At 33.7% G+C, this 143,358-nt stretch overlaps 14 protein-coding genes across 21 annotated transcripts in view; 12 read left to right on the top strand and 2 right to left on the bottom strand.

Moving 5' to 3' along the window:
- LOC116124449 (probable leucine-rich repeat receptor-like serine/threonine-protein kinase At3g14840) overlaps positions 1-4,424 on the top strand; it is a 10,092-nt gene extending 5,668 nt beyond the window's left edge. Inside the window, exons 19-25 of the mRNA XM_031410179.1 lie at positions 1,580-1,778; positions 2,293-2,463; positions 2,595-2,713; positions 2,823-3,033; positions 3,152-3,389; positions 3,580-3,730; positions 3,977-4,424. Of these exons, the coding sequence (XP_031266039.1) occupies positions 1,580-1,778; positions 2,293-2,463; positions 2,595-2,713; positions 2,823-3,033; positions 3,152-3,389; positions 3,580-3,730; positions 3,977-4,387 (1,500 nt within the window). The 3' untranslated portion in view covers positions 4,388-4,424. The remainder of the gene's footprint in view (positions 1-1,579; positions 1,779-2,292; positions 2,464-2,594; positions 2,714-2,822; positions 3,034-3,151; positions 3,390-3,579; positions 3,731-3,976) is intronic.
- Positions 4,425-22,214: 17,790 nt separating this feature from the next.
- On the top strand, positions 22,215-37,810 carry LOC116124448 (probable leucine-rich repeat receptor-like serine/threonine-protein kinase At3g14840). 3 transcript variants are annotated; one of them, XM_031410177.1, is made up of 24 exons: positions 22,215-22,399; positions 26,111-26,279; positions 26,943-27,014; positions 27,115-27,183; positions 27,593-27,664; positions 27,771-27,842; positions 27,980-28,051; positions 28,146-28,217; positions 28,287-28,358; positions 28,455-28,526; positions 28,618-28,689; positions 28,898-28,969; positions 29,475-29,540; positions 29,887-29,946; positions 30,025-30,060; positions 30,188-30,231; positions 34,354-34,727; positions 34,951-35,161; positions 35,532-35,678; positions 35,855-35,973; positions 36,082-36,292; positions 36,400-36,637; positions 36,783-36,933; positions 37,218-37,810. In XM_031410177.1, exons 1-24 carry the CDS (start codon positions 22,306-22,308, stop codon positions 37,608-37,610), a joined length of 3,030 nt encoding a protein of 1,009 aa, XP_031266037.1. In that variant the 5' UTR covers positions 22,215-22,305; the 3' UTR covers positions 37,611-37,810. The 3 variants fall into 3 exon arrangements, with proteins under 3 accessions (XP_031266037.1, XP_031266038.1, XP_031266036.1); XM_031410178.1 differs by lacking the exon at positions 22,215-22,399 and adding an exon at positions 25,768-25,989 and having other exon boundaries at positions 34,951-35,149; XM_031410176.1 differs by lacking the exon at positions 22,215-22,399 and adding an exon at positions 25,768-25,989.
- Positions 37,811-42,493: 4,683 nt separating this feature from the next.
- LOC116124462 (probable leucine-rich repeat receptor-like serine/threonine-protein kinase At3g14840) lies at positions 42,494-49,022 on the top strand. The gene is given in 26 exon segments (XM_031410198.1): positions 42,494-42,836; positions 42,934-42,992; positions 43,130-43,230; positions 43,333-43,404; positions 43,479-43,525; positions 43,528-43,549; positions 43,650-43,721; positions 43,806-43,877; positions 43,979-44,047; positions 44,131-44,202; positions 44,511-44,582; positions 44,917-44,982; positions 45,514-45,582; positions 45,678-45,713; positions 45,866-45,885; positions 45,888-45,908; positions 46,005-46,280; positions 46,283-46,389; positions 46,568-46,763; positions 46,979-47,131; positions 47,214-47,332; positions 47,435-47,645; positions 47,765-47,803; positions 47,806-48,001; positions 48,124-48,265; positions 48,438-49,022. Coding segments are annotated over 25 exon segments (2,679 nt in total). The 5' UTR covers positions 42,494-42,836; positions 42,934-42,956; the 3' UTR covers positions 48,831-49,022.
- Positions 49,023-52,492: 3,470 nt separating this feature from the next.
- On the top strand, positions 52,493-56,243 carry LOC116124450 (protein trichome birefringence-like 41). The gene is made up of 5 exons (XM_031410180.1): positions 52,493-52,997; positions 54,696-54,867; positions 55,032-55,207; positions 55,298-55,456; positions 55,857-56,243. The coding sequence occupies exons 1-5, from the start codon at positions 52,747-52,749 to the stop codon at positions 56,149-56,151; spliced, it is 1,053 nt and encodes a 350-aa protein (XP_031266040.1). The 5' UTR covers positions 52,493-52,746; the 3' UTR covers positions 56,152-56,243.
- A 393-nt stretch (positions 56,244-56,636) lies between these two features.
- On the top strand, positions 56,637-60,243 carry LOC116124451 (protein trichome birefringence-like 41). Its single transcript, XM_031410181.1, has 5 exons — positions 56,637-56,997; positions 58,696-58,867; positions 59,032-59,207; positions 59,298-59,456; positions 59,857-60,243. Exons 1-5 carry the CDS (start codon positions 56,747-56,749, stop codon positions 60,149-60,151), a joined length of 1,053 nt encoding a protein of 350 aa, XP_031266041.1. The 5' UTR covers positions 56,637-56,746; the 3' UTR covers positions 60,152-60,243.
- A 1,339-nt stretch (positions 60,244-61,582) lies between these two features.
- LOC116124453 (protein trichome birefringence-like 41) lies at positions 61,583-64,349 on the top strand. 3 transcript variants are annotated; one of them, XM_031410184.1, is made up of 6 exons: positions 61,583-61,743; positions 62,049-62,286; positions 62,667-62,838; positions 63,424-63,599; positions 63,668-63,826; positions 63,921-64,349. In XM_031410184.1, exons 1-6 carry the CDS (start codon positions 61,671-61,673, stop codon positions 64,243-64,245), a joined length of 1,143 nt encoding a protein of 380 aa, XP_031266044.1. In that variant the 5' UTR covers positions 61,583-61,670; the 3' UTR covers positions 64,246-64,349. The 3 variants fall into 3 exon arrangements, with proteins under 3 accessions (XP_031266044.1, XP_031266045.1, XP_031266043.1); XM_031410185.1 differs by having other exon boundaries at positions 61,583-61,744; positions 62,056-62,286; XM_031410183.1 differs by having other exon boundaries at positions 61,583-61,753; positions 62,050-62,286.
- Positions 64,350-64,783: 434 nt separating this feature from the next.
- LOC116124427 (protein trichome birefringence-like 37) lies at positions 64,784-65,724 on the top strand (the record flags this gene model as incomplete). The annotated part of the gene is made up of 3 exons (XM_031410144.1): positions 64,784-64,974; positions 65,043-65,201; positions 65,296-65,724. Coding segments are annotated over 3 exons (675 nt in total), but the record flags the coding sequence as incomplete, so codon positions are not given.
- A 6,052-nt stretch (positions 65,725-71,776) lies between these two features.
- Positions 71,777-76,302, top strand: LOC116124472 (protein trichome birefringence-like 42). The gene is made up of 5 exons (XM_031410210.1): positions 71,777-72,307; positions 74,793-74,964; positions 75,364-75,539; positions 75,613-75,771; positions 75,861-76,302. The coding sequence occupies exons 1-5, from the start codon at positions 71,982-71,984 to the stop codon at positions 76,168-76,170; spliced, it is 1,143 nt and encodes a 380-aa protein (XP_031266070.1). The 5' UTR covers positions 71,777-71,981; the 3' UTR covers positions 76,171-76,302.
- A 700-nt stretch (positions 76,303-77,002) lies between these two features.
- LOC116124473 (50S ribosomal protein L13, chloroplastic) lies at positions 77,003-80,154 on the bottom strand. Its single transcript, XM_031410211.1, has 4 exons — positions 79,859-80,154; positions 78,974-79,159; positions 78,079-78,249; positions 77,003-77,347 (listed from the first exon to the last, which is right to left on the bottom strand). The coding sequence occupies exons 1-4, from the start codon at positions 80,096-80,098 to the stop codon at positions 77,231-77,233; spliced, it is 714 nt and encodes a 237-aa protein (XP_031266071.1). The 5' UTR covers positions 80,099-80,154; the 3' UTR covers positions 77,003-77,230.
- A 1,957-nt stretch (positions 80,155-82,111) lies between these two features.
- Positions 82,112-86,557, top strand: LOC116124492 (protein VTE6, chloroplastic-like). 2 transcript variants are annotated; one of them, XR_004127217.1, is made up of 6 exons: positions 82,114-82,570; positions 83,175-83,428; positions 83,938-84,061; positions 84,626-84,730; positions 85,402-85,561; positions 86,457-86,557. XR_004127217.1 is itself a non-coding variant. In XM_031410232.1 (5 exons), exons 1-5 carry the CDS (start codon positions 82,172-82,174, stop codon positions 85,495-85,497), a joined length of 978 nt encoding a protein of 325 aa, XP_031266092.1. In that variant the 5' UTR covers positions 82,112-82,171; the 3' UTR covers positions 85,498-86,134. The 2 variants fall into 2 exon arrangements, 1 of the variants encoding a protein (XP_031266092.1); XM_031410232.1 differs by lacking the exon at positions 86,457-86,557 and having other exon boundaries at positions 82,112-82,570; positions 85,402-86,134.
- Positions 86,558-89,595: 3,038 nt separating this feature from the next.
- On the top strand, positions 89,596-94,077 carry LOC116124493 (protein VTE6, chloroplastic-like). 2 transcript variants are annotated; one of them, XM_031410235.1, is made up of 6 exons: positions 89,596-89,991; positions 90,596-90,849; positions 91,369-91,492; positions 92,054-92,158; positions 92,830-92,989; positions 93,889-94,077. In XM_031410235.1, the coding sequence occupies exons 1-5, from the start codon at positions 89,734-89,736 to the stop codon at positions 92,923-92,925; spliced, it is 837 nt and encodes a 278-aa protein (XP_031266095.1). In that variant the 5' UTR covers positions 89,596-89,733; the 3' UTR covers positions 92,926-92,989; positions 93,889-94,077. The 2 variants fall into 2 exon arrangements, with proteins under 2 accessions (XP_031266095.1, XP_031266094.1); XM_031410234.1 differs by having other exon boundaries at positions 93,885-94,077.
- A 1,038-nt stretch (positions 94,078-95,115) lies between these two features.
- Positions 95,116-96,588, top strand: LOC116124505 (protein ROOT INITIATION DEFECTIVE 3-like). The gene has a single exon (XM_031410245.1). The coding sequence runs from the start codon at positions 95,249-95,251 to the stop codon at positions 96,518-96,520; it is 1,272 nt and encodes a 423-aa protein (XP_031266105.1). The 5' UTR covers positions 95,116-95,248; the 3' UTR covers positions 96,521-96,588.
- A 7,816-nt stretch (positions 96,589-104,404) lies between these two features.
- LOC116124454 (mechanosensitive ion channel protein 6) lies at positions 104,405-108,778 on the top strand. Of its 2 annotated transcripts, XM_031410187.1 has the most exons (6): positions 104,405-106,218; positions 106,643-106,766; positions 107,116-107,409; positions 107,517-107,719; positions 107,834-108,135; positions 108,379-108,778. In XM_031410187.1, the coding sequence occupies exons 1-5, from the start codon at positions 104,483-104,485 to the stop codon at positions 108,126-108,128; spliced, it is 2,652 nt and encodes an 883-aa protein (XP_031266047.1). In that variant the 5' UTR covers positions 104,405-104,482; the 3' UTR covers positions 108,129-108,135; positions 108,379-108,778. The 2 variants fall into 2 exon arrangements, with proteins under 2 accessions (XP_031266047.1, XP_031266046.1); XM_031410186.1 differs by lacking the exon at positions 108,379-108,778 and having other exon boundaries at positions 107,834-108,342.
- Positions 108,779-112,847: 4,069 nt separating this feature from the next.
- Positions 112,848-116,387, bottom strand: LOC116124461 (B-box zinc finger protein 22). The gene is made up of 3 exons (XM_031410197.1): positions 116,139-116,387; positions 114,736-115,164; positions 112,848-113,455 (listed from the first exon to the last, which is right to left on the bottom strand). The coding sequence occupies exons 1-3, from the start codon at positions 116,322-116,324 to the stop codon at positions 113,174-113,176; spliced, it is 897 nt and encodes a 298-aa protein (XP_031266057.1). The 5' UTR covers positions 116,325-116,387; the 3' UTR covers positions 112,848-113,173.
- Between the last annotated feature and the right edge of the window lie 26,971 nt (positions 116,388-143,358).

The following is a 143,358-nucleotide window of genomic DNA, read 5'->3' as shown; positions in this document are numbered from 1 at the left end:
TTTGTTGAAACTTACATTAGATATGTAACAACTGTTCCATACACATTTTTGGACTATAATTTATTAAATATTTTTATCCCAATTAATGATAATGAATCACATTGATATTTCTGTGCAGTGATCTTTCCTATAACAATTTCACTGCTGGACTCTCAGAGGTGTCAAACTGCCAAAGTGGAGCCGTGTAAGAATACTATTTTCCTAATTAGATCCTTAAGCATTGGATTATCAACTCTGCTACACTGTTCACAACTGATTTGGAAACTCGTGTGAGTTTTAATATTTGTATACTGTTCTGTAGGAACTTGTTTGCAACCTCTTCTAAGGCCAATGACACGTAAGTTTCACATTCACCTTCCAATAACATGCATCAAAAAATATTTTGATTTTTTTTTTTTCTTGTCATTTAAATGAGATTCAATGATATGTTATATGGTTATGATGCTAACCTCTACCTTACATTTAATCTTCTAGAACTGGAATTGTTTCATGTTTGAAGAGTTCTGATTGTCCACAAAGTAAGTTGAAATTTCAAATATTTTTTTCACATTTCTATGCTCTCATGTTTTTCTTGATGTGCTGCTTGTTTATATTCCTTTTTATACATTTATATAATAACAAACTGTATAGCCATGGCTGATTAAGTTGGGACCTGCTTGTATCTGGTTGTTCTTTTAGTTAAATAAAAAATTATGTTGTGGTTGGTTGTTCTTTACTGTAAAGAGAGTGTTCAGACAAGTTCATGAGGGTACTCTTCTAGACTTACTGGAAAAATATGAATACTATAAATTTTAAAGGAATAGCGACAAGGTGATCAGTTTCTTCTTTTGACTTTGTAGTCCCCCTCCAAGGCCTGCCAGAGTCAAAAGGAAGAAGAAAGTTTTCATTACTTCAAAGAAATTTATTTTCTTGTTCAATCATTTCTAAACTGCTATTTTTTCTTCCAAGCTTTGAACTACCGTCTTCATATTAATTGTGGTGGGAAAGAAGTGACTGTCGATGGAAATACCAGATATGATGCTGATACAGATGCGGCAGGACCTTCAAAATTCTTCATTAGTAGAAATTATTGGGGATTTAGCAGCACTGGCCACTATTTGGATGGTGGCAGCTCTAGTGAAACTTATATTCGGCAAAATTAAGCTATACTGTCAATTAATGATTCCCAGGCCCCGCTATACATGCAAGCGCGTCTTTCTCCCCTGTCTATACATGCAAGCGCGTCTTTCTGCCCTGTCTCTAACTTACTATGGATTTTGTCTGGGAAACGGAAACTACACAGTCAAACTCCACTTTGCAGAGATAATGTTCAATGATGACAAAACATATAGCAGCTTGGGCAGGCGCATATTAAATGTTTACATTCAGGTGACTATTGCATTATACTTCCTAACCTTCAACAAAGGTTTTGGTATTCACCAACCTTTGAAGATTTACCCTCTTTATTGAATTCTAGTGAATGATAAAATATGAGACAAGCATATATAAATATCAATTTCTACCAGTGTTTAGAATATTGTTAAAGCTGATATCCATCGCATGCATGAAAAATTCAGTTAATCAGTAATAATCATTGCAGGGAAAGCTGGTGCTGAAGGATTTCAATATCGAGGTTGCAGCTGACGGCGTTGGTAAGGCAATTACGATACCAATAGTTAATGTTTCTGTCACCAGCAATACTGTGGAGATCCGTTTCATCTGGGCTGGGAAAGGAACGACTGCTCTCCCTAATAAAGGAGTTTATGGTCCTCTAATATCAGCTATTTCTGTTGATGCTGGTAGGTTTAATACTAAACTCAGATTCTCCTTATCTGTGATATTTTTTTTTAAATTCTGCAAGAATTATAGAACTTCCCAAAAATTTGCTATATTCATGTCTATGTTATGAATTCCTTATAGTTAAGTAATTTTTTAAATAGTACCTAAATTTCCTCAAGGTGATTGGAGAACATAAGGTAATAAATAATACCATTTCATTTCCTTTTAAGGCATTTGAATAGGGTCTTTTGACTTGTCCATGGACCAAAAGTGTTTTAATTACTTCATTTATTTGGTATGATTTTTAGGATTTTAAGGGGGATCTCTACCATTGTTTTTTATTGTAATTTTGATGATTAAACAAATTCATTTTAAGTGTTATAATAGCTGGTATTTAATATTTACACAATATGGAATTTAAAAATAAAAGTTCTTATTTTTTCTCTTGTTATTATCAACTTATGTATAAGTGTTTTTGCCTGGAATGGTGTATTCTCCCATTTGAATAACTTCTTTGTTTCTCTCTACAAGCAGAATTCACTCCCCCATCAGAAGGAAGCGGTACTCCCCCATCAGAAAATAGCAGTAGTATAACTGCAGGGGCGGTCATTGGAATCGTTGCTGGGGCAGTGGTTACTATTATCCTGATTTTGGGTATCCTTTGGTGGAAAGGCTGTCTAAGATGGGAGAGTACACTGGAACAAGGTATTTCAAATGCTATTAACTTTTTTCTTACAATTCTCAGTTCTTTAATTTATTCACATACTTTTAACTGTATGCAGTAGTGGAGGATAATCAGTACATATTCTTCTTGTCTAACCTGGTTTCTTCCACAGATCTTAAGGGTCTGGACTTGCATACTGGTTCCTTTACTTTGAGGCAAATTAAAGCTGCCACAAACAACTTTGCTGTAGCTCACAAGATTGGAGAAGGTGGCTTTGGTCCAGTTTACAAGGTATTACATTACCTGCACATAAAAATTACTTTCTTCTGTTTAATATATAACTACTGTTCTTGTATTCCTTTTATACAGGAATCTTACTGCATTCTTCTTAAACATGCAGGGCGTCTTGGCAGATGGTACTGTAATTGCAGTTAAGCAGCTTTCTTCCAAATCAAAGCAAGGAAATCGAGAGTTTGTGAATGAGATCGGCATTATTTCTGCTTTGCAACACCCTAACCTTGTAAAGCTTCATGGATGTTGTATTGAAGGAAACCAGTTAATGCTAATTTACGAGTACTTGGAAAATAACAGCCTTGCTCGAGCCTTATTTGGTAAATTGCATCTATATATGAAGTCTATATTCTTTTTATCTGTCAAAGACGAATAAAACACACATATACACATTCATGTGCTTGCAGATTCTAAATCTTGTTTTTTGGTGGTTTAAAGGTCCAGAAGAACATCAGTTGAAGTTGGATTGGCCAACAAGGCACAAGATTTGTGTTGGTATAGCAAGAGGTTTGGTTTATCTCCATGAAGAATCAAGGTTGAAGATTGTGCATAGAGACATAAAGGCCACTAATGTGCTTCTTGATAAGGACCTGAATCCTAAGATATCTGATTTTGGTTTGGCCAAGCTAGACGAAGAGGAAAACACCCACATAAGCACTAGAATTGCTGGAACATTGTGAGTTTGCTGCATTAATAATTTCTTATAAATGTGTTCCCTTTCCCGTCTCATCAAAAGTTGATAAATTTTGAGCTCAGTTATCAATATGAGCAAGTTGTATTCAAGAAGATAAATATCCGAATTGTTGGGTATTAAGCCTGTAAGTTATATGCATGCCTGACAGGATGTTATACTCATGATTTTGCAGGGGTTACATGGCACCAGAATATGCAATGCGAGGTTATTTAACTGATAAAGCAAACGTTTATAGCTTTGGAGTTGTTGCCTTGGAAATTGTTAGTGGAAGGAGCAACAGTAGTTTCCAGCCAAAGGGGGAAACTGTTTATCTTCTTGATTGGGTAAACTTCAATTCTCAGTCTTTATTGCATTTGTTGTTCTTCATTATGGCTCTGGTCAGCATTAGAATATTGCCAAGCAGTGTTATATTCTCATTCTTTGAAGGAAATGCTCAGATTTCATGAAGAATAATCAAATGTAGCTCTTGTGCACTTAATTTTGATCACAGTACAACTATATCATATATCAAATTCTACAATAACAATCTATTTTACCACTAATCATCTTCCGTTATATCCTCTTTTCAGGTTCATGTCTTAAAAGAGAAAGAAAACTTAATGGATCTAGTTGATCCAAGATTGGGCTCAGACTTCAACAAGAAAGAAGTGATGGTGATGATCAATGTGGCTCTCCTGTGCACCGATACCTCTTCTGCTGTTAGGCCGACAATGTCTTCTGTTGTAAGCATGCTTGAAGGCAGGGCTGCTGTTCCAGACTCGATTCCAAACTCAAGTGACTCCGTGGATGAGGCCAAGCTTGAAGCAATGAGAAACTATTATCAATACAGTAGAGAACAATCTAACGAAGGGAGCACGAGCCAAAGCCAGAGCCAGATCCAGAGTATGTCGATCGACGGGCTGTGGACAGGTTCTTCCACATCTGCATCTGATCTTTATCCAGTCAATCTGGATTCAGAATATCTGATTACTAGAAACTAGTTATTAGAGATGTCCAAATTTTCTCCGCTTGGTTGATAAGCTATCATCACCTTAAACAAGTATATTATCTTGTTATATTTTGTTTTTCTTTTTCTTTTTAATTTTTCTAGCTGATCAAAACTGAAAATAATTGAAACATGTATAATTGTATAAAACTTAAAGGATGATTCTATGAAAAATTCATATTTATTCAACAATAGTTGCATGGAAAATGGTGGATTATTCTTTTGGTTTGAATAATTATTATTAATTTTTTTTTATACAATAATAAAAAGAGGAATGGTTCTTTCCGTCCCTACTGTGAAACTGTATAATGACATTTATTGTGCATACATTTAATTTTTAAACTTACCTTTATTTTTGACTGTTTTATCACTTTATCAAGTTTATTAAACTTATGCGGAATTGGTTAAATATATTCATTTGTGCTTATGGCTTATTCATCATCAACATAAACTAAACATCCATGATATAATGTAAAGCACACAAATCATTTTTACATGGTTCGGCAACTTGTCTGTATCCATAGGACCAAGTCCAGACGAAGCTAATCCATTATGATGAAAAAAATTAAAGTTCATTTACAATGCCAAAGTTAAGCATCAATTGTAAAACACTTCTTGTTATGACAACACTTCAAACTTTACCCTTTGGTTGAATTTCGAACTACCATAGCTAGCTTCTCATCAGGATACCACTTGGACACCTTGAGCTCCTCTTAAGGTTCAACACTAAAGACACACTTTAACTCAAATAGCTTGAAATCCCATCAAGCATCATCAAGGAAACCCACGTTCCAACAAAGGCTCAACAAAACAAATGGTTAACAAGGGTTATAAGCTTACCAAAGCATATGAAACCTGATTAAAAACAAAGAAAACCTCAAAGGATATTCGGAGAACATTCAAAGGTATATTCATGCCAAACACGCAAGGAAGAAGAAGATGGAAACAAACAATCTTTGCTTAACAAAACTCAAAGAAATGAGTAATAAAGAAACGGAACCTGAGCAAATGAATAAGCTATAGAAAAATTCTAGAGAGCACAATAATGAACGCACCAGGCAGTGGCAGATCCAATGAATGACGAGTGAGGACCATAGTCGCCACTCAATTTTTAAAAAATTTTGATTTTAGATTTATTTAAATTTTGCCCCTATAGAACTTTAAGATTTTGGGAACGGAACGGCCTCCACGGTAAGTTTGGATTTTGTTTTTGTAAAACCCTGTTTTAATCATAATATATATATTTCATATTTTTTGTGATTATTTATTATTATGCAAGGGGATCTGTTAGTTTTTTAAAAAATTATTAGGAGCGAAAATGAAAGGAATAAGAGCTACTAGGTTTGCATGTAACTGAGGGGAGAAATCTGGGCATTTTTACAACAGAATGCTGATGTGGTGGGGTCATGGTGAGAATAAGAGAATTTAGGGTAGTTTCATAATTCAAAGAAGTTGTTTTATATATAAACTGGGTTGTTCGCCCAAAATGAAGAAGAGAGAAAAATCCATAAAGAAGAAAGGAAGTAAAAGCAAAGGAAAAAGAAAAAGAGGAGAGAGGGAAGATGGGTTTGACTTGTTTTATCCATCTGATTTTTCTGCACTTGAGTTGATGGTACTTGAGAACTAGGCTGAGACTTATGTTATTGACATGTGTTCTTGTAATGAATTTGCTGAGTTACAAGGAATTGATGATTTGGCTAAGAATTTGGTTCGGTTTAAAAAAGGCATCTTGTATCCGTTGGTATATAAGCTTGTGAAAATTGCATTGGTTTTACCAATTGCAACTGCAACCGTTAAAAGGGTTTTTTTTATAATGAATCTTGTGAAAAGTCGGTTACGCAATCGAATAGGAGATCAATGGATGAATGATTGCTTGGTCACCTATATTGAGAAAGATGTACGTATTTAATACAATTGATGATGATATGATTATTTAACGTTTTCAGAATATGAAAACTCGTCGAGGACAATCGTAGAAAAATTGTTATATTTTTACAAAAATTGTATTTTTTAAGATATTTATTTGTACTTTGTAACTTTTTGTTGAAGCTCATCGTAATGAAAAAATAGCATGGTTATGATTGATTTTAATTTTTTTTTTTTTTTTTTTTTTTTTTGCCCCTACAAAGTGAAATTCTTGGATCAGCCACTAGCACTAGGTTCAAAGAAAATGCAAGGAAGAAGATAATAATATATAATCTTTGCTCAACCAATCTCTTTAAGAAAAGTGGGAGACAAACCCTTCTAACTTTTGTTGGGACCATAAACAAAACCTTACAATTTTTGTTTGGACCACCGACAACCTTACCAACATTGCAAGACTAAATTGGGATAGTAGGACCCTTGTAAAGTTACCTTTCACAAAAAGTATGAAAGAAAATTAACTTTGACAAACAAGTTAAAAACACCACTTGTACAAAATCACGAAAATCATGAAAGAAAATTAACTTGACAAACAAGTTAAACAACCACTTGTACAAAAAGAAATCTGACTGGGTCACTAAATCATATGACATTAGAAGACTATAAAACGATTGTAAATAAACAATATGATGTTGTGACATCCGAACTTAGAGTAGCCACACAGAATTTATAAGTGGACAAAAATACTTACAAATATTTTTTTTTAATATTTTTCTCTTTTTGTAGATTGAATATTCCATATTAAGTTATTAGTAGAATAAGGGATAGACAAGAATAAAAAGTGAATTTTAAGATTTTTGTTAAAACATCAAGAGATGAGGAGAGTATCAAAAATTAAAATAATAAAAATCCATCAATAAATACTTAGATTTCTGATCCGGATTTTCTAAATATATTTTAAATTATGGTAAAGAATCAAATACTTAAATGAAGACGACAAAATAAATAAATAAAGTGGGTCAATTTTAAAGTAAGACATTTTGTAACATGTGCTTTTTAAAGGTGAAACGAACGTAACAAAGGGATTAGAAGTGGAAGAATTTTGGGCCACCTTGCCTTTTAAAGAGAAGAAAAAAGTAGACGTTGACGAAGACAAATCAATTCTCTTGCGTATTAAATTTGAACTTAAACCCTAAATTTAAAATTACAATTTAAACCCTCGAATCATAGGTGTCTTTTACGGGCAAGTTTACACTAAATTTGAAAAGATTTTAACAGAATTGATTATTTACACCTAGAAAGTATTAAGCAATGACTTTACCGTAATCGGAAAAAATAACATTAAAGGTCACAACCCAATAACAATATGTGTACTTTTTATATAACGTTCTCCAGGTATAGATTAAAGAATTGTACATCACACCAAAGGTCATCTTAATTTTAATAAGTTTATCAAATAAATATTCACAAGACAAAAATATTATCTCGTTATTTTAAGAATGTAAATAATGCATTTACTTCTTAGAATCCAGATACTTTATTGAGATATCTTTGCCTTTCGTCTTGCAGAATGGTCAATTTTGGATTAATAAATAATAATTGAGTTTCCAAGAGAGCGGCTATGCCTTGACCAAATGTGCTAAGTGAATTGAATTCAAATGAGAACAACTAATACTACCCATGAATGATAATTGAAATTGTACCCTACTCCGTACAAAAATTTTAAGACTTTATATATTAAAATTTCCAAGTTCATGTTCTAAAATTTATTTTATTTGGCCTTTTTATCCTTTTTTTTAATCTAACGATTGAGTATACCCTTCAATGATCATCCCTAATAGCATCCTAGGTGAGTTCAATAATCTTTATTAGGAACCGTGGTGACTCGAACTCAGAACCTCTTGAGTAATACATTCAAGAATCCTCGTCCAACCACTTAGCCACCCAAGGATGGTTGGCCTCTTTATTGTTAAACTTTACATTTTAATTATTTTCAATGCAATTTTCTATATGAATTTTTGAGTTTATTTTATACACATTTTCTAAAATTGTTTAATCTTAAACACACTCAAGATTTCAGAAAATTATTAAAAATTTCCTATAATTATTAAAAATTCCATGAGACAATGTTATTTTTAATTAATAAATTATAGGGAGTTTCAATAATTTTCGTAAATTTTGGATGTGTTAGGATTAAACGATCCCCCAAAAGTATATGTAATAAACCCATTTTATATGCTTTCATGAATATGACACATTTACCTTTTAACTACCCTAATATAATTTCCTGATTGATTGTAAAGCTATTAATGCTTGGTATTATGGATAAGGCTAACTTTATTTTCTCAAAATATTTCCCACTTTCCTTGATTCTTCATTCAATCTCACTGTCATCCGATTTAATCGACGCCATGTGCATGAATTTAATTTAATATATAATATAGCCTTACCAAATTAATTATTTTCAAAGAAGCATTATTGTTTTGAAGTTGACGACCACTTTACAATTTATTTAAGAGTAAATTGACACATTCCCATCTGACCGAGGTTTAGTGAAATCTCAGGTTGATATTCTTAATTTTATAAATTCTAAATTTTTATGTTATTAGTGTCGAATGAGTTGTGACATAGGAGTAGAGGATTCTTTTACCAAATTACCTTGGACTTTCTTCCTGATCTTCATCTCCTCTCCTCTTCTTCACAGCCCATTCCAAACGATCCCACTCCAAACCACCACCACATCCGCTGCTGATTATTATAATGACTTATCAAATTAATTAATCCGAATTTTTAGAAAAGTTGCTACAATTAAAGTATTGATTAATTGGTTTAATTAATTATTTGTATGTTGGAAAAAGTAAGAATCAATTAGCTCACAATCATTCTACGTAATTTCCTGATTGTAAAGTTATTATGGATAAGGCTGACTTTATTTTCTCTAAATATTTCCGACTTTCCTTGATTCTTCACTCAATCTGGTGTGCATGAATTTAATTTTATTATTATATAAATATAGACTTACCGAATTAATTATTTTCAAGAGTAAACGGCATTTTCCCACCAAGGTTTGCCTTAATCACACTTTTCCACCCAAAAGTTTCAAAATATCACTTTCCCACCCAAATTTATATTCTGTTACTACCCAAAGCCGATTCTGGCCAATTTTGGCAGTGAAAATTCTCTCTGTCACCATCATTTAAACCTCTAGTCTCCTTTCTATAAAAACCCTCTTACTCTTGCATCTGATTTCTCACCAATTGTCGGCCAACATAAAGCTAGGGTCTTTTTTTCTTAGTTGATTTCAACGGCGAATAATGAATATTTAATGGGTCACCACCATTTGATCTACTGACCTTCACTCTATAAAACCCCTCTCACCCTAAGTCCTAGTAACTCGCTAAACGCTGGTTGAGAATATAAAATATATTTTAGATATTAACGAAATATAAACTTTGGATTGGAAAGTGGTATTTTGAAACTTTTTTTGTGGGAAAGTGTCATTAAAACAAACCTTGGGTGGGTATATCTCGGTGATTATTATAATGAAAATGCTAGTTGGATCAATTGATCCAGATTAAATAAAGATATATTAGACTTTTCATAGGGTGATCCATATATAAAAAGACCTATTTGTCCTTGGTGAATTAAAAAATAAAAAAGTGATTTAATGGTGAGAGTTCATTTCATTCTCTCTCTCATCATTAAGTCTGGAAATCAAATTCCAATGAGACATTTTCAAAATCTTGTGGTTCGTTTAGCACACTTTTATTCCCCTCTCCCATTCCATTATTCTATCCTAAAAACAAAAACAAAAATGCATTTGTTTTAATATTTTTCAAAATCCAATCATATACTATTCAACTCAAAACATTAAAAATTACCTTCCTTAATAAAAGTTTCAAAATTACTAAAAACACCCCAACCCACCCAGGGCACTATCACCTGCCAACAATCGTTGCTGTTGTCACTGCCTGCCACCGTCACCGTAATGACGTATGACCAATTGGATCTTATTTGTTATGCGTCGATCTGTCCGTTTCTGGTCAGATCCACCATGGATCTGGTCGTTAATGACGACCATTTGACCATCAACGACCAAATCTGTGGCCATAGATTTGGTCTTTTCCAGCTAGATCCGTGGTAAATCTGGCTAGAAAAGGCCAGATCGGCGCACGACCAACTAGATCTAGCTAGTCATGCACCATTTCGGCATATTCTAATCACCTTTCGGCGGTGGTGGTTGACTATTGATAATATGTGGGTGGGTGCAGGTGTTTTTGTCAATTTATAAACTTCTATCGTGGGGGCATTTAGTTAAATTAAGAAACCTAGGGGTAAAAAATAATCTAAATATTTTCAAAAAATGCTATTTAGAAATGTACCAAAAACTTCTCAGAATCCTATCCTATTCTTCAAAAATGTTAAATAGCATAGAATGTTATTCTAAATAACTAACCAAACATAACCTTAGATTTGTTACCAAAAAGATTTAAATGTTGTAATAAATCTATCTGAAATAAGTTTGAAAATCTCTTTTTATTACAACACAAACTACACACTTGTATTTATCAATTTGAAATCATTTTGGCATCCTTTTATTTATCTATTAAATTCACCAACATAATTGAGTCTATTTTTACTTCCTTTTGATTTCTAAGAGCAACGATGCTTTTTTTTTTTAATAATTAAATAAATTGCATTGTGCAACGTTTAAGATATATCATTGGATTGAAAGAGATAAGGTTCGGTAGAAAATCTGATACAAAGATGAAATAGAATTAATTAGCAAATACTTCAACTGGAATTTATTAAAAACGCGTGCCTTTAAAAATCTTATAAAATTATCTCATTTGAATCTCTTCTAACATACTATAAGAACAAACGTGTATAATATGTGAGACTATTTTATGATTTTTTTTTTTTTTTTATCTCTCTTAATTGTATCAGGCTTGTAATGTAAGATCGTCTCATATTTTATTATATTTTTCTTATTAAAAGGTTTTAATAATTGATTTATTTATTCTTTCAAATACATGGATGTCAATTATGAAGACCAATAATCGATGAAGAAATATATAATTTCAAAAAAAGAAAAATAGAATATGAGTAAGCAAAATAAAAGTTTTGAAAATTAGAATAGATTGCGACATTACATCTAATTTATAAACAATATTTTCACTTTTTAATACTACTACCCATTAATTGGTAAGAATTTATATATAGTAAATAGTAATTAGTAAGAAAATAAAATGTTATATACACATACATATTACATCCTCCAATTGTCTCTTCTACCGTATATAACTTAATTAAACAATCTTAAATTCAAGTAATTATTTGAAAGATGTTACATAATCTATGTATTTAGATTTTAATGCCGTATGAAAATTTGATTTTGAAATTCAATGTATATAAAATTTATTTAACATTATGTGACTTACTATATATGTATGACATGTATTGTATTGACTTACCATATGTGTATAATAGGTTATATATATATAATGTACCATACATATAGATGTCATGTATATAGTGTACTATATATATAGCAATATGTAAGTTAACATGTAATTTGGTAAATGACATGATTTACCGAATAACACCATACACATGTATTGAAATAGCATGTTTGTCACAAATTTTACATAGTAGTATAACTTTTATTTTTTTTATGTCTATGATTTTGTGAATCATAAGAAATTTTAGATAGAATATTTACATCTCATTTTAAAAAATTGTCTTACTTGCATTAATAGTAATATAGTATAACATTATATGGCTTACATGGTATTCTAATATGAGATTAGAGTTCGCATTATCTTTTGAGACCATTAACAATAATATTATTTTTTAAACAATATTATATTTTAAGACTATTGACAATAATATTTATCCTAAACTGATGAAACACAATTCTTAGCAGAAAATAAATATTTATCCTGAAGTGAAACAATTTGTGACTTTGTGTTACAGAGTTTCAATGAAAGAAAGAAAAGAGGGGCAGAGGAGGTTTCTGCAAATACCTCTAAGATGATTTATTAAATTGCGTAACATTGAATACAATTACTATTTATATACTTTGATAAAACGGCAGGAAATAATGTGTTTTGATAACAACATGCCCCTTATAAAAGTACACCGCTTTATGGAAACTCAATAAGAATACTGAATATTTATTTTTAAGACGTTTGGGTTTCCAAGAGTTTTCGGTCTAAGAAATATTGAAACAATCATTACTTCTCTCTTATCCTTCCATAATGTGAGAGAATTGTTTTCTCTCCAAAGGCCGGGAATAGGGCATTCCTAAAAAAGTTTTTGATCTGGATCAATAGATCCAAATAACACTATTCTTATTATAATGACTTATCAAATTAATAAATCCAAATTTCAAGAAAAGTTGCTACAATTAATATTGATTAATTGGTTTAATTAATTATTTATATATGTTGGAAAAATAAGAATCACTTAGCTCACAATCATTCTACGTAATTTCCTGATTGTANAATGACATGATTTACCGAATAAAACCATACACATGTATTGAAATAACATGTTTATAACAAATTTTACATAGTAGTATAACTTTTATTTTTTTTATGTCTATGATTTTGTGAATCATAAAAAATTTTAGATTGAATATTTACATCTCATTTTAAAAAATCGTCTTACTTGCATTAATAGTAATATAGAATAACATTATATGGCTTACATAGTATTCTAATATGAGATCAGAGTTCGCATTATCTTTTGAGACCATTAACGATAATATTATTTTTTAAATAATATTATATTATAAGACTATTAACGATAATATTTATCCTAAACTGGTGAACTACAATTCTTATCAGAAAATAAATATTTATCCTAAGTGAAACAATTTGTGACTTTGTGTTACAGAGTTTCAATGAAAGAAAGAAAAGAGGGGCAGATGAGGTTTCTGCAAATACCTCTAAGATGATTTATTAAATTGCATAACATTGAATACAATTACTATTTATATACTTTGATAAAACGGTAGGAAATAATGTGTTTTGATAACAACATGCGCCTTATAAAAGTACACCGTTTTATGGAAACTCAATAAGAATAATAAATATTTATTCTTAAGACGTTTGAGTTTCCAAGAGTTTTCGGTCTAGGAAATATTGAAACAATCATTACTTCTCTCTCGTCCTTCCATAATGTCAACAGAGGGAATTGTTTTCTCTCCAAAAGGAGTCAAAATTAAATTTATTTTAGTGAAGAGTAAATTTGTAAATTTACCTTCCTAAAAAAGTTTTTGATCTGGATCAATAGATCCAAATAACACTATCCTTATTTTAATGACTTATCAAATTAATTAATCCAAATTTCAAGAAAAGTTGCTACAATTAAAGTATTGATTAATTGGTTTAATTATTTATTTATATATGTTGGAAAAATAAGAATCACTTAGCTCACAATCATTCTACGTAATGGAAAGTTTCTTCACGGAATCCCGACGTTGGATATTGAAATTTGAAATTTCTAAAGAGAAAATTGAGGGTGGCTGCCTTTGCCATATCAAAGAATATTTATTTAACATTTGGATTTGTTTAATAATTTGTGAATATTAAATTGTAATAGTTGATGAAATCTAGTATGCGGGTATCTTCTTGGACCAATTTTAATTTTCAACTTATATGAATAAAGTTGTCTTTTTCTCACTAACCCCTTTTATTATATTATTATCCTTCAATAACTCAGAAATTATAAATATTTAGTTTATAAAAAAAAAAAATTGCAATGAAATAATCCCTAAATAAACATCAAGCACATAGAAAAACAAATGGTATTGAAAATTGAAGTCAGATTTATTAAAAACCATGAACTTCTCTAACTTGAAGTCATAATCAGTCCATTCTTGTTTATTTCATGTCTGGTTGGCTGGTGGCTAGCTGAGAAGAATAAATCTATAAATATCGATAAAAACAAAACAAGGAAAGAAACACGGTTTACTATTGTTTGGGATAAAATTTCACACGGTTTAATAGACTATCATCTTAAACATTATATTGTGATGAAATTTATTAAACTAGTAGAATTTATTTGATCTTGGGTTCAACTCTATGAAAGTTTAATAATGTCACTAGCCAGCGAAATCTAAGGGATTGACATTATTTTTTAAAATATTAAGAGTCTCTTGATTCTCAAGCTGTTGCAATTCTTATTTATATATGGTATGAGATTATCAACTTAAACTCTAAAATGATAGGTGTCCCTTACAAGTAAATTTACACTAAATTAACAGAATTGGTTATTTGTGCGTGGAAAGCATTAAGCAATTGTCCTACTCTAATCGGGAAAAATGGTATTGAAGGCCACAACTCAATAACAATACGTGTACTTTTCATATGACGTTCTACAAGTATATATTAAAAAAAGTGTACATCACACCAAAGGTCATCTTAATTTTAATAAGTTTATCAAATGAATATTCACAAAATAGAAACATTCTCTTGTTATTTTAAAAATGTAAATAATGCATTTACTCCTCAGAATCTAAATACTTTAGTGAGATATAATATAATAATGTTAACCGAAGTGTTGGAGGGGATTTGTCAACATACATCTTGTTAATCCATTGTTAGACTTTGTTACTCATTTTGCAAGTAGTGAAGCTCTGTTCTAGGGTCCATGCTCATTTTCTCAATCAGCTCAAACCCAAAGTTTGGCAACCGACATAAAATATATTTAATGCTTAGATTCCATGAGTAAGCCAAGACTATGGTCACAAAGCAGCCATTACTTGTTACTAGAAAAGAAACATGTGCTAAAATTGAAAATCTAAATTATAAAGTTTCATTTGGCTAATTTCCTTGATATTTCTTCAAGGAAATAAAACAGTGAGTGTGCCAGAAATTTCCTTAGCTCTTCTCACAAACTATTGAACAAATTTTGACTACCCAGAGTGACACAAACAAAAAATTAAATTAATAATGTGATGGGTTACGTGTAGTTCATATTATTCCATATTCCCAATCCTAATCCCCAAATATTGTTTGACACCTTATTTGAGAAATATTATTGTATTTTTTTAATTACTTTTAGACCCTTAAATTTATTAATTCATTAAATACCCCCAGAAAAAAGTTTAAAAAGTAACAAAAAACCCCCTAAACCCATACTTGCCAATTCCGGCTACCACCGAATATGTTATAACGGCCTACACCATAACCGGAAAAGGCCAGTAATTCACGATTTGGCCTTTTCCGGCCAGATCTGGCCGTCAGCGACGGCCAAAGGTGGACTTGTGGGCGTCGACGGCCACATCTGGCCTTCGATCTAGCCTTTTTGGCCAGATCCGTAGGGGAGATTTTTGTAGTGAATAGTGATAGAAGCATAAGTTGTTTGAATATAAAAATAAGGTTATATGATAGAATTTTAAAATTAAATAGGGGTAATGTGGTAATATATTTGGTCAAAGTCTTATAAGCAGAGTGGCTTATAAGCAAAAAAAAAAAAGGCAGGTTCTCCCTTTTTTTTTTTTTTTTTTTTTTTTTTTTTTTTTTGCCTAGTTTATAAGTCTATAAAAGTTATCAACAAAAAATCAACTTGATTTTAGAGCTTTATAAATTAGTCAAACTAGTTTATAAGCTCAGAAAAACACCCCCCTAGTCAAACAATCTTAAATTTAAGTAACTATTTGAAAGATGTTACATAATCTATGCATTTAAATTTTAAAGCCCTATGAAATTTGATCCAGGCGTTATTTATATGGATAATAATAATAATAATAATTTGAAAATTCAATGTATGTAAAATTTATTTTAACATTAATATATATATAAGTTAACATGTTATTTGGTAAATGACATGATTTACCAAATAACACCATGCATATATATTATTGAAATAACTAGGGGTGAGCACGGGTAGCGGGTTAGAACCGGAACCGAAACTGGAACCAACCTAAAACCGGCACTGTACGGGTAGGTTCTAGTTCCATTTTATTGGAACCAACATGTGCGGTTCTGATTCCGGTTCTTATGTGTGGAGGAAACCAGAACCAGAACAAAAACTTGAAACGGGTACCCGGTTTGGAACCGTAGCGGGTACCCAGTTTAGAATCATTTGAACCTGGGTGCAATGAAATATTTGTGAATAATGGGGGGTTTCATTATTTACATATAAAAAATTTATAAAAAGAAAAAGTTAAATTTTAGAATAACCTAATTAAATAAATATACAATTATACATTTACATATAAACTAAACCATATTAAAAACTTTAATATATATAATAATAATATAAAGTTTGATTAATTAAGTGTATAATGGAATTAGATCTAATTAAAAGATATATTTTTAAATAAAACAATATATTGATTGATAATAATATATTATTTCTTCAATATAAAGTTTAAGTAATCTATAGCAAATTAGCAATTAATTAATATATATGATAGATTGATAAATATTAATAATTTAATTACTAGTAAAATCATATTAATCAATTATAACATTACATTATATAGATGATTACTAATTAATTATAATTTTATAACATTACTTAATTGATTTATAGTATAATTATTTATAGCATTATATTAATGATACTACTTAATTAATTGACTTATAACATTTAGTATATTACTTAATTAAATAATTAGAAACTTAATTAATTATAGCATTACATTATAGATTTTATTATAATTATTAATCAATTATAAACATTTCATTATAAACATTAATACAATACTTAATTAAATGATTAAAATTTAAATAATTATAATATTACATTAATTCACTTAATATTACATTATAGTATTATCACATAATTAATTATAACATATATAAAAAATACTTAAAATAATATAACACTATATAATAAATGAATACTAATTGATTATGACATATATTATAAACATTAGTAATTACTAATTTACTACATAAAATAGCACAATACTTAATTAAATGATTAAAAATTTAATTATATAACATTACATCATAAATTTATAGTACGATTAATTAATTAATATAAATTACATTATAATTAAAAGATTACTTAATTAATTATAACATTCTATTATAAAACAAATTATTATAATATTATATTAAAAATTTATGGTATGATTACATAATAATTAAAATCATTATAATATGATTCATAATTAATTATAATATTACATAATTAGATGTATAAACATTACATTATAAATAATGATTACTTAATTAAATGATTAAAAATTTAATTAATTAAGCATACATTATAGTTAAATACTACTTAATTAATTATAATATTATTACAAATTCAGTGCAGATCCAGAAAATTTTTTAGGATGGGCAAAAAGAAAAAAATAATTACATATTTATTTTGTCCATTATATTTTGTGAGGTGGGCCAAAATCCAAAAATTATATATATTAATATTAAAAAAAATTGAGGGTGGGCCATGGCTGGATCGCCCTGATTACATTATATTATGATCACTTAATTAATTATAGCATTACATAATTAAATGATTACTTAATTAGTTATAAATTTATATCATTACATTAAACAATTAATAATTACTACATTATTACTTACTAATAATGATTAAATTTAATTAATTATAATATTACATTATAGATTTATAGTATGACTACTAATCATATAACATTCCATTATAAACATTAGTTATTAATTAAATGATTAGAAATGTAATTAATTACAATATTAAATTATAGATTTATAGATGATTACTTAATTCATTATAACATTACATTATAGTTGATCATATAATTAATTATAACTTACATAATAAATGATTACTTAATTAATTATGACACTATATATAAAACCTTAGTAATTTACTAATAAACATTAGCACAATACTTAATTAAATGATTAGAAATTTAATTAATTATAACATATTAACATTACATTATAAATTTATAATATGATTATTTAATTAATTGTAACATATAAACAAATAATTACTTAATTAAATTATTACGTAATTAATTATAACATTATTACATTACATTATATTATGATCATTTAATTAATTATAGCATTATATAGTCAAATGATTACTTTATTAGTTATAAATTTATAACATTACATTGTAAACATTAACAATTTACTACATTATTATATTACTTAGTTAAATTATTAAAAATTTAATTAATTTTAACATTACATTATAGGTTTATAGTATGATTACTTAATCAATTATAATATTCTATTATAAATATTAGTACATTAATTAAATGATTAGAAATTTAATTAATTACAATATTAAATTATAGATTTACTGTATGATTACTTAATTCATTATAACATTACATTATAGTATGATCACATAAGTAATTATAATATTATATAATTAAATGATTACTTAATTGATTATGACATTATATTATAAACATTAGTAATTTACACAATACTTAATTAAATAATTAGAATTTTAATTAATTATAACATTACATTATAAATTTATAGTATGATTACTTAATTATAACATTTTATTATAAACATTAGTATAATACTTAATTAAATGATTAGAAATTTAATTAATTATAATATTACATTATAGTTAAATAGTATATTACTTAATTAACTATAACATTACAATTTACATTATAGTATGATCACTTAATTAATTATAATATTATATAATTAAATGATTACTTAATTAATTATAACATTACAATTTACATTATAGTATGATCACTTAATTAATTATAACATTACATAATTAAATGATTACTTAATTAATTATGACATTATATTATAAACATTAAACATTAGTAATTAATTAAATGATTAGAGGATTTATGAGTTACATTGGACACAAATGAATGAGTAATCAAAATTTGTTAGGGGTGTATTTGTAAACTTTTAAGGTATTTTTGTTATTTTTTAAACTAATTGGGGGATAATTAATTTTTTATAGGGTATCCGGAAAAGGAATCGAAACCTGTATTTTAGGTTCTGATTCCTTGAATTTAAGAACCTGCACTGTGCGATTCCAGTTCTGATTCTTTTTTTTGGGAATCTGCTTTGTGCGGTTCCAGTTCCCCCGAAAAATGCAGGGTACCCAGAATCATTCACCCCTAGAAGTAACATGTTTGTTACCAATTTTACATAGTAGTATAAATTTTTGTTTATGTCTATAATTTTGTGAATCATAAAATTTTTTAAATAGAATATCTACTTTTAGAAAATAGTCTTACTTGCATTAATAGTATATCATTATATGGCTTACATAATATTCTAATATGAGATCAAGGTTCGCATTATCTTTTAAGACTATTAACCATAATATTTTCTTTTAAATAATATTATATTTTAAGACTATTAATGATAGTATTATAATATAAGATCAGGGTTTGCATTATCTACTAGAGACAGGTATTGATGCCATTCATCGTCGCAAATGTAGCAGTTGTGGAAATGATAAAATTTCAAGGAAAAAATTTACATGTTTTTTCTTTTTTTAAAGAAATTTAATTATTACAACAAATTAATTCCAACTTTTCAACTTCTATTCTTAGAAATATTAAAATAATCATTACTTCTCTTCCATCTTTCCATAATGTCCATAGAGGGAATTGTTTTCCCTCCAAAAGGCAGGGTCTAGGAGCCCAAAATAAATTTATTTTACTGAAAGATACATTTTTAAATTTACTTTCTCAAAAAAGTTTTTAATCCGTATCAACTTATCCAAAATTTACTTAGCAAAATTCTACCATCAATTATCAATTAAGTCGCTCTAGTCATATGATACTTCACACCCAACCCTCTTTCTTTTATGTTCCTATTTTACCCTTTATGTGTTATAATTATACGCAGTGGTAGACCCAAAATTTTTGTCTAGGGGGGCTTTCGCGGCTTTGCCATTGTTTGTCAAATAACTAGTAAGAACTTTAAAAAATTACCAAACCTTAAACAAATAAAATAATACAATATCAAAATCTGGAAGAAAATAATGCAATAACACAATACATTCTTACTTGAATAAATCTATGAGAAGAAAATTTTGAGTAAATGTGTTAAGTAAACCTTGAGCAAAACCTTCTTTTAATTTTTATTTATTTATTTTTAGCTTCCAAAGATTATAATATAAATTTTCATCAGTTTGATCAAACCTAGCCTAAGATAAAGTAAACTAAAACTTAAGTCAAGTCAACGTTGCATTGACTTTTAATATCAATTAATAAAAAAATGGAGATTTTTCTTGGTACAAACATAGATAATAACTTAAATTTCTTTAATAATTTTGAGCAGCTAAACGGTGACGTTTGAAATGTAGAAAAATGGTGGGTGAAGGATGAAAAATAACGTCCTTTAAAACGTAGTTAAGTTTTAATTTAGGAAAGCAGGAACATTCTTAAACACAAAACACAAAATAAACTCACAAAATCCATGTCTTTTTCCCTCAAATTAGAATAAAAAACAAGCTTGATTCATCCATAAAATAAACTAAATTAAAATTAGTAGTAAACATACGCAAAACTGATAAAATAGAAAATAAAGCTAATTGTGGTACCTTGAGTAGTGAAAGCTTCAACAGTTTCAATCTTCAAAAGTTTTAAGAGTGAATAGTATGAGAAAGAGAATGAGAAAGTAAAGAATTTTGGGGATAAAATCATAAGAAGCAAGTAGAGTCGTGGAGAAGAAGAATGGAAAAAGTTTTAAAGTTTTAATATTTTTTGGGCTTAATTTATATACAGTAAAACCTCTCTATAGTTATACTCTATATAGGAATAAACTCTACATAGTCATAAAAAATTATATTCCCAATTTGGGATAGTTATAAATAAGAATAAACTTCACGTTGTAATAAGTTATAATTTTTCTAATTCTCGTCTTAAGGAAAGTTGCCTCCATATAGTAATAATTATCTGTGTATTGCAAAAAAAAATATCGTATGTTACATTAAAGGTTTAAGATGAAATAAAATATTTATCTGAAGTTGTTTGGGATAATAATTTATGTTTTAGAGTTGTTATCACATCTTTTAACTTGCGGATGCATTACTCACTAGCATAGACATTTTCTTGTTAAAGCCATAACATTTCTAGTTTCTCAAGCATGTTTAAAGCTTCTTGACATGAATTTTTTTGTATTTTCATATTATCATCCTCATAATTATTTCATTTCTCTTTTTGTTTAATTATAGAAATGATTTCTTCTTTTATTAAAGCATATATGACTTGTTACTCATTTGGATGATTAAGGAAGACATTAATATTCATTCGATTAGTGTAGTGAAGTTGTCAGAATCTGATCACATAATTCTACGATGACTTTTTGATTCTCCTCATCTACTTCATTTGTAACTTGCAATTCATTGACATTGGGGGTCTTAATTTTGTAATGCTTAAAACAATTGACAATTATTTGTGGCTTCACATAAGTTGTCATGCAACAATTATATTTACAATTCCATCAAGGACAGTTATCTTTATTAGTTTCAAAACACGATTTTCTATTTATTTCAAAAGTAGGCAATTGAAGCGATTAATTAAAACCCTAATATTATTAAAACATGAATTGAAATCCTAATATTGTACTACTAAAACATTAATTATGAAATAAGAAATTTTTTTAACTATACTTCTATTAAGTTATAACTTCCTTATAGTAATAAAATTAGTTAATCTCACCATTATAACTATAGAGAGGTTTTACTGTATATAACAAATATTTTTATTAGTTTGAATATATGTATAATAATTCTTATTTACCTAAGTACATATATTAATTATAATTTTTTTATACTTTTTTTTAATGTCGGTAAGCCCACCCTGAAAGGGGCTGGAGGATCCGCCCCTGATTATACGTAGCGATAGATTATTAATAATTGAAATATGCATGACATGACAGTTGTGTGTCTTTGTCATGCATTAAATAATTTCTACTATCTTCTACCCTTTCAAAGAGCGACGCAGCCCCGAAGTCTCCCAGTTTTTCCCCTTACTATGTACCTTCCAAGTATTTTCATGCATTAAATCATTTTTATTTTCACACTGCGAATAGCTATATATATCTTGCTACTTATATAATTTCTGATCTGCAACATATATAAAATTATACGATGTTGTTTCATCATCTCCTTTTCGTTTCACTTATTTCTGCCTTTTGTCTCATAACTTTGGCTTCTGGAGCCCCCGTTTTGCCAGAAAGTGAAGGTATGATACATATATATTATTTTTCTTTAATCATATAAATTAAGAATGGTTGTGTTGTGTAAATTGATTTTGTTTACGATTAAACATTAGTAATTAATTAAATGATTAGAAATTTAATTGATTAGAGGATTTATGAGTTACATTGGACACAAATGAATGAGTAATCAAAATTTGTTAGGGGTGTATTTGTAAACTTTTAAGGTATTTTTTTTTATTTTTTAAACTAATAGGGGGGTAATCGATTTTTTATAGGGTACCCGGGAAAGGAACCAAAACCTGCATTTTAAGTTCCGGTTTCTTGAATTTAAAAACATGCACTGTGCGGTTCCGGTTCCTTTTTTTGGGAATCTGCTCTGTGCGGTTCCGATTCCCCCAAAAAATACAGGGTACCCAGAATCATTCACCCCTAAAATTAACATGTTTGTTACCAATTTTACATAGTAGTATAACTTTTTGTTTATCTCTATAATTTTGTGAATCATAAATTTTTTTAAATAGAATATCTACTTTTAGAAAATAGTCTTACTTGCATTAATAGTATATCATTATATGGCTTACATAATATTCTAATATGAGATCAGGGTTCGCATTATCTTTTAAAACCATTAACTATAATATGATCTTTTAAATAATATTATATTTTAAGACTATTAATGATAGTATTCTAATATGAGGGTTTGCATTATCTACTAGAGACAAGTATTGATGCCATCCATCATCGCAAATGTAGCAGCTGTGGAAATGATAAAATTTCAAGGAAAAAGTTTACATTTTTTTTTTTAAAGAAATTTAATTATTACAACAAATTAATTCCAACTTTTCAACTTCTATTCTTAGAAATATTATTTCTCTCTCATCTTTCCATAATGTCCATAGAGGGAATTGTTTTCCCTCCAAAAGGCAGGTCTAGGAGCCCAAAATAAATTTATTTTGCTGAAAGGTAAATTTTTAATTTTACTTTCTTAAAAAAGTTTTTAATCCGTATCAACTTATCCAAACAGCACTGTCCTTAAAATTTTAAATCCACATCATATGTGTATCTATGAAGCTTAAAGGGGCAATTAATGTCATGTGTTCTTCACATGGATTTCCGAGGCTTTAAATAAAGGAGTTTTGAGTTAGAGTCATGAAATAAATGCTTTAAGTTTCTTAGCAAAATTCTACAATCAATTATCAATTAAGTCGCTCTAGTCATATGATACTTCACACCCAACCCTCTTTCTTTTATGTTCCTACTTTACCCTTTATTGTGTTATAATTATACGCAGTGGTTGACCCAAAATTTTTGTCTAGGGGGGTTTTTGCGGCTCTGCCATTGTTTGCCAAATAACTAGTAAAAATTCAAAAAATTATCAAACCTTAAGCAAATAAAATAATACAATATCAAAACCTGAAAGAAAATAATGCAATAACACAATACATTCCTACTTGAATAAATCTATGAGAAGAAAATTTTGAATAAATGTGTAAAGTAAACCTTGAGCAAAACCTTCTTTTAATTTTTATTTATTATTATTTTTTTTTTTGGCTTCCAAAGATTATAATATAAATTTTTATGAGTTTGATCAAACCTAGCCTAAGATAAAGTCAACTAAAACTTAAATTAAGTCGACGTTGCATTGACTTTTAATATCAATTAATAAAAAAAATGGAGATTTTTCTTGGTACAAACATAGATAATAACTTAAGTTTCTTTAATAATTTTGAGCAGCTAAACGGTGATGTTTGAAATGTAGAAAAGTGATGGGTGAAGGATGAAAAATAACGTCCTTTAAAATGTAGTTAAGTTTTAATTTAGAAAAGTAGGAACATTTTTAAACACAAAACACAAAATAAACTCACAAAATACATGTCTTTTTCCCTCAAATTAGAATAAAAAACCTCCAAAAAACAAGTTTGATTCAACCATAAAATAAACTAAATTGAAATGAGCAGTACACATACGCAAAACTGATAAAATATAAAATAAAGCTAATTGTGGCACCTTGAGTAGTGAAAGCTTCAATGGTTTCAATCTTCAAAAGTTTTAAGAGCGAATAGTATGAGAAAGAGAATAAGAAAGTAAAGAATTTGGAGATAAAATCATAAGAAGCAAGTAGAGTCATGGAGAAGAAGAATGGAAAAAGTTTTAAACTTTTAATATTATATGGGCTTAATATATATATATAGTAAAACCTCTCTATAGTGATACTCTATATATGAATAAACTTTACATAGTCATAAAAAATTATATTCCTAATTTGGGATAGTTATAAATAAGAATAAACTTCACGTTGTAATAAGTTATAATTTTTCTAATTCTCGTCTTAAGGAAAGTTGCCTCCACATAGTAATAATTATATGTGTATTGCAAAAAAATATATAGTATGTTACATTAAAGGTTTAAGATAAAATAAAATATTTATCTGAAGTTGTTTGGGACAATAATTTATGTTTTAGAGTTGTTACCACATCTTTTAACTTGCGGGTACATTACTCGCTAGCATAGATATTTTCTTGTTAAATCCAGAACATTTCTAGTTTCTCAAGCTTGTTTAAAGCTTCTTGACATGAAATTTTTTGTATTTTCATATTATCATCCTCATAATTATTTCATTTCTCTTCTTGTTTAATTGTAGAAATGATTTCTTCTTTTGTTAAAGCATACATGACTTGTTACTCATTTGGATGATTAATGAAGACATTAATATTTATTCGATTAGTGTAGTAAAGTTGTCAGAATCTGATCACATAATTCTATAATGACTTTTTGATTCTCCTCATCTATTTTATTTGTAACTTGCAATTCATCGACATTGGAGGTCCTAATTTTGTAATGCTTAAAATAATTAACAATTGTTTGCGGCTTTACATCAGTTGTCATGTAACAACTATATTTACAATTCCATCAAAGATAGTTATCTTTGTTAGTTTCAAAACACGATCTTCTATCCGTTTCAAAAGTAGGTAATTGAAGCGATTAATTGAAACCCTAATATTATTAAAACATGAATTGAAATCCTAATATTGTACTACTGAAACATTAATTATAAAATAAGAAATTTTTTTAACTATACTTTTATTAAGTTATAACCTCCTTATAATAATAAAATTATTTAATCTCACTATTATGACTATAGAGAAGTTTTATTGTCTATAACAAATATTTTTGTTAGTTTGGATACATATATAATAATTCTTATTTTTTTTAATGTCGGTAAGCCCACCCTGAAAGGGGCTGGAGGATCCGCCCCTGATTATACGTAGCAATAGATTATTAATAATTGAAATATGCATGACATGACAGATATGTGTCTTTGTCATGCATTAAATAATTTCTACTATCTTCTACCCTTTAAAAGAGCGACGCAGCCCAGAAGTCTCCCAGTTTTTCCCCTTACTATGTACCTTCCAAGTATTTTCATGCATTAAATCTTTTTATTTTCACTCTGCGAAGAGCTATATATATCTTGCTACTTATATAATTTCTGATCTGCAACATATATAAAATTATACGATGTTGTTTCATCATCTCCTTTTCCTTTCACTTGTTTCTGCCTTTTGTCTCATAACTTTGGCTTCTGGAGCCCCCGTTTTGCCAGAAAGTGAAGGTATGATACATATATATTATTTTTCTTTAAGCATATAAATTAAGAATGGTTGTGTTGTGTAAATTGATTTTGTTTACGATTCTTCTTCTTCTTCTTTTTATTTTTTTATTTTTTTTTTCAGTGGAAGCTTTAAAAGAGATAGCAAAGAGGCTAGGCAAAAGAGATTGGAATTTCAGTGTAGATCCGTGCAGTAAAGAGGAGAGTTGGGTTGCAGTTGCAGAGAATCTTCTGAAAAACGTCACTTGCAATTGCTCCTTCTCCAATGGCACTGTTTGTCATGTTGTTAGCATGTATTGTCTCTCTTTTACTCGCTCTCTCTTCCCCACACTTTGACACCATTAATAAAACTGGAATTAGGAAATAATTTGATTCTTTTGGGTTGATAAATTTTTTTTTTTTTAATAAAAACATTATATATCTACTAATTGCTTCCACAAAAAAATGTTTTTAATATACCTAATAAGTGTTTTTCGTGTGGATTGATCTTCATTCTTCACTCAAGCACCACATAAATAAACATAATACACTTTTGAAAATATAAATAAAATAAAAACCTCTTTCAAATAAAATACTGAAAACTACGTGATATTTTCCATGCATATGGACAAATATGCTTTTATAGTGAATTCCAGCTAACAAAAATAAGTGCGGTGCGGCCTACCTCCGTCTAGCTACCAATTTGCTGCTTCTCGATGCTTATCTTTGTAGCTTACTGTAAAGAGCTATCATACTTTATAATTCAATCTCAAAACTTTTGATATTGATTAGTTTATAAAATAGGTTATATTGGTGTGTATTTATCTCTTTACGGATTAATCAATAATAAACTTTTAAAATTATGAAATTGAATTATTAACGTAACATTACTTTATTTTGAATATTGATACGTCTTAATATTATAAACATACAAAATATATATATATTCCTTTTTATTTTATTAAAATATAACACAGAATTCTCAAGTCTGAGAGTCTCCCTGGCACTCTTCCACCAGAATTGACTAGGCTATCTTTCCTCCAACAAATGTAAGTACTATAACCAGTCTAACCTTTTTCGTTCCAATTTTACCCTTTGTTGTTTTTTAAATGACCCATTTGACATTCACTCACTCCCTCTTCACTGTAGTGACCTCACTCGCAATTATCTCAGTGGCGGAATCCCGCCAGAATGGAGCACCCTGCCACTCATCAACATGTATGCTCTCTAGTCTCTTTCTCTCCATCAAACATTAATATTTTTTTTCTGCAAATTATCTAAAAGTTGACTGTTGTTTGACTTTGATTTTTATAAGTTAACGACTAGTCATTGACCCTTAATTTATATATTAACAATTTCATGTCGTTCATGCTAAGATGTTTACGTGAACAAATTATATATATGAGAAATTTCTGGGTATACATGGTACACTGTAACATTTGAAGCTCAGGTGCATATTATCTAATACAAGCCATGATTTTAAAAGTACTGTGTTAATTAATCTTATAATCGACATACAAAACAGTTAAAACAAACTTAGAATTTGTTGTCAATGGAAATACAAAATTCATGATATACTTGCTTTAACGTTTATGAGACTAATAACAAATGGATGGTGTGGATTCAGTACACTTCTTGGAAATCGGTTAACGGGCACAATTCCAAAAGATCTTGCAAAAATTACCACGCTTAAAAGTTTGTGAGTCTTTTCTTTTTTCAATCTTCTATTGCTTCTCAATTTCTGAAAGTTATTGCAATCTTGTTGCTAAGTGATCATTATTTATATATGTATGATAAACGTGTAGAGTCCTGGAGTTCAATCAACTTTCAGGAGATTTGCCTCCAGAGCTTGGAAATCTCCCCAGCATTGAAAGACTGTAAGACAATGAATCTGTATTTTTACATTTTTTCCCAAAATAGAAATCGAAGAAAGGGGAATTATCTCTTTACTCAGTAAATTTTACAAGTATTTGAATATTTACATTGATCTTTGTTGATATTTTTGTTGCTATAGCCTTCTTACCTCAAACAATTTTACTGGGGAATTGCCAGAAACATTTGCTAATTTGACCACACTGAAGGAATTGTAAGATAAATCTTTGATTTTTATTACTGTTTAAGCTCAAATTTGTTATTTATTGCATTTAAAATTATCAATTTTTTTTCTCAACTTTATGCAGTCGAATTGGCGATAACAACTTCACTGGACAGATACCTAATTTTATTCAGAACTGGACAGACCTTACCAAATTGTGAGAGCTTTATTCTTTATGGTTTGTGTTATATTATGATCATCTAATTATATTGAAATGGTTCAACAGATTTATTCAGGGAAGCGGTTTGGAAGGTCCAATTCCTTCTGCCATTTCTGCTTTGGAAAACTTAACTGAGCTGTAAGTGTAGTTTGATATTTCAACTCATTTATTTTTATTATGTCATGTATGTTGGATTTATATTAGAGTTGTTCTTGGTTAAATTTCAATATGCAGGAGAATCAGTGACTTGAATGGAAGTGATGCGCGTTTTCCGCCGCTTAGTAAGATGACTAAGCTGAAAACACTGTAAGTAAATTGATCCAGGACTACAGTTTGTAGAAATTATATGCATCTTCTGGTAAGAAATTGAAAGTGGTAACATTTGGTTGTGTTACAGGATATTGAGAAGTTGCAACCTCATTGGAGATATACCATTAGATCTTGGGAAAATCACAACCTTGAAAACATTGTTAGTATACTCTGTTTTTTCTCTTCCTTCTGTTTGAGATTAAAAAACATCTTTAGAAAATTCTCTACCACTACAGATGCTTCATTGATAGTTTCTTTTCTTTGGATGCTAATTTTCATTTGCTCTGCCAAATTATTTGCGCTTCACCGTATAAATTCGCTCAAACACACATCAGCTTAATGCTACGTTTTATGTTTTTATCTTGCAGAGATCTCAGCTTTAACAAGCTAAGTGGAGTGCTCCCGACCAACCCGACTGGTCTAAAAGATGTGGATTACATGTACGTATATTGTTTTAAAACTGACTTTTCTTCATCGCGGGCAACTGTTTCTAGAGTCCCTAGAAAATAATTTCCAAACTGATTCAATGGACAGTACTGCCTGATCATCTATGTTAGAGCGCAACAAGATCAACCCCACAAGCTTTCTCGTTGCACTATTAAGAAGTTTATAAAGACAAGCTCAAGAACACTGACACACATATCACAAATACATATTATAGAGACTGAAATAAGAGTGGTGTGTTTGACTTATAATTGTTAGTAAGAGGTGCATTGAAACCCCAATTCATATCTGTTTGTGATAGGATTTTAGAATTTGTCACTACTGGAACTGAAATATGAGTGGTATGTTTGAGTTATATAATTGTATAAATATCACCTTTTTATCTTTTTTTCTTGTGTTGTGCTCACCATTGGTATGAATAATATAATAATTCTCCTTAGGATTTCAGTAATGGAGATGAAAGACGTATTTTACTGAATTTTTTATGTTCATTTGCTCTAGATTTTTAACCGGAAACTTACTAACTGGAGAAGTGCCTGCTTGGCTGCTGGGAAAAGATGACAACTCGTAAGTTTCTCTCCACATGCCCTCTATCATTTATGCTAAAGAATCTTGATTCTATCACTTTTGAAACTATTGTATTCCTATATTAATTTATACATCAAATCCCGTGAAGCCTGTTGGCATAATATGGTTTCAAATGTGGACTCTGCATCTGTCCATGACATATACTTATTATGCTATCCTAACTGCCAATGCATAGGCCGTCGATATGGAAATTTAAGTTCTTTACATGGTTGCAAACTGCAATTGCAAGTGAAGAACAAGGCCGTTTCTGTTTTCCTTATTGTGTAAATACTACGTAAATATGCATTCTTAAAGATAATGAATCTCTTTGGGATTTCGGTGGCAGTGATCTTTCTTATAACAATTTCACTGGTGGAAATTCAGAGACCTGCCAACCTGGAAACGTGTAAGAATACTATTTTACTAATTAGAACCTTCAATATCTTCTATATTCTGAGTTTTATATTTGTACCATTTACTGTAGGAACTTGTTTGGAAGCTCTTCTAAGGCCAGTGACTCGTAAGTTTTTAATTCACCTTCCAATAACATGCATGAAAAAACAATTTGATTTATTTGTGTCATTTAACAAGATCCAGTGATAAATTACGTTGTTATGATGCTAACCTCTACCTTTACATTTTTTTAGCACCAGCATTGTTTCATGTTTGAGGAGCTCTCAGTGTCCAAAAAGTAAGTTGAAATGTCAAATATGTTTTCATAATTCTAGGCTCTCATGTTATTTTCTGGATCTGCTGCTTGTTAATCTTCTTTTTAGACATCTATACTGCAATACACTATATAGCTATGGCCAGTTAGGTTTGGACCTTCTTCTATTTGGTTGTTCTCGTAGTATGCTGTAGTTGGAAATTTAGATCGCAATGTCTCGTCCAAAATCTGTGACATAACTGCAGTTTTACATTGACAAAATGCTGAGTTTTACATTGTCTTTCACAAATGGTGCATAAATCATGTGTCACTCACGCCCCCATCCTGGGTCATCCCTATCCCGTCGGATCTAGACACTTCGAGAGACTTAGGATCGAGAGAGAACGGTGAAAATTTTCAAAAAACAATTTATAAAACTCCATTTATACAAACTTTAATGACAGTAGTACAACACAAAACGTAATTCTTAAAAACATAAATCTTAGAAAACAATTTACATAAAACATTGTATTAGAACTGGCCAATCTAAAGCGTATCTTGTATGCAAACCTAGGGGAAAAACATAAAACAGTGAGCAGGGCTGGCTCAAGGGGTAGGCAAGTGAGGCACCTACCTAGGGCCCCCAAAAATAGAGGTCCAAATTTTTTATAAATTTTTTTTTTAATATACTACAAAAAGGAAAACTGTGTATAATTTTTTATCTAGGCCAAGGGGCCCCCCAAAAAAAGTCAAAAAGACCAAAATTATTATAAACCTTTTCCATATATTCCCACCCAAAGTCTGACAAAATAGCAAGTTTGTACCTCTAGTTTCATATATTCTAATTTATACCCCTAAATTAATACATTGAATTTCTTTTAACAATAAAAGACAAAAATAGTCATTTATGTGTCTCAAATTACCCACCCCCAATTCCATCCCAAAATTTGACATTCACATAAATCATTTTCACCCCTCTTTCGCCGCCGGCCTTTGGAGTTGATTCCGATCCATTTTCTTACCAAAATCGACCGAAATCATCACTTTATCATCTCCCAAGTGTTTTCCTAACCTTGATAGCCCTCGATTTGGCCAATTTTTTACGAATCTCGCAACCCAACTCCATAGCATGCGACAGCCTTTTGTGGCCTTTTTGGCATGTATCCGACGTTGTTGGCTTTCCTCGACACCACCATTTTCCTCCTCTCAGCCATCTCACCAAAACCCCTATCATACCTCATTTGTTTACTCTGTCAATTGCCAGACACCGATACATTTTGGGCCGCGACTTCTCAAGCCTTTTCCGGTCAATCTTGACATTGGAAATCACTCATTTCACCACCCATCGCTTCTCCAACATCTGTTCTCCAAAACCCCCCACCAACCTGACCCCATTAGCCCGCCGTCTACCTCTCCTAGTGATTTTGCATTTCAAAAGTCAAGAAGAATAAATTTGAAATAATTTTTTGTAATATATGTTTATATTTTTAGAATGCCCCATAGTAACTCTTGCCTAAGATCACAAATGTTCTTGAGACGGTCCTAACAGTGAGCTGGGAAGCCCAGTGAGTGGATAATACAGTTATATAAGGAAATAGCCTTTAGTCTTAAAAACATGCATGAGGAAAACAGTAGAACCTTACATCATACAACTCATGCCAAACAAGGTAATCCACACCCTCGTACCAAATTTTCGAATGTCGTGAGTCATTGTATCAAATTCACCTAAATCGATACACCCATCACCAAACCGAGTATATGTACCTCTCCCAAAATGAATCCATCTTTTACCCAAGCCTATACCTGCTGGGAATCCACAATTTCCACCCCAACCTATATCCACTAGGTATCCACAAATTCCACTCATTTAGTTAGTGCAACCACCACCACACTACTACACTAGTACCCAAGGTCCCTAATATAGACAACCAACTAGGCCACCCACAATTTATCCTTGGGGTGACACCATTCACAGTCTATTCTCGAGATGGCTAAATCATCACAAGATAACCATACTCAATCCACAGTATATCCTCAGGGTGTCATAATATGGTATTATATAAAAGAATCATGCCCATAGTTTATCCTTGGGGCATCAAGTATCAATATCCTACCCACAGTCTATCCTCGGCGTGTAATCTTGCCTAGAGCTCATCAGGCTCCCATCCTGCCCCGGTAGGATGGTATAGATCATCATCGTTCAGTAATACGGGTCATCTCGATACCGGTGTCATCTCGTCAAATCCCACCCAAGGTCTATCCTTGGGGTATCATAATCCACATAGGCCAATATCCACATGGTATAATCTGTCAAATCCCACCCAAGATCTATCCTCGAGGTATCAAGTAATAATATCTAACCCACAGTTTATCCTCAGGGTGGTACCATCCATAGTCTATCCTCAGGATGACACACTCTCATTGCGCATATGAGGTCAAATATACAGGTGCTAATTGATGGGGGATGGCTACTACAAAAAAGTTGTCTCAAATCCAACAAACACATTCTTACTCTTCAACCCAAACACTTGTTTACATACTCACTCGAATATTCTAACACTTCACACTTCATGCCATGTAGTAGTATCTTACAGTTCTATTCAACAACACGTAAATACGAGTATGATACTCGAAACATTCCCAAAACATATCACTGTGTAAAATATCCATTCACACCCACAACTGTCGTTTGTTTATTTAGCCTCGAAACTTCTAATCCTTACAATTTACCCCCTACATGTGCTTCAATATCGTAAAACTGACAAGCTGCCCCAGAGATTCCTTCACCAATTACAATCCAAATCAGAACCCAGAAATCCCTTCAACAACATTTTGGGCCTTTTTAATAATAGGCCAACCAACTAAAAAACCCAACCACACAATTTGGGCCACATCATTTATAATCCAGCCCACTACAACAATACGACCCAAAACCTATTTAACACAATTTGGGCTTCATTAATAATAGGCCGGCCCACTAGCCAATTAAACCCATAGATTTTTGCACATAAACCATTATATAAAAAATCACATCTTTAGAAATCATACACATGTTCTACTCATTTAGAATCATTGCAGCAAATTATCAAATTTCAATCCACTTCATGCGTTCATACCAGTTCATGGACAACACAAATAAATAAATAAAAAAGTTTACACATCAATTGAACTAATAATCACCAAAGAAAGAATATCTTAAGCTTTACTTGCCTCCCATAACCTTAATCTCCCTCTAATCCTTCCGATCACTGGAGTTTGCCCGCTGACGACCATTTTTCCAGCCACTTGCATCGCTTTCTACTCCTCTCTCTCTCTCTCTCTCGCTGTTTCTTCCTTTCTCTCCCTTCTTTCTTTTCTTTCTTTACCTCTTCCTCTCCTTCTCCTCCATTTTCTCTCTTCCCTTTCTTTTCTTCTTTCTCTCCTCTTTTTCTTCTTCTTCTCGTCTTTCTCTTCCTCTCCCTTTCCCTTTTATTTTGAACGATCATTGTTCATAAAAAATATCTGGCAAATTTCTTTAGTCCTTCCCTGTTTCGGCAATTGTATTCTGCTCCCTCAAAAGTTTCAAAATCTAACACTTTAAACCCCAAAAATCACCGAATCCAATTTAATAAAATTCCATAAAATACAGGGTATTGCATCATGGTATTCTCTGTTTTAGCTTACAAGTTTCGACAAGTTCTCTCTTATAATTTGGACCCTCAGGAGGCAATGCTATGCTAACATATTTATTGTTGAACTTCTGATGATTTGCTCCATACAAACTTCTGATGTTTTGTTCCATGCGACCATGACATGGTCATTTGCTTATTATCAATCCAAAATGGTGCCTTGAGTGTATTTATTAAGGTACAGATCATTGGTTAGGGACTACATTCTATTCCAACAAGGATATATCACCTAGTTTGTTCGATCTTTCAGATTAAAGTAATTAGTGTTTAGACAAGTTCAAAAGGGCACTCTTTCAGACTTCTTGAAAAAATATGAATGCTATAATGTTTAAAGGAATAGCAATAGGGTTAACAGCTTCATGCCTTGACTTTGTACTCCCCTCCACTGCCTGCCAGGGTAATAACTAAAAGGAAGAAAAATAATTCTGTACTCAATTAAAATTTTGTTCTATTTATTTTATTGTTCGGCAGTTACTAAACTCTTGTTTTTTATTCCCAGCTTTGTACTTTCTTGGTATTAATTGTGGTGGAAAAGAAGAGACTATCAATGGAAGAACATATGAAGATGATACATATCAAGCAGGACCTTCAAATTTTTACAGAAGAGATACTTGGGCATTTAGCAGCACTGGTCGCTTCTTGGATGATGACCGCCCCATTAAAACATATATTGCGCAAAATTCATCCATACTGTCAACTAATGATCCCCAGCTATACACACAAGCGCGCCTTTCTCCCCTCTCTCTAACTTATTATGGATTTTGTCTGGGAAATGGAAACTACACCGTCAAACTCCACTTTGCAGAGATAATTTTTACTGATGACAAAACATATAGCAGCTTGGGGAGGCGAGTGTTTGATGCTTACATTCAGGTGAATATTGCATTATACTTCTTAACCATCAACAAATTTCTTGATATTAACCAAACTGTGACGATTTTCCCTTTTTATTGAATTTTGGCGTATAATAAACTATGGGACTAGCCTATGTAAATTTCAATTTCTACCAGTGTTTAGATTGTTGTTAAAGCTGAAATCTAAGAGTATATACGCCGCCTCCATGATAAGTTCAGTTAATTGGATACGATCATCGCAGGGAAAGCGGGTGCTGAAGGATTTCAATATTGAGGTTGCAGCTGGCGGCGTTGGGAAGGCATTTATACATTCAATACCTCATGTTTCCATCACCAACAAAACTGTGGAGATCCGTTTTATTTGGGCTGGGAAAGGAACAACAGATATCCCTACTAAAGGAGTTTATGGTCCTCTTATATCAGCTATTTCTGTTGAACCTGGTAGGTTTAATGGTAAACACAGCTTCTCCTTGTGTTTGTTGCTATTTGTTTGTGCTAGGTATTATAGATTTCACAAAAATTTCCTAGCTTCATGTCTATATAATGAATTTCTAATAGTTTAAGTAATTTTCAATTGAACAGTACTTGCGTTTCGTTAAGGCGATTGTAGAACATAAGCTAATATGAATAAAGCCAGCTCATTCCCTTATTAAAGCATTTGACTAGAGTATTTGACTTGTCCGTGAAGCAAAAGTGTTCATTGCTTCATTTTATTTGGTATATTTTTAAGATTTTAAGGAGGATCTCTACTTATGTTTTACCGACTTTACTTGGAATGTTGTATTCTCCCGTCTGTGTAACTTAGTTATTTCTCTCCAAGCAGAATTCACTCCCCCATCAGAAAAAAGCAGTAGTATATCTACTGGCACAGTCATTGGAATCGTGGTTGGAATAGTGGTCACTATTATCCTGGTTGTGGGTATCCTTTGGTGGAAAGGTTGTCTAAGACAGAAGAGTACATTGGAACAAGGTATATGTTATGCTATTAACAATTTTCTTACAAGTTCTTTCATTTATTCACATATTTTATACCAAATGTGGCAGAGGAGGAAATCAGTACACATTAGATCTCCCTCAAAATAGAATTCGGAAATAAAAAGAAATTATCTTAGACATGTTTCTTATCTAAGCTGGTTTCTTCCACAGATCTAAAGGGTCTGGACTTGCATACTGGTTCCTTTACCCTAAGGCAAATTAAAGCTGCCACAAACAACTTTGATGTAGCTTACAAGATTGGAGAAGGTGGCTTTGGTCCTGTTTACATGGTATTGTGTTACACATTTTGAATACTTGCTTTTGTTTAATATCATGTATCAACTATTTTTGTACCCTTTTTTAATACAGGAATCTTACTGCTTTTCTAAAACATGCAGGGTATCTTGGCAGATAGCACTGTAATTGCAGTTAAGCAGCTATCATCGAAATCTAAGCAAGGAAATCGAGAGTTTGTGAATGAGATTGGCATGATTTCTTCTTTGCAACACCCCAATCTAGTAAAGCTTTATGGATGTTGTATAGAAGAAAACCAATTATTGCTAATCTATGAGTACATGGAAAATAACAGTCTTGCTCGAGCTTTGTTTGGTAAATTTCAACTATATAGGCTTTATCTATCAACGATGAATAAAACACACACTTATAGACATGCATGTGTTAGCAAATTCTAAAGTTTGTTTATTGGTGGTTTAAAGGTCCAGAAGAGCATCAGTTGAAGTTGGATTGGCCAACAAGGCACAAGATATGTGTTGGTATAGCGAGAGGTTTGGCTTATCTCCATGAAGAATCAAGGTTGAAGATTGTGCATAGAGACATCAAGGCCACTAATGTTCTTCTTGATAAGGACCTAAACGCTAAGATATCTGACTTTGGTTTGGCAAAGCTAGACGAAGAGGAAAACACCCACATAAGCACACGAGTTGCCGGAACATTGTGAGTTTGCGGCATACTAACATGCTCCTTTTTCCCGTCTCATAAAAATTCTATAAAAATCAATAATCAGAATGAGCAGGGTGAGGATGGTAAGTCCATAAGTTATATGCATGTCTGACTTAATATTATACTCATGATTTTGCAGTGGATACATGGCACCAGAATATGCAATGCGAGGTTATTTAACTGATAAAGCAGACGTTTATAGTTTTGGAGTTGTTGCCCTGGAAATTGTTAGTGGGAGAGGCAACTGTAGTGTGCGGTCAAAGGGAGAAACTATTTATCTTCTTGATTGGGTAAACTTTACTCCATTCTTTGTTGTATTTGTTATTCTTCATTATGGCTGCAGTCGTCATTAGAATATAGCCGAGCAATGTTATATTCCAAACAACCAGTATGTTTGTAGCACACCAAGGCAAGATGGTGATACACATTTTGATTGAAAAATTTTAGAAATTCTTTAAATGAAATGCTCAGACTTCATCTAGGATTGGAGCTATTATTATTACTGTCATGTATCAAATTCTACAATAACTATCTATTTTACGACTAATCTTTTTTCGTTTAACCCTCTTTTCAGGTTCATCTCTTAAAAGAGAAAGGACACTTAATGGATCTAATCGATCCAAGATTGGGCTCTGATTTTGACAAAGAAGAAGTTATGGTGATGATCAATGTGGCTCTCTTATGCACCAATGCCTCTTCTGCCATTAGGCCTACAATGTCTTCAGTTGTAAGCATGCTTGAAGGCAAGGCTGTTGTTCCAGATTCGATTCCAGACTCAAGTATCTCCATTGATGAGACCAAGTTCGAAGCAATGAGAAATTATTATCAGGGCGGCAGAGAACAATCTAACAATGGGAACCAGAGCTGTAGTATGTCGGCGGACGGGCTGTGGACAGGTTCTTCAACATCTGCGGCTGATCTTTATCCACTCACTCTGGATTCAGAATATCTCATTGCTAGAAATTAGTCTTTAGAGATGTGCAATTTCCTTTGGTTGGTTGCTTGTTTGACAAACTATCTTAACCTCAAACAAGTTCAAATATGTTATTTTTGTATACTTTTTTCCTGTTATTTTTCCACATGTTAAACAGAATATAATTGAATAAAACTAGGATAGGTCTACGAATATAATTGTTTTGTATAAAACCAGAATATACTTACTCTTGAGAGATTAGTCACCAAAGAGTATCCTATATTGACTGAGAATGACAATGATCTTGCATTCTTCATTAACATGCAATTGGAAGAGCTGATGAGATACCCTCCACTGCATGTTTCATTGGTTGATACACTGTTATTCTCCGTTTCTAGTAGCAACCGTATCAACATCGAGTCGTTGAATACACAACAAGATCCAATACTGAATCAAACAGGAGTTAATCCATCGAATGAGGTGCGTGGGATTGGAGAGCATGTGGCACCTAGTTATACATAACATTTTCATCCGGATGTGGGCACAGGTGCAGAAGAGTTTCAAAACGCCCTGAAATTGGATGAGTTGAATATAGGGATGGAAGATATGGAGAATGATATGAGTTACAGTAATCTAAGTAATTGACCCATAACATTTTTCATACCTAAAAACCCTCCTCTTAGGTCTACTCAAGATAAATCACTCCAAAATATAAATGAGAGCCCACTTTACTGCACCCTTGGGTGTGACTTTGGTGAAGGACTTCCCATTGAACCATTTCTCAAAATCATGAATTTTCCACAACTAAAATTTTATGTACTCGTCCTTGATTTCATTATTCACTTTAGGGTCCAATCTAGATGGTTCTCCAAATAATATTACACCTGTTCTTGGTTGAATTTCAATATGCAAGAGAATCAGTGACTTGAATGGAAATAATTCAAAATTTCCATCGCTTGAAAACTTGATGAATCTGAAGATAGTGTAAATGCATTGATTCAGTCCATGACTACACGGTTGTAGAAATTATAAGAGTATCTTTGACAAGTTGAAAGTGATAACATTTGGTTGCGCTACAGGATATTGAGAAATAAACTCATTGGAGACATACAATTATATATCTTGGGAATTTTACACAATTGCAAACCTTGTAGTACACTTTGTTTTTTTTTTTCTTCTTTTATTTGAGATGAAAGAACATCTCTAGAAAATTCTCTACCACTTCAAGGTTTTTCGCACATGCATAGCTCAAATTTTCATATACTTTTTTGGCAAAAGGATTCAATTCAGGCTATTAGAATACAGGAGGACCCCCACGTGGTGTTTGTGTTTGTGTGTGTGTGTAAAGCATTTTAATTAGAAAAATATCTGCTAAACTCACATGGTTTTGTTCATCTATGACTTTCAAATGTTTCATAGATGGTTTGTTTTATCTAAATCTCAAGTTTCAAATGTTATGCTATAGATGCAAAAAATCTACGGTTACGGAAATAGGGTATGATCCCTAGATTAAGGCTACTGACAATCCGTTGGACCTACACATATTAAGAGAGAAGCGTGAAGCTTGCGAGAAACATCGAGGTAGTGTTTGTCGTGAACATTCCGATGCTCAAGTCAACAAGGTTGAGAGAGACGATTTAATGAGAATTAAAGGAAAGAATGATTACTAGGAGTTTTGTCGGAGGCCAAGACTATAGTGAGGGTGTAGAATTCTTGGGAGCAAAAACTTAGGAGCAAGTATGTGATTTTGTGTAATGGAGATTGAATGAATTATGAGAGGCAAGCTTCTGTTTATATAGTGTACCTAAGGGGTTGAAATCCTAGTAGGACATTGAGTTCTACTTTGGGAGATAATCCTATCAGGAAATAAAGGTGTTTTCTTGTCCTTATCAGATTATGTTTACTAGTTTGAGTAAGATTTAGGAAATGAGTTTCTGATTTCCTATTTATGAACTATTGTAGGCTAATTGGCCGAAACCTAGTTTAGCTTAACTTGTAGGATAGTCTAACTCATTTAGTGGATAGTTCACAATGTGACTTTAAGCATAGATCCAACTAAAATTGGGCTAAAGCCTTAAGCCGTGACATGTTTATTTGGTGATTGAGTCTCGTCAGGCCTAAGACGATTTTCTGCCTATACATATGCCTAATTATTTAGGCATCACTATATAAATTCCCTCATAACATAAGCTCAATGCTCTGCTTTCTCTTGCAGAGATCTCAGCTTTAACAAACTTAGTGGAGTGATCCCAAGTAACTTCATCTCGATGTTTTCAAACACTTCAAAACTACGTTTGTTTGTAACTATTGCCCGATAATGGTGTGCATCTGTTGGAGTAACCAATCCTGGCTGCATGACATAAAATTATAAAATATCACAAAAAAATAAATCTTCAAAAAACCATGAAACTAACTTGACTTACACTCTGGTATCGGTCTCATTCGATGACATTCAATCTGATAGCTATCTACCCAAATGACCCATACCATGTAGCAGTCATTCATATCTTAGGTGTTGGTGACCGAAACCTGGGAATTGGTCATCAATACTTCAGCATAATTGACCAACACCAACGTATTAGTCAGTTTGCTTTTAGGTATGAGTGATTGATTCCCACGTTGGTTTGATTGATTCGAATTTGGTGAGGAGGGAAAGATCTTACTAAGGCTTAGGAAGGGTTAGGGTTTAGGTTTGGTTGAAAATGAGTATATATACAACTACAAGGGCATTTTCGTTCATGCAAAAATGGTAAAATGTGGTTGGGTTAATCCTAAACCCTAAACCCTGCACACTTGGGTTAGTTTTCATTTTCAACCCCAATCTTGAGTCATTTTTTATAATTTCTTTTTCTTTTTCATGATAAATTGAGACCATTTAAACAGTAAAAGCAGAACTACTATGGGTCAATTTTGAAATTACAGAACTATATGGTCAGAATAAAATTCTGATTATTTGTATCCCACTCTCTGAAAAGAGGAAACTTCTTTCCAGCCATTTTTTTTTTAAAAGTCAGCTTAGTAGCAAATATCAAATTCAAAGTCAACTCTTTAAGCTTCTGTACACTTCATATATATTCCGTACTATCATTCTCATGCCATCCATCATCAATATTTCAATTTCTACTTATAATTATTATTATTATTTCAACGACGTGTAAAAAATCTTGTGAGAAATTTGATCAAAATTTATTTTTTAATATTTGAAAAAAAAATTAATTCAATTTAAAAAAAAAAAAATCCAGGTTCCGAGACAATGGTACAATACATGATTCTATAATATTATTGGTCTATTTAATATATTTTAGTTTAAAAAAAAGAGAAAAAAAAATGAGGGATCTTATATGGTAGCCACTAATAAAAGCAAAAGATGGGTAATGGGTACCATTTTCAAAAGGGTCTTATTGAATTAATTTTTTTTTTTTTTTTAATGTTCATAATTTCATGCAAGTTGTGAGTTAATTAAGGAAAAGAAGACTATTAACATCAGTAATATATACGTTAATTAACAATTAAAGAATGATAATTGATCTGTCTCCATGTGGTAGCTTCTTCCAACAACGTTTTCCAAAGTCCATACATTGCTTTTTCTCCTCTGCTAAACAAAAAGGCTATATATGTTCTTCTTTCATTGTCTTCTCTTTCTTCTTTTACCTATTGCCAGACAATGAAGGTACGTAAAGAAGAGAGATATATACATAATTACATGGCTACTATATCTTTCTTGCTTCTAATGAATGGTTTTATTTGATCCATGAAGTGGAGAAGAGGGTTGGGCGACTGTGAATCCAGTCAAAGGATTTGAGAATGCTGTCAGCTGCAACTGTTCCTTCTCAAACGCCACCGTTTGCTATGTCGTTAGCATGTATGCTTCCTAATTTGCATTAATTAAATCTTATTCCTTGTATAAAAAATACTTTTGAGTTATATACTAAGAAATTACATGTATATATAGATTCTCTCCGAGCAAAATGTAAATTTACATATCTATTATTTACTGTTGAGGATCAAGAAATTATTTGTTCCTCAATCCTAAGCTACCCACAACTCCCTCTTTTGCATGTTTTCTTGGTATAAAAGGACACAAGACATTGGAGAGAGATACAACTCAATGATAGCTCGCTGTCTTTAATAAGAAATTGTTTCCTAAACGATCGGTTACTCGTAAAATTTGAAAGGAGTATGATTTGGGAGACATTTTTATTTAAATTCGTTAATAATCAGACTTTTTATCATTCAACATAAACTTGTTTTTAAAAAAAAAAAAAAAAAAAGTTAATAATCAGACTTTTTATCATTCAACATAAACTTGTTTAAAAAATATATATATAGTTAAATAAAATGATAATACCCTAAATTAAAATTATACCCTTTCTTAAATATGACCCAAGAAAGAAAAAAAAATTAACAAAAAATTGATTTGAATTGAGTATACAGTAAAGTTATTGTAACATGGTGTCCTTTGTAAGTTTATGAATTTATGAGGATCATATTTTTTTAACCCATAGATAAGAGCAAAGAATTAAGTTGCTCGTTTTTTCTTGTTTTGATTTTTTTTTTTTAATATTTAAAGTACCAGTGAAACAGTAATTTTATTATCCTTGATTTAGTGGTTTGATAGAGACTATTGAGTAAAAGTTCTCGAAAAGTCTCAAATTTTAGTTTCTTCTTAATCGCTAATAAATGTGACCATTAAAACTCTTATCATACTAATAGTTATAAGTGTGACCATTAAAACTCTTATCATACTAATAGTTATAAGGTACCGAGAGATAAGGTCAGGTGAGTGTGAGCTGGCCGGACACCATCTCCGGTCATCCAAACCAAAAAACAACTTTATTACCCTACTCCCAAAAAAATAGGGGTAAAAAGGTAAATCCAACCAGCAAAGTTATAAGTTGAAGTTCTCTTACGTGAATGTCAAAAGAAATAGAAGAAAACTAAGCGTTCTATGAAACAAAAAAAAGGATTTAATCATCGGAGTGGGAGAGCACTTAAGCTTAGCAGAAATGGGGACTAATCAGGGAGAGAAAGATGAGTATTATTTATGAATTTGGGATGAGATTGATTGCTGATAAGAGTTTATATTTACAACTCTTCTGAGATTGATTACTGATAAGAGATTATATTTACAACTCTTCTCTGCGAAAACCTAAGCTTAATTATTTCAATATGTTGTAATATTTACCGCCAACTTCAATTGAAGCACAGAATTCTTAAGGCTCAGAATCTCCCTGGCGTCCTTCCACCGGAGTTGGCCCGGCTACCTTGCCTCCAAGAAATGTAAGTGGTTCTGTTACATTTAAATTCTAATTCTAATTATTATATATGATATTAAAACATAACGAACATAACTGTCTGTTGCTCAAATTTGGCACAGTGACCTCACTCGCAACTACCTTAATGGCACAATTGCTCCAGAATGGGGCTCGTCAACATGTAAAATCTCCTTTGTTACTTTCTATCATTCATACCCATCAAGCATTTTCATTGCCTCTCTCAATTTGCAATATGCTTTAGTGATTTGATTTGATTGCATTAAACTGTGGTTGCAAATGAAGGATTTTTTTTTTCAGAAACTGACATTTTATCTTGTTCCAATTAGTTCCCTTATTGGAAACCCGTTAACTGGTTCAATTCCGAAAGCGCTGGTAAACATTAGCACTCTCACCAGTTTGTGAGTCATTGTATTGCCAATCTTTGGTTCCATTCAATTTGAGAGAGTTTATAGTAATGTTTGTTGTTGATTTGTTCTTGTTTATGTATGATAAATGTGTAGAACCCTGGAGTTCAATAATTTGTCCGGAGATTTTCCTGCGGAGCTTGGGAGTCTACCGAGAATCGAAAGAATGTAAGATACTAATAAGCTTAATTTGTATATCTCTTTAATTTTTACATCAATATTGGTTGTTCTTGTTGTTTCAGACTTCTTAGTTCAAACAATTTTACTGGGGAATTGCCAGAAACATTTGCTAATTGACCACAATGAAGGATTTGTAAGATTACTTCTGATGTTTCTTTCTCTTACAAGGTTCTTATGAGCTCTATTTAGGTATATTCAATTAAATGTTTCTTTTCTTTCTCAATTTGATGCAGTCGAATTAGTGACAACCAATTCTCAGGACAGATTCCCAATTTCATTCAGAACTGGACAAAGCTCGAAAAACTGTGAGAAGTTTACTCTTCATGATTTGTTTTAAGAATATGTATCATGGGAACCTAATGAAACTGAAATTGAAAATGTAACAACAGAGTTATTCAGGCAAGTGGTATGGTTGGTCCAATTCCTTCCGGCATTGCCACTTTGGAAAAGTTAACTGATCTGTAAGCATTTTTTATTAATTTGACTGATTTCTTTTGTTATGTTGTGTTTGTGCATGTTGGATTTGTTTAGGCTTTTATTCTTCGTTGAATTCAGTATGCAGGAGAATTAGTGACTTGAATGGAACTGAAGCAACTTTTCCACCACTTAGTAAAATGAAGATGAAGATACTGTGAGCATAAGTGATTACACAATTTACAGAAATTAACTTTATCTTTTGGCAGTTGACAGCAATAATGTTTGGTTGTGTTACAGGATATTGAGAAGTTGCAACATCATTGGTAAACTACCAGAATATCTTGGACAAATGACAACTTTGAAAACCTTGTAAGTATACGCTTTTTTTTCTTAATCTTTTTGTATATTTTCTTTTCTTTCCCTCCTGTTTGCAGATGAAACAAAGAAAATTTTGCCCCAAAACTGTAATGTTGTTTTCATGTTCACACTCAGATTTCACCATTTGCTGTGGGAAATTTAAATTCAATATAGGATATTTGTTCTCAAATGTTTCATATATAGTATCTTTGTGTTGGCTTCTCTCTTCCATTTTTCAGGAAAGAGTTTGGTTGTATAAATGTTTGGGCACATAGGACATATTGATTTATTAAATGTTGTGCTTATGAATTTTCTTGCAGAGATCTCAGCTTTAACAAACTAAGTGGAGTAATTCCAAACACCTTTAGTGGTCAAGCTGATGCAGATTACATGTAAGTATTTTTCTTTAATCTGAATTTCCGCACAGCAAGCTAGTTCAATGGATCATATGCCTGATTAGCAACATTGAATTTTGGTCCAAACTACTATGTGAACTTAAACTGTCAATTCAAGTTGATCAAATGGTTGAACTGGAAATTGTTGGTTTGTGAGGCATTAACTATTGTGATAATGGCTTATCTTACGTTGAAAATTGTCCTGATAGACAAACAAAATTTTGGCCATTTAGCATTGTCATCATATCAATAATTATTATCCTTATTAAGTTCAGTAATTGAGAAGACAAACATGTTATACTGAAGCTTTTTATATGTTCATTTTTTCTAGATATCTAACTGGAAACTTGCTTACCGGACCAGTGCCTGCTTGGATGCTGGAAAAAGGAGACATGATGTAAGCTTCTCTTCTACATTCTCTGCAATTTGTTAATTTATGGTAAAAAATTCCGATTCTATCATATTTTACATGTTTTCACTCTTATGTTAATCCATAGTACATCCAATTTTGTGATGCCTATTTACATGATCTGATTTGAATTGCCAACCCGTAATCTGTCTATGTCTTCTGATTATGCTGTCATAATACTGCCAATGCATAGGCGGTCCTTACACGAATTGAAGTTCTTTTTACTGTTGCCAGTAATGGAAAAAAGATGTTTTTGTTTTCCTTTCGAGTAAATTCTCCCAGTCATGGAGCTCTGTATTTGTACCAGTTATATCTACATAATTATGAATCAAAGTTAATGCTCATTGTACGCTCAAAGTAACTAAAGTACTTCTTGGTTTATGCAAAATTGAATTTTAGAAAACGGATAGTCGGATATTAGATGTGTAACAACAGATACATATGGGCCTATGGTTTATAACATCTGTTTTACACATTTATTCTTAAAGATGATGAATCACACTGAAATTTCTGTTGCAGTGATCTTTCATATAATAATTTCACTTATAAAAGCTCAGAGGCGTCAGGCTGCTGCCAACATAAAAACGCATAAGAGTCCTATTTACCTCATTAGATCCTTCAACACTGGATTATCAACATTGCTACAGAGTTGGAAACTGATTAATATGGCTCATTTTCTGTACGAACTTGTTTGCAAGCTCTTCTAAGGCTAGTAACTTGTAAGTTTCAAATTCACCCCTTGGGAACATGCACAAAAAGTGCATGGCTTAATTGATTTTATGTTAACTTAATTCATTTTCTTTTCACTTAACATAAAATCAATTATATATCATGTTGTTACGATGCTAACCTTTACCTTACATTTTTCCAGCACTGGAATCGTTCCATGTCTGGAAGCTCCCGTTGTCAAAAAAGTAAGCTCAAATATCCTATACCTTTTCATAATGCAAAAGTTCTTTTCATTATTTTCTTGTTCAAGATTTACCAAACCGTTGTGTCTTGTGGTTTAGCTTGGTATTCTCTTCATATAAATTGTGGCGTGAAAGATGTGGTTGCCGATGCAAATACTAAATATGAAGCTGATACAGATCCAGCAGGACCTTCAAGATTCTTCACGAGTAGAACTAATTGGGGATTTAGCAGCACTGGTCACTTCTTGGATGATGACACCCCTTCGAAAACCTATATTTGGCAAAATACTAATACTTCTAGACTCTTAACAAATGATTCTGAGCTATACATGAGAGCTCGCCTTTCTCCCATCTCCCTAACATATTATGGGTATTGTCTGGAAATGGAAACTACACGGTCAACCTTCACTTTGCAGAAATAATGTTCAAAGATGACAATACTTTTAGCAGCTATGGGAAGCGCATATTAGATGTTTACATTCAGGTAAGTAGAGCATTATACTTCCTAATCATCAACCAAGGTCTAGATAGTCACAAACTTTGAAGTCGGGTCCGTAAAATAGTTTTCTGGTTCCGCTTAGCAAATATTAAAATTCATTTTGACCAGGCTTTGGATTGGTGTAAAATCTGAAATCTAAAACTATGTGCGCTGCCTGTTGCAGGGAGTGTAGGTGCTAAAGGATTTCAATATTGAGGATGAAGCTGGTGCTGTTGGTAAGGCAATTATAAAATGATTTCCTGTCGCTGTGACCAACAGTACCTTGGACATTCGCTTTTATTGGGCTGGGAAAGGAACAATTGGTATCCCTTACAGAGGAATTTATGGTCCTCTTATATCAGCTATTTCTGTTAGTCCTGGTAGGTCTGCTTCTAAAACAAGCTTCTTCTTATTTATACTTTGCTTCTTTGAACAACATGGAATGCAAAAGGAATGGTATTTCCTACCATTTCACCTCCGAATTCAAGCCAATCTAGTAATAGTTTCCCTCATTCTTTCTTTAAGTATGATATAAGTTTTTACTCAGGGATCATGTGTGGTCATTCTATTTGACTTTTTATTCCTCTTCGAGCAGATTTCATTCCTCCACCAGAAAATGGCAGCAGCAGTAGTATATCAGTTGGCACAGCTGTAGGATTTGTGGCTGGAGCAGTAGTCGCCCTTATCCTGGTTGCTGGTATCCTTTGGTGGAAGGGTTGTCTAAGACCAAAAAGCACATTGGAACGAGGTATTCAGAATGCTGTTAACATATTTCTTACAATTAGAAGTTTTTTTATTCACATATTTTACTAATTCAGTTTCTTCCACAGATCTAAAGGGTCTAGACTTGCATACTGGTTCCTTTACTTTAAGGCAAATTAAAGCCACCACAAACGACTTTGATGTAGCCCACAAGATTGGAGAAGGTGGTTTTGGTCCTGTTTACAAGGTATTATATTACTCATAGTGCTCACTTTCTTCTGTTTAATATATAATTATTGTTCTTGTACCCTGTAATACAGAAATCTTGCTGCATTTCTCAAACATGCAGGGTGTCTTGGCAGATGGTACTGTAATTGCAGTTAAGCAGCTTTCCTCTAAATCAAAGCAAGGAAACCGAGAGTTTGTAAATGAGATAGGCATGATTTCTGCTTTGCAACACCCTAATCTTGTAAAGCTTCATGGATGTTGTATCGAAGGAGATCAATTATTGCTAATTTACGAGTACCTGGAAAATAACAGCCTCGCTCGAGCTTTGTTTGGTAAATTTCAACTATATTTGAAGTACACATTCACTTTGTCGAATCAAAGATGAATAAGGCATACACGTACACATGCATGTGTTAGTTGACTCTAAATCTTGTTTCCTGGTGGTTTAAAGGTCCAGAACAGTATCAGTTGAAGTTGGATTGGCCAACAAGACAAGCATCTGTGTTGGTATAGCGAGAGGATTGGCTTATCTCCATGAAGAATCAAGGTTGAAGATTGTCCACAGAGACATCAACGCCACTAATGTTCTTCTTGACAAGGACTTAAACCCTAAGATATCTGACTTCGGTTTGGCCAAGCTAGACAAAGAAGAAAACACCGACATAAGCACACGAGTTGCTGGAACATTGTGAGTTTGCTGCATTCTAATTTGTTGTCAATGTGTTCCCTTTCTCCCATTTATGCTGGACTATTTTGCAATGACATTGAGTTTGCATGCCTTAACATGATTCTTTTTTAATGATTTTGCAGTGGACATATGGCACCAGAATATGCAATGCGAGGCTATTTAACTGATAAAGCAGATGTTTATAGCTTTGGAGTTGTTGCCCTGGAAATTGTTAGTGGGAAGAGCAACAGTAGTTTCCAGCCAAAGCTTTTTCTTGTCGATTGGGTAACTCAACTTTCATTCTTTCCTGCATCATTTGTTCTTTGTTCTTCATTTTGGCTGCATTCACCATTAGAAAGTCTTTGAATAAATCAGACTTCACCATGGACGCTCATATGAAGTTCTACAATAACAATATATTTTACCACTGTTATTTTTTCTTTTACCGTCTTCTAAGGTTCATTATTTAAAAGAAAATGGAAACTTAATGGAGCTAGTTGATTCACGATTGGGCTCCGATTTTAACAAAGAAGAAGTAATGGTGATGATCAATGTGGCTCTCCTATGCACTGATGTCTCTCCGACAGTTAGGCCGACAATGTCTTCAGTTGTAAGCATGCTAGAAGGCAGGGCTGCTGTTCCAGAGTCGGTTGCAGACTCAACTGTCACAACCGATGACGCCAAGTTTGAAGCATTTAGAAACTATTATCAGTCCGGCAGAGACCATACAAAAACCAGTAACCAGAGCCAGAGTATGTCGATGGATGGACCATCAACAGGTTCTTCAACATCTGCAGTTGATCTTTATCCAGTCAATCTGGACTCAGGTTACCTAAATGCTAGAGATTAGACATATGTGCAGATTTTCTTGTTTGTTGCTTGGTTCACAAGCTATCTTCACCTCAAACAAGTTTCATTGTTTACCTTTTTTTTTTTAGTTCCTTTTTTCTACTTATCAGAACTTGAAAATGGTTGAAATCATGTTTATAGAAATCTTAGGAATAGATATATATAATTATGTAATTCTAGAAAATTCCATGAAAAATCCATGTACATGAAATAATTATATGGAAAATTATGGATTGTTCTTTAGATTGTGTAATAATTTTCTTCACTGTAATAATTTGAGAACTTTGAAATAATTAAACGAAGAATTTAATTCATGTGTTGTTTTAATTATTTTATTTTGTTTTAACATGGTTTCCTTTTTTTATTTTTATGTTTATTTTGTTAGCCTTTGACGTAGCATAAGTCAAACTAAAAAATACATCAAAATTAATTGGATTCAAAAACTTAAAATTGTTGTAAGTTGTAATTTCAAGTTTATAAAAAAAAAAAAAAAAAAAAAAAAAAAAAAACTCATAATCAAAAGGATAAATGAAGACTAGAATTAAAATATGAAGATTGGATGTAATAATTAATAAAATAACCCCAAATGATTGGTCGGGTGGTTAAGAAAGTTTCTTTCTTTCGTTGACTTCTTAAGTTCAAACCACTTTGAGGTCATCTATCACATTTGTGGTTTATTAGACTCATTGAATATAGTATTTAATAAATCTCAAGAATTAGTTGAGATGTGTGTAAGCTGACCCGGACACCTTGGTTATCAAAATAATAATAATAATAATATAGGGTGCGTTTGGTTTATTATTTTAGATAGGATTTTAGAGATAGTACTGGATAGTTGGATAGGGTTATGATTACGAGAATATGATTTGTAGAATATGTGTTTGGTAGAGTATTTTGACCTTAATATTTGTGTTGAATATTTGATTAATATATTTTTTTATAAATATTTTATTAATATAATATTTTATTGTGTTTTGTTAAAATAATGTATTATTATATATATAACTTATCAAGTTACATTTTAATAATACTAAATATTTTATTGATAATTTTGTCACCCATATATATTAAAAAACAAAAACTCATATTAATTTCAAGTACTAATCTAACTGTTTAAAAACATCACATTAATACATATATGACAAAAGTACTAATTATCAACTCTTATAATTATTATTACACGTATATTCCATTAACAACTACGACATGGTCTACTGTGCTGTCCACAGTGTATTCGTTCTGTTATCCCGTATAGTCGTCATATTGTCTATAATATCTTATTGTGGTTGACTCGATCCTTCTCTATTTCGCCCATATTCTATCTCATTTTAACGATCACAATATACTTGTTTATTACCAATGAAGAAACGTGAAAGAAGAAATGACGAACCGTGAAAAAGGACTGAAAAAAAACAGGTGAAGGCGTGAAAGAAGAAAAGAGAACGCTTCTGCAGAAAAAATTCAAAAAGGTCAAAATGTTGTCAACAAAATGTCGGAAAAGAGTTTTCAGGATTCTATTATGTAGATAATAAAACAAACATTTTTTCCAAAATCAGACTTAAAATATGGATAAAAATATTTTTCAAACGCAGCCATAATCATTTTTCATATATATTAAACTTAGTTTTCACGAAACTTAAAAATATATCACAAATGAATACAATTTTGAACTCGTTTGGAAACATTTTCAACAATAACATAATCATTTTAACTAATTGTTAACCAACTAATTAATTATTGAATTAAGATTAAATAATTATTGAAAGCAAGAAAAACATAAAAAGAGATGGGAACAAGTTGTTTAATTACAATGACAACTGAATGAACTTATCCAAAAGAGTTAATGACATTTTCATCCCTAAGATTTGGCAATAACTATTAGGTCCCAATAAAATCAGAAGAAGTCACTTTAGTCCATGTTAGACCAGGGCTGGCCGTTACATTCCGTTAAATAATGTAAAGGCATTTTTGTCCTTCTATGCCAATAACCTAATAATGTAGCAGGGTTAGGGAAAGGGTTTGATGGCTTTTTTTCCCAATGTTTATAGTATTTTTAACTTTTTATTATTTTTTTAATTTGTTTAGTGTGTTATAGAATTTTAAGAATTATAGTTAAAAATTTTGGAAGTTATTTGTTTAGAAGAACAAAAATACCCTATATATATATCGCCCTTACTTGCTTTCCAAACCCGAATTCGAAACTAAACTTAATTATTTTTGTCAAACCTCAGGGATGAAAATGTCATTAACTCTATACCAAAAGCAAGAAAAGAAAAGCATTAAAATTACAAAGTGATGTTATAACAACAATAACAATTTATAACAAATTTAAACTTTTTTTTTCTTTTAAAGCTCTTAACCAACTCATCACCAATATTGTGGTTAGTTTAACGGTTTTGTTAAAAAAAAGGGTGTCGTAAAGCTCAACCACAAGAAGTCACCAAAAATTAATAATCACTCTTTCATAATTTTATATATAATAAGTAAACCATCACAAAATATTGATACATAATACGATTCCTCCTCATAAAGTAAATCTCAGGTAACATCTAAATTTATTGTTTATTAGGAGATTATTCATTTGATAAATTGTTTTAGTTTTTTTTTCTTTAAATTGCATTTATAATTTCTTAACATTATTATGTTAAATATATATCGATAAATAAAACGAGAGCTTTGAGTCCGTTTGTAAGATAAAAAACATGTGTAGACAAAACATGGATTGTAATAGAATATCTTGATATTTGGTTATATTTAATTCATAAAAAAATAAGATTAGGAAAAAAAAAAAAAGTAGTCTTTGAAATCTTATTATGAAAAACATGGTTTTTGTTTTTTTTTTTTGTTTTTTGAGATATGTTAAGGAATGAATACAGTGATGAAAATACAAAATTGAACTTTTTATGTTTTTGTTTTAGAAAATAAATTCTTTTTGTTGTTAATCCAGTGTGGTTATGATGGGAATTCCTTTTATAGGATTCCAGTTGTAGGCAATCAGTTTTGGTCCAACTTTTCCCAGACATAACTTATCTCAACTTATTGCTCTCTCCAGTCTCCACCTCTAAAGCTGCTTCCATAACTATTTTTTTTTTTGTTTTTTAAATTTTAAAATATGAAACTTCATAAATTGGCGGTAATAAAAATTGAATGACAAAATTTTTACAATTTTTAATTCAAAAATTTATGTTTAATTTTTTCTATTTTAGTGTTTAATAAATTATTTATAAGTATTGATTAACAAAATCTATATTATAAAAATTATAAACTTTAACAGAAGAAATCAATTATATTTGAAAATTATCAAATGTGATTATCTAAATAGATGGTTCGAGTAAATTTAAGATAATACGGATAGACGCACAATCTTAAATTTTACTCTTTATGGAGTTGTGTTGTTGTATTAGTAAATCCCGGAGGATTAGTGTAAAAAAAATAAAATAAAAATTTTCATATACAGTTGGTATAATTGAATTGGGTTTTTGTTTGTTTATAATCTTAATATGTATTCTTAATAATCTCTTATCGTATGCGTGGCCCTAATAGAACCCAAGAAAACTTCACCTGTCAAAATCTTATCCTGATGTGCATATTTAAGCATGCACCCGCAACTAGCTAATCAAAACTTTTCCGGCCATACCATAGCCCATAAAAACCAAATGGTGCATTAAACCTCGACGCCCCCATGGCTTCAATAAAAACAAAAGCCCAAATGGCGACCACATGACAGATGAACTGTCACCGCTCTCGTATCTCTTTCCTTTTCTATTTCTTCTATTCTTGGAAGGAGACTCAAAATCATTTAACACTTTCAAATTCTCTCCCATTTCCAGCCACTTGCATTTATTACAGTCACTTTATATTCTTTCATTCTTTCTTTGTTTTCATTTGTAGATTCATTTTTTTTGAACAAAACACAAATGAATTTCTCGGCTCCTCTGCTCAGCTCTGTATCTCTTCTTCTTCTTTTTCTTCATGTCGTTCATTTGACGGCCAATGCGAGTGAGTGTAATATGTTCATTGGGAGATGGATTCATGATGAATCCTATCCGCTCTATGATTCGGCCGCGTGTCCCTTCATTGAGCATGAGTTCACTTGCACGAAGAACGGCCGGCCGGATCTCGATTACACCAAATATAGATGGCAACCCCGTGACTGCAATTTAACGAGGTACATGTTTTCTCTGTTTTCACTTATTTTTTAATCTGAATGTTATTTTTTATTAATTCTCAATTATTTTTTTGTTAATCGATTTTATTTTAAATTTAGAGTAATTAATTGCCATTAAGATTAGTTAATTATAATCATAAAGGAGATTAGTTGGAAGATAGAAATTAGGCTCTTCTTACTTGAGTTGGATCGATATGAATTTTTTTTTTTTTTTTTTTTTTTTTTGAAGATGAACACATTAATATAATTGCTCATTATAAGTTAAAAAAAAAAATTTATGAGATTTGATCTGGGAAATTCATTATTAATTAAGTCTAATTTTGGCATCTTTTTGTGGTATAATTTGGATGAATATGTCATCATTTACAAGCAATTATTAGCATATTATGGTAACAAAAAGCCTTTTCATTGTTAAATATTAAAATTAAACCACAAAAATTAGCTAAAATAAAATAAAAAAGTAGTATTCATAAGACAATGAGACATCCCGTGAAGTTGAATTTATGTTGATATTTTTAATAATATATTATTTTTACAAAAAGCGCGTGGCTCGTGAAAGCAAAATGCCTTCTCCAATTATTAGCCGAAGCTGAAATGTTGGACTGAATATCAGCTTGCCATTGGTTGCGTCTTTACCACGCGAATTTAAATCTCGTGGGAAAGTACTCTGGCTTTGGCCTTTTCATAATTCTGTTTTCAGCAATGATTAGATTCTCTTAATTGCCGTCATGTGGAAAAATCAAACAGTAATTTGGTGCCGTCAAGCTCACGGGATCCCCGGTGGGATGTCTTTCCTTTTCACTTCTTTATCAAAAGCCCTTTCGTTTTCTAAATTGCACAAGAAAACTTGCTTGCGTCTTAATTTGGATTTCCATTGACGTGACCTTTGGATAACTTCATTTATTAATCTGGGTTTTCTATAAAAAATTTAATTTTAATTTGGGATTTCAATCCCTTTCTTATTTCTTTTTTAGAATTTTAATAAAAAATTCTTCGATTTTTTCCTGATTTGAGTTTTAGATCACGTCTTTCTTTGTTAGTGCTTTTTATAAGGTATTTATAAAAATATATAACAAAAAATCTGAATTATACATATATGATAATATATGAGTTAATGATATTAATCCCCTCAAGATTTTATTTTATTGAAAATCCTTTTAAAGTTTATGAAATAATAGAAATTCTCTTACTATTTTTGGTGTTAAAAAGAAACTCTAAATATTTATTGACCGGTAACAATATATATTCAAAATTTTCATTATTTCCTAGATCTCAGTAGGTCAGAATAGTCATATGTTTACCTCTTTAGCTTCCATATTAGACTTGAGAATTGAGTAAGCTCAATTTTCAAAAAAAAATTTCTAAATCAAACAAATGATTGTTGAATCAATATCGTAATTCTCCTATGTTTTAGTTTTCCTGTTAGGTAATCTAGTTTTCCAATAGTCAATAGAAGTGGTTGCATTAGGCCGATATCTAGAGCTTAAGATTTTATTAGGAAGCTAGCGTAGGAAAACTTTCAATTGGGGGCTCAAAAAAATTCTGAAAACACGAGGAGGTTTTGGAAATTTTCAGTTTTAGAGATTTTAATAGTATGACAATTTACTTCACCTAACTCTCATTCTTAATTGTTTTTGCACAAGACTGAAATTAGGACCCAAATGACAATTTTTGATAACATAAATTTATGTTTTGTAGATTCAATGGGCTAAGTTTCTTGGAAAAATTTAGAGGAAAAAGCATAATGTTCGTTGGAGATTCTTTAAGTAGAAACCAGTGGCAATCCTTGACTTGCATGCTTCATTCTTCAGTACCCAATGCTCGCTACAATTTATCAAGAGTTGGAGATGTCTCCATTTTCACTTTTACGGTAAAACCCCCTCCAATTTCCCAATTCCTCTTTTACTTTGTTTGTACTATACATGGACACGATGCATGGAATACGCACATACATAAGAGATTTGAAACAGTTTATCTTTAATATTTTTTTTATTAAAGAAAAATTTGTGATTGTTTCGATTTGATTGAATGCAGGATTATAGAGTGAAAGTGATGCTTGATCGCAATGTATATCTTGTAGATACGGTTCAAGAAAAGATAGGAAGAGTCTTGAAACTTGATTCCATTGCAGGAGGAAAGCTTTGGAAACAGATTGATATGCTCATCTTCAATACATGGCATTGGTGGAGCCGTAGAGGACCAACTCAACCGTATGTATTTATTCTCCATATTAGCCTAATAATTAAATTAATTTTTATACATGAAAATAGTATAAATGTTTTGTATTTATGAAATTTCAGATGGGATTTTATCCAAGTAGGAAATGAAATTCTTAAAGACATGGATCGCATGGTTGCTTTTGAGAAGGCTTTAACAACATGGGGACAATGGGTTGATGCTAACATTGATCCTTCCAAGTCTCAGGTCTTCTTCCAAGGAATTTCCCCTTCTCATTACAAGTAAGTTTTTAATCAAACTTAATTCTAGTATAAAAAATTTCAGATCCGAATGTCTTCATTTTTTTTAATTCGGACTAGCATTTCTGACCAGGAAATTTGCCACCTTGGAAAACTTTATGAATCCCCTCTTATTTTGTATTTTTAACAGTAAAGATCTTTTGCTTGTTTTATGATGGTAATCTCATTTCATATTGCCACTAATTGAATTTTCTCTTCTTTTTTTTTTTTTCCCCTCGAACCCCAAATGGCCAGGTGACTTATTGAATATAGAGTACATCAACAAAACAATTAATATATTCTATAATTACAATTTTTTTCTATTTTTTAACTAAAATATTCTATCCATGAAAAGACAAATAGAATGAAGCTAACAATGTTTCCGAATTTTGATGAAAAACAGTGGCACCTTGTGGAATGAACCAAGAGCAAAGAACTGTCTGGGGCAGAAACAACCGCTGCTAGGGTCAACGTATCCCGGCGGTCTGCCACCAGCGGTGGCGGTGCTGAAGGGGGCATTGAGCAAGATTAAGAAGCCTGTAACATTACTGGATATAACCAATCTGTCATTGCTGCGGAAAGATGGGCACCCATCAATCTATGGGCTTGGTGGAAGAACGGGAATGGATTGTAGCCATTGGTGCCTTGAAGGTGTTCCAGATACTTGGAACGAAATTCTTTACAATCTTATTCTTTGAACGATATATAATATTGATTCTATACATTACTTACATTATTAAAAAATAAAGGATCAATTGCTTGATAATAATACTAATAAAGTCTTCTTTTGGAGGAGAATAAATCTCTTTTTTTTTTTTAAATGAATTTCTTACTACTGATTCAAAATATCAATGTTAAATGGGCTTACATCTCTCAATTCATCAAGTAAAATTAACAACATTGTTGTTGCCATTTCTCACACCAACGAAAAGTACACAAATTTTCAAGGAAACTTACGTAAGGGTTTGTGTGGGAGACTGAAAATATGATATTAAACTAATGAGAAAAATAACAATAATGCAAGTAAAAAAAAAAAAAGTCAACAGAATTAATTTTTAAAGTGGTTTGAATGTAAAGTGCAAATCTGATATCCATTGTTATCATATTGTTCTTCTTGTGTATTTTTGGAATAAGAGATGATTTTCTTCTATTCTTGGAAGGAGACTCAAAATCATTTAACACTTTCAAATTCTCTCCCATTTCCAGCCACTTGTATTTATTACAGTCACTTTATATTCTTTCATTCTTTCTTTGTTTTCATTTGTAGATTCATTTTTTTTGAACAAAACACAAATGAATTTCTCGGCTCCTCTGCTCAGCTCTGTTTCTCTTCTTCTTCTTTTTCTTCATGTCGTTCATTTGACGGCCAATGCGAGTGAGTGTAATATGTTCATTGGGAGATGGATTCATGATGAATCCTATCCGCTCTATGATTCGGGCGCGTGTCCCTTCATTGAGCATGAGTTCACTTGCACGAAGAACGGCCGGCCGGATCTCGATTACACCAAATATAGATGGCAACCCCGTGACTGCAATTTAACAAGGTACATGTTTTCTCTGTTTTCACTTATTTTTTAATCTGAATGTTATTTTTTATTAATTCTCAATTATTTTTTTGTTAATCGATTTTATTTTAAATTTAGAGTAATTAATTGCCATTAAGATTAGTTAATTATAATCATAAAGGAGATTAGTTGGAAGATAGAAATTAGGCTCTTCTTACTTGAGTTGGATCGATATGAATTTTTTTTTTTTTTTTTTTTTTTTTTGAAGATGAACACATTAATATAATTGCTCATTATAAGTTAAAAAAAAAAATTTATGAGATTTGATCTGGGAAATTCATTATTAATTAAGTCTAATTTTGGCATCTTTTTGTGGTATAATTTGGATGAATATGTCATCATTTACAAGCAATTATTAGCATATTATGGTAACAAAAAGCCTTTTCATTGTTAAATATTAAAATTAAACCACAAAAATTAGCTAAAATAAAATAAAAAAGTAGTATTCATAAGACAATGAGACATCCCGTGAAGTTGAATTTATGTTGATATTTTTAATAATATATTATTTTTACAAAAAGCGCGTGGCTCGTGAAAGCAAAATGCCTTCTCCAATTATTAGCCGAAGCTGAAATGTTGGACTGAATATCAGCTTGCCATTGGTTGCGTCTTTACCACGCGAATTTAAATCTCGTGGGAAAGTACTCTGGCTTTGGCCTTTTCATAATTCTGTTTTCAGCAATGATTAGATTCTCTTAATTGCCGTCATGTGGAAAAATCAAACAGTAATTTGGTGCCGTCAAGCTCACGGGATCCCCGGTGGGATGTCTTTCCTTTTCACTTCTTTATCAAAAGCCCTTTCGTTTTCTAAATTGCACAAGAAAACTTGCTTGCGTCTTAATTTGGATTTCCATTGACGTGACCTTTGGATAACTTCATTTATTAATCTGGGTTTTCTATAAAAAATTTAATTTTAATTTGGGATTTCAATCCCTTTCTTATTTCTTTTTTAGAATTTTAATAAAAAATTCTTCGATTTTTTCCTGATTTGAGTTTTAGATCACGTCTTTCTTTGTTAGTGCTTTTTATAAGGTATTTATAAAAATATATAACAAAAAATCTGAATTATACATATATGATAATATATGAGTTAATGATATTAATCCCCTCAAGATTTTATTTTATTGAAAATCCTTTTAAAGTTTATGAAATAATAGAAATTCTCTTACTATTTTTGGTGTTAAAAAGAAACTCTAAATATTTATTGACCGGTAACAATATATATTCAAAATTTTCATTATTTCCTAGATCTCAGTAGGTCAGAATAGTCATATGTTTACCTCTTTAGCTTCCATATTAGACTTGAGAATTGAGTAAGCTCAATTTTCAAAAAAAAATTTCTAAATCAAACAAATGATTGTTGAATCAATATCGTAATTCTCCTATGTTTTAGTTTTCCTGTTAGGTAATCTAGTTTTCCAATAGTCAATAGAAGTGGTTGCATTAGGCCGATATCTAGAGCTTAAGATTTTATTAGGAAGCTAGCGTAGGAAAACTTTCAATTGGGGGCTCAAAAAAATTCTGAAAACACGAGGAGGTTTTGGAAATTTTCAGTTTTAGAGATTTTAATAGTATGACAATTTACTTCACCTAACTCTCATTCTTAATTGTTTTTGCACAAGACTGAAATTAGGACCCAAATGACAATTTTTGATAACATAAATTTATGTTTTGTAGATTCAATGGGCTAAGTTTCTTGGAAAAATTTAGAGGAAAAAGCATAATGTTCGTTGGAGATTCTTTAAGTAGAAACCAGTGGCAATCCTTGACTTGCATGCTTCATTCTTCAGTACCCAATGCTCGCTACAATTTATCAAGAGTTGGAGATGTCTCCATTTTCACTTTTACGGTAAAACCCCCTCCAATTTCCCAATTCCTCTTTTACTTTGTTTGTACTATACATGGACACGATGCATGGAATACGCACATACATAAGAGATTTGAAACAGTTTATCTTTAATATTTTTTTTATTAAAGAAAAATTTGTGATTGTTTCGATTTGATTGAATGCAGGATTATAGAGTGAAAGTGATGCTTGATCGCAATGTATATCTTGTAGATACGGTTCAAGAAAAGATAGGAAGAGTCTTGAAACTTGATTCCATTGCAGGAGGAAAGCTTTGGAAACAGATTGATATGCTCATCTTCAATACATGGCATTGGTGGAGCCGTAGAGGACCAACTCAACCGTATGTATTTATTCTCCATATTAGCCTAATAATTAAATTAATTTTTATACATGAAAATAGTATAAATGTTTTGTATTTATGAAATTTCAGATGGGATTTTATCCAAGTAGGAAATGAAATTCTTAAAGACATGGATCGCATGGTTGCTTTTGAGAAGGCTTTAACAACATGGGGACAATGGGTTGATGCTAACATTGATCCTTCCAAGTCTCAGGTCTTCTTCCAAGGAATTTCCCCTTCTCATTACAAGTAAGTTTTTAATCAAACTTAATTCTAGTATAAAAAATTTCAGATCCGAATGTCTTCATTTTTTTTAATTCGGACTAGCATTTCTGACCAGGAAATTTGCCACCTTGGAAAACTTTATGAATCCCCTCTTATTTTGTATTTTTAACAGTAAAGATCTTTTGCTTGTTTTATGATGGTAATCTCATTTCATATTGCCACTAATTGAATTTTCTCTTCTTTTTTTTTTTTTCCCCTCGAACCCCAAATGGCCAGGTGACTTATTGAATATAGAGTACATCAACAAAACAATTAATATATTCTATAATTACAATTTTTTTCTATTTTTTAACTAAAATATTCTATCCATGAAAAGACAAATAGAATGAAGCTAACAATGTTTCCGAATTTTGATGAAAAACAGTGGCACCTTGTGGAATGAACCAAGAGCAAAGAACTGTCTGGGGCAGAAACAACCGCTGCTAGGGTCAACGTATCCCGGCGGTCTGCCACCAGCGGTGGCGGTGCTGAAGGGGGCATTGAGCAAGATTAAGAAGCCTGTAACATTACTGGATATAACCAATCTGTCATTGCTGCGGAAAGATGGGCACCCATCAATCTATGGGCTTGGTGGAAGAACGGGAATGGATTGTAGCCATTGGTGCCTTGAAGGTGTTCCAGATACTTGGAACGAAATTCTTTACAATCTTATTCTTTGAACGATATATAATATTGATTCTATACATTACTTACATTATTAAAAAATAAAGGATCAATTGCTTGATAATAATACTAATAAAGTCTTCTTTTGGAGGAGAATAAATCTCTTTTTTTTTTTTAAATGAATTTCTTACTACTGATTCAAAATATCAATGTTAAATGGGCTTACATCTCTCAATTCATCAAGTAAAATTAACAACATTGTTGTTGCCATTTCTCACACCAACGAAAAGTACACAAATTTTCAAGGAAACTTACGTAAGGGTTTGTGGGAGACTGAAAATATGATATTAAACTAATGAGAAAAATAACAATAATGCAAGTAAAAAAAAAAAAAAGTCAACAGAATTAATTTTTAAAGTGGTTTGAATGTAAGGTGCAAATCTGATATCCATTGTTATCATATTGTTCTTCTTGTGTATTTTTGCATGTGCTATTTGCTCTCAAATTAAATAATTGTTTTTGGCTTTTAGAGAAAAATGAAATTCCGGATTCCCTCTTTTGGGTGAGAGACACTTATTTAAACTGTTGCATAAACGAATTTGCTCACAAAGTAATCATTTTATAGCATGACATGTGGACTGTCAAATCGCCCTTTATGAAGACTTACCGATGAAACAACACTCTCCTAAGGTGACACGCGACTTGGACTACAGCTCAGCCTTAAATCTTATTGTTAAAACAACCTATGACATCCTTACAAATGAAGCAACTCCTTCACTGTATGACATGCGGCCTGGACAGTTGCACAGTCATGGGACACGTGACAAGAATTCATACTCTAGTTGTATAGTCATGGGACACATGGCACAAATTCATGCTTCACAAATTTATCACATAACAAACATATATGGAAACATGTTGTAGATTTAAGAGTACAAAAATATGCAAATTGAGTTCGTAGATAGTCCTTACATGCCAATCCCTGTTGGACCCAAGTGCAGCGGGAACGTGAAAACGGATAATCCTAGTTCATATGACTCAGATTTTGAAACACAGGGGAGTCGCCAGTTTTAGAATAAACTTTAGGAGTCTCAGTACATTTCCCGAATAACAAAATACAGATGGACTTTCCAAATATGAAAATATAGATAGATTTTTTTTAAAGAAATTACCTTAATATTCTCACAATTATTGGAAAATGACAAAAATCTTGATGAGCTGTGACAGTACTATGAATAGAAAGGAAGACTTTGCTTTGAAGGATAAAATGATTGGAGAAATTAGAAAAAAAAAAAAAAAAAAGGTGGATAAGAAATGATTAAAAATTACACTTCAAGTCACTAATAAAAAAGAAAAAAAAAAAATATAAAGTCCAATCAAAACGACATAAACAAGCAAACAAAGCAACAAGTTCCCACTTGAGGAATATTTTAAATACAATTATTGAATCATCGTCTTTGTCTTGAAGCAAACCCACAACCAGAAATCATCAATTCCTTCTCCTATATAACACTTGTGTAATTCTCTTCTCACCACTATTCTTCAAACACCTTATCCCTTTCCCTTTTTCGCAAAATGGGAAATATTGCCTTTCACATTCACATCTTTCTCTTCACTATTTCTTATCTCGTTGTTTTCACTACTTCAAGTCATCATCATNAAAAAAAAATATAAAGTCCAATCAAAACGACATAAACAAGCAAACAAAGCAACAAGTTCCCACTTGAGGAATATTTTAAATACAATTATTGAATCATCGTCTTTGTCTTGAAGCAAACCCACAACCAGAAATCATCAATTCCTTCTCCTATATAACACTTGTGTAATTCTCTTCTCACCACTATTCTTCAAACACCTTATCCCTTTCCCTTTTTCGCAAAATGGGAAATATTGCCTTTCACATTCACATCTTTCTCTTCACTATTTCTTATCTCGTTGTTTTCACTACTTCAAGTCATCATCATCATCATCATCATCATCATCACCAACATTCACATGCTCCTGGTGATTTACAACAGTTGGAAGGCTGTGATTTCTTCCAAGGGAGTTGGGTTTATGATGAGTCTTATCCTCTTTATAGCACTTCCACCTGCCCTTTCATCGACACAGAATTTGATTGCCTCAAAAATGGTCGCCTGGACAAACTCTATCTCAAATATAAATGGAAGCCTACTTCTTGTTCATTGCCGAGGTGCACATAATTTATCATATTTTGATTCATCATGTTACATTAAATTATGGAAATTCTCTGAAATCTTGATATTACTTTTGTCAAACTTTGCTTAAATATTATTGCATTTTCAATGAATCTAATGGTATTTAAACATAATCCTAATTGAATTAATATCATGAAATCCCATTTAAAGAATTACTCATTTATCTTTAATTATGTTATTTAATGTTATTCACCGACACTACCATGTACCATCACATTCACATCCCATTGCGTTTGCCACATAAATTAAAAATATATATTCTGAAGAAGTGGCTCTACTTTTGAGTGGCAGAATAATAATTTGAGACCGTGACAAAAAGAAAACTCCTAACTCTTGATAAATAACTGTGCTGCAGATTCAATGGCCAGGATTTTTTGAGAAGGTATAAAGGGAAGAAAATACTGTTCGTGGGGGACTCTCTCAGCCTGAATCAATGGCAGTCACTCACGTGCATGCTACATGCCTCAGTGCCCCAGTCAAAATTCACAATTAGCAGACAAGATGATCTCTCAACCTTCACTTTGCCGGTATCTTTCTCTATATCATTAGTTAATTTTCAAGACATCTTTATCGTTAACTTATAAAATGCAAAATCGAAAACCAACAACCAAATTACTCACCTTTAATCCGTATATTAAAAACTTCAAGATGTTTGTACCTGAAAATTTCTCTCTCTATAATTTCGAATTTTCTTCAGGTTACCTCTTTGTAAAATAAGTGAACGCAAAATAATATTGGTAAGGCAGTAAATGATTGAGGCCTGGAGTTTATGTCAAAACTTGAAAAAAAAAAAAAAAAATTAAGATTAACCCCATTATGACTCTTATCACTGTTTTCAATAATACGAAATAGGAGAAGTCCTTAATTATGAAATAAATAGACAATAATTGGATACACTTTGCTTTGTTGAAAAAGTTATATGATTATGTTGTTCGTTTGATTAGACGTTGCAATTAAAGTCCTTCAGGAATATTCCACAGTATATACAAAATTTTAATTGGAGAATCGATCTATCAATTTGAATTTTATTTTTTTTTATTTAATTTATGAACTCGATCATGTGATACGTTTGTGTGTTAATGTTGGAATAAATATAAACTTGGAATTTGCAGGATTATGACATTTCTGTGAAGTTAGACCGTAATGCATTTCTAGTCGATATAGTGAAAGAAAAGATAGGGAGAGTTCTGAAGCTTGACTCCATTAAAAATGGCGATGCATGGAAAGGATACGACATGCTCATCTTCAACACTTGGCACTGGTGGCTCCATAAAGGAAGCAAACAACCGTACGTAATAAACATATATTTGAGATTCATTAAGCAAGAAATTGATGATAAATTGCTAAATTTTACAGATGGGACTACATTGAAGAAGGAAATAACATTCAGAAAGATATGGATCGTTTGGTTGCTTTCAGAAAGGGACTCACCACTTGGTCAAAATGGGTTGATTCATCCGTAAATCCTTCCATTACCAAAGTTTTCTTTCAGGGCATTTCTCCTACCCATTACAAGTAAGCCCTTTAATTAATTAATATATTACTAATTACTATCAATAGCTCGATTAATTTTCAATTAATTAAGCACTTGTCGGTTAATTTGGAACAGTGGCCAAGAGTGGAATGAAGGTAAGTCAGCAACCTGCAAGGGCCAAACTCAACCCATTAAAGGTTCAACATATCCGGCAGGTCCACCGCAGGCGGCAGCCATCGTGAAGGAAGTATTGAGCAAAATGTCGACGCCGGTGAGGTTGCTGGACGTAACAACACTCTCCCAATTAAGAAAAGATGGACATCCTTCTGTGTATGGACTCGATGGCAAGAAGGGAAATGACTGTAGCCATTGGTGTCTTGCTGGTGTTCCTGATACTTGGAATGAGATTTTATATGCAATTCTAGTCACTGATGCAAGAAATGAAGCACAAGAAAATTAAAATTCTTTTATCAACTACAAAATCAAGAATAGTGAATTAAACTGTAAGGAAGATCTGAAATTAAGAAATTAGTTCAATGTATTTGTAATTGCAATATCGTTATTGTTATAATACATTAATGAAAATTAATAATTATTAGCTAAACATAGAAAATCTTTCCAAGTCTCTCAAGTCACGTAAAATTCAAAATTTTTTACCCCTTTAGATGTGTGATAATTAGAACAAATACAATTGAAATACAAAGGATATTTGTTTACAACCAATAAATAAAGCACTTACTTNATACGAAATAGGAGAAGTCCTTAATTATGAAATAAATAGACAATAATTGGATACACTTTGCTTTGTTGAAAAAGTTATATGATTATGTTGTTCGTTTGATTAGACGTTGCAATTAAAGTCCTTCAGGAATATTCCACAGTATATACAAAATTTTAATTGGAGAATCGATCTATCAATTTGAATTTTATTTTTTTTTATTTAATTTATGAACTCGATCATGTGATACGTTTGTGTGTTAATGTTGGAATAAATATAAACTTGGAATTTGCAGGATTATGACATTTCTGTGAAGTTAGACCGTAATGCATTTCTAGTCGATATAGTGAAAGAAAAGATAGGGAGAGTTCTGAAGCTTGACTCCATTAAAAATGGCGATGCATGGAAAGGATACGACATGCTCATCTTCAACACTTGGCACTGGTGGCTCCATAAAGGAAGCAAACAACCGTACGTAATAAACATATATTTGAGATTCATTAAGCAAGAAATTGATGATAAATTGCTAAATTTTACAGATGGGACTACATTGAAGAAGGAAATAACATTCAGAAAGATATGGATCGTTTGGTTGCTTTCAGAAAGGGACTCACCACTTGGTCAAAATGGGTTGATTCATCCGTAAATCCTTCCATTACCAAAGTTTTCTTTCAGGGCATTTCTCCTACCCATTACAAGTAAGCCCTTTAATTAATTAATATATTACTAATTACTATCAATAGCTCGATTAATTTTCAATTAATTAAGCACTTGTCGGTTAATTTGGAACAGTGGCCAAGAGTGGAATGAAGGTAAGTCAGCAACCTGCAAGGGCCAAACTCAACCCATTAAAGGTTCAACATATCCGGCAGGTCCACCGCAGGCGGCAGCCATCGTGAAGGAAGTATTGAGCAAAATGTCGACGCCGGTGAGGTTGCTGGACGTAACAACACTCTCCCAATTAAGAAAAGATGGACATCCTTCTGTGTATGGACTCGATGGCAAGAAGGGAAATGACTGTAGCCATTGGTGTCTTGCTGGTGTTCCTGATACTTGGAATGAGATTTTATATGCAATTCTAGTCACTGATGCAAGAAATGAAGCACAAGAAAATTAAAATTCTTTTATCAACTACAAAATCAAGAATAGTGAATTAAACTGTAAGGAAGATCTGAAATTAAGAAATTAGTTCAATGTATTTGTAATTGCAATATCGTTATTGTTATAATACATTAATGAAAATTAATAATTATTAGCTAAACATAGAAAATCTTTCCAAGTCTCTCAAGTCACGTAAAATTCAAAATTTTTTACCCCTTTAGATGTGTGATAATTAGAACAAATACAATTGAAATACAAAGGATATTTGTTTACAACCAATAAATAAAGCACTTACTTTTTCCCCTTTAATTTCTAAATCAAATAAAAGTAATGCTATACTTACAATGACTCATATAACCAGACATATGATAGAGTAATCATTTTAGATTAATTTTATAAAATTTTTGTGTCATTGTATGACTGGTCGTATAGCATTATTCATCAAATAATGGCTCTCTTATATCACTTTTTTCAATCTTTAAGCCCACACCTCCTTACCTACGCACTAATTCTGGTCTATGTTGTCCCATATTGCCTTAGCCTTCTGGCTAACAGCTATATTGCCATCTTCAGAAGAATTCAAAATCACATCACCTTGTCTCTAAAGTTAGATGTGATAAATTTTCATACGGAAATAAAGATTTAATAAACTTATTATTTATCATCTTATAATAATAACCTTTCAACACTAGACAACAAACTTTCCTTAACCCAATTTAATTAATCATAACTCTTCCTCATAGATTTTTGAATTAGCAATAGTGAGATGTGAAATCTAAATATTAAAAAAAAAAAAAAAAATCTATCTATATCTATGTTTCATTTTAATATTTGGAAAGTACTCCATCTTTATTTTGTTATTCAGAAAATTTATTGATACTACTAAAGTTTATTCTAAAACCGGCAACTCTCTACTATAACTACATTTTCCTTATTTGTTTTACTTAGAGGAATTTTTTAGTTTTTATATTTTATTTTCTTTATTTTTCTCATTTCATTTTGAAATATTTCCATACATAAACAATTTTGTTAATCTTAATTCCGAAAATGTTAAGAATTTGTTTAAATGATAGATTTAGCCATAAAATGACATAATTTAACCTAATTACCCTTAATGAAAAATTGCAAGGACAAAAATAGTTAGGATGAGTTAGACTATCAAATCTAACATATTTTAATTAAACTGTTAAACCATATTGTTAAATGCGAGACTCGATCTAGACTATCAAGTCTAACGTTATATATTAATAATATAGCGTTTTATATTAAACTGTCTGAGTTTTTCATTGTTCACACATGAGATCTGTTACATTTCAATCATAAAAGATATAGTAAAATGAGATTCTAAAGAAGTGGCTCTATTTTGAGTGATAGAAATAAGTCTTTGTAAATAATTGTATAGCAGGTTCGACGGCCAAGATTTTCTGAGGAGATTTAGAGGGAAGAAAATACTGTTCGTGGGGGACTCTCTGAGCCTGAATCAATCGCAGTCAATCCCACACTTAAACCTCACACTTGCCGGAAAAGATGGTCCCTATCTGCCTTCGTTTTACGGGTATGTTTCTCTCTAATCTTTGTCAAGTAATAAATTAACTATTTTAACTCATTAATTTATTGAAATTGATTAAGAATACTTTAATGATTTATCAATAAAGTTATATGATTATTTTTACCTTTGATCAGAGTTCGAAAAGTTTTTTTAGAAGATTTACTGGATCCAAAAGTATAATTATTTAATTGTAGAATCGATCTGTCAATTTGACTTCACAAACCTATATATTAAATTATAATTTCACCAGGACATATTAAATTCTAATTTCACTGTAGATTGCCCTTGAACTTGAATATTGATCGATGAGTTAGGTAGCAATTGATCCTTGACCTAATTAGTTTCAAATTGTTAGGACTCGTGTATTTGTTCATGTCCTAGCGACTGCATACATGCTAATGGGAAACAAAATTTGAACGTATTAAAACACTGGAAAAGTCTTCTTATATGCCGATAATAATCTTGGTGTCTGAAAATGTCACCAGTGTATGTACACAATACATCAACGCTATAATGACGATGTCATAAATTTAAAATATTGACATAGCAAACGTTAGTGTATTGTGGTTTCTCTGACCCATTGCGTCGGAGGAATACTACTTGTCATAAAAGTATCGACATCATTATGATGTCGATGTAGTGATTTATTATCCTAACGTCATCAATGTCGAGGCACAAGTTATCCTTCGGTGCATCCTTGATGCATCGAAGGATGGCAAAAGGTGACGGACAATTGTCATCCTTCGAATATGGCTCGAGGGATGGGTTTTCCTCCAACACGTCCCTTAAGTGTCGGAGTAGAGTGATAGGCAATAAACAATTCCCGATGCCATTATTCAACAATAGTTATAGGGAAGGTTTATTGAAATTGAATTCTTTTATCAACTACAAAATTAATCAATAATAGTGAATTAAAGTTATAGGGAAGATTTATTGAAATTGAGAAACTAACTTTGTTTAATTAGTTCAATGTGTTTGTAATTGAATTGTTATTGTTATAATGCATGAATGAGAATTCATTATTAGCTAAACATAGAAAAATTTTCCAAGTCTCAATTCACATAAAATTAAAAAAATTTAAGCGTTTTTAAGTGGAAGAGAGGACAAAGGACATATATTTGTTTACAACCAAGAAAGCACTTATTTTCACCCTTTTATATCTTGCTTTTACAGTCTTTGTTGACAAGTACTGGTCCTACTATTTAGTAGCTAGGGTGGGAATTTATGAAATTTCCCATCAACACAATATGGAGTTTCAAAATTAGGATTATCTTAGTGGATGTATTTTTTTTTAATAACTATGTTCAGACAGTTGATCGCGCACCTCAATTAATCTCTAGAGTTCATTGAATATCCTATAAAAGTAATGGACCAAGTAGGGTAATATGATAGATAAATCACAAATATGGTAAGTGACCATTTTGTATAACTCGAACACGAGACTTCTGGATAACCCATCCAAATGACTAAGTCTTGCTGTCCAGCCACAAGACTAGTGGTTTAATAAATGATTTTGGTCTACAATCAAGTAAACTCATTCAATTGTATAATTGTATTAGGATTTAATCCTTCCAATTCACAAATTATCTGCATATATGGAGGAGGGTTGTATTAGTATTTTTGTTAATATGGTTATATAAAGTATATTTGTTGTAAAGTTGTTATTTATTTCAAAGATTTTATCAATGTTATTAATAATACTTAAATAGAGTATATTTCCGATAATTGGGTTTGTAGACTTAAGTATTAATGTTGAAGCATTATCTAATAACCTAAGTTTTTAAGTTAAGTTGATAATCTATGTTTCACGTGAGTGATAGATTGAACTTAATATCAACAATGGGTCCTAATCTTATAGTTATGTACAATATATAATAGAGAGAGACTTTATCCACTCGGAAATTTTGTTCAACTAATCTAGGTCCTTGCATTTTAAAATACTTTACTCATTTGAATTTAACAAACGTTTACATAAGGATTTTTCTATTTAAAAACCAAACCTCTTATTTTGATATTTTCCCAGTTTTAAAAGCCCAAACTCTACACACGGGCTATCTATCTCACCATAACGTATGTTACAATCAAGGGGTATATGTATCCACAGGACCACAACAAGACTTAGATAGTGGACTCCTAGGGATGTATATATTTAACTCATATGGAATAACATTATGCAATTGTGTTATTGTTCACGTTTTCTAAAAAGGTAAAATTTAATATATTAATAATACATTGAAATTTGTATTATTGTTTTTTTTTCACACAATATACATAAAAATAAGTGAATATTTATTCTCCAAATCTCTTTAACATATATCCTTAAGACAAACATTAAGATGAAACAATCTGAGATAATCAAGCGGGCCACTAATATTAGCTTAATAAAACATTAAAAATAAAAAACTAGTCACTATTTTTTTTTTTTTTTTACCACTAATGGAATCAGTCATTTAAAAACAAATACTGACGTCTACATCAACCACCGACTCATACATAACCTTTTTTCACTATTTTTTAGCCCACACCTCCTTGGCTGCACGCTCAATTATTCTCTATGACTGTCCCATATTGCCTTAGCCCACTGCGTAACAGCTATATATTGCCATCTTCGGATCCATATGTTCCTAAGAATTAATTAAAAAATAAAATAAATAAATAAACATGTAAATATGGTTAATCTCTCATTTTAATAAAGCAATAAACACAAATAACATTTCTATCACTAGACAACAAACTGAATTAAACAACATTAACTCAAAGATATTTCATCACCAAACCAGAAACCTTTCATAACTCCAAAATTATAAAATATCCTTTCCAGGCTCCCCAGATCACATTATTATTATTTTCCCTTTAAAAATAAATAATTCAGAAATCCTGCCAGGATTTCGCTTCCCTTTATATGAACACAACAGTGGTACATTGATGTCTACTTCTCAGTCTTTTCAAAAACACCCCCAGATGGCTGCTTCGCCTGCTTTCTTCTTTCATCTTCTCTGCATTTTCCTGTCGGCCACACTACTCCGGAAAGTTCACGGAAATCATCCACAAACACAACCAGAGATTCAAGTTCAAGAAAGAAACAACTGCAATTTTTTTAAAGGGAGTTGGGTTTATGATGATTCGTATCCGGTTTATGATTCCAGCANAGCTAGGGTGGGAATTTATGAAATTTCCCATCAACACTATATGGAGTTTCAAAATTAGGGTTATCTTAATGGATGCTTTTTTTTTTTTAATAACTATGTTCGAGGCCAGTTCACGCACACTTTAACTAATTTTCAGAGTCCATTGAACACTCTACAAAAGTAATGAGCCAAGTAAGGTAATGTGACAGGTAAGTCACAAATGTGATAGGTGACCATTTTATATAACTCGAATACGAGACTTTTGGATAACCCATCCAAATGACTAAAGTTTTGCTGTCTAGCTACAAGGCTAGTAGTTTAATAGATGATTTTGGTCTACAATCAAGTAAACTCATTCGACCCATTTAATAGAATGCATTTGTAAAACTGTATTAGGATTTAATCCTTCCAATTCACAAATTATTGCATATATGACTCATTTAATATATTACTAAAAGAATTTAAAAAAAAATGGAGGAGGGTTGTATTAGCATTTTTGTTAATATGGTTATATAAAGTATATTTGTTGTACAGTTCTTATTTATTTCAAAGATTTTATTAATGTTATTGGTATTTCTTAAATAGAGTATAATTCCGATAATAGGGTTTGTGGACTTAAATATTAATGTTGAAGCGTTATCTAATAACCTCAGTTTTTAAGTTAAGTGGATAATCTATGTTTCACGTGAATGATAGATTCAACTTAATATCAACAATGGGTCCTAGTCTTATAGTTATGTATAATATATAGTAGAGAGAGACTTTATCCACTCTGAAATTTTGTTCAACTAATCTAGGCCCTTGCATTTTAAAATACTTTACTCGTTTGAATTTAACAAACATTTACATAATCAATTAATCATAAGGATTTTTCTATTTAAAAACCAGAACCTCTTATTTTGATATTTTCCCAGTTTTAAAAGCCCAAACTCCACACATGGGCTATCTATCTCACCATAACGTATGCTACAATCAAGGGATGGGGTATGTATCCACATTGAAATTTGTATTTTTTTTTTCACACTCAAAATAAGTAAATATTTATTCTCCAAATGTCTTTAACATATATCCTTAAGAAAAACATTAAGATGAAACAATCTGAGATAATCAAGCGGGCCACTAATATTAGCTTAATAAAACAGCACTATTTTTTTTTTTTTTACCAAACTAATATCACTAATCGAACCAGTCATTTAAAAACAAATACTGACGTCTACATCAACCACCGACTCATACATCACCTTTTTTCACTATTTTTTAGCCCACACCTCCTTGGCTGCACGCTCAGTTATTCTCTATGACTGTCCCATATTGCCTTAGCCCACTGCGTAACAGCTATATATAGATATATTGCCATATTCGGATCTAGAGATTCCTAAGAATTAATTAAAATAAGCATAAACTGGGATTAAAATAAAATAAATAAATAAATAAACATTTAAATATGGTTAATCTCTAATTTTAATAAAGCAATAAACACAAATAACATTTCTATCACTAGACAACAAACTGAATTAAACAACATTAACTCAAAGATACTTCATCACCAAACCAGAAACCTTTCATAACTCCAAAATTATAAAATATCCTTTCCAGGCTCCCCAGATCACAGTATTATTATTTTCCCTTTAAAAATAAAAAATTCAGAAATCCTGCCAGGATTTCGCTTCCATTTATATGAACACAACAGTGGTACATTGATGTCTACTTCTCAGTCTTTTCAAAAACACCCCCAGATGGCTGCTTCGCCTGCTTTCTTCTTTCATCTTCTCTGCATTTTCCTGTCGGCCACACTACTCCGGAAAGTTCACGGAAATCATCTGCAAACACAACCAGAGATTCAAGTTCAAGAAAGAAACAACTGCAATTTTTTTAAAGGGAGTTGGGTTTATGATGATTCGTATCCGGTTTATGATTCCAGCAACTGTGAGTTTTTGAAAGGTGGATTCGACTGCCAGGGGAATGGCAGACCTGATAAAGATTATCTCAAGTTTAGATGGAAGCCTTCAGGTTGTAAACTTCCCAGGTAATTTTTTTTTTTGGTTCATTTTGTTTTGTGGTTTTCATTTCTTCAGTTTTCATTTTCCTTCTTTCGTTGTGTGTCTGTCATAGTGCCATGTACACAGTAATCTAGAAGCTTGTCATTACTTGGACAGAAGTGTCAGAATTGGGGGGCTAAGTGAATAAAATAACATTTCTTGGATTAAAAATATTTGAGGGTTGGGGATTAATTTTATATGACTAATTCTTTGATTAGTGTTGTGGAAAATGTGCTTCTTAGCTATATGAACATTAAGTTTTACTAATTAAATCAAAGATTATGTGATTCATCAAATATCCCTAAGAGATGATCTAATTATCAAATAAATTAACCTAATAATTATCGTTAACTAAATATTTTTTTGGCAAACTTGTTGAAACTTGAAAGCCCTTTTAATATATTTTTTTTTTTTTTACTCTTAAAATAGATTCTATAGTTTCAAATTCACTTTGAAATCTTTGTTGAAATTATGAAAGAATAATTAAACTAATCAGAATCCAAAATGAATAATGTGTAAATAATATAATACTTACCTCTCCTCTTACGGTATGAAGGCAAACTCTTTTGCCACTAGGATTAACTATATCCCAAGGATCTTGTATTCGATTCGCATGAGAGGTATCTATCATATTTATATTTAGTTTATTGAGTTTGTAGAGTGTGTCGTGATCCTTATGATTAGACAAGCTCCAATATGTGCTTTTAGAGTGTTCCATGATCCTACGGATTCAGTTACCTAAAATAATATAATACTTGACAAAAGAGTAATTTTTTCTCAACTTTGACCGTAGAGAATTTATTAAGTAATAATAGCCAGTAGACGTCACATTCATNTTTCATATATATTAAACTTAGTTTTCACGAAACTTAAAAATATATCACAAATGAATACAATTTTGAACTCGTTTGGAAACATTTTCAACAATAACATAATCATTTTAACTAATTGTTAACCAACTAATTAATTATTGAATTAAGATTAAATAATTATTGAAAGCAAGAAAAACATAAAAAGAGATGGGAACAAGTTGTTTAATTACAATGACAACTGAATGAACTTATCCAAAAGAGTTAATGACATTTTCATCCCTAAGATTTGGCAAAAATAATTAGGTCCCAATAAAATCAGAAGAAGTCACTTTAGTCCATGTTAGACCAGGGCTGGCCGTTACATTCCGTTAAATAATGTAAAGGCATTTTTGTCCTTCTATGCCAATAACCTAATAATGTAGCAGGGTTAGGGAAAGGGTTTGATGGCTTTTTTTCCCAATGTTTATAGTATTTTTAACTTTTTATTATTTTTTTAATTTGTTTAGTGTGTTATAGAATTTTAAGAATTATAGTTAAAAATTTTGGAAGTTATTTGTTTAGAAGAACAAAAATACCCTATATATATATCGCCCTTACTTGCTTACCAAACCCGAATTTGAAACTAAACTTAATTATTTTTGTCAAACCTCAGGGATGAAAATGTCATTAACTCTATACCAAAAGCAAGAAACATTAAAATTATAAAGTGACGTTATAACAACAATAACAATTTATAACAAATTTAAACTTTTTTTTCTTTTAAAGCTCTTAACCAACTCATCACCAATATTGTGGTTAGTTTAACGGTTTTGTTAAAAAAAAGGGTGTCGTAAAGCTCAACCACAAGAAGTCACCAAAAATTAATAATCACTCTTTCATAATTTTGAAAAAAAAAAATTTCTTGTTTTTTATATATAACAAGTAAGCCATCACAAAATATTGATACATAATACAATTCCTCCTCATAAAGTAAATCTCAGGTATGNTTGAAATCTTTGTTGAAATTATGAAAGAATAATTAAACTAATCAGAATCCAAAATGAATAATGTGTAAATAATATAATACTTACCTCTCCTCTTATGGTCTGATGGCAAACCCTTTTGCCATTGGAATTAACTATATCTCGAGGGTTTTGTGTTTGATTCGCATGAGAGATACCTACCATATTTATATTTAGTTCATTGGACTCGTAGAGTATTCTGTAATTCTTAGGATTAGACAAGCTCCAGTATGGGCTTGTAGAGTGTTCTATGACCCTAAGGATTAGATAGACTCCAGTATGGTCAGTTACCTAAAATAATATAGTACTTGACAAAGGAGTAATTTTTTCTCAACTTTGACCATAGAGAATTTATTAAGTAATAATAGCCATTAGACGTCACATGCATAAGCTTACCTACCCAAAATAAATAGTTATTTATGATTAATTAATGGCCTCTTCAATTAGAGAAATATTACATATGATTTGTTGAACAATGTAATGAATTGAATGCATGTGACATTTACTATTTAATTAATTAAAAATTTATAAGCACAAGGTGAAAAGGTGGGTGACAACCATGAAAAATAAGCGGGACCAAAGATCTTGCCTTTGTTTATTTATTATTTATTAATTTGAATCAAACAATTATGTTATAATATATGACAATTTATTGATAGGTTCAATGGGGTGGATTTCATGAAGAAATATAGAGGAAAAAAGATAATGTTTGTGGGAGACTCCCTAAGTAACAATATGTGGCTATCTTTAGCCTGCATGCTTCACTCTGCTTTCCCAAACTCTAACTACACCTTCAATCGAAGAGGCCATCTCACTACATTTTTTCTACAGGTAAACTTTTCATTAATTGTATATATGTGTGTGTGTTAAAAATTTTGAATTTCTATTCTCAGACATCTAGAAATTTTGAATATGTGGATCAATTCGATCGCTGGCTTAACGCTCCTTTGGTTTGCACATTAGAAATTTTAGGACATCCACAGACACTTGAAAATTCTTAGGTGCAAACATCCTAAAAATTTTAATGTGCTAACCAACGCTATTTTGATCCGCATGTTAAAAATTTCAAGATATACCGCATGCTAAAAATTTCAGGACGTCCCCGTACGCATGCACACACATGCATTTTATAATTGTTGGATTCTTATATGTAAAATATCATTTTCAATTAATATAATCACAGTATATGTATACACTCCCTTTTTTTAAATTTTATGTATTTATTTACAGGAATATGGGACCTCAATTATGTGGTTAAAAAATGGGTTCCTGGTGGATGTGGTTGATGAAAAAATTGGGAAAGTATTAAAGCTTGATTCAATTAGCACAGGAAGACTCTGGCTTGGAGTGGATTTGTTGATCTTCAACACCTTTCACTGGTGGGTTCACACCGGCAGCGCTAAAACGTACGATTTTTAATTCTTAAAATTCAAGAAAAAAAAAATTTGAATTATAAATCTAATTAAATTTGGTGTGCAGATGGGACTACTTCCAAGTGGGGAGCAAACTTGTGAAAGAAATGGATCGAATGGAAGCTCTCAAGATTGCATTAACCACTTGGGCTAAATGGATTGATTACAACATTGATTTTTCAAAGACTAAAGTCTTCTTCCAAGGTGTTGCTGCAATTCATGTTGAGTAAGATTCCATCTCGTCTCAACATTTATTTTTTAATTTGAATCAAACAATTATACTGGTTTAGTAATGTTACCAGTTCGATAATGTAGTAGCAGGGAATGGAATGTGCCGAGTACAAGAGGCTGTGATGGGGAAACAGAACCTGTGAAGGGATTGATATATCCAGGTCCGAGTCATCCTGGAGAAGCTGTTGTGAAGAGTGTCATAGGCAGCATGACTCGGCCAGTTTATCTGCTCGACATTACATTGTTAACACAACTGAGAAAAGACGGCCACCCATCTGTTTACGCTGGCAGAGGCAGCACCTTAGATGACTGTAGCCATTGGTGTCTTGCTGGGGTTCCAGATACCTGGAACCAGTTGCTCTATGCGGCTTTGCTTCAGAAGGGATTTTCTTGATTTTGTTAGCGGCACAGTTTCAATTCGGTTTAAAAGAATATAGAACATCACTATACCATTTTCCCATTTCATAAACAGAATATTTGTTGCAAGTGATATTGCATATTCAATTACGATGTTTTAAAACCCAACCCGGGGTGAAACCCAGCAAAGTTGCCAGGTCCCAGGTTGATCAATGGTCAAAACAGTTGACAAAAACTTCTAAAATTCAGCAAATACACCCTTAAAAATTAGTAAAGTCCTTATAGGTTTGAAATTTAGCAAACACACCCCAAATACAAATCGGCCAACAACTGGTTGGTGGCGGCGACACCCTAGATGCAACCCCAATTGTCCCTTGAGCCCATTCCCCTTAAAATATACCCAAGATCTGGCCGAAATAGGTTTGATTTCAGCCAGATCTCACCAACACTGACATCGGCATTTCAGGTCAAATTTCATCGACACCGGCGTCGCCAACCCTCCCCATCACCCAGAAATTACTCCCTTCTTCCTCCCGACCAAAAGCCACCTCACCCCATCCCCGTTAGCCTCGCCAATTGCTGGGAAAAGCTGATTGTCGCAGCTACTAGTTTTGTTCGATTTCCGTTCGATTTACTCACCGGAAATCAACTCCGTCACCACCATTGCATTCACCAGCACTTTCTCTTCAAAAGTCCTAGCATCTCAGCCGTCAATTGTTTGCCGATCATCCTCCTAAATCCTAGGGTTTTGGGTGAATAGGAAAAATATAAACCCAGCCCGTTAAAGCTTTCGAGTCCTGGTTAAATCGGCCAGGCCAAGCCGGGTTTTAAAACATTGATTAATCTTACAAACGATAGCAACATGTGCATTCAAAAATTGCGCTCTCATTACAATTCAACAACAGACATCAGCTGGAGACGAGTAAGATCAATTTCAAAAATCTCTACAAGCGAAATATGAACACTAGTACAATGCTTTTAGATGAAGGAAGCTAAAGCATGAAGTTTGAGATCTGGGACCAAACACATGCACGTATAGCAGTAAAAGAAAAGAAGGGATTGCTCACTGTATCTCAAGCTGGAGTTCTACTTCAAATCTACCGCTGCTTTTGTATTCTCCTGTCCCTTATGGGCAACTCAATTGGCCGTTGCGCCTCATGTGGATGGTCTGGGCCCTTGTAAACTTTTAGGTGGGTGAACAGTTCTCTGCCAAGCTGCATAAAATAGCTCTCATCAGATGCATTGATAATGGCAGAATACATAGCTCATATAACAAAATGAGGATCATGCACTGACTCATAAAATTAACATAAAAATGACTATGGAAAGATGAGAATATGTACTTGGTTACATAAAAAATATTCTTCAACATGACTGCTTCAAAATATAATGCAAATATCATCAATAAAATGTCAATTTCTGGCACTGCATCATTTCATATTATATCTCTTAAAAAACAGAGAAAGTACTCAAGACAGTTGAAGAACAAAAATCCAACAAAAGGGGGAAAAAAGGTACATGGAAAAGCTAACTATAGGAGATCTACTCTTAACCTACTTGAATCAATCAGTTAGCAATAAAGTGATATAGATCATAAACAATTGCTGAATCCTTATCCCTACTACTAGAGAAGACCAGTTAAACCTAGTTTGGCAACATAGCCCTTATCACAGAAGAGCTGCCCGGCAATTTCTTTAGATGCAACATCATTCTAATCTATCATAGCAATCCATACTCAGTCAATGCACACAGCAGAAACTATGTTAAAAACCTTTAAACTAGAATCAGAATGACAAGTATAAAATAAAGTAAACCTAAATTAAAACTAATTCACATTTACTTCTGGTTCAGCAACTCAATCAACCAGTTAGCCACTACAGGATAAACAATCAAGAAACATAAAATTACACACAACCCTTTAACTGAGTAAGAATAAAGAACTCACCCTCCCTTTGGGAAGCATTCCACGAACTGCATGCTCAATAATTCTTTCGGGAATCCTTTGCTGCAGTTGGTCGAATGTTTCCACTTTCATACCACCAGGTCTTCCTGAATGCCTCCTGTAGAGCTTTTGGGTCCTCTTCTTTCCAGATACGGCAACTTTTTCAGCATTCACCTTTTAAGTTCAAGTACAACAAAAACCTTTTGGATACTGCTCAACAACCATATAACAAAAATATGCAAACAAGGAGATATGCCCATTAACGCATTTGTTGAAAAGTCTACAGGGTAGGACAATCGGGTGAAACATCACAAGAAACAATTAAAGAATAGTATTTGATCAACTAGAGAACCACACTTCAACCAAAAAGACTGAAGCAGTGTGAGTTTGCATAAACTGGAAATAAGGTTTCTTAGAACAATAATTATCCAAATTATCATCCAAACCATTTAAGTATTCTATTGTAGAGCCCAACTCAGAATACCCAGCAGCAAAAAGTACGGTCTATGAGAAGTTTCTTGGGCTCCCAACTATGTAAAAATAAGGGTTTCTGTTATTAAAAGGAAGCATTTAGGTGGGTTTTCGCATTTCAACTAAATTCATAATTGACTACATTAGTCATAAAAAGGTATAAGCTAAGAAATTACTGTTTAAACTGTGTTATCTTCATGAAGCATGGACAACTAAATTAAAAGATGATATACAAAGCTACTTGAGGTCGGTGCCAGAACAAAAATACCCAACAATACAAAGCTAATTGAAGTTGGTGATATACAAAGCTTTACAATATTGAACGACACTAAGGAAACCTGTGGAAAATTAAATACAAGCATTGATGCATTCAGCATTTATTACCATAATGAACAAAACTTGTATTGTAACTGTATGAACCACATACCACAATTACATATGCTCCCATGTCCACACTAGGAGTGTAGGTTGGCAGATTCTTCCCACGAATATGGATGGCAATGGTTGATGCAAGCCTTCCAAGAATTTTATCAGTAGCATCAACCACATACCACGTTTTATTTCTATGCAAATGATCAGTGATTTTTGGGTACCATGTATTGTTCCAAATGTCCTACAAAACACGGAACAAGAAGAACCGTAATAAGACAGCAAAGAGAAAATAAAAATCACAAACATATAAAAATGATTTTTAAGATATGTTAAATTTCAGAAAGCACAATCTTGGATCAATATTTTTACAAGACCAAAACTCCAAATTGTAACCCCCACCCCCGTTTTCTTTTCACAAACTACCTTCCCAACACACCAACTCCCCAATAAAATTCAAGAGTAACCCAATGAATTTGAGCTCTTAATTAGTTCCAAAGTGTGCAAAAATATTGCAGATTAACCTAAAGAAGTAGCCACACTACCTCACCGATAAAATCCAGAAATTTTCAGTTAAATGAACACTACTCCACTACAATCCTCCGTTTTAAGTTGAAGTAAACACCATAACATTAGACAAATATCTTCATTATTCTTATGGCTTCAAGAGCTGAAGAAAAATTCAGAAATTTTAAACATTAAACCCAAAAGTTCATTATCTTTTCCACATTGTTCTCTGTAACTAAAGGTACCCACAGCCCAAACACAAAAATCAAAAACCGGGTTTTCATTCATTCAACTTCCCAAAAGAAAAAAAGAAAAAAAAACCACCAAAAAAATTCCACATTACAATTCCATATAGCTTACATTGCTTCCAAGAACTAAACAGAGCTAAATACAAACAATTAATAGAGAAAAAGAGAAAAAGAGAAAGAGAAATTACGGGGCCGTCCACTTCAGACTCCTCAAACATCCATCGTTGATTCTCGGGCACAACCGAGACGTCCTGGCACCTAACCTGAAACGACCGCTTGGTAGTTAAAGGCAACGTCGTTTTGACCGAAGCTTTTAGCTTTGAAACTGAGAAGCCAAGAAATGGACTGGCACTAGAAGGAAAAGACGATTTTGGTGTCGAAGAAGAAGAAGAGAACATAACAGAAGTTGAAGAACAGAGCATCGCCATTTTCGCTCTTAGCTCACTCGACTCCAGTGGTTGTGATATGTCTCTGTTTGACGAATTATGATATATAACCGGATAAGATGGGGTGATTTGTTAACTTTTTATATAATAGTACTAAATGGACAGTTATCATGAATTAAGGTCCATTTTATAATAATATAAATTTAAATCAACATCTCACACCATTCACTTCCATCATGACGTGGCGATTGATGTAGCGGTGCCATTTCATTTGTTACATCAACGAGTTGTCATGCCATGAACCCTAAAATTAAAAAAAAAAAATTACTTGCCAAAAAATTGGAATACAATTTTTCCTGAATGAGAACCCTAAATCAATTTTAATTTCCCTCAAATTTTCTTTCAATTTTTTGAAAATCAGAACCTTAGCATCTCTGATTTTCTTTCTTGTTTGCGGTTTCGTTTTGTTGGTGAGTTTGCATCTGGGATTGTGGAGGGTGGTGACAACTGTGCTAACTGACACATAATCAATAGAGTTCTCGGTAAGTTTTAGTATTCATATTGGATAGCTCAATATTGGTCTTAGTTAAAAATAACACTAGAGATGGGTGTTTATCCCGGGCCCGGCCCCGTGGGGATCCGTCTCGACCCAGCCCGATTGGGGCAGGAAATCCCCGAAAAAATTGGGGATAGGGCCAGGGATGGTCCTTAGAAAAATCCTCATATCCGGGGACGGGTCGAGGGAGGGCATAATACAATCCCCACCTGGCCCGCCTCGCCCCGCTTTTTGAGAATTTTATGTTTCTTTTTTTTTTTTTTTTGTTCCCTTTATGAGATTGTATATGAAATTAGAGTTTAAATCATAGTTTTAAGTAATGTATTTAAATTTATAATATTTACTGTTATAATACTTTCTAATGTTTGTATTAAATTTATAGAAAAATAATTTAAACGAAGGAGTCTAATAATTAAATATATGTATTATTACTTCGTGAATTTCACAAAATAATAATACATGGCCCAAAAATAAATTTGATTAGATTATTACAATTTATAAACCAATATAAGAATATATACAATTGCTTAACGACTTACAAATTACACAAATTCAATTATCCTTGTAATTAATTAATTGATGAATTAAATATGATGTTAAACTTAATCAAATAATGAGATTTGTCCCTTTCACAAATGGACTAATTTTATTAGTTGTAGTGGAGATAGTGTTTTATGAATTAATTCATCAATTTATCTAGTAAATTATGTTAAGATTGAATTTAGTTATATTAATTTTATGAAAAATTAATTAATTAACATGGCTAATTAAACATAAGCCTCCATACAATTGAATAATTCAGCAATTTATGTAATAAATTATGTTAAGATTGAATATAATTACGGTATTAATTCTTGTTAGCGTTGTCGAGTACTCCAGCAATCCAACATTTCAACTTATCCGTTCGAGGGATAAATCCCAACAAAGCTCCGTTCATCAAGTCGGGTTGGGACGGGGATGGGAGTGATTCCATCCCCAATGGGCGGGGATGGTCATGAGAAAAATCCCCGCCCACGGGGATGGGTCGGGGACAGTCATGGGAGTGGGTAATAGGGACAGGGAATGGGGTCCCTGGCCTATGCCCATCCCTAAATAACACGTTAAAATGTTGAGTTCCAAAATTTCAGTACTTGTTATACCAAATTACCATTTTTTAATTTTAAATGATCGATAACTAACCTATAAATATTTATCCCTGATTACCCTAATTTTGCCCAATAAAAAACGACCAATAGCTAATTGATCGATTATTAAGTTCAAGATTTTAGTTAAAAAAAGGGAAATTCAGTCTAACGGGTGCTGAAATTTTAGAATATGTTTGGTTATTTTAGAGACTTTTATAAATAGGTTATTTTTCAATTCACACTTAAAAAAAATGGTTAATTAAAATAATTTTCCAGGGTTCATATAAACTAAACCAAACTTTAAGGGAGCTAAAAGAAATAAAACCGGGTATCTTGAATCCAACCCGAGACGAACTCGGACCTCCGAACCCAAGAATCTGAACCAGTCTCATTTCTCTTCACGCTTGACTCTCACTACTTCTTTAATCCAACAAAATGTCAACGCTACTCTTCGTCAAATTTCCGCCGGTTCCTTCTGTACGGTTCCCGCACTCAAATTCACTCCACAATATCCCCAAATTCAGCCTTTTCAATTGCAAAAACCCTCACTATAATTACAACTTAAATCACACTAAAATGTTGTCAATTCAGAGAGCCAATGCGGTTCCTTCGGTACAGGGAGCGGTATCGGGTGCCATGAACCTGATGCAATCAGCGCCTCCCACGTGGCAGTCTGCTTTGCTCAGTAACATCGTGATCTTCGTCTTGGGCTCTCCAATTCTGCTTTCTGGTTTGTCTCTCTCCGGAATTGCTGCCGCGTTCTTGCTCGGCACTCTTACGTGGCGCGCTTTTGGGCCCTCCGGGTTCCTTCTTGTAGCCACATACTTCGTTATCGTAAGTTTAAACCTACTTATACACTTATATGTTCTACTGTTTTTTAGTATTGTGTGAAGTTAGAATTTTCTGATATATTATTTAATAGCTTTTATTAGTATGCTTTATATCTCTTCGATTTGAAATTGATTCATGAGTAATTTATATATTAAAAAAAAAAAAAAATCCTAGTGTTATAAAAATTAGAATAGTTGTACTATGCCATTGTTTGTAACTTTATACATGTATTGGTATTAGCCCTTCACTGCTGATATACTTTGAAACAATGTCGGTACTAGTTCTCTAAGATGGTTTGTTGTGGAATGATGTGTGGTCAAACACGCGGTAGTAATATCTACGGTTGTTTACATATGTTGTGATAACATAGTGTTGTGTTGGGAGTAAATGGCTTTCCGAAACTTGAAAATGGAAATTTTAAAATTTAGAACACTAGTTGAATGTTTAAATATCTAGAAATTTTGATGGTAATTTATTTGAATTTAGTAAAATGCATCTATTTTGTATTTTCTTCTGATTATAGGTTTGATTGTTAGGGATCCCCATGTTTCTGAGCGTTTTCATGCCTTCTTTGTAATGGGCTGAGTGGCCATTTGATGTCTCTCAGGGTACAGCAGCAACTAAAGTAAAAATGGCCCAAAAGGAAGCTCAAGGGGTCGCTGAAAAGAGGAAAGGAAGAAGAGGACCAGGCAGTGTGATTGGTTCCAGTGCTGCTGGTTGTGTCTGTGCTTTTCTCTCAATATATGGAGTAGGGGGAAAGGCATTTTATCGGCTTTGGCAGGTTGGATTTGTTTCCAGTTTTTGTACTAAGTTGAGTGATACTGTCTCAAGTGAGATAGGGAAGGCATATGGTAAAACAACGTAAGTATAATGCTGCTTGGTTTGAATAACACTCTCTTTAGTTCACTTGATGAAAAAGTGTTTTGGAAATAAATGACAGGCGAACTGACAAGGTTAATTGAATAGGTGTTAACAGTATTGGATTTGCCGAGGAAACTACAGCTAAATCCGTATCAGTTACCAAAAATATGATGAATAAGTTACTAGGTAGCACCAGAATTTCGTTTTAGTTATATATACATACAGAACTACAAGCATACATAAATAGGTACACACCGATATATGGGTCATGTTGTTTTAACTTAAAAATTGTGATCAGTGAGTTGAAAATAAGCTTAGATCCAGATATTCCCAAGAGGATCAACTTTTTAAGCTGTTGCTGAACCCATGACTTAAAAGCATAAGACTTATAATTAAATTATGATGCACTTGACATGCATGCTGCAAAAACAAGATTTCATTTGAGCATAATGCTTTCACAATGTCCCAGCATGAAATTTTAATAGACCAAATTGGTGCCTCATGAACAGGTATCTAGTTACAACATTCAAAGTAGTTCCGCGGGGAACAGAAGGGGCTGTTAGTGTTGAGGGAACAGTTGCTGGACTTTTAGCATCAATTATTCTTGCCTCTGTTGGCTGTTACATGGGACAGGTGATGCTGCTTATCTCATCGCCTTCATGTATAATTTGATACTAAAGTCTGTTTACTCTTCTCTTTTACTGTGACTTTTTCCTCTTTCTTGTTTGGGTTGACTTATCTCCTTTATGAACTTATTTAGTGTAGCTCTTCGAGCTATTTCCTTTACCCCTGATTGTGTGTGTATATATATACATATATATTTAAAATAAATCAGTGGACCACCAAATATATATAAAATGAATAAACCTGGAGGCTAGTTGATGTAGCCATAAAAAGGGAATCGGTTTGTTAATTTTAAGCTTTTCTCATTAAATGTATTTTGATGATTAGATCTAAGTTTGGTTTTCTGGTCTTTGTTTGGTTTTGTCAATTTTGGTTAAGTTTCATTTCTAGTGTTTCCTATTATTTTGATCAGGAGTCTTCTACTAGGATTAGTAAATAAAGTTTATATAAATGCCTAGGTCTAGTGTGTATTTGAATTCTGATTTGAAGAACATTGTGTTGTTTTATTTATAGTTAAGGTATATTTGCCCACTGCTTTATCATCTTCTCTGCTTTATTCCCTGATTAAAACAGATAAATGCACCTGAGGCAGTTGTATGCGTAATAGCTTCCCAGATTGCTAATCTTGGTGAGAGCATAATAGGTGCTGCATTTCAAGAAAAAGAAGGATTTCGTTGGGTAAGCACCCGTTTAATAACTTATCTTATATTTTGCATCCCAGTTATAATGTCATGTTTCCCATCTGTCGCCCTTATGTTGAGATCAACTACATCTCATGAGTCTCTCCTGTTTGGTTGGACGATTTATGTTGGATTGACCATTTGATATCAATAATGCCATTGACCTGTCTGAACCTTAGATTACTTTGGTGTTCTGTGGGTTTGTGTGTTAAACTTTTGCAGGTGTTTTCTGGTTAGGTTCCAGACCATTGATTGTCTAAAGAATGTTTTATGCCTTTCAAACCAGACAAGACTTGTGCTACAGATTTTTGGTAGCCTGGCGGTGGAAAAGTATGATAATGATATGCTGGCTTTATAGAACCAATAACTTTGAGACATGCTGAGTCAGAATCAATATGTGAAGAAAAGAATCTGAAAATTTTACTATTCAACCATAGGCAAAACTTAATGGAGTTATATATTCGATGGCAAGATACCTTTTTTTTTTCAGTTATAGTTTACATTCTCGTCTCCCTCTGTGTGTGTGTTTGTGTGCATGCCTTTCTATGGACTGATCTTTTTATTGAAGGTTGGAACTTGGGATCACTAGCTGTTTCATTAGCTTGTCTGGTTGGTGTTTCATATTCACGAGCTCTGTTTCTTACTTGATACACCCTCTGTTTTCTGCAGCTCAATAATGATGCTGTGAATGTCATCAACATATCAATGGGCAGCATTTTAGCGGTACTGATTCAGCAATTTGTTCTCCAAAACTGGCGTACATGATTTCATGCAGTCACTGGGAAGCATGTGTCACACCACTGTGCCCTTCAATGCTAAAATTGAAAAGGTCATATTCATTCTCATACAAATGAAATATACCTGAACACTTACTGCTACTTTCTGATGTGGCTTTCTTACATATTTTTCTATAACAAAGAAAACATAAGAATTTTTCTGTTACATTCAAACAAAGATCCCCACAAGTTTAGCAAACAACAAGGGATTTGAAACAGGTTGGAGACATAATTGTTTTGTAGATGTAAATTGTGATTTTTTTGTTCTTTTAACTTATCAACAACCAAGGGAATATATTTTGACATTTTTAAATTAATATTGGGATGATATCATCGATTCATCCCTTGTATAGTTTGTAAGATCCATTACTTTATGTATTTCCTTGGTAGATTTGGTGATTAAATGTCATTTTTACTCTTGACTGAAACTTAGTAACTGAGAATGCTTTGGTTATTCTATATAAATAAATTGGGATAATTTCATAGGGGCAGGATGGAGTATCCACTCTAAGCAATGGTTTCTTCTTGCCGCCCTATTTTTCCATTTCTATATCTTTTTTTATATTCAAAAATAGATTAAATTTAAAAAGTCAACGATTATATATATAATTAGAGCAAATCTATACATAATAATCTATTCAATGATATTAATATACATATGGCTAGGGCTCATGGCAGCATATTCTTACAAAAAGTGTTATATTATTTTTAGATTATTAAAATTAAAAATATTTTTAATTGTCAGGATTTAATTTATAGCATGTTATTTTTTAAGATGTCTTTGTTATATTTTGGATTTAATTTTAATCATCAAAGAGAGAGAGAGAGAGAGAGAGAGAGAGAGAGAGAGAGAAGCTTCAATATGTATGTAAAAACTTACTGATTATTTACATTTAAAACTCATTTGCAAGAATTTCATTTTAAGCGTGATTCTGCATGTCTGTCTAGGCAGAAAGCTTCACTCACCAATGCTAGCTTCTCTGGAGATCTTGATGAGCAATTTGAAGTTATTGGTTCTTGATTTCGGATTGAAATTAAGTGTAATATTTTCCATGTACTAGTTCTCTAAGATGGTTTGTTGTGGAATGATGTGTGGTCAAACACGCGGTAGTAATACCTACGGTTGTTAACATATGTTGTGATAACATAGTGTTGTGTTGGGAGTAAATGGCTTTCCGAAACTTGAAAATGGAAATTTTAAAATTTAGAACACTAGTTGAATGTTAAATATCTAGAAATTTTGATGGTAATTTATTGAATTAAGTAAAATGCATCTATTTTGTATTTTCTCTGATTATAGGTTTGATTGTTAGGGATCCCCGTGTTTCTGAGCGTTTTCATGCCTTCTTGTAATGGGCTGAGTGGCCATTTGATGTCTCTCAGGGTACAGCAGCAACTAAAGTAAAAATGGCTCAAAAGAAGCTCAAGGGGTCGTGAAAAGAGGAAAGGAAGAAGAGGACCAGGCAGTGTGATTGGTTCCAGTGCTGCTGGTTGTGTCTGTGCTTTTCTCTCAATATATGAGTAGGGGGAAAGGCATTTTATCGGCTTTGGCAGCTGATTTGTTTCCAGTTTTTGTACTAAGTTGAGTGATACTGTCTCAAGTGAGATAGGGAAGGCATATGGAAAACAACGTAAGTATAATGCTGCTGGTTTGAATAACACTCTCTTTAGTTCACTTGATGAAAAAGTGTTTTGGAAATAAATGACAGGCGAACTGACAAGGTTATGAATAGTGGTTAACAGTATTGGATTTGCCGAGGAAACTACAGCTAAATCCGTATCAGTTACCAAAAATATGATGAATAAGTTACTAGGTAGCACCAGAATTTCGTTTTAGTATATATACATACAGAACTACAAGCATACATAAATAGGTACACACCGATATATGGTCATGTTGTTTTAACTAAAAATTGTGATCAGTGAGTTGAAAATAAGCTTAGATCCAGATATCCCAAGAGGATCAACTTTTAAGCTGTTGCTGAACCCATGACTTAAAAGCATAAGACTTATAATTAAATTATGATGCACTTGACATGCATGCTGCAAAAACAAGATTTCATTTGAGCATAATGCTTTCACAATGTCCCAGCATGAAATTTAATAGACCAAATTGGTGCCTCATGAACAGGTATCTAGTTACAACATTCAAAGTAGTTCCGCGGGAACAGAAGGGGCTGTTAGTGTTGAGGGAACAGTTGCTGGACTTTAGCATCAATTATTCTTGCCTCTGTTGCTGTACATGGGACAGGTGTTCACTTCCATCATGACGTGGCGATTGATGTAGCGGTGAGATCGGTGCCATCTCATTTGTTACATCAACGAATTGTCATGCCATGAACCCTAAAATTAAAAAAAAAAAATTACTTGCCAAAAAATTGGAATACAATTTTTCCTGAATGAGAACCCTAAATCAATTTTAATTTCCCTCAAATTTTCTTTCAATCTTGAAAACCCTATCCACCTTCTCAAATTTTCTTTCAATTTTTTGAAAATCAAAACCTTAGCATCTCTGATTTTCTTTCATGTTTGCGGTTTCGTTTTGTTGGTGAGTTTGCATCTGGGTTTGTGGAGGGTGGTGACAAATGTGTTATCTGATACATAATCAATAGAGTTCTTAGTTTCAACGATAAGTTTCATTATTCATATTGGATAGCTCAATATTGGTCTCAATTAAAAATAACACTAGAGATGGGCGTTTGCCTCAGCCCCGTAGGGATTTGCCCCAACGCAGCCCGAATGGGGCAGGGAATCCCCGAAAAAATCAGGGATAGGGCCAGGGATGGTCCTTAGAAAAAATCTCGCATCAGGGGACAGGTCGAGGGAGGACATAGTACAATCCCGTTAGAGTTTAAATCATGGTTTTAAGTAATGTATCTAAATATATGATATTTGCTTTTATAATACTTTTTAATGTTTGTATTAAATTTATAGAAAAATAATTTAAACGAGGGAGTCTAATAATTAAATATATGTATTATTACTTCGTAAATTTCATAAAATAATAATACATGGCCCAAAAATAAATTTGATTAAATTATTACAATTTACAACCCAATATAAGAATATATACAATTGCTTAACGACTTACAAATTACATAAATTCAATTATCCTTGTAATTAATTAATTGACCAATTAAATATGATGTTATGGGATTTGTCCCTTTCACAAATAGACTAATTTTATTAGTTGTAGTGGAGATAGTGTTTTATGAATTAATTCATCAATTTACCCAGTAAATTATGTTAAGATTGAATTTAGTTATATTAATTTTATGAAAAATTAATTAATTAACATGGCTAACTAAACATAAGCCTCTATACAATTGAATAATTAAGTAATTTACCTAATAAATTATGTTAAGATTGAATATAATTACCGTATTAATTCTTGTTGGAGTTGTCGAGTACTCTAGCAATCTAACATTTTAACTTATCCGTTCAGGGGATAAATCCCCGCGGGGGGAATTCCCTGCAAAGCCCTATTCATCAGGCCGGGTCGAGACGGGGATGGTCATGAGAAAAATCCCCGCCCACGGGGATGGGCCGGGGACGGTCATGGGAGTGGGTAACAGGGATAGGGAATGGGGTCCCCAGCCCGCGCCCATCCCTAAATAACATGTTAAAATGTTGAGTTCCAAAATTTTAGTACTTGTTATACCAAATTACCATTTTTTAATTTTAAATGATCGATAACTAACCTATAAATATTTATCCCTGATTACCCTAATTTTGCCCAATAAAAAACGACCAATAGCTAATTGATTGATCATTAAGTTCGAGATTTTAGTTAAAAAAAGGGAAATTCAGTCTAACGGGTGCTGAAATTTTAGAATATGTTTGGTTATTTTAGAGACTTTTATAAATAGGTTATTTTTCAATTCACACTTAAAAAAAAAATGGTTAATTAAAATGATTTTCCAGGGTTCAAATAAACTAAACCAAACTTCAAGGGAGCTAAAAGAAATAAAACCGGGTATCTTTAAACCAACCCGAGACGAACTCGGACCTCCGAACCCAAGAATCTGAACCAGTCTCATTTCTCTTCACGCTTGACTCTCACTACTTCTTTAATCCAACAAAAATGTCAACGCTACTCTTCGTCAAATTTCCGCCGGTTCCTTCTGTACGGTTCCCGCACTCAAATTCACTCCACAATATCCCCAAATTCAGCCTTTTCAATTGCAAAAACCCTAACTATAATTACAACTTAAATCACACTAAAATGTTGTCAATTCAGAGAGCCAATGCGGTTCCTTCGGTACAGGGAGCGGTATCGGGTGCCATGAACCTGATGCAATCAGCGCCTCCCACGTGGCAGTCTGCTTTGCTCAGTAACATCGTGATCTTCGTCTTGGGCTCTCCGATTCTGCTTTCTGGTTTGTCTCTCTCCGGAATTGCTGCCGCGTTCTTGCTCGGCACTCTTACGTGGCGCGCTTTTGGGCCCTCCGGGTTCCTTCTTGTAGCTACATACTTCGTTATCGTAAGTTTAAACCTACTTATACACTTATATGTTCTACTGTTTTTTAGTATTGTGTGAAGTTAGAATTTTCTGATATATTATTTAATAGCTTTTATTAGTATGCTTTATATCTCTTCGATTTGAAATTGATTCATGAGTAATTTATATATTAAAAAAAAAAAAAAATCCTAGTGTTATAAAAATTAGAATAGTTGTACTATGCCATTGTTTGTAACTTTATACATGTATTGGTATTAGCCCTTCACTGCTGATATACTTTGAAACAATGTCGGTACTAGTTCTCTAAGATGGTTTGTTGTGGAATGATGTGTGGTCAAACACGCGGTAGTAATATCTACGGTTGTTTACATATGTTGTGATAACATAGTGTTGTGTTGGGAGTAAATGGCTTTCCGAAACTTGAAAATGGAAATTTTAAAATTTAGAACACTAGTTGAATGTTTAAATATCTAGAAATTTTGATGGTAATTTATTTGAATTTAGTAAAATGCATCTATTTTGTATTTTCTTCTGATTATAGGTTTGATTGTTAGGGATCCCCATGTTTCTGAGCGTTTTCATGCCTTCTTTGTAATGGGCTGAGTGGCCATTTGATGTCTCTCAGGGTACAGCAGCAACAAAAGTAAAAATGGCCCAAAAGGAAGCTCAAGGGGTCGCTGAAAAGAGGAAAGGAAGAAGAGGACCAGGCAGTGTGATTGGTTCCAGTGCTGCTGGTTGTGTCTGTGCTTTTCTCTCAATATATGGAGTAGGGGGAAAGGCATTTTATCGGCTTTGGCAGCTCGGATTTGTTTCCAGTTTTTGTACTAAGTTGAGTGATACTGTCTCAAGTGAGATAGGGAAGGCATATGGCAAAACAACGTAAGTATAATGCTGCTTGGTTTGAATAACACTCTCTTTAGTTCACTTGATGAAAAAGTGTTTTGGAAATAAATGACAGGCGAGGGGATTGAAACTGACAAGGTTAATTGAATAGGTGTTAACAGTATTGGATGTGCCGAGGAAACTACAGCTAAATCCGTATCAGTTACCAAAAATATGATGAATAAGTTACTAGGTAGCACCAGAATTTCGTTTTAGTTATATATACATACAGAACTACAAGCATACATAAATAGGTACACACCGATATATGGGTCATGTTGTTTTAACTTAAAAATTGTGATCAGTGAGTTGAAAATAAGCTTAGATCCAGATATTCCCAAGAGGATCAACTTTTTAAGCTGTTGCTGAACCCATGACTTAAAAGCATAAGACTTATAATTAAATTATGATGCACTTGACATGCATGCTGCAAAAACAAGATTTCGTTTGAGCATAATGCTTTCACAATGTCCCAACATGAAATTTTAATAGACCAAATTGGTGCCTCATGAACAGGTATCTAGTTACAACATTCAAAGTAGTTCCTCGGGGAACAGAAGGGGCTGTTAGTGTTGAGGGAACAGTTGCTGGACTTTTAGCATCAATTATTCTTGCCTCTGTTGGCTGTTACATGGGACAGGTGATGCTGCTTATCTCATCGCTTCATGTATAATTTGATACTAAAGTCGGTTTACTCTTCTCTTTTACAGTGGCTTTTTCCTCTTTCTTGTTTGGGTTGACTTATCTCCTTTATGAACTTATTTAGTGTAGCTCTTCGAGCTATTTCCTTTACCCCTGATTGTGTGTATATATATACATATATATTTAAAATAAATCAGTGGACCACCAAATATATATAAAATGAATAAACCTGGAGGCTAGTTGATGTAGCCATGAAAAGGGAATCGGTTTGTTAATTTTAAGCTTTTCTCATTAAATGTATTTTGATGATTAGGTCTAAGTTTGGTTTTCTGGTCTTTGTTTGGTTTTGTCAATTTTGGTTAAGTTTCATTTCTAGTGTTTCCTATTATTTTGATCAGGAGTCTTCTAGTAGGATTAGTAAATAAAGTTTATATAAATGCCTAGGTCTAGTGTGTATGTGAATTCTGATTTGAAGAACATTGTGTTGTTTTATTTATAGTTAAGGTATATTTGCCCACTGCTTTATCATCTTCTCTCCTTTATTCCCTGATTAAAACAGATAAATGCACCTGAGGCAGTTGTATGTGTAATAGCTTCCCAGATTGCTAATCTTGGTGAGAGCATAATAGGTGCTGCATTTCAAGAAAAAGAAGGATTTCGTTGGGTAAGCACCCGTTTAATAACTTCTCTTATATTTTGCATCCCAGTTATAATGTCATGTTTCCCATCTGTCGCCCTTATGTTGAGCTCAACTACATCTCATGAGTCTCTCCTGTTTGGTTGGACTATTTATGTTGGATTGACCATTTGATATCAATAATGCCATTGACCTGTCTGAACCTTAGATTACTTTGGCGTTCTGTGGGGTTTGTGTGTTAAACTTTTGCAGGTGTTTTCTGGTTAGGTTCCAGACCATTGATTGTCTAAAGAATGTTTTATGCCTTTCAAACCATACAATACTTGTGCTACAGATTTTTGGTAGCCTGGCTGTGGAAAAGTATGATAATGATATGCTGGCTTTGTAGAACCAATAACTTTGAGACATGCTGAGTCAGAATCAATATGTGAAGAAAAGAATCTGAAAATTTTATTATTCAACCATAGGCAAAACTTAATGGAGTTATATATTCGATGGCAAGATACCTTTTTTTTTCAGTTATAGTTTACATTCTCTTCTCCCTCTGTGTGTGTGTTTGTGTGCATGCCTTTCTATGGACTGATCTTTTTATTGAAGGTTGGAACTTGGGATCACTAGCTGTTTCATTAGCTTGTCTGGTTGGTGTTTCATATTCACGAGCTCTGTTTCTTACTTGATACATCCTCTGTTTTCTGCAGCTCAATAATGATGCTGTGAATGTCATCAACATATCAATGGGCAGCATTTTAGCGGTACTGATTCAGCAATTTGTTCTCCAAAACTGGCGTACATGATTTCATGCAGTCACTGGGAAGCATGTGTCACACCACTGTGCCCTTCAATGCTAAAATTGAAAAGGTCATATTCATACTCATACAAATGAAATATACCTGAACACTTACTGCTACTTTCTGATGTGGCTTTCTTACATATTTTTCTATAACAAAGAAAACATAAGAATTTTTCTGTTACATTCAAACAAAGATCCCCACAAGTTTAGCAAACAACAAGGGATTTGAAACAGGTTGGAGACATAATTGTTTTGTAGATGTAAATTGTGATTTTTTTGTTCTTTTAACTTATCAACAACCAAGGGAATATATTTTGACATTTTTAAATTAATATTGGGATGATATCATCGATTCATCCCTTGTATAGTTTGTAAGATCCATTACTTTATGTATTTCCTTGGTAGATTTGGTGATTAAATGTCATTTTTACTCTTGACTGAAACTTAGTAACTGAGAATGCTTTGGTTATTCTATATAAATAAATTGGGATAATTTCATAGGGGCAGGATGGAGTATCCACTCTAAGCAATGGTTTCTTCTTGCCGCCCTATTTTTCCATTTCTATATCTTTTTTTATATTCAAAAATAGATTAAATTTAAAAAGTCAACGATTATATATATAATTAGAGCAAATCTATACATAATAATCTATTCAATGATATTAATATACATATGGCTAGGGCTCATGGCAGCATATTCTTACAAAAAGTGTTATATTATTTTTAGATTATTAAAATTAAAAATATTTTTAATTGTCAGGATTTAATTTATAGCATGTTATTTTTTAAGATGTCTTTGTTATATTTTGGATTTAATTTTAATCATCAAAGAGAGAGAGAGAGAGAGAGAGAGAGAGAGAGAGAGAGAAGCTTCAATATGTATGTAAAAACTTACTGATTATTTACATTTAAAACTCATTTGCAAGAATTTCATTTTAAGCGTGATTCTGCATGTCTGTCTAGGCAGAAAGCTTCACTCACCAATGCTAGCTTCTCTGGAGATCTTGATGAGCAATTTGAAGTTATTGGTTCTTGATTTCGGATTGAAATTAAGTGTAATATTTTCCATGGTATAGCATTGTATTATTGGTAAATGAATGGGAAGCTTTAGTTTGGAAATATGAGCAGATACCTCATTGATTATTTACATCTAAAACCTATTTGTAAGAGTTCTATTTTATTGTGAATTTGCAAACGCAATGTAGGAGGTGAGCTTCACTTAATTTTGCTAGTTTCCCTCAAGATTTTGGTTTGAAATTGATTGATTACTAATTTAGGATTTTCGTTTGTATTGAGTATATAAGAGCTCATTGATAATTTACCATTAAAACTTGTTTTCAATTTAGCATGACACAGCGCACACAATGTGAGCAGTGAGCTTCACTTACCATAACTTTAATTGGAACATAAGAGCACATTTATTGTTTACATCTCGAACTTGTCTGCGAGAGTTCCATTCAAGTCTGATTTTTCTTGCTTGAATGTCACTAACTTCCTAAGTTGGCTTGGAACTCATTGATGACTAATTTAGGATTGTTCATTTAGAGAATTATGTAAGAGCTCACTGATTATTTACAATTACTATAACTAATCTGTGAGGGTATGAAATTAGCGTATTATCGCATGTGCACAGTAGGCATTGAACTTCGCTCACTGTATTTGGGCATGATTCTGCTTGCACGGCATGTGTGATGAGCTTCGCTTAGTGTTGCTAGTTTTACTCAAAGATCTTTGTTTGAAACTTACTGATTAGACTAATTTAGGATTGTCATTTAGATGGATGTATAACAGTTTACTTATTATTTACCACGAAAATTAATCTGTAAGCGTTTCAATTGCACTAAGCTTCACCACCCATTGTAGCTTTAATAGGAATATAAGAGCTTTGATTATCAGTTGCAAGTTTCCCTCTATGTTGCTAGTTTCTTGAAAGATCTATGTCAGCAATTTGGAACTTCCTCAAGATTTTTGTGAACAATTGGAACTCTTTGATTATTAAATTGCTATTTTGCTTTAGTTGATGTTATAAATGCAGTAATCTTGTGTTATTTCAAGTAAAATTGAGAAGCTTTTAAGTGAAATTAATAGCTCATTGATTGTTTACATTTAAAACTTACCCGTAAAAGCTGCATTTGAGCCTCTAAATACAGGAGATTAATCTAACGATTATTTACTATCTTCCAAAGTAAAACAGAAGCAGCCAATTTAGATGATTGTGTATGCACCTTGTTTTCAACGCCCAGGACCCAGAATTCCCGCCTTTATAACAATCACTCCAGACTTTAACCATCTTCTCCTGTTTCTTCTCCTTTGCTTCACCTGAAAACATGTCTTCGTCATCTTCTTCTTCCTCTTCTTTACATGAAATCATTCTCACCAGCTCGCCAGAAGGCCCTATCTCAGCCTATAACCCCTCCTCAGGTGCCACTCTTGCTCATTTTTCCGGCAGCCGGTCCCCCCGGCAAGGCCTTGCCTTCGCCGGAAAGACCTTCATTGTTGCCTCTCATATCTCCCCAACAACGGCTTCAGGATCAATTCACTTATACAATTGGTGGTCTTCAACTCCCTTGCATAATCTCCCTCTTCCTGAACCTGTTGCTCCTGTAATATCCACTCCTGATGGCTTGTACTTGTTCACCGGTGGCGTTTCAGGCTCCATCTATGTCATTTCTCTCCCTTCAGGAGACATTCTTAGATCATTTTCTGCCCATAAGAAACCTGTAACTTGCCTGGAAAGCAGCATCGATGGATCCCTTTTGATCTCTGGTGGCGACGACGGAAGAATCATCACAGTACCAATCTTCCAACTTGTCGATCACCACACCTCAGGTGATAACAATCCAAATGACTTGATGTTGCAGAAATTTATAGCGCATAATGGTTCAGTCACAGCCATTGTTTCTTGTATGGGATCATTCAAATCTCTGATGGTTTCATCTTCAACAGACTGCACATGCAAGCTATGGAGACTGGATGGAACCCATTTGCACAATTTGACGTTTCCTTGTGCAATCATGGGGGTGACACTAGATCCAACAGAGACAGAATTCTACGCCGCGGGATCTGATGGTTTGATTTACAGAGGATCGCTCAAGTTCGAAAGCAAAAAACATATAATCCAGGACAATGAATTGGCGACATTGGTGCAAAAACACGAAGGGATGGTGGTATCAGTCGCAATGGTGAACGAAGGAAAGAATCTGGTATCAGCTTCGGAAGATGGAAGTGTTTATATATGGGAAGTCGAGTCAGGAGAAGTCATATTTGTGCTAGGAAATGAAATGGGGAGCATCAGTGAGATGTTGGTGGCTTCTGGAATTGGTGAGAGTAAAGGGTGTGGAATTGAAGGTGGGAAAGGTAGAAATAATGAAAAAGGGGGTGGGGTTTTTGAGGTTTATGGTGAAGAGTTGTTGAGAAGATCAATGAAGGAAAGTGTGGATTTGGAAGAAGTGTTGAGGGTGGCTGCTAAGAACAGAAGCAAAGCCATTGACATGCTTGAGTCTGCAATTGCAATGTATGAAAAGCTATTGGAACTCATTCTCAAAGAAGCCATGAGAGGCTCCACCATCACTAATCTCAAAAACAAAGATGAAATTTAAACATCTTAAAAGAAAATGAATGAAATGAACCATTGATAGTTCATATATCATTTTTTCTATGTTTCTCAGATGGGTTTACTTCATTTGAATAAATCGATATTATTTTCAACCATGAGGTTTGAGTTAAGTTTATCTCTAATTTGAGTTAAATTTATTTCTAATTTAAAATTACCCAGTTACATTAAAACACATCAATTGTTTGTATGAGCGACTTTGTATGAGAAGTTTGTACATGTAATAATATTCTTTTTCTTTCTTATCATTCTCAAATAGAGGTGTCAAATGGGCTTACTGTTTTTTTATTTGGGCCAATGGGTTTAATATTTTGAGGCTGGTTCGCCTGACAAAACACACTAATTGGGCCTACATGTAAGGCCCAGTCCAGCTTTATAGTGATTAGTGAGAATTGTCTACATTAATAATAACGTAAGAGAATCTGATTGAAATTATTCTAGGTAATTTGGTGATTCATTTGGGACTCTTGAGTGTATTACTTATTACTTAAGATATTTTGAGTTCGAATCTCCACGACTACTAATAAGGGGTAGCTACTGGAGGCTTATTTGGTTGTTAACTTCAAAGCTCCGGGAGACTAATCAAGGTGCACACAAGCTAGCCCGGACACCCTTGGATACCCAAAAAACAAAACAAAAAAAAAAGGAATTGTAACTATTACATCAATCTAAAATAATCAATAAGAAAATATATAGAATTCAATTGAAATTATGTATAATCGTTGTTTCCACTCTTTCAAAACCAAATATCATCACGGGATTTGAGGAAATTTGAAATAATAAGTGACATTGACATATAAAAAAAAAAATGTAAGAGCATACTTGAGGGCACAAATGTAATATTAAATCTATTTGTTGATACGAAAATTCGCACCAACATAAGAGATCCGATTCCACCAAAGTCAATCGGATCTCTCGAGTGAGTTAACGAGTTTTCCGTATATATCTTATGAGCTCCGAAACTCCTTCCGGATCAAAAGTTATGGCTGTTTTAAGTTAGCTTGTCTGTTTAGGACCTCTGAGCCATGCATTTGGGCTTCTAACGCTCTGCTCCCTCTAAAAATTCATCTACTAGACATTTTATGTCAGCTATCATATGTGATCAGCTTCGGATCGCTCTTAGCTCTTAGATCGCAGTTTTAGCTCTCAGAACCCGATCACGCCAAACATAATTTGAGCTCTTTAGTTCAAGACTGCAGCCTATAACGCGACAACAATTCAAATTAAAGACATGAATTTTTTAAGTCTGAACTTGCACTTCAAAAGCTATGGGGCTATTGTTGTGCGGAAAATCCGGAGAGAATAATTCCCTATTAGGAGAGAAGATATTTAGATTAACTCAATTAAGAAGGAAGATATTCAGATTGACTTAGATTATAACTAAGATAGTCAAGATCATGTAACTTCCTAATCCTATGTATTTGGATTTTACCTCAACTTTATCATGTAAATGTGTGTTATATAAACCCATCAGAACTTGTTTTTTGGGCCAGGACAATTATTCTAGGAAAAGATTCATCATTTATAATTCTCATTCAATAAGAGAAACAATGAACGTAGGTTTAAGATTCAAACTTACCGAACCATTTTAAAAATTGTCTTTTGTCATCGCTCATTTTTTCTCTTTAATAATCAATTGTTGTTTTATCTTAAATCACGCACACATTAGTTTCAATTCTATCAAAGTCAATCGGATCACTTAAGTTGATACGAATTTTCGTATCAACACTGTCGTATAGAAGATTCTAGCGTTGAACTAATATTAAGTTTCCTCTCTTGATAATTGCCCGTCTTAATCACTCACATAAATTCAAAAGTAAGAAATAACGTTTATATTAATGTTATACTTACAAAGTTGAAAATCCACGCCTTAAATTTCCATTTCCAGTTGTAAGGCCAAGGATTATTCATGTTGCCTTTGCCAAATTCTTTGATTTCGTAGAGAGATTTTGGCAATGGGATAAACGTTATTCAAATAATACAAAGAAATTGGCATTTATCATGTGTATTAGCCATTGACTTTTGTCCATTCACAACCAAACCATTAATTATTTTTTGGTTGAAAAAACTTTAATTTAGAAATTTTGTATTTGCAAAAATATAACTTGAAGACGACATGCCAAAGAAAGAAATTGGTTAAAATGGCTATTTGGTATAAAACTTTTTTAAATATAACTTCTACATATAAAGTTTTTACCAAAAATAAATTGGGTTCAATGTTTGGGAAATTTAAAAAAAAAAAAAAAAAAATTTGTATGGTTCAACCTTGAAAGTGTGTGTGTATAACTGTATATATATATATATTATGTACCAAATGGTAACCAAGAAATTGGTTAATTATTCACATTATAAATCAAATGATTTTATGAACAAAAATAATGAAAACGTGGTGATAATTTTTTTTTCACAAAAATGAAAAAATCATTTTTGAAACTTGTACAAAAATAATAATAATAAGAAGAAGAAGAAGAAAATAATGGATTTAAATATATTTAATTAAAGGGTTATAGTCAAGCTTTTATCACAATTAATTTAAGGATCACAAACTCTTATAATCTCTAAATGACAGCTCACAGTTTAATCTGTATTGTTAATTTAAAGGTTCACACAGAGAGTTCATTTAACCTAGAGCCCCTCAATTCTTTTTCAAATAAAGAATTATTATTTATTCTGCTTTTGACTTCTCCATGGACAACGTGAATAAATTACAGTAAAAAGAAAGAAAAAAGTTCCATACTTTAAATCAAATTTCATAGTAAATTTTATATATATATATATATTCTAGAATCTCGTACTAAATTAAAGAACTTGCTAAACTATGGAGGTGTTTGTCTAAGCTTATAAGCTGGTCAAACTAGCTTATAAACTCTAAAATTAAGCTGACCTGTTTGTTTATAACTTTTTTGAGCTTATAAGTTGAGTTTATAAGCCAAAAAAAATAAGTTGGGAGGGAGGTACTTTTTTTTTTTTGCTTATAAGCACTCTGCTTATAAGCTAGTTTGACCAAGTATATTACCACATTATCCTTGTTTAATTTTAAAATTCTATAGTATACCCTTATTTAATGTAGTACCTTTTTTAGTCATTTTATAATAAAATGTACTTATAAGCCACATTTTACCAAACACGTCAATTACTTATCAGTCACTTATAAGTACTTTAACCAAACACGTAATTGCTTAAAATTTCAAATGTTTATGAGCTAAAATTAGCTTATAAGCACCTGTTGCTTATAAGCTAATTTTCATAAGCTCAGACAAACACCCTCTATGTTATCTTAAAAAAAACATAAAAAAATGGTTTTTGATGATGCACGTGCCCTGACCGTGAGCTTCAATTCTAAACCTAAGTCTTTGTTAAACCTTCGTTCATAGTGTTGGATATATTTATTAAATTTTGCAAGTAAAATTAATAATAACGAAGTAAGATATTATTCATATTTTACATAACATTAAAATTGTGAATTGACTTAATTATGGGTATTCTCATTCTTATTGTATTTTAGATAGTATTCTATTTACTTTATTACAGATATTTTATTATTATTATAATATATTTTATCCACACTTTCGTATAAAAAGATTGTGTATCCACATGCAATTCACAACTTAATACAAATAATTTGATTTGATTGAATACAATTTTTGTCATCTCAAAGATATCTTTCGGACATAATTTGGCTCTCTTCAATTGCCTCTTACCCTCTCAAAGATATCTCTCGGATATACTCTGACTTTCTTCAATTATCTTTTTTGTCCTCTCAATTCCACCGTACATAATTAGTAGGAAAAAAGAGTACTAGAGCCACTATCTTGAGACTTTTGACCATTTTGTATATATCACATCACACTCATAATCTTCAAGAAGATAAACACAACTAATACACTTAAATGCATAACAAGAGCCACCTACTAATAATCAACTTAATTAATCTATGCTTAATGGCTTAATGCTTATCACAGTCAATTACCACTTTGTTATTCATAATTACAAGCTGTTTTCAATGGGTATCCTCATCCCTCATTACTTGTAATTAATGATTATAGCTTGTGAATATAAGGTTAATCCCACTATCTAAAAAGGTAAAAAAATAGAAATTAAACATAATTGAAGATTAGATTATAATTCATTGAGGTTCTTACCAAGTCAGCAGTTTCAGAAGATTAATTAAAGTAGGCACAAGTTGACTAGAATAACTCTAATGATTAAAAAAATAAATAAATAAAGTAACACTAATAATACAAAACAAAATTTAAGAGATATTATTAGATGTTTTATATAATTATAATGAATTCAAATTTGATTTTAACCAATTACCCATTTTTTCTCTGGACAGTATTACCCCTAAAATTTAGTTTATGCATACGTGTAAATACTTGTAATCTTGGTACATAATTAGAATTGATATTTGACTAAAAAAAAAAAAATTAAGTAGATTGTATTTGTACTCAAACATAACATAATTATACTTAACGCAAAAGTTAAATTGCTTTAACTTCACGAATGTATAATTAATTAATTAGAAACTTTAAAACAAAACTATTTATTGCAATTAATCCATTTAAGGATTCTTCTAGTAATTTCCTCCTATAAATGATCAAAACGACATTCCTTTTCCTCCAATCTCACGTCGTTTCTGGAAGCCTTTATTCAAATAATTCAATCATTATACGACTGGTTGTGGTCCATCCGCTGTCGTTTTTATGTCGTCCTCGCCTTCTGGTTTTTGTCCCCGGCCCCGCCTTGCGGCGTAACGTTCGTTAAATAAGGTTGACGTTATGGTCACCGTGGTAGGAACCTCACAGCCGCTAGGACGTTGACACGCCAAGAAAGTAGAGATCAATTTTGACTCTATGCACGCCTTGATTACGGTAATGCGCTTGCGGATTTGATATTGAGATCAAGCCAATCATGGGCTGTCACCAAAACAGTTGCGTCACCGGCAGGTTTTTTGTGTGCACAATACTCTTTTGTTTTCTGTTTTTTCTACGGATATTGTAGAGAACAATTGGGACACGTATTTGTTCAATTATCATCTATGCCCATGCTATTTCATACATGTGAAATTATTATAATGCCCTTATTGAAAATAAATGTCCGTAATATTCTTATAATTATTTTATTTAAAATTAGAAAACACATTTGATATAATGCCTTAAAAATAACTTTAGATTAAAGGCTATGTTTTTTTTTTTTTTTTGTTTGCGGGTAAATTTTCAAGTAAATTCTGTAATTATAGATGCTCTTTTTTTTTTTTTTTAATAGATTTATTGTATTTCATTTTTTTAAAAACAAGAAATTATATTTGAATTCTAAGTTAAGCAACCTAAAGATTAATATTAAGGTTAACAACAATAATTTCCCTTAACTATAATTAAATAGAAAATCTCCATGGGTTTATAAAAATATTCCTCAATTACAAAGTTTTTAGTATTAAAGTAAACAGTAAAAAGGCAATTAAGTCAATATTTATCAATAAATTCATAATTGTACACTGACGGTATAGGGACTTATATCATTTATAAAATCTCAAAGGAAAATTTGTTATTTGATTAAGCCTCAAAGTGGGTCGAGATAACATATTAATATATAAAAAATAGATAAAGAGAAGGTATTCTTTTATAATTTTAAAATATTTTTTTAGCTAACTTTTTAAAAGTAATAATCCAATTTTTTTATATATATTCTACTAAATCTTAAAAGTTTATAAAATATGAATATCATCATTTTGTTGGATAATTGAAAGAGTATGTTAACATTAGTTTATATAAATCTTGTATATTTAATTTAGATATATAAGGTAATTACTGGGGTTCTTACCCGGTCGATAGTTTCAAAAGAATATTTGAGATGCACGTAAACTGGCCTGACACCCACGATAAGAAAAAAATAATAATAATAATAATAATTGTTATAATTTAGATATATGTCATTATTATTTTTCTATTCTTATAGATTATGAAATAGAAAAATCCCTATAATAAGAAAGTTTTAGTTTTTAATTCACTTTAGAAACTATAAATAATAATAATAATAATGATAATGATGAATCACTATAACAATTAGGTAGACATGTTAAACACTCTCCACCAAATTCCATATCTAGCATATAAATATTTCAAGATCTAACTAAAACATTTGGACTTATTTGTTGAAGTTAATAAATAAAATGAAGGGCATTACTGTCATTCAAATATAGATAAGGGCTATCCTCGGAATAAAATATTTTGTCGTCCTCAAGGTTTCAACCTAGTAGACAACAGCCTTTTACTTTCACTTTACAGTAATAAAATGACTCAGCCGCACTACCAATGCTCAAGGTGTGCCAGGCATTATTTCAACCATATCATATCCATATCTTACCTAAAATATATATTTGCTTTTCTATTTTAAAAATTTAATTCTATTTTATTTAACTATTTAAATTCTATAAATTTATTAATTTAATTAAATATTCCCAATAATAAAAATTAATAAATTAATAAAAACACTCTCATTCACTCAGATATTTCAAATAGTTAACCACCGATTATCGATATTTAATAGATAGATAGAAATGTTTTTGTTAATTTTAAAACTTTTATTATAGACAATGTTTAACTAAATTAACAAATATAAGAAATTAAAAGGTAATTTTATCAAACATATTTTCAAATTCAAATCTTAACTTATAATAATAATTCAGTTTAACTTTTTCAAAAATACTATCAAAATAATAAAACAAACACATCTTAAATAAAAAAATATTATCTCCTGTTTTAGAATTTATTATTATTTTTTTTACGTGAAATATAAGATCATATTTATGAATAAACTTTTTATTTTAATTTTCACGAATTTTGGAATAACAAGAGAAAATAATTCTAATAATAAATTAATATTTCTCTTTATTTTCTCTCACTTCTTTTATAAAAAACTTACGTAAGTAAAAAAATTATATATTAGAGATAAATTCCTCAAAATAAATAAAATAAATGATAATACAACAAGGTTTTTATTATTCGTAAAGGTGATAAATATTGTAATTTTTCATTTGTTTCTTTGTGTTTTTAGCTTTTATTTTCACCTTTTGTAAAATATTATCATGTTAAACCTATTTTTATTTTTTATTTTCCAATCATTTTTAATATTTAAAAAAAAAGGAAAATAAATCTATAAATTCATAAAAGAATATATTCTTAATTAATTTTAAAATTTTTGAGGGACATATCATATATTTATTTTTGTGAAAGAATTTAATACACATATTCTTTTATATAATATTATTTTTGATGTATTCAAAGTTTTTTATTTTAAATATATGAAACATATACAATATGTTTATAATAATATTAAAATCATAAACCTTTCTCATTAATTTTTTTTTGCAAACACGACATGTTAACTCATAAGTCGTAATTGATCAGTCCGTAATGGATCTTGTTTGTCTGACTATCTGATCAAATGCGAATTGACATGTCAGCTTTTATGAAAGAAAATTGTGAGAAGTGTATGTCAATCAATCTTTATTTATTTATTTCTCTATAAGAGTTTTATACCCATCATTTTGATATAAATACATGAAATTAATACACAGTTTTGTATATACGGAATTGTTTCAATAAATAAATTAACTGTGTTCCCTCCACAGCTCCACGCCTCCACCTATCTCTTCGTCTCTCTTTCATCTCTCTGACAGTCTCTGTATCTCCAATTTCCTCAAACACATACGTTTCTTTATTCACTCTCTTAACCCACGCGTCCTCCACCGAATCAACCTATAACCATTTTCTATCGTTTTCCTGAAACCAAACACGTTCTTTTACTTATAAAAACCACCCGCATTCTCTCTCGTCCTATTATTTTACTACAACTCTAAAGTTTTGTTTTTTTTTTTTTTGTTTTTTTTACTCTAAAGGTCGGCTAGCTTGCAAGTTCTCGTTTTTGAGGGTGAGTGAGGGAGTTCTTCATGGCCGTTGATTCTCCTGACCGGAGAGACGTTGTCATCAAGGTCGAGGGTGATAAAACAACAACCAACACCAACAACAGCAAGATTTGGCGAGAGTCAAGCTATGATTTTTGGCAAGATAGAGACCGGAACAAAAACAACAACATGAAGAAGAAGAACGGGGAAGAAGGGAAGAGTGGCGAAGAAGAGGGTGATTTTGATTTCATGCAACGCGGTGCAGGAATTGAAGATCCACCCTCGAAGTTGATTGGTCAGTTTTTGCATAAGCAGAAAGCTTCAGGTGAGATCTCTCTTGATATGGACTTGGACATGGATGAGCTTCAACAACAAGAGGCAGCGAGTGAAAATAATGGTAATATTAATGTTTATAATTATAATGAGAAACAGACTTTACCAACCGTGGCTGAGTCGCCTACTTTGCATAACAAAGATAATAGAGTTTCGTTTGAGTCTTTTAAAAGAAGGCATTCTAATTCTAACAGTAGTTATAAAGATTCCCCACAGAAAGATTCTGAAGGAGAGGTTTTGAAGTGTACTTCAAACCGGTCGTTTGATAGGGATGTGTCCTTTAATAGGAAGTCTAGAGTGTTGATGACTAAGACGAAGTCTAGGTTGTTTGACCCTCCACAGGATAGAGTTGAGCAGAAATCTGGGAGAGTAGTGGGGAGATCAGCTCAGTTGAAAAGTGGGTTTATTGCGAGAAATGCTGAAGATGAAGAGGATGATCCATTCTTGGAAGAGGATTTGCCTGATGAGTATAAGAAGGAGAAAATTAGTTTGTGGGTTGTGCTTGAATGGTTAAGTTTGATTCTGATTATAGCGGCGTTAGTTTCTAGTTTAACGTTTAAATTTCTTAAGGGTAGGCATTTGTGGAAGCTTGAACTGTGGAAATGGGAGGTTTTGATTTTGGTTTTGATATGTGGTAGGTTGGTGTCTAGTTGGATTGTGAGGATTGTTGTGTTCTTATTCGAGAGGAATTTCCTTTTGCGAAAACGGGTTTTGTATTTTGTTTATGGATTGAGGAAGGCGGTTCAGAATTGTCTTTGGTTGGGGCTTGTGTTGATTGCTTGGCATTACTTGTTTGATAAAAAAGTTCAGAGGGAGACCAACAGTAAAGTTCTTCGGATTGTAACTAAGATCTTGGTTTGTCTTTTGGTGGGCGTACTGCTGTGGTTGGTGAAGACCCTTCTTGTGAAAGTTCTTGCATCATCTTTCCATGTGAGCACGTACTTTGACAGAATTCAAGAGGCATTGTTCAATCAATATGTGATTGAAACACTTTCTGGTCCTCCTGTTATCGAAATACAAAAAGCAGAGGAGGAAGAGGAAAGAATAGCGGTTGAGGTTCAAAAACTGCAAAATGCAGGTGCTACTATTCCCCCTGGTCTCAAAACAAGCGCCTTATCATCACCACAGAATCCAAAGTTGATGGGGAGTGGAAGGCTACAGAAAACTCCTCGTGGGGGAAAGAGTCCTAGGATCTCTCGTGCACTTTCCAACAAGGAAGAAGATGGGATCACAATTGATCACTTGCACAAGTTGAACCATAAGAATGTTTCTGCTTGGAATATGAAGAGGCTTATCAATATAGTCCGGTATGGATCTCTTACCACATTAGATGAACACATACAAAATTCAAGTCAAGCCGATGAGTCTGGACCGCATATTAAAAGTGAATACGAGGCAAAAGTTGCTGCAAAGAAAATTTTCCAGAATGTGGCTAAGCAAGGGTCCAAGTATGTCCTTAATCCTATCACGTTTGCAATACTATGTTACATGTGCAAATAGGGTGCTTGTCTGCCTTGAATTTGATTTTACTTCTACTCTTGTTTTAAATTTTAATTTACTTGGTGAGTCTTCTTTTTTAGTTTTTACTGTTGTTTTTCCTTTTGATTTAAATTTGCATCATCTTTGTTCTATCTGTGGTGAGTTTTGTTGCGAATGACTTGAACTTTGCTATCATATTACCTCTTGCCGAAAAAGCTCCTGATTTATTAACAATGTCAAATCAAGCATATAGAAGGTAGTTCCACCTGTATTTCAGAAGATATCAGTGCTAATACTGGGTTGAAAAAATAAGGGTCAAAGGACTGATGTGTTAACTTCACCAAAATGACCCATTAATCACGTAATCAATTTTTTTCGTACTTCTTTTTTCAGGTTCATATTCCTGGAGGACCTAATGCGTTTCTTGCCAGAAGAGGAGGCTGAGAAGACCATGAGTCTCTTTGAAGGAGCATCTGAAAGCAATAGAATTAGCAAGTCGGCTTTGAAGAATTGGGTGGTAAGAATTAGGTGATTAGTTCCATGCATATCTTGTTCCTTTCTTCTATTGCCTGTTCAATTTTGTGTTGACAGTAAATGTCAATTTATTTTTTGAAGTGCAAAATGTGTGCACATTTATGACTGATTATCTTTGGGGTGTCGTAATGTCCACCAAACTTTGAGTATCAGTAAACACAGTTACAAACCTTCTTATATACAAGGTCTCAGTTCAAGTTGAAGTGAATGCATCAAAACAACTATCTAATGTTTGCTTGTGATCACATGATTGATTGCAGGAATCTCTGGTTGAGTTTTATAGCTTTTATTGTTATATGCAATGTAATGATAATGCAATGCATCTGTTTTAGGTTAATGTTTTTAGAGAGCGGAGGGCACTAGCGTTTACTTTGAACGATACGAAAACAGCGGTCAACAGACTTCATCATATGGTGAACACTTTGGTTGCAATTATCATTGTGATTATCTGGCTCCTTATATTGGGAATCGCTACCACCAAATTTCTACTCTTTGTAAGCTCTCAGCTTGTTGTAGTGGCATTCGTTTTCGGAAACACATGCAAGACAGTATTTGAGGCTATCATCTTTCTGTTTGTGATGCACCCCTTTGATGTGGGCGATCGGTGCGAGATTGAAGGAGTTCAGGTACATTGTTTAAATAATACTTCATCTTTCTATCCCCTTACAAATACACAATTTTTCATTTACATAAACTGTGTGTTCACCCAACTAATGTTTCCATTCAACTGCAGATGGTAGTGGAAGAGATGAACATCTTAACTACTGTTTTCCTACGATATGACAACCAGAAGATTATTATTCCAAATAGTGTTCTTGCTACAAAGGCTATTAGCAATTACTACCGTAGTCCTGATATGGGAGATGCAGTTGAGTTCTGCATCCATGTATGTACTCCGGCAGAGAAGATTGCTCATATGAAACAGAGAATACTAAGGTAACTACTCAGAAATTCTAGTACTATGCCATTGTTATCTTGCTTTCGCACTTGAAAATTCCTTATTTGTCTGATCACTTAATGATTGAGTATTTCTCATTGTTGGCATTGCAGTTATGTCGACAACAAGAAGGATCACTGGTATCCACAACCAATGATCGTATTTAAGGAACTGGAAGAACTAAATAGGGTAAGGATAGCAGTATGGCTGACACATAGAATGAACCACCAAGACATGGGAGAGAAATGGTTGAGGAGAGCCCTCTTGGTTGAAGAAATGGTCAAGATTTTCAAGGACCTTGACATCCAGTATCGCTTATACCCAATCGACATTAATGTCCGTGCCATGCCTTCCATGCATCCTATGAACTCCGATCACATCTCTTCAAACCGGACAGCAAACCTCTAGCTGAGAGGTGAGACAAAGCGAAAAGATGGTAACCGAATATAAAGAGCCCCATTTGGGATATTGTATCATTTAGTATATAATATGTCTTATTTTCGCCCAATGTTATGAACTGCATACCCATAGTGTTCATAGCCTAGAGTCAAATGAGATTCTCCTCGTTTTAGAGATGATTGTATTTATTGTATTCAGTATTATTTTCTGATATTTACTGTTCCATCTGTCATTTTTTATATGATCTTGCAATTTGCAGTGCCATTTTTTGAATAATCTGAAGAAAGCATTGTTTAAAGAAGCACATTGGAAGTGCTTTTTCTAGAACCAGTTTTAAGTAAGGAGCTTTTGATGAAGAGCTGATGAGTTTGCGGGCACGTGAATGTGAAGACAGTGATGTACTGTCTTGTCTTCAGTTTTAGCACAAGCGTGTAGATTTTGTTTGGCATGAGCCGGGAGTATTGACATTTACATTAGTAACCAATGCATGTGCTTTTGCTCAGAAAGCATGTGTAGTGCTTTCTAGAGTCTAGACTTGTAGTTAAAATAAATTTGACTTTTAAGCCAAAAAAGTAGTTGGTGAAATTTTCTTTTCCATTTTATTGTCTGCGGAAGAAATAAAAGAGGGAAAACTTTTTTCGGTATTGTAAATTACATGTTTATTTTAAATAATTAGATAGAGAAAAAGAAGTAAAAATATAGATGAGGAGAGCCGCAAGTCTTGCGACGGAGAGAGAGAGGAGATGATGAGCCGACAACGTGAGAGAGAGGAGATGATGAGCCGACGACGTGAGAGAGAAGAGATGATGAGCCGACGATGTGGTCTGTGAGAGAGAGGAGTTTAGAGATGGCGATGCCGCGATAGTGGGACTGGGATGATGAATGACTGAATGTGAGAGAGAAGAGATGACGAGTTGACAAAGGTGGGATTGGGATGACGGATGGCTGTGAGAGAGAGTTGAGAGAATGACTGAATGTGAATGAGTATGAGAGAATTAGAGTTAGGGATTTCCCCTGTTTTCTTTTAACAAAAAACGGGTATCCGCGGGTTTACTCGTATTACCCGTTAATAATACGGGTCGGGTCGGGTACATGTTTTTAAAAAAAACGGGTCCAATACATTAGACTCGTACCCTATATTTTTTATCTGGGTAAGGGTCAACACGCAGGTCTAGATCCGTTTTGTCAGGTCTAGTTTCCCCTTGAGGTTTGAATTGACACTAGATTTGGTATTGTAAATGAATAGTAATGAGATGGTAATAGTTTCCCCCAAGTAAGGATTCCACCAAAAGGTTTTTGAAAGTAACAAATACACCCAAGGATAACACTGCACACAATAAAGATGGCAATTCGACTCGTAAATTTGGGGGTTTTCCAAAAGCGAGGATGGGGACAACAAAATTCTTCGAAAATGGGGACAAGGTGGTGACAAGGATAGATATTTCCCCGCCCTGCTTAAACCCCGATATAAAGTTACTAAATTAACCTTTATATATTTATATAATTACAAAAAAACCCTCCCCATATATAGCCAAGGTTAAACCTTAAACCAATTAAGTGAACTCTTTAGAAAGAGAAAGGTCTCTCTCAACTGTTTGGCTACGGTGGCCACTGCGGCCGATGGTTTTCACCACAACTCTGACGCCATTTTGCAACTAACACTTTCCTAATCAATCAAAGACCTAAATCATGTTACGTTGCTGCTTCTAGTCGCCGTTGCACACAACCTTTGGAGATCTCTCACTACAACCTTGTTTTCTTCGCAACCAGCCCTAATTTCGTGTCGTCGGCCGTTGACAGATTGACTGCGTTATCATTGCGACAATTTGTGCTGTACGACTAGTGCTTTCTTCCAACAATTCAAAGATTTTTTTCCCCTAGTTCAAGGCAAGACAGGGATCAATATTTCCCTGTGGGGCAAGGACGAGTAAAAATTCATCTAACGGGGACGGGGAAGGGGAAATCCAACCCCATTCCATTACCATCCCTAGACACACACACACACATAGAGACAGACACACAGACCACGCACACATGCACGCACACGCACGTACAAAAGTTTGTTTTTCAAGTAATATAAGATTTCGGTAATCTTCCAAAACCAATAGTAATTAATGTTGGCAATATATGAGGTACTCTAATTACCTCAATTCTCTTAGGTATTTTAAGATTACTTGATAATCTTATTTTTGTTACAATTTTACCTTAACTATTAAAATTTTTGGACAACAATGCCCTTAATTCGAAAACAATTTACAATTATATTTATAGATTATTTTATCCTTATATACAAAATTTTTAGGACATAAATAACTTAGAACTTTAAAAAAATTACCCAAGGGTAGTGGCTAGATCTGGCCACCCTCGCCAAACGATGCTGGAAAGGCGCACGACTGGTCGCATCTGGTCGATCGTGCGTCAATATGGTCATTTTCGACAAGATATTTGGCCAAAAAGGGCCATATCGCTGTAGATTTGGCCGAAAACGACTAGATCTATTCTAGTCGTTTCCGACCAGATCTACAGTTTCTAGTTGTTAACAGCCAGACGGTCAGATAGATCTTACCGTTAACAACGACTAGAACTTTTACTGTTAACGACGGCCAGTTCTGGCCATAGATGGATCTGGTCGTAAATGGCCAGATCGGCACATGACCGACCATATCCAACGGTCGTGTGCCATTACGACCACTGCCGACGCCATCAACAGCGATGATAGGCGGTCGATAGTGGCTTGGTGTGGGTGAGGGTATTTTAGTTAAGTTTTAAATTTTTTTTTGTTGTTGAGGTATTTTAACTAAATCTGAAATGTAAGGGGTTAAAAGTAATAATAATAAAAATAATATTATATTAATATTTACAAATGAGGACAATTTAATAAATTATATAACATACTTACCAATTTATTCCTCCCAACCAAACATATTAATATAACATACCCACCAATTTATTCCAACCAACCAAACACATTTTCCTAAATATTCTCAATAATCTTCAAGATAATCCATCTTTCTATTAATATAACATTCCTAGTAATACAACATTCTCTGAACCAAACACACCCTTAGAGGCAAATGAAATTAATCCAGTATTTTATCTTATATTTCAACTCAAAATTCTTTGTTATAGTTAGTTTACACATAACATTAAATGTGCGTTTGATTCAGAGAATATTAGATTACTAGAATCTTATATTATCTTGAAGATTACTGAGAATCTTTAAAAAAATATGTTTGGTTAGTTGGAATAAATTGGTAGGTATATCATACTAATATATTTGGTTAGAAGAAATAAATTAGTGGATATATTATTTAAATTACTAAATTGTCCTCTTTTTAAATATTAATATAATATTATTTTTATTATTAATTTTTAAATAATTTTTTTAACCCCCAATATTTCAAATTTAGCTAAAACACCTCTGCTTATACAAAACTTTAATTTATAACAAATTCAACCCCACCACTATGCTGCCGCCACCGCAAACCACCGTCGGAAGTCGCCGTGAGCAACCCACCATGACCGAGAGGCCCTGATATGATCGTTTTTAGCCATATCGGGAGCAAATATGACCGGAAATGGCCAGATTGATGGATCTAGCCGTTAACGGCTAGACCCTTGGCCTTTATTGGTCAGATCTGGGCAAGATCTGGCCGTTAACGACTACGAATCTGGCCATTAATGACCATATCTATTCCAGTCGGAATAAATCTGACCGATAAAGGCCAAGGGTCTAGCCGCATCAATCTGGCTGGAAATGGCCAAAATAGATCTGGCCATTTCCGACCAGATCTGCTCTCAATATGACCTTTTTGGCCATCAATATGGCCAGAAACGGCCATATTGGGGCCTCCCGGTCATGGTGGACTACTCACGACGACTCCAGGTGACTTCCGAAGACTTCCCGCGACGATTGACTGTGGTTTGACTGGTGACAAGCGATAGCAGGTGGGTAGGGATAGTGGCTTGGGTAAGCTGAAATTTATTTTGATTTCAAGGGTAATTTTGTCCAAAAAGTTAATTAATTGGGGTGAAATGATAAAAGCAAGATTCATGCAAATAAATTTAAAAATAAAAGCATTATTGTCTTAAAATTTTATTAATAAGAGATAGAATTGTAACAAAAAAAGATTACCTAAGTAATCTTACAACCTAAAAAAATGAAGGTAATCATATTACCTCAAATATTACCAACAGTAACCACTATTTTAATATTAAAAGATTACCGAAATCTTATATTATTTGACAACCAAACATGATACTCAAGTAATATAAAATGATTTAACCCTAGTAATCCCACATAACCCCTAACCAAATGCCCCCTAAGGGTATTTAATTTATCCAGATCTCTTAATATAAAATAATTCTGCTGTTCTGGAAAAATATTATATACTCTATATTTATCAAAAGTTCTTTTAAAACTATCAAAAACTTTCTCTAAGAGCATTGTATCAGCGTTCTTACAAAATTAGATAGTTTATGCGATACATTAGATGTAATTATCTCTTCCTAGAACGATGTATTTGTCTATTTCGGAAACCTCAAGACAGAATTTCACTTAACCCATACCTCATTGATGGAAGAGTGGGCAACCCAGTCAAACGGAAATAAGAAATACTAAACTTTCAAAATGAATGCATACAAAATAAACATCACCAATACACAAATGAGCAAAAATCCATAAACATGGGATATTAGAAGATAAAGTATGTAACTATTTGGTATAATTTACCAGTAATAAGAAGATATAAACACAGTTAAGCAATTTCATCAAGTAGATGCACTGAAACCACAAAAACTACAACTTTGTCTTAAGAATCTATAGAGACTAAACACTATGGTAACTAGACACTATAGCTGTAACTTCCAAATCAAAGAACTTGCTTTTCAAATCCATGTACTTATTTTTACTTTCTTCTCAAAACCCCATCAGGAATAAGAGAGCAGTGAACAATTTGTAACAGCAAATGGAGGGAGAGAAGTTAGGCAAAAAAATCATGCCGAAGTGAAGTTTGAACCTGAGACATCGAACGTGATTTTGGAAGTCACTAGGGTTACAACCCCAACTGCGGTCTTTTTGCAGGGCCATGATGCTGATTGTGGTGGGGGTCTTGAATGGTTGAGTTGTATATGTCAGGCACGAATGCTGTGGTATCATATAGATTCGGCGAACTTTTTGGCCAATAGAGCCCCGAGGCTGTAGGAGGGGAAGGAATTTGTGGCACTGCCCAGGAGCTCTCCGGCCCCTGACCCAAGCACTCATCATTGTCTAGCTCTTCCTCAGCAGATCTTAAGACTGGGGAGCTGTCAGAGTCTCCACGCTTGCCAGTATCAGTCTGGAAATACCCAACACAAAAGAACCAAAATTGTCAGCTGTATCAACTTTAGATGTTGGAAGACAGTGTCAATATACTAGGTACTTAAGGAATAAATTACCATAATTAAAACAGTTGAATGGTTAGGTCAATTTACTTCCTTTCCAGGTCAAATACCAGGAACCAAGGACACTTCAAAGTTGCAAAAGGACAGATGGTCAAGGACAAGGCATGGAGATATGCCTGCACATGTACCATAAAGGATGCCTAGATCCACTTCAAATCTATAATGGATTTATTATCAACATTTACATGATTTGGAAATAGGATGATGCAGAGGAGAAGTCAAGACAATTGGCCTATATATATAATAATGTTTACACGTGTGTGCATGCATCTAATCAATGAGAAAAAACTTAAGAAAACACAGGACAATGCTATTTGACACAGAAATGTGTAATTCATCATTTGTGTATCATGTATATGTCCTGTGTTTCATATCTGGCATGGCCAAATCATGACAGTGATGAGTTCAATTGCCATCTCCATGCATCAGAGGCGGACACCTTCCTTCTCATTTATGACTTATAAATTTGCATCACACAGGCTATCGAACGTCAATTGTTACATGTGAGCACCAGAACCACAGCAAACAACATAAACCTATGAGAAGTAGAGCAACTAAAGCCTTGATTGTTTCTTTAAGTTAATAAAAAATAAAAATAACACCAGAAAGACTTTTTTCCCGACAGGATAAAAAGGAGTCTCTATTCCAATTTTGAAGATCACTTTTAACCTTCAAATGAAAACAGATCCAACCAGATACTAGATATCACTACAAAAACTACAGAGCAGACTAAATTGTTGCTGTTTCAAGAGTTTGCTTCGCAATTTAAGTCGTTATCAACCAGATATATTACTACAAAGTTGTTGCTACAATGCCATTGGCAGACCTAGATGCTACCTACAATATTCACTATCACAATGCAAAATCTCCATCACCGGCAACACAAAAACTGATGTCACCACCAGGCCATGCAGCCAACTAAGTCCTCCCAGAACTTCTTCCCTTCTACAAGTCATGACCTAACCATGCAGCATTGGTGCGAGAGAGAGTGTGATATGTATCTGAGTCAACACTACTCTGTGATATCAATGTCAGCATTAGGGATACCTTTTGACAAATATCCTAGTGCAAACTACTTTTGTCATTCATGAAGCAACAAACCTATTAATATAACAAGTTGACCTCCACACTAGTACCAAATGATATATTACTAATATAAAGAAATGGCGCATACCTTAGATGATCCATTATCCATGTAACCGTAATTTTGATTGAATTCAGGAAGTCCAAAAAATTCATCCATTTGCCACGGTGGTATGCTTCCAGCTGCAGAGCCCCCAGCAAACGATACTCTTGTTGTCACACAATCCCCCATTCCACCAGCATTTGCAGGTAAAACCTCTTTGTATTCACCAGCTAATGGCATCAGGGAGCTCCTTCTAGACTCACAGTGGGATTTTGTTTCTGAATTTTTCTCCCCCGAAGTTGACTTCACTGTAGAAGACAAGGCGCCAAGGTCAGCTGCTTCAAGACCTACTTTCACGCCGGTAAGCAAAAATCTCTGATGAGCAGACACAAAGGTATTTGCAGTGTGTATGGCAACATCACATTTCCTGCAAAGTAAAGCCCGATCTTGTAGACAAAAGAAAAAGCCAGCTGTTTCCTGCAAGGATTCTCAAAGTTAATCAAAATGAAAAATACACCTATTTGAAAAATCAAAACCAACAAAGTTAATTAAACCATATATTCACTCCATATACACACCTCTACATGTCTTTGGAAGTTACAACAAAATAAAGTCATGGTCTGCCAACATTCAAGTCCCTTCTCAATTTATTTTTAGACGGTTAAACTTAACTAACTTAAAATGCAAACCTTGTTATCCATTTTGTCCATTGTCTCAATTTTAATACTTGAAGGTAACTTCTTCTCTCTCTTTTTCAAATTTAAATCATGTTCTTGGGCCAAGAACAATAAAATTGGATTACTTGCCAGGATGCCAATGTCATTATTATTATTTTTTTTCTCTCCAGCGAGAAACAAAGAAAAAGATGCTAACTAACAACAGAGACATCAAAGAGTAATTACAATCACACACTCACTTCCGCACAAAATACACATTTTTAAGAATTTTCACAATATTAGTGCAAAACATCCACAATCAATGAAAGCCTTCCATCGAAACAAGTTGTAGCTAACACACTTCAAGCTACAAATAGAGATCTTTAAGAATTGTAGGAAGCAAATCAATGTATATTCCCCAATCAACCTTACTGTTGAGCTTCTAAAATTGAATCCCACTTGTACGCCCGTCAAAACCCAAAAAACCTCATCATATGATTAATTAAACCAATCAAATCCCAAAAAATCCAGTCACAAGAGATACAAAACATAATCCGCAGAACAAAAATTATCCACCCCAATTCATCGATACAACCAAAGCATATAACAGAAACACAAATAAAACCCTCAATTCAACTCCGCTCACACCATATAACAAAATTGGCCTTCCAAACAACATATTCCCAACTTTTTATCACTTCAAAAATTTCTCAGCAACTAAACAAACATGTGAGCATAAGCCACAAGATCAATAATCAAACCAAAATCAAATTTATTTAAAAAACAAAAAAACACCTGACAAATGTCGCACTTGGGCATTTGAGTAGAAGAAGAAGAAGAAAGAGGGACCCTCTGGTGCTTGCTCGCTAGCTTATTCGCAGCATGAACCTTTTCATCACACTCCCAACAGAGCGCGGCCTCGTCCGCACAACACAACACCTTGGCCTCGGCTGCCTCGCATACGTTGCACTGTATCTTCATTTCTGAGCCGTTCCTGCAAGAAAACGGTTGCTTTGAGGGTCAAACGGAGGGGGAAGATCAGAAGTCAGGAGGGTTTTTGAGGTTTAGTGTGTTGTTGTGGGAGTGAGGAAAAGAGGATATTTTGTGCGGCTGAGTGTAAAGGCGTGTTTGAATGGTAACGCACGCGTGTCGATTTATAGTTTGTGCTGTGAAACAGGAGACCGCCTGTGCGATGTCACTTGGTGGAAAAGCAATCCGACCCGGCCCGGCCCGGCCCGCGGTGGGTTGCTTTAAGTGACGGGTCTTCCTGACCCGCCTGATAACATTGGCAAGAGGGGTTAAGCCTGCCAATGTTAGGGAATTGGCTGGCCCAACCCGGACTGCCAACCCTAACCCATCGGGTTAGGCCGCGGGTTAGGCCGGGTTAACCATCTTTTTGATTTTGTTTAAGTTTAAATGTTTAATTAACTTTTCAAATGAATAATTAACAATTTATAAATGAATAAATGTAATTGTTTTTAGTTAATTGTTAATTTCTTTTCAAATATTAATAATTAAATTAAATTAATTTTTTTTTTGTTAACATTCCAAATATTAATTCAATTTTAATACATTAAAATTATAATATAAGAATAATTAAATTTATTCATTTATTAAAAAATAAAATAAGAAATTATAATAATTATTGCCTCGTTAAAAACCTCACCAAGAAAACCCAATAGGACAAAAACTTGGTAAGGAAAAAGAGTGCAATACATTAAAATTGTAATATAAGAATAATTAATTTATTTATTATTAAAAATAAAATAAGAAATTATAATAATTATTGCCTTTAAAAACCTCACCAAGAAAAACCCAAGAGGACAAAAACTTGGTAAAGAAAAAGAGTGCAATAATTGACAATTAATTTACAAGTTACAATTTACAAAACAACTAATTTTGGGGTTCACTAGGACCTCCCTCATCCGTATCATCTATATTACAAAATTGAAATGATTCTATTAAAGTATCGTCGACAACCTCGTATTGACATTGATGGCGCGACGTTCCAATCTCGAAGACATGTGAGGACTTCAATATTTTTGGTGAAAGTTTAGTCCTCATTTCATTTAAAATTCTTCCACTTGCACTAAATGTTTGTTCGGATGAGACGGTTGAGATAGGAACAAACAAAACATCCAAGACAAGTCTTGATATACCAGAAAAACATTTTTCTGCTCCAATAGTCTAAGAGATCAATGCTGGCTCTCGTTGTGGATCTACTGGTAATATTTCAGGGGTTGCCAAATATTGTTGAAGCTCATTACTCTGTGACTGCATGGAAGACAGTACATTAGTTGTTGTTGTTGGTGGAGCTTCTGAAGAGGAGCCTGTGCTTCGGATTTGGGTCCTCTTCGGCCTATTCAGTGCACCCCAAAAGTAGAAGTCTTCATTTGTTTCTTCTGATGCAGCTTCCCTGGATGTTTCGCCTCTTTGCGGGTTCCCATACCTATTTTCATATTGGAAATATACTTCGAAAAGTCTATTTTCACCTCTCCTATTTGATTGGCATATACTTCGGTTTGTAAATTTTCACATAAATTGTCAAACCATTTTCTAAACCTGCTAATTTAATTCTAGGATCAAATATAGCACCTAAACAATAAAGAAAAAGATGGGTTCCTAATATTTTAAAAAAAAAAATTCCATTGCCTTTATTGGTGCATTTAAAATTACATTGTCTTTGTTTTTATAAATAATCGAAATTTTTTGTAATTGTATGTATTACTAATGGACTAGTAGGATGATACACACCAGAAAGTTATAAGTGGATTGGTAAAAAGTTTTAGAAAAGAATGAAATACTTTAGTTATTTGCCAATCATTTTCTACCAATAATGAGGACCTCTATTATTTGCTACAAAATAACTAATTATATTAGCATAAGGTAAACATGAATCAAACATTAAATAAGTACTATTCCATCTAACAGGCTGTCTAATGCAAAAGTTCTAGGAGACATATTGATTTTATACAAGCGTCTTGAAATTCAGCATTTCTTTTATTATACTAGTAATTCAAGCTAAACAATCTCTATTCTATTATATTTTCTTAATTATTTTCATACCGCTTTTCACAATTAAATTAATAACATGGCATGCACAACGTTGGTGAAAAAACTTCAAATTATTATATAAAGATAATTACTTTGAAAATAATCTATAACTTTACTATTAGAACTTGCATTATCTAAGTTAAACTTATCACTTTCTAACAATATCATAATCTTCTAAAACTTCAACAATTTTATTATAAATTTGTTCACCACTATGATCAACATTTATTAATCTAAATCTTAATAAAGATTTATTTAATTTACATTCATTATCAAAATAATGACTAGTCACACAAATATAATCTTGTTTAGCTCTACCATTCCAAATATCGGCAGTTAGAGCCACACTAACATGATAAGTATGTATTTTATTTTTTATTCTAATTTCATTTTTTTAAACATTTTATTAAATCATTTCTAGTTGCAGTTTTATAAAACTTTTAAATCCTGGAAAAAATGAATTTGAACAAATCTTTCAAAATATTTATCTTCAGCCATATTAATAGGTTGATCAGTTGCAGCATATATAAAGCTAACTGTTCCTTATATCATAGAATTATAACGCCAATTAGTACCCATATTAGTTATTTGAGTTTGATTGCTTTCTCTATTTCCATATTGATTAATATGTTTTTAGCATGCCTTTTTAAAGTACTAGTACCATTACCTGAATCAGCTTTTAAATATTTCCACAGTATTTGCATCTCGCTTTCTTGACTTGAAAGCCATTTTCTGTCTCGTAAAACTTGTCGAAATACGCTCAAATGTCTTATGTGTGTCTGTCTTCGCTTTCGACGGCAGTTGATGATCCCGTCTCAGCTTGAGATGAAGTTGGACGAGTACGACGATTACGAGGGCGACTTTAGAACCACGGGAGTTGTTGAAATCGAGGGCATATTTTGAGGTGTATCGGATTCTGAGAATGGGAAAGCGGGACTATTGAATCTCCTCCTGCATTTAGTTAGTAAAATCGTAGGACTAGGATTATGATAGTAGTTTCCTTCATCATTGTAATTGATGGGAGAGAAATATCTATCCATTGTAGTTGAAAAAAAAAATTGATGTAGAAGAAATAAAAATTAGAAAGAGAATTGGAATATGGAAATTGGAAATATGAATTAAAAATTGCAAAAACTAATAAAATTAAAATACGAGCAAATTGATAACAAAGAGATTAAGAGAATAAATGAATAATTGAGAGATTAGAGAATGAGAGAATGAGAGAATTTGAGTTGTGAGAAAAATGTAGAGTTTAGGGCCAATTTATAGAAAAAAATAGGAAAGAAAAATAACGAAAAAGACCCCTCCAACGGCTATATTTCAAGGGTAAAGGGGTAATTTGAAAAAAAAAATTAAATTTTATATTTTTTTTCCAACTCGGCGGGTTGGCGGGTCTCTTTTAAAAGAGACAAACAGCAACCCCGGGTTGTGGGTTGCCATTTTGCAACCTGGCCCTCCCAGGGGTTGCTGTTGGGTTAGGTTCAACCCGCTTCATTACGGGCCGGGTTAGGGTTGACTCGCCTAACCCGCCTATTTGTTCCACCTTAATGTCAAGTTATAAGACTTGCGAAATATCGTCACCAGTCTCCACGGTATCTTTGAAACGCATGTGTCACGCTCCTTTGACATTGTCACGTGCTTTGTTTATTATGATTTTCAAGATGTTATTAATACATGGACACGCCTAGGTTTAGTGAAAGAATAAAAGGATTCACAGGTTTTAGAATTGGAGCATTTATACCATTGTAATTAACAAACACTTGAGAAAAGTTATGGCACACAAAATTCATGTAACCTTTTTTATATTTTCTCCTATAAAAAAGCTAATATTTATCGTTTATCATATGATCAAACAATTAAATTATTAAATAAATAAAAATATTAAATTTTGATAATTCGATAACACATTTGAAAAATAAATAAATTTTTTTATTATATTGTATATTTTTATTTTATGATAGTTACTTTCACAAACATTATTCAATTATAACGGTATAAGTGCTCCATTATGAAATTATAAGATGTAAGTGTTGAATTCGCTCACTAAACTAAGGTGTCCCTTGCAAATCCTCTATTCTAATTAAATCATATATATTTCGTTTACTTGATTTTTTTGTTTATTTTTTCTTATTTTAATGAAGCTCCATTTGTAAGTAAAAATTAAGTATAACTAGAATAATTATGATGATAATTTCTTTAAAAAATTAATCATACATAGTTTGTGAATAGTTAATTGCTTTACATTATTTTAACTAACATAGTGATTTAACTATACAATATGTCAAGTCGGCAACGTCATTGACGTTCTCTTGACATTTTTTTTACCTTATATATAAGAAAAAATCTTCTGTTCGAATCCTAATTTATCTAGTTATTGGATTTGTGGATTTGTAGTGTGTTCAGTAGGTCTTGGAACTTAAACCCCAATTATATATAAAAAAATAAATACTAAATACCTAGCTGAATTTTCTATGAGATCAATTTAACATATGTGTCATTAATTAATTACATAAATATAATTTTAAGGTTTACATTTAATAATTAATTGGACAAATGAGAGAGGGCTGTTAAAAGATTTTTTTTTTTTAAATATTTTCTTAGGTTCAATGAGATCTTTATCCCAAATCTATCATAAACGAACATTCCCCCTCCCTCATATTTTGAAAACACGCTTGTAGTGTGTTCAATGAGTTATGAAGGTTAAACCCCAATTATCCAAAAAAATAAAATAAATAAATACTAAATATTAAATCCAGCTGAATTTCTATGAGATCAATTGTAATATTGTTAGTAACGATCCCATACACACGGAAACAAAAATAATAATTCAGGGATTGTTTACATGAGCCAAGATCAAGGGTATAATTTTTAATTCATATTAAATAAAATCTGCAGAAAAATAAATATGAGTTTAAAGAAAACAAACGCACGTTGGAGGCTCCTCCAAATTTGTCGACGAATGTTTTGCTACCGATCCAAGTGTAGGATCGAACCTGCGTAGTCTACACGAAGACAATCTCAAAAGAACCAAAGAGGAATTTGCTAGATCCTCTGTGGTTTCAAGAATAAGAAGAAAGCAAATCAATTGAATTAATTTTAGGCCAAGAATGTTTATGCCGTGGGATGATTGAGAGGGTTGCTGTGTGTTTTAATTTCTAAAAGAAATTATTAATTATCCAATTAACACACATACTTTTTTTTATTGTTAATCAATTTGCCCTAATCCCATACGGAATAGGTTTGAGCTCCAACCCAAACGCCCCATGTTGCCAAACACTCCCAATTTAATATTTTATTTTTCCATCATTATCTCAATTAAAATAATTAATATATATTTAAATATATATATATATATATATTATTTAACAATAATGATAATTATATTTAAATATGTGCGAACACACATTTAAACGTAATTTCACTTATTTAATTTTTCTAACAAATTAATAAAGGCTACGACCTCAGCAAATTTAATTGCACTGTGAAATTACCAAAATACCCTTTCACTTAAAAGACGAAAACACCATTCTTTCTTCTTGGATCTTAAATTATCTTCTATGTGCGTGATCCATCATCATATCGGCAGTGTATAGCATCGCGATTAACACCAATTAATCATCTTACTAATACACAGACTAAGATTGACCCCTAGCAAGGCATCATGGCCATCCGATAGATTCGGATTCCCAAAGTAGCTATCTGTCAACGATATGGTTACCGTACAATTCGATCCTTTCATCATACGTTATCTCGACGAGACGAAGGCATAGAAATAGTGTCAACCTTCGGTTACTCTCGATACTATGTATTTAGTTTCTGGACCAATGACCTGTATTATAAACTGGATAGAGCAACAACTCAATCCCACTGTGGCCACAGTTTTAACGTCATTGCCTATACTGAATTGCGCCGTGAGATAACTTCTCCCGTATCCGGGAGTGATGAATCCTCTGTCAATCCACTATAGTCTTGATACACTCCTTGATGCAGCCAATCACCACCGTATTGACAACTTGAAAAGAACTCGCTTAGGCTAGTGTCAAACTACACCAATCGGTGTACAAGGCGTTCCGGTGATCTCAAGTCTAAGGATCACATGCACCACCATTCGTTAGAGGATTATTCCATAGACACTAAGGTTACCATTCATATGGAATCCTTTGGTGGGTCAGTCTAGTGAACTTGCTGCGGTGTAATCGCCTACACAAGCACCCATGTGTTGCACCAGGTTGTCACCGAACAACCTTGACAAGTGAGATCAGTCACTGCCTTTCGACAGGGTCGTTCAACACTATGATAACCTTACCGTATTATCTGTGCCCTTACTTCAGAATAATATTGGGGCTACAGACGTTTCTAGAATGGCCACCATATGTGCTCATAGGGTTCTCACTATCAAGATTTGAAACACTACCCTCGTCACGGTTCTACCATTATAAAGACATATATCAATACATATTGCAATAATAATGATTTACGCGATATAGAATAAAATGCCTTTTATTGATTAATGAACATTATTACAAAGAGTCAATTCTACAATAATTGATTGGCTCTAGGGCATATACTCTAACAAATATATGTGTCATTAATTAATTACATAAATATAATTTTAAGGTTTACGTTTAATAATTAATTGGACAAATGCAAGGGGGCTGTGTGGGGGTCAAAAATCACTTGGACCTCCATCAAGCCCAGGCCTGCATCTCTTACCACAAAGGCCCAAGGACACAATCCAACTCTGGTTGGGCCAGCGCTGAATTCCGTGACTTGGGCCCAGATCTAGCATCCTTTCGGAATGGGCTTCGTCAATAGCCCACCAAAGGCTAGGCCTCCGAAACAAGGTAAGTAGGACTCTTTATATTCAGTTCTATCCTGATCCATCCAACATTCTGTATCTTTGATGAATTAGGACTCTTACCGCTAATGAGGCAAGTGAATCAGGGTTTTCCTTATTCATTAGACCTCCTCATATGTGGATTCAGAATCCTACCGAGATACGAACATCCCACAACTTCTATATAAACAGGGGTCACCCCGCTATTTAGGCATTCAACATTACACCTTCTAGCCCCTTAGTTCTCACTCTTGAGAGCTATACTTCGTCTCCGTGGTCTTAGTTCCCTACTAAGATGTTGGTAACCATTTCTTTCCCTTAACCCTCACTAAAAAGCCTTCATTATCCTTACCAACTTGAGCGTCGGAGTGCCTACGGCAAACACCACCCCGGCGTTTTCCGTTCGCTTCATATTCGTGCCTTTGTGTGTGTGCAGGTGCAGCAGATTTTGACGTCTATAGTTTGGTGTCGACCGTGGGGCCTCTGGCAATCAACATTCTTTCGACATTCTGTCCACAAGGGAATCAATCATGACTGAGACAAAAAACAATGCTCCTACAAATCTCTCGGCAAAAATCGAGGCTTTAACGACTATGATGCAACAAAATTTGGATAAGGTGGCAGCACTGGAGGCTGAGAACTCAAACATCCGGGCTAAAAATAAAACTTTTTGAGAGCAGGTAAACTAGTTTTATTCACTTGACTTCACTCATGACCAGATGCTCGGGAATCGGTTTCACATCTCGGTAAGCTTAATGCAAAACCTATCAACCCTTGACCCTAGAAGCTCAAATAGAGATCCACAATCATCCCACATTCAATCGTCCTTAATGGATGGCTCAGCCTTAAACACAACCCATCTATCCTTACAAACACCTTTCCCAATTAATCCACCACTCACACTCAACCCCATTACTCAAACAATCCTAAACCAGCAGTTGCAAACATCAGCCACTGTCAATAATCCCACCCAATCTACCATGATCGATAACCCGCACCTACGAACCCCACTAGGCTCGGTTCTCCCTCACGGGTCGAGCGGGTAGCACCATGCCTAACAAACCCATCCTAGCATAAGTCATCCCCATAGCTCGAGTCATCCTACAAGTACACCTCTGATCATCCATGCCGGTCGAAACAGCCACTCGGTCACACTGGGACCGACTCAACCTGAAGGGGCGACTGAGTACCCCAGCCCCCAACCAAACTACTATGGAACATATCTCCAATCCACACACTATGACATGACTCGTCTGGGAGGATCGAGTGGATCACAGGCACACAGCCAGAGCGTTGACGCTCAACTCTTAGCCACGGGCACCCCTCTCGAGCAAATATTGGTGAAAAAATTGGCGGATATGGGGCCATGATGAGGCACATATCAGGAGTGCCCTCCCTTACCAAAAAGAGCCCGCCCTATAACTATGCAGATTTGCCCTTTGTGGATTTAATAGCCCTAGTCGAGATGCCACCCAAATTCACCATTCCTAACATGAAGTCATATGATGGGACGACCAACTCAGATGATCACATAGCCTCGTATAAGTAACGGATGGTCGTCGCCTCCATACCAAGGGATCTCAGAGAAGCCTGCATGTATAAGAGCTTCGGTTCTAGCCTCTTGGGACCGACCTTACAGTGGTACACTAACCTCCCCAATAACACCATAAGTTCCTTTGCCTAACTGGTTGACACCTTTATCGAACAATTTGCCAGTAGTAAGAAGCTATCCGTCGATTTGTATTGGGTGTACCAAAGAAGGGGCGAACCATTGCGAGAATATGTTAGCCGCTTCAATAAAGAGAAGATCTCAATCCCTTCTTGTAATCTTGAAACTACAGTAGAAGCATTCAGGAAAGGGCTCATCCTTGACGGAGAACTATAAAAAGACCTCACCAAGCTCGATTGTATCACAATGGAAGATGCACTGGCCCAGGCAGTGATCCATATCAGATGGGAAGAAGATGAAGCCAACCAGATGCAGCACCCATCTAGTTTCGCCTCGTTCAAAATCCTAGAGTACAACCTCAGTGTTGAGCCTACCCACCTGGTAGCAATCATGAAAGGTATGAGGCCAACTGTCAAGTGGCCAGCAAAGTTAGACTCGGACATCAAGAAAGACACCTCCAAGTGGTGTGAGTTCCACAATGATCATGGACACAATACAACTGATTGTCTTGCCCTGAGACTGGAGGTCGCAACATTACTGAAGAGAGGGTACCTGAGAGATTTACTAATTGACAAAGGGAAGCAAACCATGAATCAAAGAAACAACAAAGAGCGGTCTCCCCCTCTCAAAGATCCAAAACCCAAGGGTTTCTGCAACATCATATCTGGGGGTTCAGTAATTAGCAGGGTTAGTTATTATTCAGCAAAGAGACATGCCCGAGCCAGTCACCAAGAGGTTCGTTCGACTCATCCATTCGTCCAAACACTATTAAAATAAGTAATCCAGTTTGAAGATGATAACCCTGTCACCTTGACTACCATGCATCATGAGCCCTAGTAATCAGCCTGTAGATTACTAATATCCTCGACAGGAGAATTTTTGTAGATGGAGGATCCTCAACCAACATACTCTTTCTTGAAGCAGTAAAATTAGATGAAGTTGACATAAGTAGGCGCCCAACCATCCTAGTCAAGTTTAGACTAGAGCAGAAGTACACTATTGTAGAGATTGTTCTACCAGTCTATGCATGCAGTGTGAATCGCTAGATTGTCTTCATAGTCTTTAATTGTCCTTCCCCCACCAATGTCATCATGGGTCGACCTTGGATCCACGACATGAGAGTTGTTCCATCAACATTCCACCAGACAATCATGTTCTCCACAAATGGGGAGTGAGTGAAATCAGGGGTGATGGCAAGACTTATAGAGAGTACTGCAAGAATGTCTTCAAAGGTAAGTCTCAAACTTTATAACAATTACAGACAAGTCCAACTTCCCGAGCTGAGCTTGACGAACCATCAATGAAGGAGTTGGACGAGGTATAGATATATCCAGACTATCTTGAGAGGAAGACTCAAATTAGGTCCCAACTAAGTCCCGCCATTAGAGAACGATTGATCGAATTCCTACGATAGAACAACGACTGTTTCGTCTAGTCTCATTCATATATGACGGGGATCAGTCCTGATGCAATCGTCCACCAACTCCAGGTGGACCCCAACTATCCCCTGGTAAAATAGAGAGAAGGAAGTTTGCCCCAGAGAAAAACCAAGTCATCAATAAGGAGGTTGAGAAACTGTTGGCCAACGAGCTGGTACGAGAGGTGCATTATCTAGAGTGGCTGGCAAATGTAGTTGTTAGAGTAGGTGCCTTAGAGCTAATTAATTATTGTAAAATTGACTTTGCAATAAATGTTTATATATATCAATAATTGGCATAGTCTTCTATATTATGTAAATCATAGTTATATGATATATGTCCTTAGGATGGTAGAACCGTGACGAGAGTATCAAGTGTTTCAAATCTTGATAGTGAGAACCCTATGATCACATATGGTAGCCATTCTAGGAACGTCCATAGCCCTAGTATTATTCTGACCAAGGACACATATAATACGGTAAGACTATCATAATGTTGAACGACCCTGTCGAAAGGCAGTGACTGATCTCACTTGTCAAGGTTGTTTGCCGACAACCTGGTGCAATGCATAGGTACTTGCTAGAGGCAAGTTCACTGGACAGACCCACCAGAGGGTCCCATATGGATGGTAACCCTAGTGTCTATGAAATAAATCCTCTAATGGATGGTGGTGTATGTGATCCTTAGACTTGAGATCACCGGAGCACCTTGTGCACCAATTGGTGTAGTTTGACACTAGCCAAACGTAGTTCTATTCAGAGCTATCAATACAATAGTGATTGATTACATTGAGAAGTGCATCAAGACTATAGTGGATCGACAAAGGATTCATCACTCTTGGGTATGGGAGAAGTTATCTCACTGGGTAATTCAGTAAATGACAATGACACTAAATCTGTGGCCATAATGGGATTGAGTTGTTACTCAATCCAATTTGATATTCCTGTCATTAGTCCAATAACTGAATACAAACATGTCGAGGATATCTAAAGTTGACACTATTTTTGTACCTCAGTCTCGATGAGATAACAGTTGATGAAATGATTTGATTGCACGATAACCATACCGTTGATAGGCTACGGTTTCGCTGAATCCAAATTTATCGAGTGGCCATGATGTCTTGCTAGGGGCCAATCTTGGTCTGTATGTAGTGAGACGATTAATTGGTGTTAATCGCAGTACTACACACTATCGATATGATGAGGAGCCTACGGGTCACACACTTAGAAGATAATTTAAGAATCATTTTGTGAGAAGGGTATTTTCATCTTTCCAAGATGAAAGGGTATTTTGGTAATCTCATAGTGTAATTAAATTTGTTGAGGTTGTTGCCTGTATTTAATTTGATATTAAAATTAAATACGTGAGATTATATTTAAATATATGTATGCATATATTTAAATGAATTGTTATTATTAATTAAATGTTAATATATTATTATATATATTAATTGATTTTAATTATAATAATAATTAATTAATTTAAAATACCAATTACATGGTGTTTGGTTGCAAGGGTAAGCTTGGGTTGGTGCTCATGGGTATTCCTTATTGGAATAAGGTTTTAATTAGTTGCACTATATAAGTGCAACTTAATTAAAACACAATGAATGCTTTTTATAAAAACAAAAACCCTAGCCACCCTATCTCTCTCTCTCTCTCTCTCTCACGTTTTCACCCTTTGAGTGAAAAAACATTTTCTTCTTTTCTTTGATTGTTCTTGATTCTTGAAGCCGGTAATTGTTCTAGCAAAACAATCGATTCTTCGGATTATCTTCGTGTGGATTTCCATGAGTGTGATCCTACATTAGATCGATTAGTGAACAGTATTCGGTGAACAATGTTGGTGAATAGTATTCGATGAACAGTGGCCGGTGAACAGTGTTTGTGAGTGAAGTCATAGATATTTGGAGGAGCCTCTAAACGTGGGTATGAACTAAATCCTTGTATGGATTTGTTTTTACATAGATTCTTTTTTACGTTTTAGTTTATGTATGAAAATGCTATAATCTGTACTCGGATCTTGGTTCGAGTAAGTGGTCTGTATAGACTTCACTGACTTGAATAAAGCATGCCCGAAGATTCATTCCCACTCCCCCATATAGATATACTGGTGGATGTTACGGCCGGACACGAGCTGCTCAGCTTCATAGATGCCTTCCCGAGCTACAACTAGATCTTGATGCATCTGAATGACCAAGAGAAGATAGCCATCATCACCGAAAGAGGCACATACTGCTATAAAGTGATGTCTTTCATACTCAAGAACGTAGGGGCAACTTATCAATGATTGGTAAATAAGATGTTCGCTAAACAATTGGGAGACACGATGAAGGTGTACATAGACAACATACTCGTCAAATCCTTGATGGCTGAGCAACACCTCGACCACTTGAGCCAAGCATTCTCAATACTCAAGAAGTATAACATGAAGATCAACCCTGCCAAATGTTCATTTAGGGTCTTATCCGGGAAGTTCTTAGGCTACATGGTGACTCAACGTGGGATAGAAGTGAACCCTGATCAAATCCGAGTTGTGCTGAACATCCCCTCTCCCACCAGCATCAAAGACATCCAGCGTTTAGCTGGGCGAGTGGCCGTCTTAAGTAGGTTCATCTCTCAGTCAGCCGATAAATGCCACTTGTTCTTCGCCACATTAAAGAAATATAAGGAATTTGAATGGACCCCTGCTTGTGAAGAAGCCCTGTAATAGTTGAAAAGGTACTTAGCTTCACCCCTTCTTCTCTTTAAACCCCTCACAGGAGAAACACTTTACACATACTTGGCCTTCTCTGAAATGGCAGTCTCAACAGTCTTAGTCAGGGAGGACAATGGGAAGCAGTTACTTGTGTATTATGTGAGTAAGTCGCTCCTTGATGTTGAGACCCGGTATAACTAGTTAGAGAATCACCATCCATGCCTCTAGAAACCTTTGCCCACACTTTCAATGCCATTCCATAGTCGTCCTCACCACTTTCCCATTAAAGAAGATTCTCCACAAACCAGAGCTGTCAGGACGACTCACCCAATGGATGGTCGAGTTGAGTGAATTTGATGTGTCCTACCTACCTCGAACAGTTGTCAAGTCCAAGCACTAGCTGATTTCATAGCTGACTTCACACCTAACACATCCATCCAGGCAGAGAAAGAGTTGTTGTGCATGACAGATATCGGGTCCCATAAGTGGACTCTCTCAGTCGATGGATCTAGTAATTCAAATGGAAGCGGTCTAGGCATTATGCTAATCACACAAGAGGGAGACATCATCCAAAGGGCCATCAGATGTGGTTTTAAGTGCACTAACAATGAGGCTGAATATGAGGCATTGATAGCCAGGCTCACCCTGGCAAAAGACATAGGAGTGAAGAAACTAGAAGTCAAGTTCAACTCTTAATTAGTGGTTAATCAGCTCCAAGGAACATACCAAACCTGGGATTCGAAGATGAACACATACCTCAACATAGTAAAAAAACTCCAATCATCTTTTGAAGAATTTACAATCACACAGGTACCAAGAACTGAGAACACTCATTTAGACGCCTTAGCCAACCTCGGATTAGCTCTTCAAGGGTCATCTTCAACAACCATCCTACTTCTGTTTCTATAGTGGCTAATAGACTAGAAAGATCCCCAGCCAGAAGACACTCACACCCCTAGAGAGACCTTGAAAGTGTTAGACATCAGCTCGATCGACTCATGGATGACACCGATCATCCGATACTTGGTAAATGATGACCTTCCCCTTGACAAGAACGAAGCCCACCGACTCAGACCCAAAGCTACCAGATTCACAATCTATGAAGGTCAGTTGCTGAAGAAGTCATTTTTCGACCCTTATCTCAAGTGCATCACTCAAGAACGAGCCAAATATGTCCTCACCTAGATATATGAAGGTGAATGCGGGAACCATGCTGGGGGACATAGTCTCACCCACCGAGTGATCACAGCAGTTATTATTGCCCTACATGAGAGTTGATTCAACAATGTACGTCAAGGGGTGTGATGGTTGCCAAAGGTTCACCAATGTCTCACACCTCCCTCCCAATAGACTTAATTCCATCCTCATTCCCTGGCCATTCATGAAGTAGGGTATGCACATAGTTAGTAAACTCCTAACCGCACTGGGGCAACGAGTATACATACTGGTAGTCACCGATTACTTCACCAAGTGAATAGAAGCCGAGGCATTTGCCCAGGTACGAGACAGAGAAGTGAAAGGATTCATCTAAAAGAATGTGATGTAGGTTTGGCATATCAAAGGAATTGGTCACTAATAATGGGTCTCAGTTCATCAGCTCAGGGTTCAAGGACTTTTGTGATACATGGGGTATCAAGCTCAACTTCTTAATGCCCCACAATCCTCAATCAAATGGACAGGCAGAGTCTTCCAACAAAACAGTGATTTAGAAACTCAAGAAACGCCTCCAGAAAGCTAAGGGAGCCTGAACAGATGAACTACTTGGAGTGTTATGTTCCTATCGAACCACAGCCAACTCATCCATTAGAGAGACACCCTTCTCATTAGCATACGACTTAGAGGCAGTAATCCTAGCCGAGGTCCCTATCCCTTCGACCAGACTCCAATGGACGAATCAGCAAATCAACGATCAAAACCTTTGTCACAACCTAGATACTATCGATGAACTAAGGGATTAGGGTCACATCAAGAATGCCATTTATCAGCAACAAGTCACTCGACACTACAACTGTAATGTCGGGGTGAGAGCTTTCAAAGAAGGAGATTGGGTGCTTTGAATAGTTTTTCAAAATACCAAAGAAGTTAATGCTGGGAAGCTTGATCCCAACTAGGAAGGCCCATACAAGATAACTAAAGCAGTGGACAAGGGCGCCTACATGCTCCAGACTCCAAAGGGTAAAGAAATCAGTAATAGTTGGAATGTCATCCATCTCAAATGGTACTAGTATTAGCAATTTGCTTTTATGTTCCCTTTTAGTTCTGTTTGTTTAAAAAAAGGTGAGTGGGTATGTCCACATTCTTTCCAGTCAGTCGGCCTTTCAGCCCATATCAATAAAAGTACTATTCAACAAACAATTTTTTTTTCAACTACAATTAATGGATTTACATCGACTTGGTCACAAGGCCTAAATCACATTGCCGGTCAGTCACACCAATAGGGCCTCAGTGCTCAACATTTACAAAGTTTTTCAAACTTCATCCAATTTACATCGACTCGGTCGCGAGACCTGAATCACATCGACAATCGGTCAAACCGACAGGGCCTCGGTACTTAGCATCTACAAAGTTTTTCAAACTTCAATTGATTTACATCGACTGGGTCGCGAGGCCCGAATCACATCGATAATTAGTCACACCGACAGGACCTCGGTACTTAGCATCTACAAAGTTTTTTAAACTTCAACTAATTTACATCGACTCGATCGTGAGGCTCGAATCACATCGACAGTAGGTCACACCGATAGGGCCTTGGTACTCAACATCTACAAAGTTTTTCAACTTTAACTGAATTATATCGGCTCGGTTGCGAGGCTCGAATTATATCGACAGTTGGTCACACCGACAAGGCCTCGACACTTAGCATCTACAAATTTTTCTATTTAAATTGTTGTAAATCAACTCGGTCACAGGGCCCAAGTTACATTGACAGTCGACCACGCTGACCGAGCCACGTTTACTTAACATTGACAAAAGTTAATTCAACTTCAACCAAAATATAGTCAGCTAGGCCGACCGAATCTTGGGGCACATATACGTCAAGGGATGCAAACACTCGACCTAACCACAAGGACTTTGGAAAAGTCAAAACATTCCAAGCATGCAGACCACGCAACCACTGAAGGATATACTAAAACACTCGGTAAAGAGACAAACAAAAACCGATCTATTAAAATGTTCAAAAGCCTAAATCGGCAAAAGTTTACAAGAACAAAAGTATGCAAAGTACAACATGCCTAAAAGAGTTTTAAGGCAGAATTGTAAAACACATAAAAACTAAAGGTCAACAAGACCTGGCTGATCTTCCTAGGTCGACTGATCTCTAGTTGGCCCAACTTCATTTTCTTAGTCAGCCAACCCACTAGCAGTAGTCGCGTCTTTGGTAGACTCGGTCGAACCCACCAAAGCCTCATCTGGATCTTCCACAAATTTTGTCTGATCTTTGGGATTAGACTCCACTCGCCGACCCATTCGATCATCGGCACCGGTCGCTTTGGCCTCGATTTCCTCCCAAAGCTCAACGTCGCCATCAAGGTCCTAATGCGTAGTCCTCCCAACCTTGTATTCTTTCATCAGCTCGGCACGGGCCAAAATCATGACATCCTCCGCAATGGACTTGTAGCGCTCCCGAAGTGCGAACGATTCTTTCTCCTTCTCAGCCAGTTCCTTCCTCGTATCAAAGAGCACCCTGTTAACTTCAACTAGCGTTCTTTAAGTCAGCTGACTCCGACTCGACTTTTTGTTGCTTGGCTAAACTCTCATTTGCGTTCTTTAGAGCTTGAGCCTTTCGGTTTCTCAGACTAGTGTTAGATTTGGTTAACTCTTGGATCTGCACGTCTTAACGATTGCGACTTTCTTTATCTAGAGGATCATCCCGCTCAACGCCTGTAAGAAATCATGAGAGTTAGTTCCACAACTTAGCAAGAAAAGGTTAGAAATAGGAAGGTACCTGAAGTTGCCGAGTCACTGCCTATTTGGCTGCAGCAGTTGCCCCTATCTGGTTCAGTCGGGCCTCATCAGTCGGCAACAAGAATGATTCAACCAGGTTACCCATCCTAGCTACATCAGAGTAAATTGAGGTCGTATTGGGAAGGGTGATAGTCACCTTCTCATCCTCGTCAAAAGGACCTTCCTTAGATGATCTGACTCCAGTTGACGACTGACCGATCGCAGGAGTCGATTCGATATGTTGAACTTGAACCTCACTCGGGGCTTACTACCTTTTCCTCTTGGATCTGCGTTGCACGGCCACATCACTTGCATTCGGGATATCCACATTCAGATTCTTCATCAGCCTCTCTACAATGGCAAACTCCTCAGGTGTTAGTGGATGAAGAAACAAGTGGCTAAATAAAATCTGATTGTTGTAGCTAATCAATAGCATGTGCCACAATTGCTTCGATGAGGGGAAGGGGATACCTTTTTGAATAGCTTCCACTCCATCCCATAGGTGACTCATCCTTAAGTTGGACTCTTTTAAGATAACTCTCCAATCTCTCTCTTTCTTCGGAATGGCGAGGACTTCTCTCATTGTTACGTTCAGACTTCAGACCGTCACGTCTCCACTCTGTCCGGCTTGGTTGAAGTCGAGATCTGCAAAAGAAATGGAGAATAAGACTTAGTAATTACAAGGTATAGAAAAGACTTAGTCTCTCACCCGTGGCCCTCCACGTGTATGGTATCTCGCCTTGGCCTCTATCGCCGAACACGGCCTCACCCTTCATAAAAAAGAACTACTCCTTCCAGTTCTTGTCACTCAACCTCAGATTCGTTACCAAATGGAGTTAGTCGTGCCTAAGGGTAATGAAATATCTACCTTTCTCTCGGTCATGCTCCTTTAGGTGGTAGGAGTACAAAAAATCATGCAGGCTGAACATGATTCGATTCTGAGCACACAACACTTCCAAGCACTATAATAGCCTCCACCCATTCGAATGATCTGTGCCGACGCGATCATAAAGTGGTTCAACACTTCCCAGACGAGTCCAGGCATGGGGAGGTGCAAACCATCATGAAACCATATCTCGTATGCACTCACCCATCCCTTGGCCTCCCAGTCGACCGGTTTATAACTCTTTGGGATCCTTATCTCCGTTGAACTGGGGATATAATACTGTATCCGAATCCACTATTGATCATTCTCCTTAAGTAAAGGCGGAAAATCGGTGCCTAAGATCCCACTACTTGGTTGGATAGGCTCATCTACCGAGACACCACTAGTCAAAGCATTGTTCTCGGGGCTTCCTGACTCATTCTTCGTCTCTTCCCCACTCGTCCCTTGCCCCTCCGAACTACTGCTACTTGACTCGGCAACATCACCCAACTCGAAGATAGCTGCGTTCACCTCTTTGGGAATTCCCACGGGGACATTGCCCTTCTCTAGCATTACCACTATGGTGGGAGCACGCTCGTACTCGCCCCCCGCGTCCGTCTCCATGTGATCTTCACTTGACCTAGAGTGTGACATCATGCTATACTTCAATAATCTTTTACGCCCGACTCGGTCTTATAGACTGATCGGATGGTTAAAGTTAGGCTAACCCGAACTGATTTCACACAAAACCCATTGCTACACTCGACTTAGACAATGAGACCGTGACGAGCTGAATGGAACTACTAAATAACTTGACTTCTTCTTCCCTCCTTTGAAACCCAAAAAGTTTAAACCGCCAACGAATTAACCAGTCTCCATAAAAAACACTCCTCGCTTAATTTTTTTTTTCTCTCCATGCCAAAATAAAACACCAGTTTGACACTACCCTTGATTAGAATCTACTAAAAACTCTATTAAACCAAATCAGAAAAACTCTATTCCGAGGAACCTCAGCCTGTTCGCCGCTAAAACACATTTAAATATCCTAAAAATGCCCTAAAATGTTCCTAAAGCTTCCAAATCCTAAAGAAAAACACGAGAACTATAGAAACCTAGAGAGAAATCGGAGATTTACCATGCGAAAAGGATAATAGAAATATCAAACAGAAGAAATTCCTCCGTGGACACGAGTTGCCTCATGGAAACAAAAGTGAAGAATGAACAGTTTTGAGCAATGAATCCTCCTTTTCTGCTCCCGTAACCTGTCAGAAATAGACACGCAGCCGCTAGCAATTAGGAGCGACCGCTTGAATTCCCGCCTAGAGCATAGATGAAATCCCTATCGTACACGTGTCGTACGACAAGTCCATCGTGGGATTAGTGATCCTCCACTTCTTGCTCAACTTACTCGAAACCCTACATACACGTGGCCCATCGCCAGAGCACCACCAAGTCACCCAAACGACTCAGCTCGACTAGATGAGCCAACTCTATCTCAACGCAAAAGGCAATGAGTATTCCACGATCTGGATTATACAAATGCTCAATCATACCAGACGAGCAAGTGCCACCAAAGATCACACCTTGCATCCAATGACTCTGTAAGTAAATCGGTGGGTAAACGCAACGGAAAACAAAAATATTTCCTATCGATTACTCTGAATAACTAAGATCAAGGTCTGATATGTATATATTTTACATGCTTAAATTGAAAAGAACAAATATAACATTAATCCAGACAAGGATCAGAGATCTTACACACGTTTCGAGGCTCCTTCAAATGTTTCTGAATCTATTTCGCTACCGATCCAAGAATAAGATTGAATGAACGGTGATCCACATGAAGACAATTTGAAGAACCAAAGAGGGATTTGCTAGATCCTCTATTGGCTTCAAGAATCAACTTGAAAATCAAAGAGAACTTTGATTCAAAAGGCAAGGCAAAACGTGGAGGGGTAGAGAAAAAAGGGTTGCTTCTTTTTCTCTCATTTTCATTGAATGAAAGTCTTATTCATTTTTTAGCACACATGCACTTATATAGTGCATGTGTCAAAACCCTATTCCAATTTGGAATAGGCATGGGCTCTAACCCTTATATCCAAACACCCCTCTTGTGGTATTTTATTTTAAATTAATTATTATTATAATTAAAGTCAATTAATATATTTATGAAATATATTAACATTTAATTAATAATAATAATTCATTTAAATATATGTGTACATATATTTAAATATAATCTCACTTATTTAATTTTGACATTAAATTAAATATAGACAACAACCTTAGCAAATTTAATTGCACTATGAGATTACCAAAATACCCTTTCATCCTAAAAGATGAAAATGCCCCTTGCACAAACTGATATTTAAATTATCTTCTATGTGTGTGACCTGTAAGCTCTTCATCATACCGGCAGTGAGTAGTATCGCGATTAACACCAATTAATCGTCTCACTACGCACAGACCAAGATTGGCCCCTAGCAAGACATCATGGCCACCCAATAGATTCGGGTTCAGTGAAATAACTACCTATCAACGATATGGTTACCGTGCAATCAAATCCTTTCATCATTTGTTATCTCATCGAGACTGAGGTATAGAAATAGTGTTAACCTCAATTATCTCGATATCTTTGTATTCAGTTACTAGACCAATGACTAGAATAATAAATTAGATTGAGCAACGACTCAATCCCATTGTGATCACATATTTAGTGTCATTGCCATTAATTGAATTGAGCCATGAGATAACTTCTCTCGTACCTAAGAGTGATGAATCCTCTGTCGATCCACCATAGTCTTGATACACTCCTTGATGCAGCCCATCACTTCCGTGTTAATAGCTCTAAATAGAACTACGTTAGGCTAGTGTCAAACTACACCAATCGGTGCACAAGGCACTCTGGTGATCTCAAGTCTAAGGATCATATGCACCACCATTCGTTAGATGATTTGTTCTATAGACAATAGGGTTACCATCTATATGGAATCGACTGGTGGGTCAGTCTAGTGAACTTGCCTACAGCAAGCACCTATATGTTGCACCAGGTTGTCGACAAACAACCTTGACAAGTGAGATCAGTCACTGCCTTTCGACAGGGTTGTTCAATACTATGATATTCTTATCGTATTATCTGTGTCCTTGGTCAGAATAATACTAGGGCTACGGACATTTCTAGAATGGCCACCATATGTGATCATAGGGTTCTCACTATCAAGATTTGAAACATTTGATACCCTCATCACAGTTCTATATTCCTAAGGACATATATCAATACATACAACTATGATTTACATGATATAGTAGAAAATGCCTTTTATTGATAAATAAACATTATTACGAAGAATCAATTCCACAATAATTGATTGGCTCTAGGGCACCTACTCCAACAATCTCCCAATTACACTATAGCTAATCATTCATGTATTTAGTATCGAATGACCCAAGTGCCGATCATGTTTCTGCTACAACAGAAACTTCAATAGTGGGTTAGTAGGTATTCAACAAATTTGCACATTCTCTTTCTGATCGATCTCACAGATTAGATTGAATCAACTAAGTAAGTGTTTGGATTACTAGTGAGACTGTGATTCCTCAGCCACAACAATGATTCCATTGTTATCACAGAAGAACTTTACTAGATCAGCAATGCTTGGAACCACATCAAGTTCAGTAATGAACTTCTTAATCCAAACTAATGTGATATACTTAGCATCAATTGTAACACCCATATCAAGGTACGTAATTTTATTTATGCCCTAATACCCTTAGTTGGATTTCTTTGAAGTTACCTTAGACAAATGTGAAGAAAACTTCTTAAAACTTCATTAAGGGTAAAATGATATTTTCACTCATAATTAGATGAAAAAGTGGGGAGTGAAAAGATAAGGTCTTTTCACTCATATTGAGTTTTGCTCAAATTTTGGTGGATTTAGAGAGATGTGGAAGCGTGGCCAACTAAGTTTTTGCATGTGCATATGAATTGTTCGATGAAAATCCAAAGAGAAATGCATGCATGAGTTGGTTAAATCCTATTGAAGAAATGGTTAGAGAAAGGCAAGAATTGGAGTAGAAAGATTATGTTGGGCTTAACCAAGTGTAAATTTTAGTATTCAAGAGTGCATTTTGTTATGCCAAAATTTAGAATATCAGGGATGGCTCTTAGTGCTTGGTTCAAGTTACTTGAGCCTTTACTACTTCTTGAATAGCATATTAGGTTTAGTTATTGAAATTAGAAATTGTGTAACTTATGACTTTGGGAAAGTGTTAGAAAAGAATTGTATGTTAAAGTGTTACTTTGATATGGCATTGTTGATAGCAGAGAATGGTAGAATATGTCATGACATATCAATATGCCATAATGAATTCTCAAGTTTGTGTATTTGAACTTGGAAAGAACATCAAAGAATGGGCTTGATCATGCATATGATATATATATATATCCTTGATTTGGTAAGTGAGAATATTAAAGAAAATGTTAGCAAAGAATGAGAGAAAGAAAGATAAGAAAATGACTTATAGATTCTTTATAAGCTAACATGCAAATATTTATATTTGCTTATTTATTAAAGAATGCAATTGTAGAATTTCCATAGCTTGGAAATTTATTTAGAAATGTGTAAAGAATCTCTTTCAGAAATATAGAATGTGATGTTAGAAGGTTGTTGCGATGGGGAACCCGTGAGTGACAGAGATGCAGAAAATTCTTACATGCATGCCGCCATCAGCGAGCGGCCTCAGAATAGAAAAACAGAATTTGTACAGTCCGCTAGAAGTGCATGTGGATGAGGACTATACCCAGAAAGAATTTCATAATACACTCCCACTGTCAGGGTTCCAAGTCCATGCCTCAGCCTAGTCCGATCAGCAAACCAGAATAGAATAAAGAAAAAAAAGAGAAATTGAATAAGAGACAGAAAACAGAAAAGAAAAGAAAGTTCATTTCTCAGAAAAAGTTTATTATTTTGCATATGTATTATGCTACTTGCATTATTTAGAATTTCTTATGTGCTCGACGGTGTACACTTTTATTAATTGTCCTTGCATGTCGATAAGTAGCAAATAAAAACAATTGAAAAGAATGAAGAACAATAGAAAAAAAATGAAAAATATTAGAAAAGAATGAAGAACAATAGAAAAGAATGAAGAATATTAGAAAAGAATGAAGAATAATAGAAAAAATTGAAGTGAGAAAAGGAAAGTCAGAATATGAGTAATAGAGGAAAAACAGTAGTGTAATTGGTTTACTTACTGAGCAATTAGTGCTCACTCCGTTATTTTACTATTTTGTAGGTACTAGATGATTTACTGTCGGGTGGGACGTTGGTAAGCAGAGGAGTCTGGCGGCACTGTCCAAGAATATTTTGTACTTATTAAAGTATATTAGTTTTTTTTTTTTTTTGTATATATTTATATGAATTAAAATTAGAGTTTTTGGATTTTACATTATATACATATATGTATATATGTTTTCAAAAGTTATTTAGTGGATTTTATCATATATCTCTCAAATAATTACTAGCTAGAGAGAATATTACATCAATTGTAGAATCCGTTGAAGTACTCTGATTCGAGCTCTTCCAGCTCACTACAACTCTATTGAGACAAAATTTCAAACGAAAATCATCTTTATCCATTTGGAAAATACCATCATTGTATCCTCTTACAGTGAGCTCATCTTCCCTTCCATAATCCATGAACATATCCTTAGTCCCTTTTTAGGTATTTAAGGATGTCCATTGACACTCATCCAGTGTCACCCACTTGGATCTGATTGATATCTTCTACAAGTGTTGAATGCACATAAGACATCAATCTAAGTACATATCATCACATTGCTCCCTTGGATCCAATTAATACTTCTACAAGTTTTTAATGCACATGAGATATTAGTCTGAGCATGCAACATGGTATCGCTGACTTGGATCCGATTGATATCTACTACTAGTGCTTAATACACATGATACATCCATCCGAGCATACAACATGGCATTGCTCACCTGAATTCGATTGATATCCATTACAAGTGCTTAATGCATATAAGACATTAATCTGAGCATACAAGATGGATCCAATTGCTGAAACATATAGGATCCTCTCATTCTATCTCTCTCATCGTATGTTTTAGGACACATATCCTTAGAGAGATGGACACCTTATGCCACCAGAATAAATCCCTTCTTGGATTCTTCCATACTGAATCTCTTTAGTATCTTGTCAATATATGTACCCTGACTAAGGCTAAGCAACCTACCCAATCTATCACGATAGATCTTTATTCCGAGAATGTAGGCTGTTTCTTCTAAGTCCTTCATGGAGAAGCACTTGGATAACAAAGTTTTTACCGACTGCAAGTTTAGTATATCATTCCTGATTAGAAGTATGTCATTGACACACAACACTAGGAATGCCACTGCGCTCCCACTTACTTTCTTGTAAACACAAACCTCATCTTCGTTCTTGATAAAAACCAAAGTATTTTACGACTTCATCGAAACAAATGTTCCAACTCCTTGAAGCTTGCTTGAGTTCATATATGGACCTCTGCAACTTGCATATCTTACTAGCTTGCCCATCAAGAACGAAACCATCGAGTTGTGTCATGTACACATCCTCTTCAAGGTTTCCATTTAGGAAAGCCGTTTTACATCCATTTGCCAAATCTCACAATTATTAGCTTGTCTATCGAGAATGAAACGATCAGGTTGTGCTGTATACACATCCTCTTCAAGGTTTCTATTCAGGAAAACAGTTATGACATCCATTTGCCAAATTTACAGTCATGATATGCAACAATCGCAAGCATAATCCAGATGAATCTGATCATGGCAACTGGCAAAAAGATTTCTTCATAGTTAATACCATGAATTTGCATGAAACCTTTGGCAACCAGTCGTGTCTTATAGGTATGCACTTAGCCATCCATGTCAATCTTCTTCTTGAATACCCATTTACACCCTATGGGTTTTACCCCTTCAGGTGAATCCACCAGAAACCATGACTGGTTCTGGTACATGGAGTTCATCTAAGATTTTATGGTTTTAAGCCATTTAATGGAATCTGGATCCGATACAACTTCATTATAGGTTCTGGGTTCATTGTCTTGGTAGACCAGTACGTCACCATGTTGAGTCATAAGAAAACCACATCTTTCGAGCTCACGACGTACTCTCCCAGATCTATATAGCTCCTGTGCTACCTGAGATGGTTCACTTTGATCCACAAATTATGGAGTAACCTCCTCACGATGTTTAACCACCTCTTATGGCACGTCTTCCCATCTTTCGTCTAATGTATCTTGTGGTACTTGAACTTCATCGAGTTCTACTTTTCTCCCATTAGTACTTCTTAGAAAATTCTTTTTCTAAGAAGACACCAATACGAGCAAAAAAAAAAAAAAAAAAATTGCGCTCTTTTGGATGGTAGAAATAATATCCTTTGGTCTCCTCAGGATACCCCACAAATATACATTTGCAAGGCCTAGCTTTTTCGAAGTCAATTTCTTGACATAAGCTTCGCAACCCCAACTCCTTAGATAAGACAAGTTGGGCCTTCGCCCACTCCATTGTTCATATGGAGTCTTATCTACAGACCTTGACGGCACACTATTCAATGCGTGAGTTGCAGGCTCTAGGGCATAACCTTATAATTATATGGGCAAATCATAAAAATTCATCATGGACCTAACCATTTCAAGTAAGGTCCTATTCCTCCTTATAGACACACCATTATGCTGGGGTGTATACAGAGTGGTAAATTTTGATACTATCCCACATTCCTTTAGGTATGTTTAACTCAACTTGCCACACTTGGCATAGTTATTATTTTGAGAATATCCTTATTGTCTATCTTAAGAACATATTATTATGAAACAGTTCCACAAAGAATATTATTTATATTCAACGACAATAATCCATTAGTAAAGTAATATTCTCACTTGTCCTAAGTGGACACATAAATATAATTTCTAGAAACTGAAGAAAGATCATAATAATCCACAAGTTCCAAGAAACAAGCTCGTAGGCAAAATCAGATGATAAGATCCTATAGCAAATGTAGCATCATGTGCTCCATTTCCAACTGGTAAGTCCACCTCTTCCTCGGCAAGCAATCTACTCTGTCGTAGTCCCTGCACATTAGGACAAATGTGAGTACCACATCTTGTGTCAATGACCCAAGATGTTGATGGGAGAAGTTAATCTTAAGAACATACCTAACAAAGAAGTAACATTCTTCTACCTTTTTTGCTAGGAAGGCCTTGCAATGTTTTCTCCACTGGTTGGGATTCCCACAGTGAGGACAAATGCCCTTCCTATCTGTAACAATTCTTTCCAACGACTTCTGAGCCTTTTCCTTCTCACTTGAGTTGGCTTTAACCAACGTCAATGTTTCTGACATTTTCATGCCTGACTTAGTAACCTTCAACATATTCAAAAGCTCGAAAAGGGTATTTTTCTTATCATCCTCAATGAAGTCATAGACAAATTGAGAGTAAGAATCTGGCAAAGACTGTAATATTAGGTTTATCACTAAACCCTCATTAAGTCTGCATCCCGAAATCTCAAGTATGTTCATATACTCGGTCAACTTGAGTATATGAATGCCAATTTTGGTACCCTCTTCCATCTTGCATCTAAACAATGACCGAGACACCATATGCTTCTCATTTCTTTGAAGAAATGAAGAATAGAAGCAAAGTCCATTTTCTGGCACTGTTGTCGCAATAATGATGTCATTGATGCAAGCACAATATATCTAGTCATTTCTGTTTTCGTATCATGTGTATGTTTTATATATACATACCCAGTCTCATGGATAGGACTATCAGCAGGCTCTGGTGACAAAGCCTGCTCAATGGTGTATAATCTATCACTTAACTGAAGTATATCGTTTATACTTCTATACCACTCAACAAAATTCTCACGTTTCCATTTCTTTCCCAGTTTGATGATTTGCCGTAGTGATGATGGGATCATATTTCTCAATTTTAAGTGACTCTACAAGTGCAAAATAAGTAACCGTTATTACAATATTTATTATTATTATTTAATAAGGACTTTAATCACTCCCACTATTTTCCTCAAGTCAATAGCCCTTACTATTAACTCGGGAAAGCTCATTGGCATTCCTAGTGAACTGAGATCCCATCTAGCCTATTTCAAACCTTCGCTTTGGCGAACAAGCCAAAATGGGCTGATTAGGTAGGCAAACAAACTTAAACCACACCAGTTGATAGCTCCCACTGCCAACAAAATTGTGAAGCAGGCCAATCACACAATTCAATGGCCTTGCCATCGTTCTCAAGTGTGATTCTCAGTGTCAGTAGAGTGTACATTACATGTCGCCACGTACACACAAGTGTACTTCTCTACTATGACTATGATGTGTTTATCAACCTTCACTTTGGCGAACAAGCAAAACAATCATTTTAAGTTGACCAATCACCATTAAGGAAAACTCCAATGAAATTTAACCTCCCACTGGTATAAGTGTACCTTTCGCTTTGGCAAACAAGGTTCCAATGAACA

This window comes from Pistacia vera, unplaced genomic scaffold (genome assembly GCF_008641045.1).
Source record: "Pistacia vera cultivar Batoury unplaced genomic scaffold, PisVer_v2 Contig152, whole genome shotgun sequence".
Taxonomy (NCBI): Eukaryota; Viridiplantae; Streptophyta; class Magnoliopsida; order Sapindales; family Anacardiaceae; genus Pistacia; species Pistacia vera.
The sequence above is the reverse complement of the archived record's forward strand: the minus strand, read 5'-3'. Positions and strand labels throughout refer to the sequence as shown.

Excerpts from the sequence above, each read along its gene's own strand:
- LOC116124448 (XM_031410177.1), top strand. The coding sequence starts at position 22,306 with ATGTTGTTTCATCATCTCCTTTTCGTTTCACTTATTTCTGCCTTTTGT. Across the intron at positions 27,015-27,114 it reads CTATCTTTCCTCCAACAAAT|TGACCTCACTCGCAATTATC; the intron begins GTAAGTACTATA and ends TCTTCACTGTAG. Across the intron at positions 30,061-30,187 it reads TCTTCTAAGGCCAGTGACTC|CACCAGCATTGTTTCATGTT; the intron begins GTAAGTTTTTAA and ends ACATTTTTTTAG.
- LOC116124450 (XM_031410180.1), top strand. The coding sequence starts at position 52,747 with ATGAATTTCTCGGCTCCTCTGCTCAGCTCTGTATCTCTTCTTCTTCTT. Across the intron at positions 54,868-55,031 it reads TCTCCATTTTCACTTTTACG|GATTATAGAGTGAAAGTGAT; the intron begins GTAAAACCCCCT and ends GATTGAATGCAG. Across the intron at positions 55,208-55,297 it reads CGTAGAGGACCAACTCAACC|ATGGGATTTTATCCAAGTAG; the intron begins GTATGTATTTAT and ends ATGAAATTTCAG.
- LOC116124451 (XM_031410181.1), top strand. The coding sequence starts at position 56,747 with ATGAATTTCTCGGCTCCTCTGCTCAGCTCTGTTTCTCTTCTTCTTCTT. Across the intron at positions 56,998-58,695 it reads CGTGACTGCAATTTAACAAG|ATTCAATGGGCTAAGTTTCT; the intron begins GTACATGTTTTC and ends TATGTTTTGTAG. Across the intron at positions 59,208-59,297 it reads CGTAGAGGACCAACTCAACC|ATGGGATTTTATCCAAGTAG; the intron begins GTATGTATTTAT and ends ATGAAATTTCAG.
- LOC116124453 (XM_031410183.1), top strand. The coding sequence starts at position 61,671 with ATGGGAAATATTGCCTTTCACATTCACATCTTTCTCTTCACTATTTCT. Across the intron at positions 62,287-62,666 it reads ACTTCTTGTTCATTGCCGAG|ATTCAATGGCCAGGATTTTT; the intron begins GTGCACATAATT and ends ACTGTGCTGCAG. Across the intron at positions 63,600-63,667 it reads CATAAAGGAAGCAAACAACC|ATGGGACTACATTGAAGAAG; the intron begins GTACGTAATAAA and ends TAAATTTTACAG.
- LOC116124472 (XM_031410210.1), top strand. The coding sequence starts at position 71,982 with ATGTCTACTTCTCAGTCTTTTCAAAAACACCCCCAGATGGCTGCTTCG. Across the intron at positions 74,965-75,363 it reads TCACTACATTTTTTCTACAG|GAATATGGGACCTCAATTAT; the intron begins GTAAACTTTTCA and ends ATTTATTTACAG. Across the intron at positions 75,540-75,612 it reads CACACCGGCAGCGCTAAAAC|ATGGGACTACTTCCAAGTGG; the intron begins GTACGATTTTTA and ends TTTGGTGTGCAG.
- LOC116124473 (XM_031410211.1), bottom strand. The coding sequence starts at position 80,098 with ATGGCGATGCTCTGTTCTTCAACTTCTGTTATGTTCTCTTCTTCTTCT. Across the intron at positions 79,160-79,858 it reads AGTCTGAAGTGGACGGCCCC|GACATTTGGAACAATACATG; the intron begins GTAATTTCTCTT and ends CGTGTTTTGTAG. Across the intron at positions 78,250-78,973 it reads TGGGAGCATATGTAATTGTG|GTGAATGCTGAAAAAGTTGC; the intron begins GTATGTGGTTCA and ends TGAACTTAAAAG.
- LOC116124492 (XM_031410232.1), top strand. The coding sequence starts at position 82,172 with ATGTCAACGCTACTCTTCGTCAAATTTCCGCCGGTTCCTTCTGTACGG. Across the intron at positions 84,062-84,625 it reads TTGGCTGTTACATGGGACAG|ATAAATGCACCTGAGGCAGT; the intron begins GTGATGCTGCTT and ends TGATTAAAACAG. Across the intron at positions 84,731-85,401 it reads AAAAAGAAGGATTTCGTTGG|CTCAATAATGATGCTGTGAA; the intron begins GTAAGCACCCGT and ends TGTTTTCTGCAG.
- LOC116124493 (XM_031410235.1), top strand. The coding sequence starts at position 89,734 with ATGTTGTCAATTCAGAGAGCCAATGCGGTTCCTTCGGTACAGGGAGCG. Across the intron at positions 90,850-91,368 it reads AAGGCATATGGCAAAACAAC|GTATCTAGTTACAACATTCA; the intron begins GTAAGTATAATG and ends CCTCATGAACAG. Across the intron at positions 91,493-92,053 it reads TTGGCTGTTACATGGGACAG|ATAAATGCACCTGAGGCAGT; the intron begins GTGATGCTGCTT and ends TGATTAAAACAG.
- LOC116124505 (XM_031410245.1), top strand. The coding sequence starts at position 95,249 with ATGTCTTCGTCATCTTCTTCTTCCTCTTCTTTACATGAAATCATTCTC.
- LOC116124454 (XM_031410187.1), top strand. The coding sequence starts at position 104,483 with ATGGCCGTTGATTCTCCTGACCGGAGAGACGTTGTCATCAAGGTCGAG. Across the intron at positions 106,219-106,642 it reads GTGGCTAAGCAAGGGTCCAA|GTTCATATTCCTGGAGGACC; the intron begins GTATGTCCTTAA and ends TTCTTTTTTCAG. Across the intron at positions 106,767-107,115 it reads CGGCTTTGAAGAATTGGGTG|GTTAATGTTTTTAGAGAGCG; the intron begins GTAAGAATTAGG and ends CATCTGTTTTAG.
- LOC116124461 (XM_031410197.1), bottom strand. The coding sequence starts at position 116,324 with ATGAAGATACAGTGCAACGTATGCGAGGCAGCCGAGGCCAAGGTGTTG. Across the intron at positions 115,165-116,138 it reads CCAAGTGCGACATTTGTCAG|GAAACAGCTGGCTTTTTCTT; the intron begins GTGTTTTTTTGT and ends GAATCCTTGCAG. Across the intron at positions 113,456-114,735 it reads TGGATAATGGATCATCTAAG|ACTGATACTGGCAAGCGTGG; the intron begins GTATGCGCCATT and ends GGGTATTTCCAG.